Source organism: Tenrec ecaudatus, chromosome 5, assembly GCF_050624435.1.
Source record: "Tenrec ecaudatus isolate mTenEca1 chromosome 5, mTenEca1.hap1, whole genome shotgun sequence".
NCBI classification, from domain to species: Eukaryota; Metazoa; Chordata; class Mammalia; order Afrosoricida; family Tenrecidae; genus Tenrec; species Tenrec ecaudatus.
In genome coordinates this window covers 125,180,144-125,324,322 of record NC_134534.1, presented here as the reverse complement: position 1 = coordinate 125,324,322, position 144,179 = coordinate 125,180,144, and the positions used below count along the sequence as shown (strand labels likewise).

The 144,179-nt window shown below is 39.3% G+C and overlaps 1 non-coding gene across 1 annotated transcript; it reads left to right on the top strand.

Moving 5' to 3' along the window:
- Nucleotides 1-111,978: 111,978 nt before the first annotated feature.
- LOC142449398 (U2 spliceosomal RNA) lies at nucleotides 111,979-112,169 on the top strand. The gene has a single exon (XR_012784588.1). It is a non-coding gene; the product is annotated as a U2 spliceosomal RNA (small nuclear RNA).
- Nucleotides 112,170-144,179: the final 32,010 nt, after the last annotated feature.

Sequence of the window (144,179 nt, the reverse complement as noted above, 5' to 3'; positions counted from 1 at the left end):
GCTGTCAATGCCCAGATGAAGTAGTTTCCCCCTCCCTTGCCTCTTCTTGAGTCACTCTCCTCCTTGCACATTCCACTACTATGTTCCCTCTTTGCTTTCTCAAATTTTCAGCTGTGAAACTTTCAAAGCAAGACTCACTGCCATTGAGAACCATACCAGACAGAGTAGGAATGTCCCTGTGAGTTTCGGGGGCTATCACTGTCACCGGAGCAGAAAGCCTCACCTTTCAGCTGAGCAGCAGTCAGTGGGCTCACATTGTGTGCATATGTGTATGTGTATTACATTCTTACTGAGAATAGAATAAGTAGGCACATAACTCAAATTTGGATCTCTATAATTTTGTTACTATTAAGAATTGGGTAGCCCCTGTGAAAGGGTCGTTGGACACCCAAAGGGGTCGTGACCCACAGGTTGAGAATCGCTGCTGTGTATATACATGATATATAGATATAGATATATTCCATGATTTATTATATATTATAAAAATGAAAACGATTCCTTGATCCTGAGCATAGCAAACAAACTTCCAATGTTCTCATCAATAAAGCAACAGAAACTGAATAGCTAAACTCCATAGAATATTTATTTTATATTCATAAAGAAAGTATATTTATTGCCATATATATCTAGTTAAAAGAAAGAAACAAAAATGCATTCTCTAAATCATGGCAGAGTAAAAATATATATATTCTTGAGTAGAGAAAAAAATAATTCTTTTAGCCATAAACAAGGAGAAAACAATGTCATAAATTGATAAGTGAAATTACATTAATCATTCATATATAAGCCAGAAGAAAAGTTCTTTTTTTATATTGCTGAGATAAAAATCACAATTACTGTACATTATTCAACTAAAAATGTCATTAAATTACATATGTTCTCTGGAAATATTTGTTTCTCCAATTATAATTTTAAGTGTATAACAAAGTAAAATAAAAGAAAAAGCCCATATCCTCTCATGCTTAATGTTTCCCCCAATTCCAGATAAAAAATAATTCTACATATTTATTCTATTTATAAGTACATATATTTTAATAATAGCTTTAAATAACTATTTTTTAAAAGTCGTAAATCCAACTGCCCTATTAGAAATACAAGGTGCTATTCACTAAGATAAAACTCTCACTTGACCTCTCTCAGTTGACTACCAAATCCTACAGCAGCTTAGAGACCAGCCTGAGCCATCAAGAGAGGCAACAACGAATTGGTGAAAAGAACCCTCTTACTAGATCCCTGGTAGCGAGAGAAATGAATGCCTCTCCTCAGATTTCTGTGGCCCTGCCAGCCCTGCTGGAGAAGAACCCCGTGACTCCGCACAGTCTCCCCAACCTGAACTTAGGACAAAGGCCATTCTAAGCACCATGCCAAAGATGTTTTAGATGAATGGATATAAACTAATACCAAATGAATATTCAACGCTTCCTCACTCTCTCAAAGGAAGAAAGACGTCACTAAAACAGATCGTTAATGCGAGTGGCGTCAGCAGTCCCTTTCTTGGAAGGTATGATTTCTAACTGTCCGAACTTCCCAGGTGGCTGCGTTAAGATGTGCCTGGTGGCCTTCTTCAATTGCCTTCACAGCATCCCTTATTCTATTATACATTTCCAAGAGTGAATCATAAAAAATATAAAAGTAATTATAGTCCCAGGTATGTTACCAAAATGACCTCAAATCCAAATAGCATCGTTCCCTCTCATTTACCCAATGCATATTTCATTTTTACTACCATACAAGAGCTCATGTTATCCTAAATTATTCATGATCACTCCTTTCCAGTAGCATCCATATGTTCTCACTCATCCAAAAGAGAAAATCCATTTCCATTCTTTATGAGTAGCGTTTGTAAGCTATCACCTTTCAGAAAATGAAAAAAGGCTGAAGAGTGGGGGTGGGGCCATAAATATTATAGGCAAAAGCTAAAGACTCAGATCACATACTAGCATAAATTGTAGCAAAAAGTCTTATCCTGAACTAATGATGGATGTTACTGAGAGAAGCCCAGGATGAGATCTTTTCATATTAATTATGGCACTGAGAGAGGTGTTATTTGCAAAACAGTGAGAAGGGCCTGGCTCAAGGCCAGCAACGTATACGTGTATTTGTTGAATGAATTCATGAGTGAATGAATGTAAGGGACAGAGGTTGAGGTTGCAATTTAAAAATCTGTATTCATTTCCATGTACCATGTTTTATTTTTTTAAAAGATGTTTTCATTTAAAAAGTCGCCAAAGTCAACAGAGCCATTTACGGTGGACTTGCTTCTAACTCTGCTGATTCTTGCCTTAGAGTAGACCTGCATTCCATAAGGATGCCAGGCCAGAGTGAGTCACCCAGGCTTCCACCCAAGGTACCCCTGACTGTATTTGAACAGATAACCTTTTGTTTAGCAGTTGACCAAGTCACCATGAACACATTCCAGAAATTCAATTTTTGAATGGAATTTTGTATTATGTGTTAAACCACCAATTAAAGAAAGCCTACACAACTATTCTCTAAAAGAAGACATTTAAAATTCCCATTTCTGCTTAGCAAATTATTAGTAGAGATGGAATATTTATAACAACATTGAATCAGACTCTGATAATAAATAATAAAACTTTTATAGGAAAGCAAATACTATTTTAAAAACCAGCAAGTTGCCATTGGTCAGGCTTTCTTTTGTTGTAATGTGAATATAAAAAATTGCATTTTAAGAGTGTGCGCACATACACACAGCCCACTCGCAATCTGAAGAGACTCTCCTATAACACAGACACTGCCTCACTTGCGCCAGGGAGAAAAGGCAAAGTCCACTTCTGGTAAAGAGCGACAGGTTGCTTGGAGCCAAGTGAGTGCATCTCCTTCCCCACAGTGAGATGAGGGGATCTGCTTGAAGGAGCCCATTCCCCAATTTCTTTTACAAGACCATTCATAAACCCTCCAGAGCATTCCATCACAAGGGGAGCAGCCATGAACAGTGTACTGCTTGTTGACATAGCATGTGCCAGCAGGGACACACACCTTAGAAACCGGATTTCAGGGGCTAAATCTTCTTCTTGAGGGAGGAGCTAATGAGTGTGATATAGCACTGATGCAGCATAGGATATCCCCTGGTCCGTTAATATTTCTTCCCCTTACTATTACGGGTTTATTTGTTTACCGCATTAATCGTATTAGACGTGTGTGCTAATTTGTAAAATTAAGATCATTCCAATACATTAAAGTTCAAAGAGATAACCCCTTTAGGAACAGTACCTGGACTAATGGTTCCCCGGGGGACGCAAAGAGAGAGAGCAAGAAAGGAGGGAAGGAGGAGCAGCTGATCCCACTGACGACTGTGTTCCCCACTCGAGAAGAATGAACAACAGCATGATTTGTAAGTGGCTATTTTGGATGGTGTAAGAGATGGCAAACAACAAAAATGAAAATAAGAGTTCCTGGGAGAAGGGGGGAGGGGGGAGGGAGGGGGTAAAAAGCTGCTATCAAGGAGCTCAATGAGAAAGAAAATGTTTTGAAACTGATTTTGGAAGTAATTGTACAATATTGCTTGGTGTGATTGAACTGTGGAATGTTATGATATTTGTAAGTGATCCCAATAAAATGATTTTAAATATGCAAAGAGCTGTAATTAATATTTATTTTAGAACCCAGTGAAGTCATACGTTTCTTCAACAGGGGTCTAGCGTGAATGAATGTACAAGAGTAAACAACAACCCCACGGCAGACTTCCCTCAGTCACTTCGTAGCATCATCAGGGGTTGGAGATGACCCATAGGCCTCCAGCCAAAATTTACCACCAGGAGAGCAAGCCCATTATCCTGTCCTTCCAGCTCCATGACAAGTCCTACACTCCAAGGCTGTCCCTTCTCTGGAACACTGCAATTCTTAAAGAATATTTACATTACCTACCCTTCCTTTCTTTTCCGGCATTTCTCCCCAATTCCTAGCATCTTTCCACTCATACTCTGGAATTCACCCCCTTCACCAGCAAACCCCACTAGATCCTCAATCTGTTCTCCTAATCTTCCCTGAAACCTCTGGCTCAGCAGAATTTTGACTCTTTTCTGAGAATTTTGGCAGCCCTTTTCAGCATTGGCTAAATAGTTTCTCCTGTCGCTATGGCAGCATGGGGCCTGAAGGAGAAGATAATGTCCCTCCTGAAACCCTAGTGCCACACTCAGACCATTCTCCTTGCCTCCTCCATGAAAGGCCCACATGTATGCCACATGCCATCTGATCACTTAATCACTTAACCAGGACCAGCTTTGTGAGGATGGCACAGCATCAAACAAAATTTCCTTTCTATACACACAGCTGGGGTGGGCTGCAGTCTATTCAGGAGCAAGTAACAGAACTCAAGACCACCACCACCACCCCTTCCATTACCAGGGCTATCAGGGTCTGGCTCACAGGCACACTACCCAATATACTTTATTTTATAATTCTTGATAATCTTATCCACAGCCTGCTCACCAAAGATGATCCTGGCTTCGATCACATCACATTTGCCCATTCCTAGAGACATAACCCTGAGCAGCAGCAGTAGTGAGAACACTATTTTCATGCCATGGGACACACTGCCTTCCTGGTAAAGCCTACACTTCCTTTCCAAGAATAATTTTCTTTTAGGAATAAAGTGAAGCGCATATGACTTCAAATTAAATAATTGCATTGCTAAGCAATTGTCAAAATATAGTTTTGAATACATGCTACAGTAATATGTTTGCTACTGTAGTAAAACATTTACTATCAGGGTTTAGTGGTGGGTTTCAAAACTGTCACAATATTGAAATGATGATCTACCTATGATATAGGATGAATCCAAAAAGAGATGTATGCAGGATTTCTCTTAGTGAAAAGGCCACATATAATACTAGTGCCAAGTTGACATGTTATTTATATTTATTACTGAATATATTCACAGCTTTCAGTTAGAGTAAGTGAAAATGGAAACACAAATTATTTTTCCCATCCAAATTCACGGAGGCCTCAAGTGATCTCACTGGAACCCAGATTCCAACACTGTGCCTCAGACCTTGCTGTAACCAAGAAGAGCAAGCCTACATTATTTCTATGTTCACCAAGCTGAGAAAACAAGAACATACAGTCTCCAACATTGGACTTTTCATCCCCATAACTAAGCGTCTGTGTACCCTAAAGACTTTTTGGTTCTTTAGTGTTAGAATAGTTATTTTAATAACTTTTAAAAGAATGGCTGGTGTTCTCTTCCAACTCTCGCCTCTGTGGGCCTGGTGGTGAAACAGGTGATATCCTGGGCTGTTGGCTGCAAGGTCCACAGTTTGAACCCAGCAAGCACCCAACAGGAGAAAGATGAGGTTTTCTGTTCCTGTAAAAATGTACACCCCAGGAAACCCAGAGAGGCAGTTCAAATCTGTCCCCGAGGGTTCATCCCCTAGGACTGATATGCATCAGAATCAACTCAATGGCCGTGAATTTGAGTTTGGGGTCCCTAATGTGAGGATCAGGAGTCCTGGTGGTACAATGCTTAAGCGCCCAGCTGCTAACAGAAGGCTGAAGGTGTAGCTCACCAGCCTTATAATGATTACTGCTATAGGTGCTACTGAGTCAATTAGGAGATTAGGACTCACAGTGACCTTATATACGACAGAAAGAAATAAAGCCTGATCCTGCACCATCCTCACAATCATTAAGCTTGTGCCCATTGTGGCAGCCACGATGTCAATGTGCGCACCCTTGGAAACCCTACGTAGCGGACGGCCCTGCTCTGTCCTGTAAGGTGCGATGCGTTGGAATTAAAGTAATGGCAATCGTTTAATTTTGGTTTTAATGTGAGAATGGACGTTCCTTTACAGATTAACCTATGTACCTGAAGTCTCTGCTACAAATAAAGGAAAAGCTACACTCCCTATCTGCAGGAGGAATCAATATGAGGAATTACTTTAATGATTAATTTTAATTAGTCATACATTTCAATGCCTTATTCATTTAAAATACACTGTAAGCCTGCACCTCTTCATGTCCTATCAAACCTACATTTTCAATATTTTAAATCTTCCATCTAATATGAAAAGATGACAATGAAGAAAATAAAGCTTTTTAGTATCTAGGCTTGTTGTTTGGTTTGGTTTGTTTTTTACGTATTCAAGTTTATTTACTTTTACAGATCCTAATGAATACCTAGGAATCTGCTAGTTTTCTCATAAAATAATGGTAGCATTTGAAAACGATGTCTCAAAAAGTGATCCTCCACTGGCATGACATTAAGAGAGTTATGAGTTTTACCGGCAAATGGACCTGAGTTTGAATATTTGTTCTGCATGTTATTATCTATGAGAAATTATTGAACTCTGCTAAATTCTAAATTCTACACCTGAAGTTTAGGAGGCAGATTCAGTACATTGTTCAAGGTAATAACACGGGTGCTTGAACCAATGTCTAAGTTGTGGTTTTTCTAATGTATAAAACAGGATGATAAGACTAATTAACAGTCATTAATGATGAAATAAAAAATAGACACACACTTTGCAAACCTCAAATATTCAGAATATGCTGCCAACAGACGCTATATCTTTTGATAGCTGGGCACCATCAGCTTTCTGCACCACATTTGCTTATGCACCTATTTGTCTTCATTGCTCCTGTCAGGGAGGTGGGCACCCATTGATATGATTTTTATTTCTTTGATGTCTGATAGCTGGTCCCTTCTGCACCTGTGGTCAGACAGGCTGGTGTGCTTCTTCCATGTGGGCTTTGATGCTTCTCAGCTAGATGGCCGCTTGTTTATCTTCAAGCCTTAAAGACCCCAGATGCTATATCTTTTGATAGCTGGGCACCATTAGCTTTCTTCACCACGGTTGATTATGCACACGTTTGTCTTCAGTGGCTGTGTCAGGAAGGTAGGCACCCAGTGATATGGTTTTTAGCTTTTTGATGTCTGATAACTGATCCCTCTACACCTTGTGGTCAGCCAAGCCGGAGTGCTTCTTCCATGTGGGCTTTGATGCTTCTCAGCTAGATGGCCTCTTGTTTACTTTCAAGCCTATAAGACCTCAGACGCTATATCTTTTGATAGCCGGGTACTGTCAGCTTTCTTCACCACATTTGCTTATGCACACATTTTTCTTTAGCAATCGTGTCGGGAAGGTGTGCATCCTGGAATGCCAATTTAATAGAACAAAGTGTTCTTGCATTGAGTAAGTGCTTGAGTGGAGGGCCAATGTCCGTCTGCTGCCTTAGTACTAAACCTATAAGTATATGCACATAGATCTGTTTCCCCACACTCATATAAATATATTTACATATATACATTCCAGTCTTTGGACCTCTATGAATAATACCTTTTAGACCTTTTTATTAGCTATCTGTAGCCCTGATGATGTCGTGGTGTGTTAGTGTGTTAGAGAAACAAAGTCATGGAGATTCACGTGTGTATAAGAAAGAGCTTTATATAGAGTAATTGTACATTAAGAGAACATCCCAGTCAAGCCCAGATCAAGTCCATAAATCCAATATTAGCCTATATGTCTGATACCAATCTATAAAGTCCTTTCAGACTCAGGAAACACATGCAATGATGCCGAATGCAGGAAGATCACAGGCCAGTGGGTGGGAAGTCTTGTGGATGCAGTGGCGTTGTAAGCATCTCAGCGCTGGCAGGGGTCTCCACGTGGCTCTTCCAGCTCAGGGCACTAGCATAGTTCCATGTGTTTTATCAGCTGCAATGTCTCTCAGGGAGTGAGCCTGCATCCTGCCCACAGACAGCTCTTTATGTCCTTAGAGCTTCCGAATTAGGTCATCAAGTTACAACCTGATTGACAGGCTAAACCCCACCCCTTCACTCTTAATCCTCTCAAATTGTTAACAGATTATATAACTACCACAAGTGGGTTAGGAAAAATAGAGGATTCTCCAACTATCCTTTCTTCCTGTGATCTTCACCAAATGCTCTGAGGTAATGCACCACAGATTAGGCAGAGAAGGAGAACCAAGTGAGACTCTGAAGGCCCCAGGTCTCCAAAAGCAGATAGAGAAGGGGCAGCAGTAACAAGGTCTTGCCTTCTGCAGCATTCTAGACTTCAAGGTGAAGGGCTGGGAGCAGAACTCATAGAACATGCCTCAAATACTCTTGACACCCACCTGAGAAAGACCAGGATTAGGACACAAGAATTGAAAGAAACAACGAAGGCACTTAAGATTCCCAGCAGTCAAAGACTGAAGAAAGTCTACTCGGGGTATTCTGTGTATCAGAGGGCTCTCAGGAGTGAAAAAAATCTACAGAGGGTGGGAACAGGAGGGTGAGTACTTCGAAATAGAAGGAATTCACAAGCGCTCAGACTGTGTTAGGCCAGGTTGAAGAGAGAAACAAATCCAGAGACATTCTTATATGTGTAAAGGAGAGATTTATATCACAAAGTAGTTATAGATCAAGAAAACATCTCAGCACTGGCCATATCAAGTCCATAATTCTGACACTATAAATCCCTCCTCAGACTCACAAAGCCACATGCCCTGATGCAAAATGCACGGACATCACAGGCCAGTGGTGAAAACTCGTGTGGATCAAATGGGAGTGGAAGCATCACAGGGCTGCCACAGGGTTGCCCATGGCCCACCACAGGATGAGGAAGGCAGAGAGAAAGGGGGTGGGGAAGGTTCCCAGGACATAACTTAGGAGTTCATGCCCACAAGGTGGCAGCATCAGGCTGTGACCTGATTGACAGGCTAAACTCCACCCCTGCACATCAAGTTGACATGAAAATACGGAATTGCCAATCCAGGCCCTAGACTCCAAGAAGAAAAAGCATGAATACCAGCTTCAAAAATCTAAAATGCTACTGGTCACCTCACTCCTTTTCATAAAATGAAAACTGCATGAATCTACAGCCAGCTGAACCACAGATAAGGTTGACTCATTCCACACTTACATATTATAAGATTAAGAATTCCCCAGTTCTTGATATATATATAAACTGCATCACTTCCTTCTCTTCTATTATTTAACTCCCAAAGTCTGTTTATAATTTAAATTTCTAAACGCAAAAGAGAATATATGCCTAAGGATCAAGAGATAAAGTAAAATCAGGCAGAGAGACAGCTCAAATGTTGACAATTTGTATAGTTAATTTGAAAAAGCTATGATAAAAGCTAAAGATTCTAGTGGAAAAGGTCATCAAATAGTCAAGTACATTAAGCATATAAGGATTTACTACAGAATTATGAAAAAAAACATTTTACAAAAAAGAAAAGAAGAAACACAAAGCAAAGCTGGACAGAAACTATATGGTATCATTTAAGTCCAATAGTAGAATGGACCCTACGATCCACTGCCCTCAAGTCCATTATGATTCATAGTGGCCCTAACATAATATTTCATGGTTGTCAATCTTTAGAGCAACATATACCCTCCTCCTTTGGACTGACTGGTGGTTTAGACTTGCTGATAGGTGATTTGCATCCCTGTGCTTACCTGGCAGCTCCACCACGGCTCTTTTCATGGCACCAGCAAGGAAAAAAATACAAGCCTAAAAGCATTGCTTATGAACGCAGATCAATAAAGCGTATATCAAGTGAAGCACACACATACGCATATACATAATGGAATATCAGAGAAACAAAAATCATCAAGAAGGTTGTCAGACATTGGCAGGCTTAAATCATAGCTGTGAACTTTCTAGAACTGATGAAAAATATAAACTCACAGATTTAAACTAAACCTGCAGTCATTGAGTTCATTGTGATTCACAGTAGCCTTATAGGGAGATATTGAAGCAGGGAAGAATCTTTAGGGAGGCAGCGTGCTATGCTGCTAGTAGGTCCAAATCATACACTCTTTTTATGTTTTCAATTAGCAGCCCCGCCCTTTATGCCCGGCACCAACAAGGCTCCTGGAAAGCTTTTGGACGCTGGTAACATTTCTCAATAGGATTAATACAAAGAACACCCACCAAAACATAAGCATCCTCAAATCAAAGATATTGAGAAGAAATAAAAGCCACAAAAAGAAAAAAAAACAAACCATGAAGTGAAAAGTAGTTATACAAGTTGTTCAGTGAAATCAGAAGACATGGAAAATCATTTTCACAATAACATGGGAAATTTTTTAAAATTATGACCTTTTCTATATATAGAAAAATAATTCAAATGTAAAGCAAATGAAAGCATTTGCTGTGAAGAGGGATGCGGGTGTCTAAATGTCTAGAGATCCCTGGAAAAGCTCAGCTACCTGAAACATTGTTTTCCCAGGTTGCTGTGTCCCAGCTACCATCTTCACTCACGAGTAGTCCCCAGATTGGAATGGCTAGAATTGCTAGTGCAGAGTGAGGCCTTACTGTCTCTGTAGATGGTTTATTGGGCTTTCTCATAGTAAAATGGTCCCACACTGCTGGCATACATGGGCTTGTTTCCAATAGTCAGAGAATGATAGTTTCCACATAATAACAATGCTCATGAGTAGTTCTGAAGTAGTTCACTCTGACTATTTTAATTGGCCACAGTAGTCACAGGATCTGCCCAGAGCTAGCTATATAGACTCCAACTCTTAAAAAGGTAGTTTCAAGGTCAGAATGCAAAATAACATAGATAACTATTTATATATTCTTTTCTTTAATCTTTGGAAATTTAATGTAGCAATGATATTAATGTGTTATGCAATATAAAATATATGTGGAATTCAACAGAAGATAGGGACATTACAAAAAGAAAGAATGAGAAAAGAGAATTATGCACTGTTTCCACATTCCTTTATTCTTAGTGATCTAAGGTACTACAATGAGAAGCTAATTCAAGGATGCATGAGTAAAGCTAAATATAATAGCTAAAACGGAAGTAAACGCTACAATGGAGCATCTATTACTCACATACAACTACCCAAATGAAATAATAAATAGAAACAGGGAAATAAAGCACTGTGGGATAAATGTAATATAAATATCAGTGTGTGATGCTTACACCCAAACAATAACACATGTAAATAAGATCTATATACTGCCATTAGAAGACAGAGAACCAACTATTTGCCCTTTACAAGCAATGCACTTTACATATTAGATTACAACCAGTTCAAAATAAATGGGTTGAGAGAGAGAACTTGCAAATTCTAAGGATGAGAAAATTAATGTTTTATCCAAGTGTTAGACACAGTACACATCAAGACAAATACTAGTATTAGTAGTAAAACAGGAATTTCAAAGATGATATATAAAATAACATTACAACACAAGTAAATTGGGTTCATAGAAGGAACAAAATGCTAGTTTAACATTGAGAAAAACTAATCACCTACTATCTGTTGTGGCTAGGTGCGGTCCAGTAAATTCCAACTCAGGGTAACAATATCCCAATACATCTCATAATGTTTCCTACAGCAGAACTAAAGGGTTTTGTGATATTCTCACAAACGTAGCTGTGGCTGTACCCATTATTGTAGTCACTGTGTCAATCCATCCCCTTGAGAGTGCTCCTCTGTAGTGATAATTCACTACTTTACCAAGCATGATGTCATTCCCCTTGGAATGGTCCCTTTTATCGCTTGTTCAAAAAAGATACAATGAAGTCTTGCCATTCTTCTTTCTAAGCTGCACTCTGGCTAAACGTCTTACAAGTTAAGTTTGTTCTTTCACTGGGTAGTACATGGTATATTTAATATTATTCACCAACACCACATATCAAAGACATTGATCCTACAATTTTCCATATGCATTGTCCATCCCTCAAATGAATTTGTGGAGACGGAAATACCAAAACTTTGGTTGGGTTCACCTTAAACTCCAAGTGATATCTTTTCTTTTTTAACTACTTAAACAAATATTTTGTGGCAAATCTTTCGCAATACAATATTTCTTTTGATTTCTTGACTATTGCTACCTCACTGACATCAAGTCAGTTCCTACTCATAGTAACTCTAATGCATAACCGCATGGGTCCATATTGCACAACACAATACAATTAACTATGCACATTTTTGTCATTACCTGAGTTTAATCTGATGACTTGCACTGAATGGAATGAACCGGGGATGCGCAGTCCGGACAGTAGCTGCTGACAGGCAGCCTCAAGCACACTTCCAAATGATCATCAGTCATGGTGGAATGGTACTTGGACTTAATCATCTTGATGTGGGAAAAGGCTGACTCCCATAAATAAGTAGAGGAAATAATTCAGTCAAGGAGGTAGCACATTTTCTCATGTTTGGGTACTTTCCCTCTGGGAGTAAATTCCAGAACTGTTCATGCTCTCTGGACTTCAGCTGAATGTCATCTTGGAGTGTCAAAATCTCCAATTCCATTCTGTATGAAAGTGATACGTTTTTGTCTTCTTACTCGGCCCCCTGCCCCCTCATTAAAATACCCTTTTTTACATTTAAGAGAAAAAATTCCAAGGTCTAAACATTGGCAATAACTTAGCTTGTTAGTTTTGCTGCACTTAGCAGCAGCTGTTTGCACAGGTGTTTGACACCTAAGATTGCATCTGATTGGCTGTGCTGTATATCCATTAAATGACGGGATTGATGATGGGCTTACGCCCATTTTTTTAATGCCATGCGATCTACCCACAGTACATGTGAGATCGACTAGTAGCAAACGTATTGAGCACCCCTGCTGTAACTCCTTATAGGAGTAGAAAGTCTCATCTTCTCTCAAGAAGCAGCTAGTACTTTCAAAGTACTGAACGTGGGGTTAGCAGCCCAACTTGAAATCATTTTACCACCAGGATTCCTTCAAGAAAAATTTAAGTCCTTGGGAATTTCATTATTTTCTCATTTACCATGATGTTGATTATTGGTAGAGTTGTGAAGATATTTTATTGATGTTGAGGAATAACCCATGAGCAGTAAGTTCTGCACGTTTTCTTGTTCTCACTAAACAAGGTCATGTCATGTACAGCCTGCTCATGAACCTTCCTCTGGCCTTGTTGTTGCAATCTCTTCTACATAGTACAGCTGCTGGGGTCACACAGACTGAGTAATATGGTGCAAGGCTACAACCTTGCTATATAACTTTACTGATTTTAAACCATGCCACATCCACTTTTTCTGAATGCATGACTGGTTGGTGCTGGTTCCAATTAAGCACAATTAATGCTGAAGAATTCCTTCTTCAAAGCGCTATCTAAATTTGTTATGATGCACACAATCTAGTATCTTTATACTGTCAATAGAATACAGGTAACATATTTTTTTATATTCTCTACATTCAGTCAAGATTCATCTAAAATCTTCATGGTACCTTTCTGTGATAATCAGAATGTGTATCAACTTGGCTGGTCCAGGATTTTCAGTGGTTTGGAAATTCATGGCTAGTATGAATATTTGTCTTCAGTGCTGTGCTCTCTTGAAGATTTCAGATACTTTCAGGAAATAGATTCAGACGATCAGACTGCCAGCTATGTTTTAGAGTAAATCAATCATTGTTTTAATTGCTCCTCAAGACACTACCTTATAATCCTTCCTGACTGCAAATTAGTTATCAGTTATCTTCTGCCCATTGCCCAGGATAATTCCAATAATTGGGTATAAATGTCTTTAGAGATTCTCTAATATTTGCAACAATTTTTATTCTCTAGTCAAAATGATGCCTTTATTGGCAAATGGCACATCAAATCGTTAAATCAACTTTAGTCAATTTATATTATTGGCTTATATAGTTTTGTTTTAATACCCCTTATACTTACACTTATTTGACATAGATCACAGATCTAGAAGTAAAACCCCAAGGCCTAACACTGTCGGAAGAATACATGAGAGATCATTTCTGTTGCCATGCATAGGATATACACACACCATTAGTAATTAAAAATAACAATAAACTGACTTTGGGGGAGGGTAAGATTATATACAACAAGAGTGAGATGGGGGAAAATGACAGTAATAGATAAAACCACCGAGTTTCTTAAAATACAAAAATGAGTATACCCTCACCTAATTTTCAGCAAAAGATTTACTTTGTTTAATTACATTTTTAAGTTTTTAAAAATTAAAAAAATGCCCTGCATCAAAAAAACATGATTAAGCAAAGCAATAAACAAAACACAGCCAAAAAATCAACATATTATATACCAAAAGAGGTTTATGTTAAATATATGAAAAAAATGATGAGAAGATAAAAAGTCATTAAAAAATGGGCAATAGACCTAAACAAAGAAGCTAGGCAACAGAACACCTAGCATGTAAAAAGATGGCTAAGATCATTAGTCATGCATATTAAAACCACATTCAAGTAACCTTTCACATTTCCTAGAATGGCAATTTTAAAGTTCAAGACTGACAAATGTTGGCAAAGAGGAAATAACTGGAATCCCTATAGATTCCTGGTGGGTCTATGAAAGGTTTTCATCGGTTTTGGAGAAAGACAGATTGTGTGTGTGCCCTTATGATGCATTCTCTTTTTAAGCCATTACACCAGAGAATCAAAAGCCTATCCATAAACTGACCTGGTACAGAATAATGGGGAAACTATGAATCACCTAATTACAAGGATGGATTTGGAGGACATTATATTGAGTCTATTAATAAAATGACATATATGCTCAGTACTGTGGTGAGAACTAATGCCTGGCTGCTGGTGTGATCGTGCCTTGAGAGTAATCACACCCGGCATCTGTGGAACACTACAACAAGCAGGCACACCACCCTGCTACCGTGAGGAAGAGTTGGCACTCCTCCAACCCCACGGACAGGTGATCAAGTCTCAGCTATCTCCTTACGCCCCCACTCTATTTCTTCTTCTTCACTTACTCGCCCTTCTATATTTCCCACCACAGTCGGTCTCAATGAGCTCACGTTTGTGTTGGTTTTCTCTCTCTCTCTTTCTTTCTTCTTTTTCCCCTCTTTTTCCCCCTTTTTTCCCTCTTTGTGCTTCGGTGCTTCTCTCTCTCTCTCTCTCTCTCTCTCTCTCTCTCTCTCTCTCTCTCTCTCTCTCTCTGCTAGCATATGCCTCATATGCCACTACTGGCTTCCAGGTCACTACCTTCCGCCTATGGCAAAAACGCAAACAGCAGGGAAAGCTCCAGCCTGCCCTCTGTGGGTGTGCTGTACACCACACGAGGCAGCTGTGACAGACATCTACAGCACACTGCGTTGCTGAGGAAACCTCCATCAGACTTCTAAGATGATCTCGCCAACTATGGCAATTCTGCCCAGCACCACAGGGTCCGTGCACTAAAAGGGCACACCAACCTGCCATTGTAGGGCAGGGTCTAAACCCCTCCAGCCCCACATTCAGGCAATCAGGGATCTGCTATCTCTTTATTCTTTATTCCCTCCTTCTCTCTCTCTTCCCTCTTTCCTATCACGGCCAATCTTAGTGAGCACACTTGTGTTTTTCCCTTGCTCTTCTCTATTTCTTTCTTCTCTCTCTGCTTTTATGATTCTCTCCTCTCCCTCTCTTCCCACATGCAACTTCTAGTCTCCAGACCCCTACCCTCTGCCTAGGGCAACTCTGGCCACTCAGTAGGGAGAGCAATAGCCTGCGCCCTAAGACAGTGCTGCACACAGCATGGCATGGCGTTCAGCTCTTTATCTACTTTGAAAATTTTCTCTCCTTTGCTTTTATTCTTTTTTTCTTTCTTTCTGTTGGTTCTGCTTTCACTTTTTCTTCCTTTCTCCTCTTCTTCTTATCTCTCTTTCCTACCACAGTCTCAGCAGATTCAGTTCTCCTTCTATGTTTTATTTGTTGCGTGTGTATAGTGGCTGTTAGTTTGCTTGGCATTGTTGCGCCAGTCTTTGGTTTCCTTTCTCTCTTTTCTACTCCTTTCACGCTCTTCCCTTTCGCAAGCCAACAGTGGCCTACAGGCCACACCCATCCAATTAGGGAAACTCTGAAGGCCCAACTGGGGGAGCCCCCGCCCGCATATGTTGGCATTACATGCAGCTGGGGAAATCACACTGGTCCTCTTCCATACATCAAGCAGCAGAAGGTTCTCCCCTTCAAAGAGTGGGGGGAATCCCAGCCTAAACCCCGAGGCTCTACAAGTGCCTGGGTGAAATTCTTGCTCATCACTGGTGGGGCTCCACGTTACTGCGGGAACATCTGCCCAACTTCCAATGTGCTCTCTTTGTTTATGATAATTCCCCATGCCAGCTACAAAGCTCTACACCAAGGAGGATATACCCACACGCCCTCCTCAGCACTCCAGTTGCAGAGGGAAACATCGTAGGCCAATCGAGGTGCTCCAAGCACAGTGAGGCTAACAGAGATCAGCTTGTTAAGCGACACCTTCGTGGGTCAACAACAACCTGACCAGCATGCCATGAGAGGACTATCCAAATCACATTCAAAATAACAGAATACTGGATGGCTAGAGTAAGAGTAAACCACAGGAAGATATAGCAATAGCCAGACCCATCAGTACAACTTACAGCAGGTAGCTTGTAGAATCACTCATATGAGTCCCCCAAGAGAGATCCAGTGCTCTTTGATTCTTGAAGATGACACCAGGCTTCTCTAAAACAACAGTCCTAACAGTCTGAATGAAAAAGCAGGAGAAACAGAAAACAATGCTGGAAAAAGTCATGAACCTAATGATGTGCACAGAAGAAGCAGGTATTGACCTTCCATATAAAGAAATTTAAGAATGCTGCTTTGTGTTATACAGAATATGAGGGAAGCAATGCAGAAAAAGGAATAAATGATCGAGAAGTTAAAGGCAACACACCAAAGGGAAAAACAAGACCCAAGGGATGAAATACAAAGTCAAGTAGCAAATTGACAGACTTTGCAAACAGACTAGAGGAAGGAGAGAATTGCACCAGTGACCTAGGGGATAACCAAGAAGACCTCAGCAAACAAGAAAATCAGTCAAATAAGACAATCAGAGAAACTAAAGAAAACTTGAGAAAAAAAAAAAGAAAACTTGAGAGCCATGTCTAATGTTATGAATAGAAACAATATTAGAATAATTGAACTACCAGAACAAGACATAACAAAGAAGTCAGCAGGGAAAATAGTGAGGGAATTCTTAGAGGAAAACTTCCCCAGGTTAATAAATGAAAAATCAGTCAATCATTCTGGAAGCTGAAAGAACACCAGCTAGACTGATTTCCCAAAAAGAAGTCACAAAAACACATAATTGGCAAATTATTCAACTATGAGGAAAAGGAATTCATAAAAGCAGCTAGCAAGGGAAAAACCAAATGGTCACATATCAAGGTATCCCCAATAAGTGTATGTTCAGACCTATCAGTGGAAACAATGAAGAATAGGAGGAATTGGAGAAACATATTCCATAAATTGAAGGAAAACAACACAAACCCAGGAATACTTTACCCGGCCAAAATATCTATTATGATAGATGGAGAAGTATGAGTTTTCCTAGACAAGCACAACCCAAAAGAATACATCTAAAGAAACCCAGCACTACAAAAGATCCTTTCTAATCCAGTATAGGCAGAAGATCAACACTCACCGAGGGAAAATAATAAATCATCACATAGAACAACTCCACGCATAGGGTGACAAAGTCAAAATAGCCCCCAGGATAGCACTGGCTAACGAGTGGAAAGAAAGCAAACACAAGCCACACACACAACATAAGCAGATAAGATAGATAGGTAGGAAAATATCCAACACAAAAGGTACAAGATGACATCAGAGAGTCCACAGATGGATGTAATAACATTAAGTACCAATGGCCTGAACTCAGGAATTAAAAGGTAGAGGATAACAGACTAGCTCAGAAAACATAAGCCATCAATCTGCTGCCTACAGGAGACACATCTAGAGCTTGCAGCCAAAAAAAAAAGTTGAGCATTAAAGGTTGGAGAAAAATATAGCGAGCAAATGGCAATGCAAAAGAAGCACAGGTAGTCATCTTAATATCTGACAAAACAGACCTCAAGATACAGGCCATAGCAAGAGACAAGAAGGGGCACTATATATTGCTCAAGGAAACCGTGGACCAAGAACCAGTGAACATAATAAATATATATGAGCCCAACGAGAGACCTGAGAAATGTGTAAATCTAACACTCCATTAGATGAAAAATGAAATCAAAGGCTCAACCATTATAGTTGGTGACTTTAATATACCACTCTGAAAAAGACAGATCATTGGGAAAGAAACTCAACAAGGAGTCTACAGATCTAAACAGCACAATTGGAAGACTTGACTTGATAGATATTTTCAGAGCTCTCCACCCACATTTAAAAAATTCACATTCTTTTCAAGTACACATGGCATATATTCAAAATAGACCACATGCTAGGACACAAGTCAAATGAGTAAATTCAAGAACATAGAGATTATACAGATAGCTCTCTCCGATCACTGTGCCATAAGACTGGAAATTAACAGAAGGACCGTGTGCAGAAAACAAGGGCAAACAATTGGAGGCTGAACAATTCTCTATTGCAAAAGGAGTGGGTACTGACCCAGATCAGAGATGAAATCAGGAAGTTTCTAGAAACCATTGAGAACGAAAAGACGACATACCAAAACCTGTGGGATACAGCAAACGCATTTATTAGAAGGAGGCTGATATCAATAGATGCACACATGAAAAAATAAGAGACTGGTAGATGATATGCTAGCACAAAACTTACACCAATTAGAGCAGAGTCAACAGAACAACCCAACTAATAGCAAGAAGACGGATACAATAAAAATCAGAGCTGAGATACAGGAGAGAGAAAAGAAGAAAACTTTGGAAAAAATTAATGCAGCTAAAAGATGGTTCTTTGAAAGAATTAACAGAATTGATAGATCAATGGCAAACCAAATCAAAGAAAGGAAGGAACAAACGACAATTGCAAGGATGAGGGATCAAACGGGACATTACAACGGACCCAAATGAAAGCAAAAGGATCATTACACAGTACCATGAAGGCCAATACAGTAACAAATTCAACAATTTGGAAGACATGGACAAATATTTGGAAGCACAGTCTCTCCCTAGAATATCCCAGATGGATGTCAAGAATCTCAACAAACCCATATCAAGGAATAAGTAGACAAGGTTATTATGGTATTACCAACAAAAAAATCCCCTGGGACAGATGGCTTCACAGGAGAATTCTACCAGGCATTCAGGGAAGAACTGACACAAAATCTTCAAGAACATAGAAAACACAGAAAACTCCTAAATTCTTTCTATGATGCTAATATAACTCTGATACATAAAGCAGGTAAAGATCCCACAAGAATTGAAAATTACAGACCAATATCCCTAATGAACACTGATGCAAAAATCCTTAACAAAATACTGGCCAATAGAATACAAAAGCATATTTTAAAAAATTATACACTGTAACCAAGTGGGATTCATACCAGGGATGTAGGGATGTTTCAACGTATGAAAGACCACCACTATTATTCGCCACATTAGCAGGAAAAATCATAAGGACCCCAGGATAATATCGATAGATGTGAAAAAGCATTTGACAACATCCAACATGCATTCCTGTTTAAGACACTCAAGAAGATAGGAAAAGAAGGAAAATTCCTCAATATCATAGAAGCTATATATGAAAAAAAACAATAGCCAATGTGGTAGTTAACAGAGAAAAGACTAAAACAATTCCATTGCAAAAGAGGACCAGACAAGGATTCCCCTTGTGCCCACTCCTATTTAACATCGTACTGGAGGTCCTAGCTAACAACATAAGACAAAGAAAAGATATCAAGGGTATTTATCTGGGGAAGGCAGAGGCAAAATTATCATTATTCCCAGACGATATGATTCTCTATATCGAAGATCCCCTAAAATCCACAAGTGGAGTGATGGAAGCAATAGAGGAATATGGCAGAATGGCAGAATATAAGTTCAATACATAGAAGTCTATCGGACTGCTCTACACATCAGACAAGATCACAGAAGAGACGATTAAAAGGGTAGTACCCTTACAATAGCCATGCACCAAATTGAAATATCTAGGGATATACCTGACTAAAAAAAATGAAAGATATGTATGAGGAAAATTATAAAACACTACTGTAAGAAACCAAAAGTGACCTCAACAAATGGTAGAAGAGCCCATGCTCATGGATTGGCAGACAATATAGTAAAGATGTTAGTTCTACCCAGGGCACTATATAAGTTCAATGCTACCGATATGAATACCACCATCCTTCTTCAAAGAATTGGAAAAACTGATTACCAACTTCATATGTAGGGGGAAGAAACCCAGAATTAGCAGAGAACTCCTCAAGAAGGACAAAGTGGGAGGGCTTGCTCTGCCTGACTAGCACATACCATATGGCCACAGTGGTCAAAACAGTGTGGTAATGGTATAACATCAGATATTCAAACCAATTGAAAAAAGCTGAAGACCCAGAAATAAAACATCAGCATGCAGGGAACTGATCTTTGATAAGGTCCCAAAAATATTAAATGGGAAGCACATGCCCTCTTCGATAAATATATTAAATGGGAAGCACATGCCCTCTTTGATAAATGGTGCTTGAAAAAATGGATATCTACCTGAAGGAAAATTAAGCAAGACCCTTACCTTACTCCATGCACAAGAATAAACTCAAGGTGGATCACAGACCTTGAAAACCACAAACAATTAGGGCCATTAATGAGGGACTTTGGACAAACCTGAGAACATTAACACAGGGAATGCATAGGCTTTCAGAAATAGGGAAAGATACAAATAGACAAGTGGGATATACTGAAGCTAAGTCACCTGTGTACATCAAAAGATTTCACCGAGAGTAACAAGAGGGCCCATGGACTGGGAAAACATCTTTAGCAATGACACATCAGACAAAGGACTTATTACTAAAATCTACAATACTTTGAAAGCTTACAATAAGTGAAAAACTAACTGCCCCGCTGAGGAGGTGGGCAAAGGACCTGACAGAAGTTTCACAGAGTCTGAAATCCGAATGGCCAATAAACCTATCATAAAATGGTCCTGGTCATTAGTCATAAGAGAAATGAAAACTAAAACAAATATGACATACCATCTAACACCCTCAAAGATAGTCCAATTCAAAAAATCAGAAAGCAACAAGTGTTGGAGGGGTTGCGGTGAGATGGAACTCTCATCCACTGCTCACAATCGCAAGGAGTGGGAAACAGCCCAAATTTCCATCAACAGAGGAATAGATGAAAAAAATGGTAGTACATACATACATACTATGGGGTACTATTCATTGCTAAAAAAGCAGTGATGAACGCATGAAGCATATCGCTGGATGGGAAGAACTGGAGGAATTTATGCTAAGTGAAGTAAGCCAAGCACAGAAGGACAAGTAAAGTATGAGTCCACTGAGGTAAGTTTATTTAAAGAAAAGAAAAGAAAAATGCAAAAGGGGCACAGGGAAAAATCTACTGTATACAAACACTCCACAGGTGAGGTTCAGGTAGTATGGCATGTGCCAGACCAAATCCAGGGGTAGCCAACTAAAAAGGAAGGGAAAAAAAATAAAAAGAGATGTGTTGCAGGGGAATAGGGCACTGACCCACCCAAGGAGGGGGCATTTTTTGTGTCTCCACACGGAAAGAGGGACCAAACTTAAATCCAGCCTTCCGGGATATAAACGCAGCATGCTAGCATGGAGAGGGGAGCCAGTGGAGGGGCCTAAGGGCTCGACCCCATACCAGCTATGTGGACAACTGCCCCTCACCCCAGACGAATTTACTATAGAGGACGGCACTGAAGCAGCAGCTAGGGGAGAGGGGCATGTCTGATCAGAGCACACGGAAGCAAATGAATGTGGAGGAAGAGAGAGTGGAGCACATCCTGGCCCACCGGACCATATCCCTGCTCTGACAGCCAATACAGAGTGGACCATATGGCTGATCCTACTATGAGACATGATATCCCTCACTGGCCCATGGCCCTACTGGGGACAGCTCTGTAAACAGTGTTGGGATTGGCCCGGACTGACCCCACAACAAGGAGGCAAAACACTAAAGGCATGCAGCAACGGGGGGTGGGGTGGGGGGATGGGGGGGAGCAAAGCAGAGAGCTCCTGAGGGAGTGCAAAGGACAGACTCAGAACAGAGCATGGCACCCCATCGGATTTGACTGGAGCACATGCCTAGAGGTCAAAAATCAGACCTTGACCTATTTACAGGTTTTTCTTTCTCCTTTAAATTTTTTCTTTTATTTTTTAATTCATTTATTCTTTTCATTATTCATTGGTTTTCCTTTTTGTTGCCATCGTTGTGTTCACATTTCTTGCATTGTCTTGCTATGCCTTGTTTGTTGGTGTATATTATTATCTCTGCAGATCTATCTAGAAAAGATAGGCTGGATGAACAGTCTGGAGGAGAAGACAATGGGAGAGATGGTTCCAGGGGGAAATGGGAGAGGGGGAGGTGGAGTTAAGGAGATGGTGTTGACCAACCTAGGGACAAGGGAGCAACAAGTGATCCAAAATTAGTGGTAAGGAGGATGCGAGAGGCATGGTAGGGATTCAGCAAGGAAAATGTAACCGAGAGAAATTACTGAAATCCAAATGAAGGCTGAGCATTATAGTGGGACAAGGGGAAAGTTAAAGGAAATAGAGGAAAGAAGTAGGAGACAAAGGGTATTTATAGAGGTCTAAATACAGGCATGTACATATGTAAAATATTAATATATGATGGTGGGGAAATAGATCTATGTGCATATATGTATAGGTTTAGTATTGAGGCAGCAGATTGACATTGGACCTCCACTCATGTACTTACTCAATGCAAGAACACTTTGTTCTATTAAATTGGCATTCTATGATGCACACCTTCCCGACACTACCGCTGAACACAAATGTGTGCATAAGCAAATGTGGTGAAGAAAGCTGATGGTGCCCGGCTATCAAAAGATATATCATCTGGGACCTTAAAGGCTTGAAGATAAACAAGCAGCCATCTAACTTGGAAGCAACAAAGCCCACATGGAAGAAGCACACTAGCCTGTGTGAAAACGGGGTGTTGAAAGAATCAGGTATCAGCTATGAAACAATAAAAAAATCATATCATTGTATATGAGGGTGAATGCAGAGTGGAGACCCAAAGCCCATCTGTAAGCAACTGGACACCACCTTACTGAAAGGTCATGGGGAGGAAAGGAGCCAGTCAGGATGCAGGGTAGCAACGTTGAGACATACAACTTTCCTCTAGTTCTTAAATGCGTCCTCACCCCACTCTTATGATCTCAATTCTACTTTACAAATCTGGCTGGACCAGAGGACATAAACTGGTAAAGATAGGAACAGGAAACACAGGACAGATGACCCCTTCAGGACCAGTGTTGAGAGTGACGATACCTGGAGGGTGGAGGGAAAGTGAGGTAGAAAGGGGAAATCAATTACAAGAATCTACATATAACCTCCTCCATGGGGGATGGACAACAGAAAAGTGGGTGAAGGGAGATGTTGCAGAGTGTGTGACAATAATAATAATTTATAAATTATCAAGGGTTGGGGAAGGAGAGGGAGTGGGGAGGGAGAGGGGAAAATGAGGATCTGATATTAAGGGCTCAAGTTGAAAGCAAATGTTTTGAGAATGATGATGGCAACAAATGTACAAATGTGCTTGACACAATGAATGTATAGATTTTGATAAGAACTGTATGAGCCCCTAATAAAACGATAGAAAAAACACATCTAAATTCAGATGAATGTGGTTACACAAGCATAATTTTTATCTCAAAAATAAATATTCTAAAAAATAAATAAAATTACATATCTTATATGAGTTCATTGTTATAAAGCAAAAATATTAAGGTAAGGGTTTTCATGCAAAAAGAAACAGACTTTGGTGGCTATGAGGGTGGGAAGAAGAGAAGGACAGCAGCGGGCTAGAGGCACTACCTTGGGTGAACGGGACGATAATATTCTTTCTACAAGGGGGAGAAGAAAAAAGTGGGTAGCAAGCCATTGGGATATCTGATAAGTTGTTTACATTGCTGTATACAAAAGTGATCATTTGAAATGCAAGCTCCACATACTCCACAATTGATGAGCTATCCAAAAAATGTTCATATAACCTGTACTATACATGCAATATATATGATTTCGTTTACAGGAAGTCTGAAATAGGGAACATTTTGTTGCTGTGGAACAGAGAGTGACTGTCTTTGGAAGAAAGGTGGAGGGTGCCTAGAAAGGGCCATGAGGAAAAGTTCTTGGGAAGCGCAAGGATCCTACACCTTACTTGGTGGTGTAGTGGTGACGAGGTAGGCTGCATGCACAGTGGGCAGTTCCCAACCACCAGCAACTCCTCTGAAGAAAGCCTGTGCTTTCTACGCCCTGAACAGTTCATTCTCGGAAACCCACAGGTGGTTGCTATGGGCGAGCATTGTCTCAATGGCTGTGAATGTGGTTTGGTTTTATCTACTGTAAGCTTCGTTTTCCTTCTAAAAATTGGATCACAGTATCTTGTTCATACCCAAAGCGGAAGCACTATGCAACACTGTAGTACAGGCCCCCCTTAAATATTTCCTTAGAAAATGAAGAAATAGGGAGCAACATACCTAGCTTTATTAAAATAAAATACTGTAGCTTTATTCCCCCCTCCCCCCACCCATGCATGCAGAGTCATTAGATGGAAGGATTCTGGCAGGTCAGTATCCTTAAGACACAAGGGTGGACATGTGTAAATGAAGCCCAGCCAGAGCTGCTAGAAGAATCACAAATTAAGTTCTAAATCATGTACTGCTTTCGTATCTGACTGAAACAAAAGTTGGAAGTGTATAATTCACACTAAGTTCAATGTTAAAGAATAACTGTACATACACCCCAAACATGATAGACTTCCTATAAAAGAACAGTTAGAATCTAGTTCTTGCAAACAATCAATTAAACATTTATTGACATGTGTTGGCATAAATTGCTTTAGATTATTCATTTTTCACTCAGGTTCTGAACTAGCAAAACACTGAAAATGACAGATTATCTTGTTAAAAATGGAATAAAAATTACATTTGTATTTGTCTTAAAATCTGTTATGGAATAATGTTGGTTTTTTATAGGATACACAAAAAAATTGGATGCTAATTTGATCATGAAATATTTAGTATGAGTGTACTTTCAGGTGCATTTTCAATTGAAACTTTTATTTAACTTTGTAAAGCCTTTATCATTTTAAAATAACAAGGTTGTCTTCACGAAAAATCTAATTTTACTACTTCAGATAAACAGAGGCAACAATGCGTTTTAATGTCAAATAAATACCAATTTTAAATGATCTATTCATATCCATGTAAGGCTGCTTTCTTAGCTGTCAAAATGAGCTACGGAAGAACAAATGGGAAATGTATTCCATTTTATTTCACCTTTCTACAGAGACACAGTATGAAATTCTTTTCTTGTAACTTCCTTGTTAAAATTACAATGTATCAAATAGAATACCAGCCCACTGGGAAAATGGTAAAATTACTGTCTTGGCGTTCAGACTTCATTTCCTCAAAGATTTTGGAAGGTGTGACAAGCTGTTAGATGTCTTCAAACTACAAAGAGAAGCGAAATATCCTTATCTAGGCTGGCACAGGACAAGGCAGCAAACACAGTGAGGCATGCAGCCTCAGGCAATGATTTCTCTGTAAAGATACAGGATCTGAGAAAATCACTTATCAAAACATTTGTTCTTCTATAGAGATAAATGTTTCCAACCACATATGTAATGGTTGCTTAATAAGGAATGCACATTGAATCGTTAGTAAAATCAAAGAACCTATGGCTGTTGTCATATGCCCCCACCTCAACTATGACTCCTAGTGACTCTCTAAGACAGAGAAGAACTACCCCAGAGGATTTCCGTTTTTTTTTTAATAGTTAAATCATTTTATTGGGGGCTTGTACAACTCTTCACAATCCACACATACATCCATTGTGTCAAGCACTTTCGTACATTTGTTTCCCTCATCATTCTCAAAACATTTTCTTTCCACTTCAGCCCTTGATATCAGCTCATTTTCCCTTCCCTCCCCCCTCCCCCATGAACCCTTGATAATTTTAAAATTATTATTATTTTTTTTAATATCTTACACCATCTGACGTCTCCTTTCACTGTCCGTCCCTCAGGAAGAGGTTATATGTAGATCCTTGTAATCTGTTCCCCATTTTTCCCTCACCTTCCCTCCACCCTTCCCGTATGGCCACTCTCACAAGTGGCCATCTAGCTGAGAAACAACAAAACCCACATGGAAGAAGCACACCAGTCTGCCCCATGAGATTTCTAAGGCCATAATTTTCATGGGAGAAGACTGCCAGGTTTTCTCTCTCTCTAAGCAATTGTTGAATACCCTGTGGTTTTTTGTTTGAGTTTTTCTACATTACAGATAAGGGATATATTGCAAAACTGAGGCAAAATTCACACAGATACTTTGGACATGTAAACAGAGAGACAAGTCCTTGGAAAATAACATCATCCTTAGCAAGATGGATGGTAGGCAAACACAAGGAAGCTACTCAATGAGACGACTAACACAGTTGCTGCAACAAGCCCACACACAACAATTGTAAGGAAATGCACGGCCTGGCCAGCACTGTTTCCCTGTTGTACATGGGTCACTATGAATTGGACATGACTGAACAGCACCTAACGCCAACAAGGAATAGTATCATTATATTGTAAACAAATGAATTAATAAAGCAAAAAAAGATATTAAACAAAATAATGTGGAAACTAACCCAAATCTGTTGCCATCAGGTTGATTTCCACTCAGAACGACCCAATGGTACCAAGTAGAATTTGCTCAGGGATTTCTAGGACTTTAAAACTCTACGGAATTAGACTGCACAGCTTCTCTCAGGGTGTACCTTGTGAATTCAAATTGTTTGTGTTCTCTCTCTCTCTCACTCACACACACACACACACACACACACACACACACACAACACATTTTTATTAAAAACTCCAGGACATACATTATGAAATGTATTACTGTCTGTTTTCCAAATAATTTCTCATCTATGTAGGGATATGGGGATATCTGTGAAGTCTGCTTACTTAGCATCTATTCTGACTAGATTTTATTTTGATGAATCGTCTCTCTTAGCCACTCTCCATCCGTAAAATTCAAGCAAGGTATTTCTCATTTTTTTCTTGCTCCCTCGCATATCCAAGGAAAGTCGTACCACTGCCAGACCTGGCTAAAAAAAAAAAAAGAGGAATCCATTTCCGAACTTGACATCTATTAGTTAGAAACTGATCTTTCTTCCTACAGGGAAGAGGAGAGCAAGAGCATGAAAGATACAGGATTTATGAGCGTGTAAAGGTACCGATCACACCTCTCAGTTTGCCAAACTGTGGGCGGGGCTGGCATGTTTCTGTGTTGCTACAAGCTATGGCGGCAGTATTGTAAACACCAGCAGGGTCACTTCTGGTGGGCATAGTTCAAAAGAGTTCCAAGACTAAGACTAAACAAAACAAAACAAAAAATAAGCTCAGTGCTATCAAGTCAATGCTGGTGCACAGTAACCCCCAATGGGTTTCCAAGACTGTAACTGTTTATAGGAGTAGAAAGCCTAGTCCTTTTCCTGAGGAGCTGCTGGTGGTTTTGAACTGCCAGCCATGAGGATTACAGCCCAACACGTAACCTCTACAACAGCACAGCTCCTAGACTAAGACCAAGAAGGAAGAAAAACCTGATGATCTTCTTTGGCAAATTAGCCGATGAAAATTCTATAACTCAAAAGAGGATTTTGTGCAACAACGTGCTGTAACGTGAGTCCTGTAGGTGCGAAAGCATTCAAAATATGACCCCACAGTGGCTTCAAGAATGGGTTGAAGCGCAGCCATGATCAGGAAGTCATGGGTAACACTGCATTCAGTTGCACATACTGTTTGTCATGAGTCTCTTTGGCAACTGGTAATAACAGCTTAGACATAAAGCTGGACAGGCAGACAAGAGTGGGAATGCAGATAACCACGATGCAAAGGAAACCGAATTGAGTTCAACCTTCAGACACAGGCTGTTCATCATTAAGGCTTTCCTTTCCAGTTAAATGCAGACCAGGGACAGTACTGCTCCCTCTTTGGCATAACCAGTGCACTTTGTGTTGACTGAGATAGCAGCAGAAATGAAGTGCCTCACCTCTAGACAGATGTTCCAAGACCACCACACAATTTGTCATGACAGGAGTAGAAATACATGTCAAGGTTTTGCTTTCAACTCCTACAGGTATATTCCACTTTCCACTCAGATAGAATAGGCAACATGAGGAAGAAATAAAATGCCCTGGTACTAGGTCGTCAAGTATTTAATTTTGCTTGGATGCACAACCAGTGCTCATGGGAGCAGTCGTCAAGACATCAAACAACGGGTGGCATTAGGTAAATCTGTTGCACAAAACTTCTTTGAAGTGATAAAAAAACAAATATTTTACATTGAGATCTGAGGTGCACCCGACCCAAGTATTTTCAATCACCTCATATGCCATCAAATAAGTTAGACATAAAATAAGGAAAAATCAAGAAACATCTATGTATTTCAACTATGGATGGCCAGGAATATTGAAAATGCCATGAACTACCAAAAAAATAAACATGCCTGTCTTGGAAGACAGAATGGTCCTGAGAGGTAAGGAAGGAAATCTTCCTCTCACATACTTTGGACATGCTGTCAAGAGAGACCAGTGTCTGGAGAAAGACATCATGCTTGGTCCAGCACAGGGACAACAAGAATGAGGAAGACTCTTGATGAGATGAATCAACACTGTGGCTGCAACAATGGGATAAAACATAAACCAGGTGTGAGCAGTGGCGCAGGATCAGACAATGTTTCCTTGTGTTGTGCACAGAGACATTGAGAGTTAGAACGGACTCAACAGTACCTAACCACAGCCTAGGAGAGTGGGTTCAAAACGAGGGTCCAGGGCACTTCAACTGCCACCTTGCTGGGGCAGCATGAACAGCTATGACAGTGCAGTGGCCAGGGCTGCCAGATGTCCTGGAATGCAAGTCCCAGGTGCGTTTTTAATGAATTTTTACATTAAAAAGTGCATGTAAATTACGTGAATTAAAAAAAACATATTCATCATTGTTTGAAATTATAAGGAACTATTTGCAAAATGCTTACTATATAAAGACAATTTCCTATTCAAATTACAATAAGGCTGCAAGTGTAATAGAATGTTCCCAAATATTACCCAGCTTTTGAAAAACCACATCCCCGTTGGCAGTAGCCCTGGAGGAACTCCAGTCACCAGTGTGGCTCTGTGGAAACGGGCTGCATGTGAAGTTATCTCGGTCACAAAATAGTTCTACGATGATATACAAGTGAGGATATTTCATCATCATTTCAATATGCCAATCACACTGAAAAATGACTGTAAGACATATTGGTTCCTGTGCCTCTTCTTTGAATCGAAGTTTAATTAATTCATGTATTTGCCACCATTGACAACCTTATATTAGGCTGGGTTGTCTAGACAAACAAAACCAGGAACAGTCAGTATGTATAAAAAAAGAGCTTTATATCAGGAAGTAATCTAATATCAAGAAGGCATCCCATCCCCAGTCCAACTCAAGCCAAGGATAAGATGCTAGCCAGAGCCCTCTTCAGACGTCCCTAACTGCAAGCGAAGGATGAAAAAAGGTGAAGCCAGAGGATGGAAGACCACAGGCTGGTAGTGCAAAGTCCCATGGGACCAAGGTCAGTGTAAACATTGCAGGCACTGATAGCTCTCAGGTTCTGGTGGGCCACGTGGATCCTGAAAAGAAGGAGCGCGTCCTAGCAAGCAGGGAGGTGACAGGGCGGAGAGAGAGTGGAGATGTTCCCGTTTCTCTCTTATAAAAAGGCCATCCCCTCAAGGACACATTACCAGTCTACCACTTGGTGGTAGACTGATGGATGGATGTGTATAGGGGCAGGTTGAACTCCACCCTCACCTCCACACACACACAGGTACCATCGAGTGCACATAAATTCTAACTACCACAAATCACATCTTATCTTCCATCTAGTCATGGACAAGCATTGATAGACTGAAGCAACACATTTCCATAGTGCTATCTAAAACGTGCCACAGAAATAATATGCATGCACATATAATGCACGCAGGAAACTAATGCAGGAGAGCTTACAGTTTGTAGAAAACCAGGTAAGGTATACATTATTTGTTTAGAAATATGATAGATCATAAATTAAGTTTCTTTAGTGGTAGATTTAGGGCCTTTTTTGAAAGCACAAGAGTGTATACTACATTGCATAAGAATTTCACTTCCGTAGAAAACCATATGAAGTTCTACTCTGTTAATTGGGACCCCTACGAGTGTACAGTGACTAGGTGGTACCTAATATAAAGGGTGTAAAAATTGTATGCTATTTGGGAATTACTGACTCCAAGTAGAGAGATTGGCAGGATCATACCAGTAGACATGAGAAAAGCATGGAATACCAGGTTGACTGCTTTTGTGGGAAGGTGCCGCTCCCTGTAAGCTGCTGGAAGCCATTATTGCTTTAGAATCATAGTTATGAAGACAATGGTAAGTTCTAAGACCATTTATATCATGCCATGCAAGGCTATCCAGGGAGAGGAGAAAGCAATAATGTGGTGTCTGTCGTCCCCGTAATGTGATCATTGAGGCCTGTACTTGGGAAATGGTCGGAGCTAGATCGAATAGCAAAGATGCCTCTAGGGTGATGACTGGCTGGCTTTGGAAAGCGAGGGAAGAATCAATGGAACTCCACTGTGTCTGGTTTCCCAGATAGGAAAGCCCAATCATGCTGAGGAATAAGGAATAAGGAAGTGTGAGAAGCCACACCTGAAGAGAAAGATGAATAAAGGCTCAGATTCACTTGAATTTAAATCTATAGTGACTGTTGGAAACTGTGAACACTAATCAGTTGGGACTCAAGAGAAAGAATCTGAGGCTGCAGAGACACATTAAGGACAAGGAGTGGTGGCACTATGGAAAGGATTGACTCCCTAATGGGGAACGGAGCGAGGACAGAAAAGGCAGCCTCAGGCCGTGAGGCTCAGGAAACATCTAGGAAAACACAAGGGAGGAAGCCAGCAAGAGCAGTCATTGGAGACACAGAAGAAGCCCTAAATGTGCAGTGGTGTGGAAGTCAAAGGAAGAGAAATGTTGGTGGAGGATAATGTCAACTACCACGGAGAGCTTCCACCGATGCGGAATTAGGTGTGATGCTGAGACTGGCATCTCCAGGACATGTCATCTCCAGGACTGGCGCTTATGATGTGGGGAGTTCAGAACAGTGAAGGACTACCCAAACCAGGCCCTGACAAGGAATCAGGGGAGAAGGTAACAACTACCTGTTCTAGCTGCACAGGGATGTTAGAGAGGGTTAGCAGGAAGAAACTCAAGGTCGCAGGAAGAAACTCAAGGTCACAGATTACCCATTTCAATGAAGAGCTCAGCAGGAAATGCTGGCTCACGTAGTCAAAGATTGATGTTAGGCTTGCTAGCAGGAAAAACTAGACCTACTCCAAATATCATTTGGCAAAGAAACAAAATCATTTTATTTAAGTAGTTCACAATTCTTACATTAAGGAATAAAAGAAAGAAACATGCGCATTTTCTGTAAGCCTCGGGCTTCAGACTGGAGTAGTCCCTCATGGGTTGGCTTTGAAGCTCACATTCCGGGTCACAGATTCACTGAACGAATATTGGGGTAAAATGCAGACTCTTAATTGGAATTTCTTTACATGTTTGTGGGATACATCTGACTAAAGATTAACTCCATTATTCTTAATAAAATTAATTTTAAAGCCATACACAATACTGGAACCCTGGTGGCACAGTGAGTTCAGTGTTGGACAAGTTAATGAGAGGTCCGCAGTTCAAATCCACCATCAACTTAATGGAAGAAAAGATGAGACAGTCTCCTTCCATCAAGGCTCGCCCTGGAAGCCCTCTGGCACATTCTACACTGTCCCACAGGGTAGCCAGGAGTCAGGATCAACTTAAAAGGAGTGTTTTAGTTGCTGTTGTTTTTCACAGAAGTCTGGATTTTATATGTCTCATTGATCATAATTCTTTCTAGGAAATCTCGTTTGCCAAATTTATAGTATAACAATATGCCCCACTTACTAAGCCAACAGTTGTTGCCTTTAATTATTTCCGTAAACAAGCAGTTATTGAGATCCTAATATATTCCAGGCATGAATATAACTTAAACACTTAGTTTCCTAAAATGGATATAGATATGTAAATTAATGTTTTACTTTAGGTAGTACTGGATGGTGATTTTTTCTTCTTTTTTATAACATGTGACAAATTTTGACTAGTGAATTAACTGAGTTTTATAGCTTAGCAAATGTGTTTTCTCTTCAGAACAATTTATGACAAGGATTCAATAAAGCATTGTGGTTAATTAATAACGTTTTGTGGTTTGACATACATAATGCATTAGCTCTGTGTGCGTTTCACCGCAGATCCTCCTGAATCATCTCTCTCTAAACTTTCAAGGCAGGTAAGTGGTTGAAATAACATAAACTCCATTTTCTCTTGTTTCTTAACAACTGTGGTGCACGAGTGATTTGCTATTATACATCAAAGAACAATGGGCAGATATGGGGAGCTAAAAGAGGATTATTACATGTGACTCAAAATTTCCAAGAATACAGCACACCAGTCACAGGGTTCCTGGCAGTGCTAGTAAGTGCTCGCAGGAAGTAAAAATATTTTTACACACTATTTCTGCTTAAATAGATTAATTACAACTGCCATTGATTGAGTGCCTCTGTACCACAATTTGTTATACTGCATAATTTTCAATTCACAAAGGCCATGAAATGTTGATTTTAAGATGAGAAAACTGAAACACAATATTTGGCATTTCAGGACTACACAGTATGTGTGAAAATGTGTAAAACCCACAGACTGAGACTGATCTAAGAATGGAATCGAGTTGGGCTGTGATCCACATAGTCAGCAGTTCAGAACCACCAGCTGCTCCTTAGGAGAAAGACTAGGCTTTCTACTCCTATTAAGTTAGTATCGGAAGCCCACAGGGGGTCCTGATGAGTCAGCATGGACTCAATTGCAGTGAGCTTGGTTTTGGTTTGGTCTATAATTTTACAACCTGCTAAGGGAGGTCCCTCTGAACAGTAAGAGTGACTCAACTACCATGTAAATGATTAGAAAAAGACCCAAGGGACTGTCTCTCCTGCCAACCCCTTCCCGTCTCCACATGGCAGCAGAACAATTGGAACAAAATGACTGAGAAGTCACTCGAAAAGGGGACAAGAGATAGGATCTTCTTTTTTCAAAGCAGGACTATTAGAATATAATTCACATTTCATACAATGCAATAGCTTGATCATACTAAGAATTGTACAACCATCACCACCATCAGTTTCAAAACTCTCCCCCCCCCCCCGTACTCCGTATTATTAGTTCCTTAGTTCCTCACTGCTCCCGCTTCCCCTGGCACCCCTGCCAAGAAACCAGTCACCCAGTACTGTCTCTATAGATTTTTCTAGCCTGGGTTTCATATACAGAAAAATATACAAAAGAACGAAGGAAAGAAATTTACAAAAATAAAAATAGTAAAACAAAAACCTCGAGTGAAAAGAAAAGAAAAATCTTAACACTGAACATATTTAAATGAGTCAAAAGGGAAGTCAAATGATAAGGATTGAATTTCAACCTAATACACCTGAAATCATCACTTTTCTAGACAGAAATGATGGAAGGAGAGGAAGGCTGTTCACTTCCCTGGTCTGAATCAGAGGTGATCACTAAAGGCTTAATCCCTGTGTATCTCCTTCACTTTTCTTTTCAACTGAAACAACTTCAAAGTGGGTCAAAGGGGAGATTAAATGATAAGATATTACATTTTAACCTAACTCATCAGCCACAATTAGCGTTACAATGCTCCCTGTAAGAAAACAAGGCTCCTCACATCCTGGTCTATGAATAGAGAGGATTCTTGGGAAGCTTAATCCACTTGGCGCCCCATCCATAGACTTATTCAAACCAGTTTTTAAGATCTGATATCATTCCCTCCTTTGGATTTTATTATTTACAATCCTTGGATCACAAAGGCTAGTGTGCTTTTTCCATGTGTACTTATTGATGCCTCACTTAAGATGACTGCTTGCTTAATGATAAGCCTTTAAGATCCCGGAAGCTATTCTTTCTGATAGACAGGACCATCTTGTCTTCACTACACTTTGCTACAGCACCCGTATCATCAATGATCTCTTCAAGAGAGCAAGCCTTAAAAGGACATGTCATCAGAACTAATGGTTTATAGATTGGAGTTAAAATCATGTATAAGCCCCAAATTCATTCACATATAATTTATTATTTACATGTGTCTCTAGTTCACATTAGAAATGTCATATACTTTTATGTTAGAGAACATTATCAATCATCTCCCTGGGACAGAAGGTAATTCTATTGATATTGTTCTAATTTAGCCAATGGCATAGATTTGTAAATCCTGTTGAGAAAAGGAAATTATACTAGTATAGACCAGCGACATGAATTATTGATTAAACTTGTACAGATTAAACTCTTAAGTGACTGGAAACTATTTATACAACCAAGGGAGTTGGTGATAAAGCAAAACTTGCAATAATAGTCATTCAAAAAGCGGAACTTTACCTACCAGTTTAATACATGTTATAGTAACTCAAGGAGGGTATTAAATTTGTAAGTATATAGTAATCTTGGCCCGCCATTCACTGGGTATCCTCAAGGCAAGGGATCAGAACCAAAGTCCAAAGGCTGTCAGTCTAGACTCTTAAGGTAGCAGCCATCTGCAGCTTCTCACATTAAAGCACTTCAGCCTGAAGTCCAAAGGCTACAGATGAGTTTGAAGTAAAGCCCAGTTCACTCAGGTTTCCCTGTTGAGTCCTTCTAGTGAGTCCTAGGAAGAATATTGTGCACCTTGGAAGAACATACTCAGGTCAAGTGCTTAAACACTACTGGACCTTAGAATGTGTTCAAGATGAGACTTCAAATGGATGAACCAGAGGAGAACGAACTGGGGATCCTGGGTGAAGAAAGATGGAATTCCAAAGGGAACATTTTGGCTCCCATTCAGATGATGAAGATGCCTATGCACTCAATGAGAACACAGAGTGCTTTGGAAAACAGTGGTGTGCTCTGAATAGGTTACTTCTTGCTAACCTGCAATACTACCTAAAAGCTTCCTTTTTTAAGTATTTGTACTTCACATGTGTACATTTTAAACCAATCAAACATCATGTCTGAAACAATTTACTGAGTGAAAAGCCATCTTTGCCAGTGATACGTTTCCTCCTAATTCATTCAAGATTAATTTCTGTCTATTGTTTTTAATCATAAAACTTAAATAACTCCAGCAAAACAAAAAATAAATATGATAATGATGAAAAACAGGAATGGATGCACGATTTAGAAGTTCTAAAAATTATTTCAAGTTTTACAACTCATCCTGCCAACAGCACTGGCAGGAAGTCAGAACACGGAGCACGGGATCCATTCTATTTCCATAAAATTCTAAGGCAACAACTTAGTTGGAGGAGGGAGGGTTCCCTTCAGGAGCCCATCCGGTCTGCGGTCTGACACGAGAATCTATCATTGCACATTGCTCGTCCACAATCTACTGTACAGCAAGCATTGTAGCAGGCTTGCTCTTGAACCAGAGATCCATCCTTCACATTCATTTCAAGAGAGCTCATCAATATCATTAGACTAACGAACGTAGCTCTTCTCATGACGTAATACGAGACGTGACATATTTTTACACTCGAAGCAAAAGTCTTTCTGAAATTAAACTCTTTTCTAGAGCTACATTTTATCAAGCACATTGTTTTTAATGAATAAAGATTAGCCCAGACTTTGTTCCTCCAGCTACTGAGCTGTGGCTCTGTGAAATGGAATTTACAATTACTAAAAAGAATACAGCCCCTTTCATTTAATTATTCATGATATTGATCGCATATTTATTTTAAAAAACAGATGAATCTAGAGCAGCATTCATGGAGAAATAAAGCATCTTGCTAACTTGCATTACTACCTAAAAGTTTCCATTTGGGGGTATTTGTACTTTACACATGTAAATTTTAGACAATCAAACGTCATGTTTGAAACAAGTTTACAATGTTAAAAATCACCTTTGCAAGAGCCACTTTTCCTCCTAATTTACTCATCAAGATTAATTTCTGTTTATTGTTCTTAATTGTAAAATTAGATAACTCCAGAAATATTAAAAATAAATACGATAATGATGAAAAATGGAGATGGGTGAGTGATTTAAGAGTTCTAAAAACTACTTCAGGTTTTACAACTCATCCTGTCAATAAACCAAAAAGACAGCTGATATAACAGAATAAGCTTTGGACTGGTGTGGTTGCTAGGTGCTGTCAAGTTATGTGAGTCCTAGTGACCTCATATGACTGAGTAGAACTGCCCTGCAGGGGTTTACTGGCTAGAGCCTTCTTGAAAGCAGATCCTCTGGTGAAGTTGCTGGTGGGTTTCAAATCGACAACTGTTCAGTTAGCAGTGGAACTTAAATGTTGGTGTTGTTGCTGCTGTTGTTATTAAGTGGCTTCCTTCCCCCACTATCATGACCTCAATTCTACCTTACAAATCGGATTAGACCAGAGCATGCACACTGCCACAGATAAGAGCCCCCAACACAGGGAATCCAGGATAGATAAACCCCTAGAGCCAACAATGAGTAGAGATACCAGGAGAATTAGGGGAGGCGGGGGAGTTAGGGGGAATATATCACAAGGATCAACCTATAAGCCCCTCTCAGGGGAAAGAACAAAGAAAGGTGGGTGAGGGCCGATGAAGTATGATGTAAGATAGGAAAATAGTAATCTATAACTTATCATGGGTTCATGAGGGAGGGCAGGCAGGGAGAAGAAATGGGGAGCTGATATCAGGGGATCAAGTGGGAAGAGAATGCTTTGAAAATAATGATGGCAACATATGTGCAAACGTGCTTGACACTCTGGACGGATGTATAGATTGTGATAAGAGGTGTAAGAGCTTCCAATAAAAGTGTTTAATAATAATAGCAAATAGACTACCAAACTCAGCAAAGAAGTGCCATGGGAGGACAATTGGTGTCAGGATAGGATAAGAAGGGATGAAAGGTGACCTCAATTTGACCTCTGCCTGGTAGACAACATCCTTGAAAGTAAACAACTTTTTAAAAAGTTCGTTGTCACATTAATCGAACATCATACAACTAAATAGTTCAATCATATCAAGAAGAGCTATATAATCATTACCACATCAATTTTAGAACATTTTCCATTTTCTTTCTTGTATTCATTGTTATTAGCTCCCCATTTCCCTTCAATGTACCCTGCCACACACCCCAAATCTAGTTATTATCACTATAGAGTCACCCATCCTGGAATTCTAAGCATACCATAAAAATCAAGAACCCAAGAAGCTAACAACAATTACAAGATAAAAGAGAGAAAAACTTCAATAAAAAAGAAAGCACAAAATATTAAAAACCAGAACAACTTTAAAATGGGTCAACAGGGAGATCAAATGATAAGGTACTAAATTTTACTCTAACTGCATCTTCCGTGATCAACTTTCCAAAGCACTCAGGGTGATAGTAATACTGTTCACATGCCTGATCTATGGCCAGAGGCAATTCACCAAAGACTTAATGTCCACAGCCTTCTGCAATCCAAGCTCTGATACAATTCCCTCCTTCAGATTTAGATTATATGTTTTTAAAATCCTAGGATCACACAGGCTGGTGTGCTTCTTCCATGTAGACCTAGTCGATGTCTCACTTAGATGGTTCCTTATTTAAAGAAGACGAGTCTTTAAGATTCTACATGCTATTTTTCCTGATAAACAGGCACCATCTAGTTTCTTCATCACACTTTGCTATAGCCCCTATCTCTTCAATGATCTCTGCATGAGGGTGAGCATCAAGTCCAAGTCATAAGAATTAGTGGTTTTTAGACTGGGGCTAGAATTAAGTGCAAGCCCAAGATTCATTAATATATTTATGGTTTGAATACGTCACTGGTTCACTTCAGAGACATCATTGTCTTTTCATGTTAGAGAACATTATCAATAATCTCTTTGAGGCATGAGACAATTTTATTGATAGTGTCACTGGTTTATGCAATGATGGCACTGTGGTTACATGTTGAGTTGCCGACTGAAAAGTCAGCAGTTCGAAACCACCAGCAGCTCTGTATTCCATTCTCGTAAAGAGTCAGTCTCAGAAACCCACAGGTCACTTCTACTCTGCAGGCTCGCTATGAGTTGGCACTGACTCCGTGGCAGTGAGTTTGCTTTTCTTTTATTAATAGAATTTAAAACAAAGTTGATAACAAGAGATTATAAAATAGGCTGGCTATGAACTGCACTACATGAAGTCTTGTCTTATACTAATTGAACTCTGAAACCTCACTAAGTGAACTTAGCTCTTCCCCAAACTCACCTGTAAACCTTAGACTTACAGCTGAAACCTCATGGTGTGAAAAGAAGCAGATGACCTTGGCTCAGATCTCTTGCCTTGAGGATGCCCAATGAATGGTGGCCTAAGACTACCATATACTTACTCTCTTAATGCCCTCTTTGCTTTATTCAAACATGTGTTAATCTGCCATGGTCAGTGATTGCTATTGAAAATGTTGCCTTATACTCAACCCACACTGTTTGTGAACCCTAACTATTTTGGTCAGGCCTTCCTTGACTTTCTAATATCCATACCGATTGAAGGAATCTTGGAATTCTCTAAATATAAATGTATAAGATGTGTAGGTTTAAATAGTCTTGTCAGAGTGAAAAATTGTATAAACACCAAACAAAACCGACCAAAGCCAACAATTACTCTCTGCCTTGCCCATCTCTCCCTTTAGCATCAACAAGTGGTGTGCTTTTGTACTCTAGAATCTGGGATGGCCACGTGGTGTGCTTTGACCAGCAGAATGTCATAGAGCTGAGGATTTCAGCCCCAGGCTTAGTTTTTTTAAAGTCCTTACAACTTGCACGTTCATTCTGTTGAAACGTCCTCACTGTTATCCCTGGATGGTCAACCTAGATTACTGAGTGAAGGCCAGTGCGAGACAGCAGCCGATTGACCCCAGGCATTGCGGCTACCCTGGCTGCGGTCCACACTCCAGACGCCTGAGGCAAGGTATCTTAGATCCTCTCTCCCCAGTCAAGATCCCTCCACCAATGCCATGAAGATCTAAACCGACCTTTCCAACTTACCAATCAAAATAACGGTGCTAGAGAAGAATATTGAGAGTGCCCTGGATTTCAACAAACAAACAAATCTGTCTTGAAAGAAGTAAAGCCAGAATGCCCCTTAGAGAAAAAGGATGCCAAGACTTCAAGACTCCGTCTCGAGTGATTTGGATATTTTATCAGGAAAGACCAGTTCCCGGAAAGAGAAAACATCCTTGGTAAAGTAGAAAGTAGTTAAAAAGAGGAGGAACCTTGATGAGATGGACTGACATAGTGGGTACAGCTATAGGCTGAAACATAAAATTTGTGAGGATGGGGCAGCACCTGAGGGTGCTACTTTCTGTGTGCAAAGAATCACTATGAGCGGGAACAGACTTGACATCTAACACAACAGCAACACATTTTAGGAAGGTACATTACATGGAAATAGTGAGCTGACAGTCTTTTATTTGATCCTTATAGAAGTACAGAAATATCCATAGTTATATAAGTTATTGGTATGTGCCCCAGCATCACCCCCATCATCCCTGCCCTGGCTCAGAGTGACCCATGTGTAAATATTGAAAACACTTTTGCACTACCTGCCCTATACTCACTTGTGAATTCATCCATTGAAATCCATAAGGCTGATTTTCAAAGTAAATTCCCCGGCCTCTCTCCTTGGGCCCTCAGTCTGGTGAAACTCGGTCACCATCACAGTAACACAAACGTCTCCACTAAGAGCACAGGCGGTGACTGTGCACAGGCTTCTCGTTATTGGTTCTGTAGTCTCATATCCCTTGCAGTTAGCAGACCGTTGTGCAACCACTGTGCTACCACGACTCCTATCCCATTGGTGTTGGTGCTATGATTAATTTTCTCCCATTGCCTTCAACAGAGTAAGCATCTCTAGAGATGTCTAGAAATGGTTTGTTTACGGAATTGAGATGAGTTGTTTATTGTATTAAGGAATATAATGTTTGTTTAAGCATGTGTATTTATTCATCAAATAAGATCCAGGCACATTGGCAGACACAGGAGAATGACATTCAGAGAAATGTGATAGTTCACAGGAGCACATGGCAAAGTAAGGAGCCTGGTAAACTATGAAAACTATGAGTTAGGCCCGGGCTGCTACCTGCAAGGTTGGTAATCCAACCCCACCACCTGCTCCAAGAAAGATGAGGCCACACCCTTAATGATTTACAATCTCAGAACCCTACATAGAATTTCTATCAGTCACAATTGACTCCATGGCAATGGGGGACTTAGTTTGGCTTGTATGGGATAGGGGCAATTATGATGGAGTCTAATATTGCTACCATAATGAGTTAATATCTAGAAGTGAAATTTTCTTAAGAATCGAGAATTGAAGTAATATGATAAACATTGTTAAGAGGTAGTATATTGCTCACGTGTTGTGAAGATTAAATGAAATACTTAAAAAAAATTTTAATTAAAATAAAATAAAAATAAATGAAGTAGTTAACAGCCCTCAGTACATAGTTAAACCACATTAAATGGTGCTGAAAAATCTAAGCTACACAAAGGTTTGAAAGAATTCAAACAAGTAAAGATCATGAGTGGTGTGGATGTATCTCTGGATTTTATCTAATTGTTTCAACTTTTTAAGAGATTTTTTTCCTGTTAATTAGGTGGGGGGAGCGCTTTACATTTCAGGCCATCACTTCTTTATTCAACAGTTCAAAGTTCTCAGGCACCAGGACACAGGGGTAACCAAGGAAGACAAGTCTCCTGTCCTTACACAATTGAATCTGGAAAACAGTCAGCAAGGTCATGCAAGGTTGAGCCGCGCAGGTGGTTGAATTCTCACCTCCTATCCAGGACAGTCAGTTAACATCAATGCGCCTCCTGGGTACCTGCCTGTCAGCGGAAGCTTTAGCCTTACTACGTTGAGAAACAGGTTTCAGTGGAATTAGCAGACAAAGAAGGACTTGGAAGACAAGCAGATGATCCACTTCCAGAAATAAGCCAATGAAAACTCTGACTCACTATTCTCCAGTCTGAAGCCCATCCTGGGTAAGGAGCAAGATTAGACAGTATTGTCTTCCCTTGGGCATAGGGCCTTCATGAATCTGGAACTGGTTTGACTACAGTTAATAAAAACAGCATTTTGTTAAAAACGTATAAAATTATGTAATCAGTTTCAAGATATGCTATTTAATTTAAAACTTGCAAAATAAGTAGAAGTTTAGCAAATAATAGCTAACAGGTAGCATGCCAGTATATATGCACTATGTATGTGTGAAGGGGAACTCATAGGACATCTGAAGGCATTTTGACAGAACCAAAAGATGTCCATCATTACTAAGGATCAGAGAATATGGTACATCAGAGAATCTGGTACAAAAGATAGCATGTTAAAGCCAGAACGGGTGGCAGAGGTAAGGTTCGGGAGGTTTTCAGGGCCATGTAAAGTAATTTGAACTTTAACCTAAATGTATGTGAAATTCACTTAAGTTATTCATGATTTCAGCCGTGTTTCATATTTAAAAGAAAACACTGGCTGCAGTATGGAAAACAGAGGCATAATAGAGTCCAGCAAGATGACGAGACACAGGAGAAATAAGACAGAGCTTTTCAAATGGTAACTGGTTTGGATTAAGCATTTGGAACTGAACATGGAAGGCCTAGACAGTATTAAGAGCTAATTCAGATAAAGGAAAGGCAGGTGTTATTTAGAAGCTTCAAACTGCAGACGTTAAAAAGAAATCACAGATTTCTTGTTCCATTGATTCACTGATTCTGATTCTTGTTTAGATGAGGGACAGGGGGCGAAACACTGGGAGAGACTCAACTCTGGCAAGGACACTGATAAAATCAGTCTTATACACATAAAAACGGACGGGCTGGGAATCGCCCGTGTACATGTGGCATATTGATCAGCAAAACTCAAGCTGTACTGTGGTAATCACCCGGCTGGTGACAAACAGGAGACAAAACACCTAGGTCTCATGTCTATTAGACCCCAGCCAGAAGGCTCTGCTCCTGGAAATCACTGGGAACCCAGGCTCAGGGAAACTACCTCCATCATGGCATGGACTTCCAAAGCCACAGAAGTAGATAAGGACCAAAGATAAAACATTTAACGTGAAATGTTCACATTTCATTGACCAATGACTTAGCCTTCCAACACTCATGGGGCAGAGAAGCATCCTCTTCCAGAGAGCAATAGTGATTCTTAACAGTCTGAAAAGTAGCTGTTACGACCTATTCTAAAAATAGGTCTAGATCTCGGCATAAAGGTGGATGAAATCTAAAGGGATATGGAAAAGAGAACATTAAGTTAAAGCTTAAAAAGGATGGGCATGATTACAAGCAAAGCATGAAAATCCATTAGGAGAATCTCAAGTGTCATTGTCTAGGAGCACTGATAGCATAGTAGTTAGGCACTGGGCTGCAGTCAACAAGGAGAGCAGTTCAAAGCCAAGAGCTGCTCCATGAGAGAAGGACAGTGTTTTCTACTTCTGTAAAGAGTTCCACTCCTGGGAACCCACAAGAGCAGTTCTGCCTTGTCTTATAAGGTCACTAATGAGTTGGCATCAACTTGATGGCAGTAGGTTGAGTTTATGTTTCATTGTAGGGAAAGGGAAATAATAATACCTCTGGGCTCTTTTTATTTATTTCCTTTGTGGCAGGTGGGAAAAATCATATCATTGTGAATAAGGGAAGCACGTGATGGGGACCCAATGCCCATTTACAGACAACTGGACATCCCTTGCAGAGAGCTAGTGGGGAGGAGATGAGTCACTCAGGGTTCAGTGTAGCCACAGTGAAACTCACAACCTTCCTCTAATTCTTAAATGCTTCCTCCTCCAACTATCATGATCCCAATTCTACCTTGCAAACCTGGTTAGACCAGAGGATGCACAGCCATACAGATGGGAACTGGAAACACAGGGAACCCAGGACAGATGAATCCCTCAGGACCAGCAGTGAGAGTGGCGATACTAGGAAGAAGGGTAGGGTACAAAAGGGGAACCGATCACAAGGATCGATCTATAACCTCTTCTCTGGGGAATGGGCAACAGAAAAGTAGGTGAAGGGAGATGCCAGGCAGTATAAGATAAGATAAAATAATAATTTATACATTATTAAGAGTCCATGAGTCCTTGGGGTTGCAGGGAGGAAGGGGAAAAAGGAAAATGAGGAGATGATTCCAGGAACCCAAGTAGAAAGCGAATTTTGAGAATGATGAGGACAACAAATGTATAAGTGTGCTTTACACAATCGATGTGTGTATGGCTTGTGATAAGAGTTGTAAGAGCCCCAATAAAATGATTTTTAAAGAGAAAAATGAAAATCCATATATAGAGAAGAAAAATTTAAATTGAGCAGGAACCATGAGCCAACCAAAGCCACTATGACCAAAACAACAAAAAAAAAAAAAAAAAAAACAGAGAAAGAGGAGAATCCTTGGAAACAAGGAAAGAGGAATAATTAGCAGGGTGCACAGGAAACTGGAGACGCTCTTGAAAAGCTGTCTCAATGTCAGTGGTGTAGTTGAACTCCTTAAAAGTAAATGGTATGGGCAATACCTTCTCAGGCTTCCCTGGTGCCACTAGGCGGAGGTCACACTTGCTTCCACCTCCCATCTTTCACCACTATTTTGACGCACACTGCTCCTCCACAGCCATCCAGTTCCATGCTAGGGCCAATATTCTGCTGCAATGGCCACACAGCACTCACAGATAATACTATGGCTAAAGAGTGTTTGGAATAATGGGTTAAGCGTTACGTGCTGACCACAAGGTCAGTGGTTCAAACCCACCAGCTGCTCCTAGGGGGAAAGATCAGGCTGTCTACTCCTGTAAAGATTTAACGTCTCAAAACCCAAAGGTTGTTCTCGTCAGTCCTACGTGGTCACCATCCGTCAGAATCAACTCGATGGCAGCGAGTTTGGTTTTTTGTACTAGGGAAGTTAACAGGTTATACCACACGGCAGGAATAGAAAACATTACGGATACAGTCACTCCACAGCAACACCTCTGCTCAGCCAGTGGCCAAGTCCTCTCTCTAGTGCTCAGCATGTAGTAAGTTCCTTCGCCTCTGTCTTCATGGGTCAGGAAGTCAGCCCACAGCTCTGCCTCACAGTTTCATGGTCTCAGTGTTGCTCCTCTGGTTTAGATCGTGGCTTCCTGGGATTGTTTGGTGTCAGTTTGGTCCCTTTGCTCTGCTGCATGGTTCCTGTGCTGTATCTTCTGTCGGTTCTAGTCTCCACTGGTACTACTTTGGGCAGAGATCTCAAACCTGGTATTCCCCAATGGCTCTTCTTCTGATGTTACTCAGATTTTCTCTCTTCTTGCTGCTGAACATTAATTAAGAATGGCTTTGATGGGGCTGTTTTTTGTCTTTTAGCAAATTATGTCTTCAAGGAAACAAAAAATGGTGACTTGGCCCCCATCTCTAATAAAGAGGAAACTAAGAATACACCCCGTCTTAATCCTGTCCATTAGCAAGCAGAGAACTCTCTCCAAAATGGGTTGAAAGCAAGAATTTATAATATGCCACATAAATGACTGGAAGGGCTATAAGATGTAATTGCCTGCATCTCACCTTACATAGAGAAAAGTGAATACACTTGAAAGAGAGAGCAGAAAACTCGTTCACCCCTGTTCACTAAAGAGGAGATGCCAATAGTTCAGATTTCGTTATATAAATTTTTTCATAAGTGGAAGTTGTTCCAGAGTGAAAAGTGCACCACTTCTGGACATGGGAAATATGGATTCCCCTCCTGCTTAGGTACTGACCTAAGGCATTCTATAAATCTTTTTGTTCTCACTGGTAAATTGCATTCTAAGATGCTATGCTTTTTGAACAAAATATAAACGTTATTTAGACAAAGATTTTACCATGTTCCCATAGATTTTGTTCTCCCCAGTCATATATTACAGGCAGTCTCTGAATTACAAAAGAGCTGTTTTTACGTCACATTTATAACTAAGTCAAAGAAATAAGGTAAGGCTAAAAACATCAGCGAGTCAAATATTTATCTTAGTATAAAGTGTAACCTTTCTATGCATGAAAAAAACATTTAAAAACACATCCAGAAGCATTAAAACAGTTCAACATAAAAATAAAATAGCAGTAATATGTTTTCACATGTGAAATACGTTTCCGTTGTTTTACAAAGACCAGTATATTTCTCAAAAATTTCACATCAAATAGACTTTACGGGGGTGGGTTGGAACTAAACATCAGATATTTGTAACCTAGAGGCTTCCTGTATTTGACTTTCTCAACCAATCATGGTGTCCAATTAACCCCCACGCTTTAATAATAGCTGACAAGTCAACATTATGCCCCAAAGTTATTCTCCATTGCAATTGACAACTCAAAGAGCATACCATTAAGACTTTTGCAAAGGGCTTGCTGGTCTATGAATACGCCCAGTCGTCTTGTTTGGCTCAGATAAGCAATTCTTTGACTGCCAGTCTCCTACATCTCAAGGGTTCAACTCAAGTTTGAGATTGACATGAACTCTTCCCGAATGATGTAGGAATGGTCATCTCGATCCCTCTAATTCTTCCCAACACTCTTCATTAACATGAAAATCTCTACATCTGCCTAAATATGTATTAAATGAATAAAGTAAATAATTAAGACCTTAACACACAACCACAACCATCAACAGTTTTGATAAGTGTCAGGCACCCACCCCACACCCAATACATTTCTTACAACATACCTACAAAACAGGAACCAAAATGCCAACTTTACAGATGAAGAAATTAGGGCTTAAAGAAGTCAGTTAATTCATCCAAGGTCACAAAGCAATTGTCAAGCAGGGTTTGTCTGGATTAAGAAGGTCACATTACTACAAGTACAAACTTTCTGATATTATTCACCAGATTTCCTAATTCGTTACTCAAGGTACATATCAGTTCTTCTACCTCTACCAATGGTTAGGCCTCTCTGGGACTTCTTTAGTTAAGCATTGATTCAAAAGACCCCAAACTATTGTCATTGGGTCAATTTGGACTCATAGACACTGCGATGACATCGAAGCCCTATCCCCCAGTTTCCAAGGCTGCAAACCTTGACAGAGCAGACTGCCAGATCTGCATCCAGAAGTGTGGCTGGTGGGTTTGAATAACAAACTTCTGGGACACAGGCCCTCCTGGGCATCCATTAGAGTGTTATTCACCGACAAAGGGCAGTCAAGTGGCATTTTCATTCCTACTTCTAATTAGAATGCCAACTGAAGACTAGAATGCATCGACCCTGCTTAACATTGATGTGAGAGCCGGAGATGCCAAAGGTTAAGCATTCAGCTGCTAACTGAAAGGATGGTTGCTCACCAGCTTAAACTCAGCCTGGAAAACCTGATGGGGTAATTCTTCCTTTCTTGTTGTTGTTGTTGTTGTTGCTGTTGTTGTTGTGCTTTACTGTGGAAAGGGCAGTCAACTTTATTACAAATCAAAAGCTTTGTTGGGATGCATCAAATGCAGGAGAAAGGAGTATGTATTTAGGGCATGGCTAAATTACCAGTGCACATAATAGTGCATCCAATATGCCTTTAAGACATGAAAAACTGAGTTGCGACATACCCATGCAGAAAAATATTATTAATTAAAAAATTATAAAGCCTGAACTAGAAATTTACAATATGGAAAATTTTTGGTTGTCCTACTCTTTGATCCTAGTGTGCATGTTAATGTACACATTTTATGACAAGGGTTTGTGTTAAACATTTAAACACTTCACAAGATTTTAAACATCACTGGGAAAATTTGAATTTAGAGGAAATAAAAATCAGATAAAAATACAATGCCCTCAAAGAACAAAAAATCATATCATTGACTGCACACCTCCATGATAGGATCGCTGAAGACAAATGGGTGCATAAGCAAATGTGGTGAAGAAAGCTGATGGTGCCCGACTATCAAAAGAGATAGTGTCTGGGGTCTTAAAGGCTTGAAGGTGAACAAGCAGCCATCTAGCTCAGAAGCAAAAAAGCCCACATGGAAGAAGCACAGCGGCCAGTGCGATCACGAGGTGCCAAGGGACCAGGTATGTGTATATGTATATATATACATATACCATATTAAATGAAGGGGGAAGTGCAGAGTGGAGACCCAAGGCCCAAGTGTCGGCCAATGGAGATCCCCTCACAGAGGGGTTTAGGAGAGGAGATGGGTTAATTAGGGTGCGAGGTAGTACCGATGAAGAACACAGCTTTCCCCCAGATCCTGGATGCTTCCTCCCCCCAACTACCATGATCCGAATTCTACCTTGCAGGGCTGGATAGGGCAGAGGCTGTACACTGGTACATATGAGGGCTGGAGGTACAGGGAATCCAGGGTGGATGATACCTTCAGGACTAAGGGTGTGAGGGGCGATGCTGGGAGAGTGGAGGGTGAGTGGGTTAGAAAGGGGGAACTGATTACAAGGATCCACATGTGACCTCTTCCCTGGGAGAGGGACAGCAGAGAAAGGGGGGAGGGGAGACTCTGGATAGGGCAAGATATGACAAAATAACGATGTATAAATTACCAAGGGGAAAAAAAAAAAAAGAAAAAAACCCAAACAAACCCCCAAAATAAATAAATAAAAAATAAATTACCAAGGGCACATGAGGGAGGGGGGAGAGGAGAGGGAGGGGAAAAAAAAAGAGGACCTGATGCAAAGGGCTTAAGTGGAGAGCAAATGCTTTGAGAATGATTGGGGCAGGGAATGTATGGATGTGCTTTATACAATTGATGTATGTATATGTATGGATTGTGATAAGAGTTGTATGAGTCACTAATAAAATGTAAGAAAAGAAAAGAGGAGAAAAAAATGATTAGGGCAAAGAATGTGCAGATGTGCTTTATACAATTGATATATGTATATGTATGGACTGTGATAAGAGTTGTATGAGCCCCTAATAAATAGTTAAAAAAAAAAACCCTCAGGGCCAACAATGAGAGTAGAGATACCAGGAGGGAAAGAGGAAGGTGGGGGGAGAAAGGGGAACCAATCACAGTGATCTACATATAACTCCCTCCCTGGAGGACGGACTACAGAAAAGTGGGTGGAGACATTAGACAGTGTAAGACATGAAGAAATAATAATTTATAAATTATCAAAGGTTCATGAAGGAGGGAGCGTGGGGGAGGGTAAAAATGAGGAGCTGATACCAAGGCTTCAAGTACAAAGCAAATGTTTTGAGAATGATTGTGGCAACAAATGTACAGATGTGCTTGACACAATGGAATTATGTTTGGATGTGATGAGTTGTCCAAGCTCCCAATAAAATTATTTAAAAATTTTTAAAAAGACCTCTTTAGAAGGTGAAAAAGCAAAGATGTCACTCTGAGGATTTTGGTGTGTTTGACTCAAGCCATGGTAGTTTCAATCATCTCATGCCCATTTGAAAGCTGGACAATGAGGAGAGAAGGCTGATGAACTGTAAATTTACAGGCTGATGCCTGTAAATTCTGTGGGCAAAGAATATGGACTAAACCATGGACTGTCAGAACAAACTAAACTGTTTGGGAATAGAGTATTATAATCGAGGATGGCAAGAAGTCTCACACATTTTGGACATGTTATCAGGTGGGACTGATCCCTGAAAAAGGACTTCATACTTCAAGTCAGTGACAAAGAGGAAGAACCCTCCATGAGATGGAGAGGGCAGATGGTCTTTGTACACAGGGTCACTGAGGAGGGGCCACTCAACTGTATTAATAAGCTAAAACTCAATAGTTCTACTTACCTATTTAGATGTGAAGTGAAAAGCTCATGGAAAAATTCCATTATCTCTTAATTTCATTTTTTTAAAAACTTTTGAACACCTTTCGTGTATATGCTTTATATTTTTATCTATATATAACATTCATTTTAATTGGGTCTCCATCTCTAATTAACATTTCTACTTAAGAAATGGGCATCATGATACTGCACTAGTTAGAATTCCATGTTAGACATAGAAATGTTAGAATCGTTACTTTCAAGTAATAAACATACTGTAAAATGGGGGAAAAAAATACAATGCCCATGACAGCCAACATCATATAACTGAGCAATATGAGATTGCTTACAGGCAAGGGTTAAAAATGATAGAGAAAATTATTTTTTAAATTTACCCACAAAAGTTATGAATCACTGTGACCTAACAACAATGATGGAAGCAGATTCCATTGCTGACTCAAATTCGTCATCCCTTCTTGTACCTCTGCCCTTTTCCCAGGACTGCGCAGTTCCAACCCCAATAACGGGGCAGAGGAGACTGGCCCACCCTGGATCCCTGGGCTTGGTAGTACTATTCATTATGGCCAATAGAATAAGGCAGAAGTGATAATATTCCAGCTGCAAGCCAAGATCTTAACGGATTGTCTGGGTTTCTACTTGCCCTCTGCACTCCTGCAAATATCACGAGAAGAATTTCAACCAGGGTACTCCTCCTTCGGTCTGAATCCCAGAAAGAGATGAATGGACCACCCGAGCAAGCCAGACCCTCAGCTTGAGCCAGACAACTAATCCAAGTCCAGTGTAGTCGCCATACTAAAATAAGTAATCCAAGGTCAACTGCTTGGTAGGTATAAGAGCTAAATAAATTCCTCTTATTTTGAGCTATTGAAATATTATAGTTGTTTTCTATGTTGGACTATGGTGGCAATAAGTAATTCATATAAGTAAATTATGTTCTTACCTCAAAATATACCCTAACCCCAAATATGAAATATACTTCACTATCCTGTAGTTTGTGACCAAAATATCAACATATGAACTCCATGTCACCAGCAAGCAGAGATTTAAGGATGTACGGTTTGGCTCAGCTTCTGGTACATCTGTCATAAGATGCGAAGACTACATAATGAATTTAGACTCATGTAGCCTGATGACCAACCAACCACCTGGATGAGCCTTTGAGGTATAGTTTTTGTAGATGAGCTGAGTGTATTTTGAGTACATTTGAGTAAGACTGTATGTAGTATGTAAGAGACGATGAGAGATCGACGACAATGAAAAATAACCAACTGTCATCGGTCCAATCCAATTCATGTGACCTTAAGTGTGTCCAGGTCGTACACTGGGCTGCGATCTTCAAGGCTGGCAGTTGGAAACCACTAGCCTGCCTGTTGGAGAAAGACAGGGCTTTCTACTCCCATAAAGAGTTACTGCCATGGAATCTCACAGGGGAAGTCCTATCCTATCCTATAGGGTCGCTATGAGTCAGCATCAATTCGAAGGCAGTGGTCTTGTGTGTCACAGGGGAACCATGCGTTTTCGAGGGCTAAGTTTTCAGAAGTACATCACCAGGCCTTTCTGCAGAGTTATTTCTGAATGTACTCAAAACTGAAAAGCGATGGATTTTTTCCATGAATTTTTTGAAGACCCCTCCATACTATAATCTGGAAGATGTCGTTGCAGCAATCTTTTCAGTTCATCCACCTGATTTGTAATATTGTTGGTGGCTGTTCTTTGCTTCCGTAACTGGTTTATTTTCAAGTTCAAACAATAAAGTTTAGGATCTACCTTCTCCACCCTCACCCCTCAAAGGAAAATATATATATATTTCTATTAGAAACAACTGAAAAATAATTTACCCACTAGGGATCAGTACAGCAGAGTCAAATATAAAATATGGCTCCAGGACAAACAAGAAAAGAAAGGAAGAGGAAGATGAAAAGGAGAAGAAAGAGAAATCAGGGAATAATCCGCACTGATGAGCTTTAAAGACCGTAGCTAAATCAACCCTAGATAAAATCCAAATGGGTCCCTATCATTCGATGTCCAAATCTCCCTCCCCACCCCCACTCCCACCCCTCACTCGTGTGTGTGTGTGTGTGTGTGTGTGCGTGTGTGTGTTTGAGAGGGGGGTTTGGGGAGAGAGTAGGGGCAGGTGGTTACAAGTGTTAGGTGCAATGGTAAGAAGGATGACAGAGAAATAATCACATTATAAAAATAGAAGAACAAAAAAAATAATTCAAGAGAAAAAGTACATATGGCATTCGCCATGCAAGTCACAATACAAAACAGTTACAGCAACATACAATGATGGTACAATTAGATTAAAGTGGAATAATTCCTTTGGCCTATAATCACCATTAAAGGGAAATACACTTTCCATATCTGTTCCTTCACATCAATATGGTTTGTTTCGCGGTATGACAAAATTCACAAATGAAGACTTTCTGTTCCTTATAAAATTAATAATTGCCCTAAATTCTAGAACATTGACTTCCTAGTGCCAATAATGATTTTCTACTAGCCAAACAGGAGACCCCAGGGGCACAAAGAATTAGGCAAGAGTCAACTACAAAGTCAAATGACTGGTGATTGAAGCCCCCGTTCACGCCTCAGAAGAGGCATGGTGAGGTGCTTTCCAGAAGGTCACCACCTTGAAAACCCAGAGCTCCTGCACTGCACACATGGGCCGCCCGGAGTCAGGAGTGACTCGGCTGCAAATGGAATGAACGACAATCTGGACAAGATATCAGTGTGATGGAGTATAACCGAATGTCAACAGGTAAACACAGTCTCTATGAGAAACAAAAAAGCCAAGTTAATGGAACAAGAGAGGAAAACTTCTTACTTAGAAGGTTTTAATTTCCGAAGCTAGCAATCTCTGCATACCACTTTGGGTTGATTTTTGTGAAGAAAATGAAATGAAATCATAGCAAAGTTTCATTTAGCGTAGCTGAAAATTTGACATAAGAAGTTTAATATATACGATGCAAAAGCGTTTGATGGCAAAGGGAATGAGTAGGGATGAGGACTGTCTTGTCGCATGCACCGGGCTCCTGCACAATGGTGCCTTATCTGTATTCCAGAGCCTCTGGAAAACTCCCTGGCATGAGTAACAACCACTGGTAATCAGCAACTTTCTTCTGCTTTACATTCACAGGGGTGGCCTGCTCGACACTGTAGCAGGCATCCGATTAGAACACTAGCTCAATTGTTCGGGTTGATTTTAATTGTCTGGAAAGTGTCGTTGCCATCTTCTGAAATGTATTGTTATTTTAAAGCATGACTATCCCTATGAGAGAAATAAAAATGGCTTGTGACTCTTTTACATTGTACATGTATGTACGCAGTGGGGCCTGTATCCAAGTGCCATAAACATCCTGTCCATGACATAATAAACACACACTTAGTTATCTCACTTCTTACACGTGAGATAAACCTCAGAGACACATTCCCAAACAGATGACCACAGAGAACCACCAAATGTCGCATCCTCTTATAAAATGTCAATGCCTTCATTTCCACAGCAACTTTTACTTTTAGATACAGGCATTGCCAAGGTGACGGATTTCATGATATGTATAAATAACAAGACAAATATTTGCACGGAATAGGGTCTATGGAGATAGCATTTCTGAAACCTCAAAGGCCTTTGCAGATATGGGCATTCTAACACGCGAACTGCAGATTTCATGAGATTTATTCTTTAAATTCCCGTACACATGAATCTATACAGATGCTAAAACAGTACAGAGCTCTATGCACATATAAATGAATGGAAGTTCAATAAAGAATAAGGTGAGGATGACATAAAGTCTGTGGTCTAGCTAACGGTTTCCCACTTCTGATATTAAACTACAGCTATAGAAACGGTTACCAATGGGGAAGCTCGGTGATGGGTACCTAGAACTCTATTATTTTTGCAACTTCCTATCAGTCAATAATTGTCTTAAAATAAAAGGGGTTTACAAATAGATGACCAAGCCACTCCCACAAGAGGACGTAGACAGTTCTATCAGGGACAGGGAATTTCCATTTCCCCACAACAAAACCCACTTAAAGATTCTAGACGAAGGTCACGTGGGAAACCATGGAATGGAGAGGGAGTATTTCCAGGAGTCTAAGTGTGGATTTCAAGGAGAACTGTTGACAATGTTAGTGTCTGCAAGGTCTTCTTCCAGTTTCAGTAATTGCTTTGATTCTTTTGATTTGTTGGGTTATCGTCATTCAGTTACCCCTTTCACATATCAGTGTCTCACTCTGGTAAAGCCATGAATTCCAAGGGCCCCAGAGCACCGCTTTACTGCTATTGTTGCCATTGAGTTGACTCTGGTTGGTGGTGATGCCACCTATGCTGGGGAGAACTGCTCCACGGGGTGCTCTTGGCTAGGGGCCTTCAGAAGCAGATCATCAGGCCTGGCTTCCGAGAGGTCAATGTGCGAATTTGAACTGCCAGTCTTGTACCACCCAGGGACTAACTAATTAAATGACCAGCCAGAGATAACGATGTCCATTAGTCAACTTTCGGGTAAGTGGTTTTCACAGAATGTTCCAAATTCAGACTGGAGACACTGCCATATCAAGAACAATAGCTGCGTGGTATGCTGCCCGTGAATAGCTGATCTGCACCCGGAACTGTGCAACATAAAGGACGCATGTGAGATATAAGAAAACCTCTAAGCTATGCACTAAAAGTATTCTGTCCAGAAAATTGAGCCCTGATATGCAGAATTTCAACAGATGAAAGGGATTAAATAAGGAGAGATGGGACAGTCTGACTCTTGTTCTATCATTCGACAAATATTTACTAAAGACCTAATGTGTTTGTGCCCTCCCAAAACAGACTACAAAAAAAAGACATTTTAAAACATTTGTGTAACATTAAATGACTCCTGATCCAGCCCCATCTCATCCACCCGCACATCAAAAGATGAGAGAAAAAAACAAAAGATGATTGTGAAACTTAGTCCCAGAGGAAAAGCAAAGGATCCCCTGGGAGATCCATGGATGGTGTCACCTGGACAAAGGGTGGGGCCGGTGCCGGAGACCACTCGTGGCATAAGCACTCGAGACTGCACTAAGAGTGAAAGAAAGAAGTTACCTAACCCGGAAATCCGGTAATGGGCTTGCAAAGGCAGATAAAGGAGCGATCCTAAGCAAGGTGACTGAAAGCATTCTGCGAATGTTAGCAGCAAGGTCCTGCTTACCGTAAACATTCCTGACAAGCTTCCAGATCTTGGCCACACGGGTGCTGTGGTCACGTTTTACAAATTCTGCACCCCTTGCAGCTTAGTTCTCATGAGTTATCACGCTCTACTGCGAAGCATGGACGTTGTCAGTAGCTCCTTTGTGATCATGGGTAAAAGACTTGTAAGTACTTAGAGAATAGTAAACAGGTAATCGCACAAAGGGATGTACAATTCTCAATTGTGATGCAAGGGATGAGAGAACTGAACAGAAAGAGCCTGACAGAGGTGCCCTAACTCAGAAGAAGAAGGTTATCTGTGGTACAGCTATTGACTGAACGGTTTAGTCCAGCTGATCCACTTCTGAAAAATCAGCCATTGAAAATCCTAAGGAACAACTGTTGTCTGATAAATGTAGGGACACCCTAATTCAGAATAAAATCAATGGCAACGGATTTCTTTTTAAGTAAGTGATATTTAAGTTGCTGCCCAAAGAATGAATTAGGGTCAAAAATGTAAAAGCCGTTCTTGGGAATGCAGGCTGGCAGAGACAGCGTGAGTCCTGAAATAGGAAAGCGCAAGACAAATCACAGACTTGAAGGAAAATCTATGATCCCAAAGCATGGGATGGAGTGATGGTGGAGGGCAAGGTAGAGATTAAATGCTTCGCAGCTTTGTAGATAATAAGAGTCTAGATTTTATTCCAAGTGCAATTGAAAGCCATTTAAAGGTTCTGAATCGATGTTCAGTGTTTCAGTGTATATATTCTTTGAACTATACATCCTCTGATTGTTGTGTAGAGCAATATTGGGGGAAGGCGCCAAGAAGAAGGTTAGGGTGGCCCTTGGTGAGGCTAACGTAGCTGTCCTTGGAAAGACGATGGGAATTTAAGGGAAGATGATGTGATTGGAGTGGGAAAAGGTAAGGGAATTTGAAAGACTTTTCCGAATTAAAGTCAAAAGGTCGTATGACTTCTGGAAAAAATAAGATTATCTGAGTTACTGTGACAGTGCTGAGAATTACTGAGCATAGCACTCCTGGGTAACTTTATCAGGAATATAATAAAAGTCATTTTAAAATTATGGGTCATTTTTCTTTTTAATAGTTGAAAGGTAATCAAAGTCAAGTCACTTTGAAAAGGATGAAAAATCTTCTTTTAGATTATGGAGAATGTTCTATCTGAGTTTTAAAGTCACTAAGAAAAAGCTATGGAATTGTCCTGGCATTTGTAATCTACTCCTTAAAACGTCAATGCGTCTGCCGCAAGGAATATGCACGCTTGGTGAGTTATTTTATCCTACATACTAGATTAGTCATTTGTTTCTCATTTTTGCAAGGCAACTTCTTACCCTGTAAAGATTCTACAAATATTTATATTCCAAGTAGCAAAGCAGTTTGAAATGCTATAAAACTCTGCCAGCACTTCTATTACAAAGCTTTATTTCTTGTTTATAACAGGTACATAAAAGAGAGAAAATAAAATGTAGCATGGATTGAAACTTGGCATACAAAGTTTCAACCAGGGAGTGCATTCCTCCAGCAACTCATTTTCCAAAGAAATGTTCCACTGTGTGGGAGACAGAGGAGCAGAAAGAAGAGACAGAGGGAAGGGGAGAGAGATCCAAATAAAAAACCATTCCACGTACTTGAACCTTTTTTCTGAGATTCTTTTTACAAATGAGATCTGAGACTGTGAATTATCATCCCTCAATTTCATAGAAATGTTCACTTTTGAACTATTTTGTGGCTCAACACTCGAATTATTGCCAAACATTCTTCCAAAAGCATGTTATCCAATGCACTATTATCAAGCACAACAAAGGAAAACAGTCCAGCAGCACTGAGTGACCAATAAATGCATATTAAACCATGGGAGCATCTCTGAGGCATTCACGTTCAAAGAGAGAGTAATTCGCAAAGATCAGAAGGCTTAAAGGTGATGATAGCTATATCATAGATGGCAAGTGAACGCGCACAGCATCAGTAAGTCCCTCCTGCTGCCTGACTCTCCCCAGATATCTCCGACTACATGAAATTAATCTTATTTTACTGCTAACAAAATACCAAGTGGTGATTGGAAAGCACAGAGCATTAAGACAGCCCTCTGCCTCTTGGATTTGTGGTATTGCAGCAAGACGATGACATGCAGATCAGGCAATTTGAAAGGCGCAATTATGTCTGTGTACTATTTCAGAATGAAACATAGTAAGAGTTAATGAGAACTTCAAGTTGGACACTTAAATTATTCCGTAAAAACAAAGCTTGACGATGATTACTGGATCCGGGAGACCGAGTAAGGAAGGTATAAAAGAGAAAGATGCACATGTTGGGAGAAGAGCAGAGAGGCTATTTAGTTTGTAATAACTAGGCAAGTATGAAATGGGACTGTGATAAAAGTGGACATGAATCAGCAGCTGAGGTTACTGCTTGTTGTCCTCAGCTCATCTTTGCTCCACTTGAAACTGCTCAGCACTTTCGTACTCTTGATGTGCTGTTGCCATTTTAAGGACTGCTAGGGCAGTCTGGTTGTGTTGAAGGGTATTTACAAGTTACGGTTCTCCTGGAGAAATGAATTCAATGCTCTCATGTCTGGAGGCTGTCATTAATGACATCCAGACAGCGAATGTTATTGTCGGAGGCAGCCACTGCCTGATCGATTACCCTGGAAATCAATTAGCCACTCAGTGTCTCAGCTGTCCCATCTTCAGACAGGAGGGCCACACGTCTCCTTCACCATACCCATCCATCTGGCAACTGTGAGCCAGTTTGTTGCTTCCTTGGGGTATAGTAATCCTTATTGGGGCAGGGAGGGTGGTCCTTAAACCACATGTTGACTCAATCTTAGCTGGCTTTAAGCACACATTCAAGGACTAGTACTGTGTGTTACTTGCAAACAAACCTCTTTCCAGTAGCAAAGCTCAACTTTATCAGTTGTACTTTATGATCAGTATTTATCAAAACCTGCCCCACTGCACTGGAGACCTGGCAGTGTTAGGTTTCCCACAAATATCTCTCCAATATGAATCTGCAGGGCACTTCCTCCCTGGTGCCACGATTCAGAAAGGGTTAAAGCCACCGACAAAAAACGACAGATCATTACAACCAAAGTCATGCTATGCTACTGTTCGTAAACACAGCCGGCAAAGCAAAGGTAAAAATTTGACTCTGCTACTGAGACATGATAGCACTTTCAAAGTCAATTAGGACTTCAATCTTACAAGGGCTGTGATTCATTGTTCTGATTAATTCATTTGTTAAATCTATTTACAGATCAGGATTTTTTCTTAAGCACATGTGATATTCATCTCTGTGGGGGTAGGCAGAAACCACAGCACTAGAGTCTTCCTGCTTAAGAAATGTGTATCTTGCTTAATGATTTAAAAATTATTTCTGAATTTACCTACTCACCTTATGAGCTGGGCTTTCTGACTTGCCTTTTGCAAGCGCACATCTCCCCTCTGCTGCTGCCTCTAGCTGTTTCCCCACATCCTGGGTTGAGGTTAACAGCCTGGCTCCCCCTTCCTCAGAGCCCCTGTCGGCGCCCTTCCCTTTGGCTCAGCACCAAGTCTGTTGTCCGCACGGTAGCGGACACTGTTCGTTATTAAATCATTCCTCTGGGTGCATCTTCTCGTAAATCAATAAGCAAATACAATACGCGGAAGGGGGGCACCAATTGGGCCAGCTGCGTGAAGCTCTGCAGGAGCAAAAGCCTAGAAGCTGTTCGCTCATCACAGGCAAACCCCCAAATTCTGGATGGTGCTGGGACTGAGGTGCCCAACTGGGACGTCGTGATTTTCTCTTCCTAGCTTCCCGTTATCTGCCTGGTCGGCTGTGCTGACCATTCTGCTTAGTGAATGGAGGAGCAGCCAAGCCCACCGGCTGACTTCAAGAATCTTGGATAACAGCCTCTTGAAGAAAGCCTGGCAACTCAAAGCGACAGGGGATTTTGTCCGCGGCTGCAGATTTTGAGTGGAAGGGAAATGCAGCTCCTGGGAAAACTTGATCCCTGCACTGAAAACCTTCCACCCTACCTCCCCCAGCCCTCCAGAGCAGGACGCGGGTGTGTGGGGAAGGATCCCACATCCCCATCCCCGCGCCTCGGACAAGGCAATCTTCTCCAGCATCCCCAAGGTCCACAACTTTTATATTCAACTTTCACTGACCAAATCCGCTCCGCTGGGGCCCGCCCAAGGGAGTCGCCTCGCTCTCCCTGAGCGCCCGCGGGTGCGAGGAGTGAGCCTGCCCAAAGCACTCCGTGCCTCCGGGAGAGCATCCTCCGGGCGCGGTAGAAGCAGCTTCTGTTAAATGTCTGTTGGGTGCATTTCCCCGCCTACAAACTTTGTGGCCGCGGCGCCTCAAGGCCGAGGCGCAAAGTTTGCCGGGCAGATGGCTCAGCCCTACCTCCCAGGTCAGCTCCAGGAGCCCGGTGCGCGCGACCTACCTGCTCCGGGAGCTAGGAAGACGCCGGTGCCGTCGGCCCGCCCGCCCGCCGTCCGTCCGACGCGCCCCGGGGGCCGCCGTGCGCGCCCGCGCCGATCGCGGCTGCCGCGCCCCCGTCCGCGCCGCGCCCGCCGCCGCCGCCGCCGCCGCTCCGACTCCCGCTCGGGCGGCGCAGCGAGGGAAGGGCGCCGGGGAGGGCGGGGCGGAGCGCGCCGGCGGCGGCCAACGGGGTCCAGCGCCTGGCGCCCAGCGGCGCCCCCCGCGCCCCGCGGCCCGCTGGCCTCGCCCCGCCCTGCGCGCCGCGGCCCGCGCCCACGCGCGCCCTGCCTCCTCGGGGCCCTGCGTGGTGGCGGGAAGGTGGCGATGGTCAGCGTGTCGCCGCTGGGTGGCCCAGTGCGCACACGGTTGTGGCCCGGGGTGCAAGGGTTAAAAGTCAGGCATTGCGCTGCCTGGAAAGCCTCCTCCAGCTGCAGGGCCAGGAGTGCACAGAGATTGCCAGTTTTAATATTAACGCGAATCATTGTGGAGAGCTTGCTGTGCACCAGGTACTGGACAGCAATTTTAGTATGTGAGCTCATGCGAAACCAGAACAAGGCTAAATCTGTTGATATTCCGGATTCAGAGAGGAGGAAATTAATTTGCCTAAATGAGAATGGTTCCTGATATCCTAAAGACCCATCTTCACAAGGACTCTATAAAGTAGGTCTCACTGCCTTTATTTGCCCTGCGACGTACAGATAGTGCTTGATTGGGCTTAAGCCTAAGCCTGTTAAAAGTCCTACACACTTGCTTCGAACTGCTAGGCTTTATTTGTAATCGAAAAACAATTAAGAACCACCTACCTATCCATCAATCGGGCGTGGTTAATTAAAATGCATCGGAGAGGTGAAATGGAATATAAGGCAACAGCTACAGAGAACTAGGCACATGACCTTCAAGAGTTATTGTGGAAGAAACAGGTTCAGCACAGGTGTATGCAGTGCTTGCGATTGCATGCACATCCTTGTGTTCAAGGCTTGCCGAAACCTGTCATAGGAGATTAGTTAATCCCTGTGAGTGAAACTAAAATTGAGACTGAGGAAACGTTATATGTTTCATTTTATGATTATTTGACTTTTTAAAATGTGGATTATATGTTTACTTTTCTTTTATATTAAAACAAAATCCCCCCCTCTTTTTTCTTTCAAATTAGTGATGTCCTCTCCCGCCATTTTCTCCCCTCCTCCTTCACTCCATCGCATAGAAGAACATAACCCAGACAAGCCTACAGGCTGGGCCCTCCGGATCACAGTGTTTACAAGCAAGGGCTCCTCTGAGTGGTCTTGCTTATTTTTGCTCATCTCCCTAAAATAGTTAAAATTATAATAAAAAGTATTCCAGATGGTTTCCATGCAGTTGATGATGGAATATAAATCTGTGGAAAGATTCCAAAAAAATATATAAATTTCTAAGGTAGAACTCAGGTCAGAAGGATGTTGGTTACTGTTCCCTACATTGAACTTGCCTGTAGATCCCAGCCCTTGCTACCGGCAGAAACAATGTCAGAAACCGGTAAGGCTGGGTTTCCCTAGCTGTGGCTTCAGCGGTAGTGTTCTCTTCCCATCAGAGCCTGCAAGCGACTCGGGAATACACTGGGGGAACTTCTGCTCATGTCAGGGACTTACCTCGCATGTTGGCCGAAAGTGGCTCTCTCTATAAGAGCAATGGCTATGTTAAAAAAAGAAAGAAGAGGCTAGAGTTATTTATGTCTTAAAAAGGAGCAAGGGGTAGATAGAGCACGGTGCTATAAATAAAAGTAACATGCCTTTTCCCATCAGAATTAAATTGCAGTAAATCTGGACGCCTTACGGTCTCTACTTAGCAAACAGAAAAAACGAATAAGAACTGGTAGAGAAAGCTTGTTTATGGCCATTTCAGTTGTTATTGGTTACTGTAAATAATCTGTTTTTTTGCTTGCAACCTGGGAACATGTTAGCAACCCCCCTGCCGACTCCCCCCTGCCCCTCACCCCCCTGGGTGTGACAAAGTGTTTTATTGGTTAGAATTGGTGTGTCTTGAAAGGAGCTCAAAGAACTTTACATGCAAATTATGTTCATGCTTTGCACCTAGCAGGTGCAATTACTGCCTTGCCCACATCCATCACCGCTGCGTCCTTGCTTAATATTTTCAAGTTGATGTCTCATAATGCATTTTCCATCTAATACATACATATATATTCTGTCTAATGGGAAGGGAAAGAGCATTTTCATCAGGAGGGGGGCTGGCCCCAAGAAGCAATGTGGCAAGGGGAACACAGAGAAATACCTTGAAATCAGACAGAGAGAAATTTAAACCCCTCACCTCCCCCACCACCCTTTCCAAGTAATTAGTAATTTTCAAACTCAGATTACATTGCCAGTTCTGGAGAAAGCTGATTAAAGCTGGAAAGATTTAATGGAATGTTTAAACCCCTGGCTGCAGCAGAAGGGGTAGCATCTTAAAATTTGTAGGAACAGTGAAGAAGATCTAGCGTGAACTTCAGCTTCATAATCATACCAGGTAAGAGGTGTATAAATATAGGTATATGGAGGGATATGCATCTTTTTATTTACCTTTCTTTGCCCAAAATGTAAAGCATAATTTGAGTCAACTGAAAACCTGATATTTACCAAAAGTTGATACACAAGAGCAGGTTTAAATAAAATTCCCATCCAATTTCTTGGCTGGAAGCCCAGGAAATTAAAAAAAAAATTAAAGGCAAATGTGGGTCTTCTCAGTGTGAATGCCGGATGGAGTTTTTATTGAATTTGGCCTCAACTGATTGTAGCATTATAAGCAATTCTGCAGTTAAGTTTCAGCAGCCATTTAGATGCCAGATCCTTTTTTAGGGTATTATAACTAAGAATAATAACTTCCTTTTTTATGGCACCTTTTATATCAGAGCACTTTAAAGTGTGAGATCATCTGCCTATTATTAAGATCCCCGTCTGTGATAGAATATAGAAGCTGTTTCATACCACTGATGCCACATCACACTCAATTGTTTGTTTGCTTATTGTGCAGCAAAGGGAAATAAGGAAGGATGTTTGCTAAGCTTCCTATTTCTGATGGAAAGTTTTCGGTAAAAGTATTAATTGGACTATAGCCCAATCACTACATTAAACGCATGTATTTCTGTACAATGGGTGTGGCGTCTCTTCATCTCCAGTGGACTGGCAAGTCCCATGACCATCCCTTTGCTCCTGTACCAAAGTGCGGTTTCATGTCCACCGCCAGAGATGATGACCTTGTTAGGCACATGAATTCTCACAGTATCTCCAGTGTTGGGGTGGGTACTTAGGAGACGTTGTTTAAGTTGGACTAGACAGCTTCCAAATCAGGCTAAGGAAAGAGATTGTGAAAAGAACTGGGAAATGGGGCATGAAACCTGCTATGAGGCTTCTGATATAATTGTGAATTGGCCATCGATTCTCCTTATTCAAGCAAGTTTGACCCTTTTCTGGTAAGACTGAGACCCCTGGAGAATTCTGAACATATTAATGCATGCAGAAATGTTGTTCATGTTACCTGCTATTTAACTCTGGGTTTTAATCAAATACTAGTGACAAATGCAGGGGTCTACCCATGTGTTTTCTCCTCAGAACAAGATTACTGAACTGCCCCTCTGTAACAGCACTGCTGTCGTTCTCTTAACTTAATAGAGTGGATCCCTATGCGACATTTATTTTACATGATGACTGGCTAATCACCAATTTCCTTTTCTCGTTCCCAATGGCATCAGGGCAGGGACTCTGTTTCCTCACGGCTGCGTTCATAGCTGCCAGCAGGTGTGGGCGCATGCGTGATTGGTGTGCACTCCATGTTTGACAATGGAGAACTTCCCACTGCGGCAGACATGGAATGTTTCTCACAAGAAGGATTCCCATTCCTTACAGTAGTCGAGAGCAGTAAGTTTGCTTTGAATTTACATCAACCTCATGGGATAACTGCTTCTTGACCACTTTTTTTTTCTCACCAAAGAGAGAACAAAGACACAGAGAAGTGGGCTCACACATTTGGACACTCTCTACCAAGGTGACAGGAACTGGAAGTAGAGGGGCTGAAGCTTCAGTCTAGGCAGCTACAGCCGAAGTCTCCTCTGCCGAGCACATCCCTTGAAGTTACAGTAGAGCGCACTGACCGTGGAGTGCAGCACATTCTTAACCTTTCATGGGCACATGAGTCAGCTGAGAATACAATGCACATTCTGACTGAGCGGGTCGGGCCTGCGACCGTGCTTGTCTAGTAATCTCCCAGATCATGTAGATTTAAGTTGTATTTCAAACCTTTCGTGTTAACATACAAGCCAGTTTGTACATCTTTAATGTTAGGAATGTGAATTCTTGAAAGTTAGGCATGATTTTGGGTGGTACAACACAGTTTCTGACATCAACTGCTAACTAACTGCAAGTTGGAGGTTTGAATCCACTCAGAGGTGCCTCAAAGGAAAGACCTGACTTCTGAAAAAGAACACAAACAGCCATTGAAAACTGAAAAGGGCAGGCTCATACTTTGACACACAGGATTGTCATGTGTCATCAACAACTGCTGGGTTCCCCCTGCCCCCGCCAATTTCTGTTTGGTTTTAATTGTGCAACATGAGACTGAAAATACTATAATAGGGAATCGTAGAATTCCAATAAAAATTATTTCTTTCGTAGTGACTAGTCTGAAATGAATTCTCCATTCAACAAAATTAGCTTTACAGAAAAAGCAGCTAAGTCACCTAAGAGTAAGATTTCTCTTTCATTGGTAATAGAGTTTGAATATGAAACTCCACCTCCTGATAAGCTGTTATCTTATTTTGAATACACTGGGTCCTCCCAGTCAACTTTTGTCAAATATAGATTTTGTGGAGATTTGAAGTGGCAACAGTCTGACAAGGTTAAGAGAGTTGTTAAAGAAGGTATATATGTATATCAAGTGTTCTTTGGTAGGGTGAAGTTGTTGAATCTAAGAGAGAACTGAAGCCATTAGACGTTCACAGCTCTTGAATGGAAAATGTGTTACCTAGCATATCAAAGAGTACTGCATTCACGGAGCCTTGTCCGTGACTGTAAGGTGCCCTGGAGGAATACACAGGTTATGTGTTGTGCTGCTCACAACAAGGTCAGTGATTCAAACCCAACAGCCGCTCCAAGGAAAAAGAGGAGGCTTTCTGCTCCTTAGAGATTTTCAGCTCAGCAAACTCAAAGGATCAATTCTACTCGGCGGGATAGAATTGTTCTGAGTCAGAACTGACTGGAGAGCGGTGAGTTTTTGCTTTGGTCTGTGACTGTATCTGAGAAACATGGATTTCTGGCTTAGTAACTATTTTCTTTCCTTAAATATGGACAGGACTAATGCTATCTTTTCCATTTAATGTGACCTTATTGTCAAGAGGACCTGTCATCACAGTAGGAAAAAATGTGTTGGGTTCAAAGTGACATATATTTCATCAATTCACTTCATCATTTTTTTAATGTGGATTACAATGAGTATTTATTGTATTACTTTACTTGAAATGTTTTCCCAGACTGTCAGCCTCTTTTGGAATAAAGATAAAGACTTTTCATACATAAAAATCTAGAAAACATGCTTTACATATTTATATTTTAATTCTGTTATCATGATGATGCTAATTATTCTTAATGATAGTAAACTATGGATGGGTTTCTGCCTTATGTTGAATTTTGCAATGTTTTATATATCTAAAATCTTAGTTGCTATAATGGTATTTTCTAAGTAAAAGGTTACAAAGATCTTGTTCACAGAGTTAGAGAATGAAACGCAAAATTTACTTCATGATGTTTGGAGAATGGTTTAAGAGTTTTTCCCATTGATGTATAAATAATAAAAATTTTAAAAATACATTGAGATAAAATACGGTGGTAATAGAAACTATTGTACAAAAGGAGAAGGAAAAAATCCAGGAGAATAAGTTTATGTGAATTAAGGTTGCTATCTTTGGGTCCTCAAAAGTACTTACATTAGTGTACAGATACTATTTTCACAACATTTATATTGTTGTCATTAAGTTCTGTAGAGTCACTTCCAACTCATAGGGACCCAATGTTCAACAGAAGAAAACACTGCCTGGTCCTGCACCACCCTCATAATTCGGGGGGAGGGGGTGTTGAGTCCACCGTTGTAGCCCCTTTGTCAATGCATCTTATGTAGGCTGAACTCGACCCTTTACTTCCCAAGAATGATGCCCTTGTCCAGGACTGGTCTCTCTCAGAACAGGTCCAAAGTGTGTGTGGCAACTATAGAGCTGCTGGCTTCAAAGGAACATTCTTGGTATACTTCTTACAAGACAGATTTTGGGTGGTTGTTTTTTTTATTTTTCGTAGTTGAAGATCCTTTCAATATTCACTGCCAGTATCATACTTCTCATTCCCCCTTATTCACTGTCTAACTTTTGCATACATATGAGGCAATTGCCAATAACATGGCTTGGGTCAGGCACATCTTAGCCTTCCAATTAGTATATGACTTCTAATATTATATTTGTTCTCAAACATTGTAAAGGACTCTTGTGCAGCAGATTTGGTCAATACAATATACATCATTTGGTTTTGATTGCTGCTTCCATGAGAGCCAGTTATTGAATCAAGTTACATGAAATCCTCGACAATTTCAAGATTTGATCCATTTCTCATCATTGATTTTGGTTCTAATTAATTTGGGGTGTTGTTGTTGTTTAAGTTGGGCTCCACATTGAAAACAATCTTTTATGCTAATCTGTGAGTGATTCATGCCCCGATGGCTTTCAGAAAGCAAGGTGTGTCATCTTCATGGAGCACATTGTTAATGGGACTTTCTCCAAAGCTGACGCCACATCATATAGACCAGGTTCTCTGACATTTGCTCATATTTAAATAAGTATGGTAAAAGGGCAGAGTGTTGATACACATCTTTCCTGACTTTGAGCTACTTGTTAGTTTTCTTTGAACGACTGCCTCTCAGCCTATGCTTGTGAGGCGGTTCCAGGTTTGGCATTGGTTGATTGTGTTGTCGCTGGAACTGACTGGATGGCACCGAGTAACAACAATAACAACTTGGAATTCCAAGATCTATCCACTAAGTTTGAAAAGGGCCTCTTTACCAACTTTAGGATGAAGATGACTTACTTACTGAGGTTGTTATTCCTCTTCCCCATAACTTAGTTATATAGTTGAGTCGGGAGAGGAGATGGTTCTAAATTAATAGCTATTTTCACTGTCCGTGCCATCATGTAACTATTTTGTTTCCTTCCCTTATACTTTCTTTTCCTGCTGTGGCCTTTAATCAAGGCACAAAGATAATGCGCTTTCTATCATGATTCACATAATACTGCATGAGTCATATGACTGCGCTATTTTCATTTTCAGTAGGATCAATTGCTTCAGAAAATAATCTGTATAATCAAAACATTTTTTAAAATTGAAAACAATGAAAAATGGATACTCTTCTTTCGCTCAAATATTTTGTTCCAAACGATATATTCTTGGATTTATTTTCCCATAAAATATGGCTTCCATTTGTTTTCAGTGAGTGTGAAATGCTCCTCAATTACAATTTTAAAGATGAAATTAACAGAGATTTAGGTGACTCTTAATCATCTTGAAATTATTGTAGTGATTATTGCACTAACTGGGCACCTACGTATAGGCATGATTTGGTCATGTCTAAAAATAACCAAGTAACAAAAGGCTGAAACAGTAACGCTGAGCTCAAGCAACCTTATTAGGTGAGTTCAAAATAGGGGCCCTTGTGGGGCTGTGGGTTAGGCATTGGGCAACTAACCACAAGGTTGGAAGTTCAAGTCTATGAGATGCTTCTTGGTAGAAAAATGAGGCTGTCTGCTCCCATACAGATTTTCATTCTCAGCACTCATACAGAAGACATGATGAGTTGGAATGACTTGATGCTGCTGGATTTTTACTTAGATAAGTAAGTGTAGTTGCAATTTGTTAGGTCGCATCCCAGTTCTTGGGTGTCACAAACAGTGTGTGCTGAGCTACCCGTTGAAATGTTGATCATTCAAACTTACTCAGCATTGCAACAAAAGAATGACTTGGTGTCCTAGTTCGGTACCGATGACAACCAAGGGAATCCTATGCAGTTCAGTTTTACTGTGGGGCCACCACGAGTAACCTGGTGGTGACATGCAGGTTGTATCATGAAGTGTGCAAAATTCCACAAACAAGTTTAGAAGCGTGTAAACTACAACCTCTGCAAAATGAAGGCCACAGAGCCAGTATCCACCCAAACAGAAAGCAACTCGCACCAGCAACTCTAAAATACACCAGGAGAGGGGTCGAGTGACATATTCCTTGCCAGCTTAGAACATGGCAAACAGCAACTTAAATTTAAAGGTAAGTTATTCACATGAATAGAAAGACCACTGATGGAAAAAGAGCTTTAATTCCTCCTATCAAAGATTGCTAGATCCTTGAAGAAAGCGTGACTCTTGTTTTGGCTAATCCTATCATGACTGATAGACAAATTTCTGTGGAGCTATTTCTGGCTCTAAATGCCTCAGGGATCCTCAAGGAGTGGGAAACACACACTGAAATGAAGGCGAAAGATCAGGATAATTACTCAGATGATTGGAGAGAAAAGACCTCTTCCCCTGTGAGAGGCAGTCATGTATTTTATATCGAACTAATGGAAAAGTCAAGACCTGCGACATAATTTGTGGCACCCAGTGTAAGAGGAAAATGTGGAAACTCATGCTCAAAAGCACGGGGGGAAAGTGCTGCATATCATTTTTTTCTCTTTTCTCCCTCATGGTCTCTCAACTTCTCAGAGGATCTTTGATTTTCTAGTTGAAGTCATTCTAAGTGAGGAAAATGTTAAATTATTAGCTTTCATTCTTCTTCATTCATCTTTCTGTTGCACAGGTAGTCTAAATACAAATGTAATTCATCTTCAGAATCACCAACATTGCACAGTGTGTATTTTGTACATGCCCTGCATGCGTTTTCTAACCAGAATAATAGGACCGTGGCACACAATCAGCTCAGCCGTTGTTCTTGCGCTGCTTGATGTGTGTACATTGTTCAGAAGCTCACTGCCTTGGCTTCCTGGAAAGTCAGTGAGGATTGAAAGGAAAATGACAGCTTGTCCTATCTTTCACTCTCCTCTTAAAATTTTCACATCAGCGGTCATCCAATACAGATAAGTTAATAAGAATGAGAAAGTATATCTTAGGGTTCCTTGGAGTTTAGAAATCCCAACTACGCTCAGGGTCATTGGACAGCCCAGCTTCTCAGAGTTGTGGCACTTTCGCTTACATGGTGTACTAGTCTGGGTATTTCAGAGAAACAAATCTACAGAAATCCATAAGTATAAGAGAGAGTTTTAAATAAAGGGTAAGTGCACATCAAGAAGACATCCCAACACTGTGCTGTCCAAGCCCACAAGTTCAACATTAACCCATATGTCCAACACCAATCCACAAAGTCCTCCTGCATCTCACAAAACACACACAATGATGCTGACTGCAGGAAGAAAACTGAGTCATTGAGCATCTCAGTGCTGGTAGGGGTCTCCACATGGCTGCTCCAGCACCCAGGACTGTATCAGGGTAGGTCCATGTGACTTCTCCTCAGGGATGTCTTTCAGGAAGTGAACTTTTCAAGCTGAAGCAGGGAACAGGCTAAGACAGCTGCACCCTAGTCCGACCATCAGAAAACAAGAGATCTGAGAACTAGAAAGGCGAGGCTCACAGAGCCATTTATCTCTCGGCCCTTCCATTAACCCCACATGTGTGTATCAGCCAGGTTGGTACAATAAACTAACTACCTCACATGGTTGGTTGTATACTTAAAATCCTTTGTCTCAAAATGAGTTTCACAGAGTGGGTTCTCCATAATGTTATTATTGTGAATTTCCCGAACACTTTGATAATGGAATGGTCAAGAATGACAGACACAGATGCTGACCATATAAATTCTGCTCAAGTGCGTGCTCTATTGCCCAGTTAAATTACAAAACACAAGTCCATATGTCTCTAACAAAACACTGATTCAAAGATAAAATTATCCTGAATTTAGAGACAGCAATAGCTCTGAATTAAGGAAACTATAGCGCTCATTTGAGCTTTGGGTCTTGCGTAACCAAATACATGAATTGATGGCTTATACAGATTAAATCCTTAGGTGATTGGACACTATTTACAAGAATAATGCAGGTTGGTGATAGGGCAAAACTTCCAATAATATGCATTCACAGAAGCAGAACCATACCTACCAGACTAATACATGTCGTAAGAAAGTAAGCAGAGTGTTAAAATAGAAAATACAGGGTAGTCACAAGCTATCATTCATTATAGAGAACTGAACCAAAGTTCAACAACCACCAATCCCATAACCTTGGGAAAGCAGTCATCTGCTTCGTTTTGCACTAGGCTGGTTCAGACTTAAGTCCCAGGCAATATGTCCGTTCCTTAAATCTGCTGCAGGCAAGTTTGTGGTAAAGCCAAGTTCTCTTAGTAGGGTTCCCACATCAAATCCTTCTAGTGTGGCCGAATGAAGGACGGTGTGCACTTTGAAAGGACAGTGTGTAAAGTTCCAGTAGTCTACGGCACACAGTCTGACTCTCCAAGGGCTGGAGAGAAACTATGTCAAAATCTCCAATTAGGAACATAACACTGGGCATATTCTCCCCTGAGTTTCTATGCAAGTAGTGCTAAGAGATGTTTGTGTTTGTTTGTTTGTTCTCAGTGAGGGGTTGTTGCACTCAGTTTACTCAAGGACAGAGTGCCATTGCTTTCTTGGAGACACACATTTCCCCTGTCTGTCTTGACCTTAGTTTCCAGGAAGTTTCACTTATCACTCTTACAGGATGTCTGTTAATTGGAATTTAGCACAATGTCTCCCAATTGGTCTCATATTTGAGCACATTGTTTAAACGCTGTCACTTCTCAAGCTCCTTCCTCACTTGCTGTCCCTCTACTTTACCAAGCATGATCCTTTGCTCCAGGCAGTGGTCTCTCCTGGAAACATGCACAAAGTATTTGAGACAAAGTTTCAACATCCTTGGTTCCGGCTTTACTTCTTCCAAGACCTATCTGTTAGTTCTTCTGACAGTGCATGGTACTTTCAATTCTTCACCAACTCTACAATTCAACTATATTGATTATTCTTCCGTCTTTCTGATTTAATGTTCAATATGTATACCAGGTGGTTGAAAACTACCATGGCTTGTGTCAGACATACCTTGATCCTCAAAGTAACGCCCTGTTTTTCATCACTAAAGAAGTCTTGTGCAACAGATTGACACAATGCGATCTGACATCTATTAGAATGCCTTTATTGTATTTTAAAACTTTACTCTCACTTTTTTAGCTGTAAGGATATATATTTTTCTTATGTGAAAAACTGAAGCAAGCTACTTCATAGTTTATTTTTCTTTTGCCAGTACCTCTTTTGAAATCTGTGTTGAACTTTGCTATTGGGAACTACGTCTGGTCTACATTTTTGCTTGACAAAGTCTATTTAATAAGCTGTGGGTAATTACTATTTGTTAGGTGGTATGAACAGGTTGTGTTCTTCTATTAAGAAACCTAAAGTGGGAAATAGATCTATGTGTCTATATTTATAGGTTTAGTATTAAGGTGGCGGAAGGACCTTGGGCCTCTACTCAAGCACTCCCTCAATGCATGAATACTTTCTTCTATTAAATTGGCACTCTATGATGCTCACCCTCCCGACACAACTGCTGAAGCCAAAGTGAGTGAACAAGGCATCAAAGAACAAAAAATCATGTCATTGGCTGCACACCTCCATGATACGATCGCCGAGGTCAAATGGTTGCATAAGCAAATGTGGCAAAGAAAGCTGATGGTGCCCGGCTATCAAAAGAGATAGTGTCTGGGGTCTTAAAGGCTTGAAGGTGAACAAGCGGCCATCTAGCTCAAGAGCAACAAAGCTCACATGGAAGAAGCACACCAGCCAGTGTGATCATGAGGGGTCAATGGGATCAGATATAAGGCATCACCACCCCCACCCCCAAAATACCTTAGTGAATGAAGGGGAAAGTGCAGAGTGGAGACCCAAAGCCCATTTGTCGGCCACTGGAGATCCCCTCACAGAGGGGCCTAGGGGAGGAGATGAGTCAGTCAGGGTACGATGTAGCACCAATGAAGAATACAACTTTCCCCCAGATCCTGGATGCTTCCTCCCCCCCAACTACCATGATCCGAATTCCAACTTGCAAGACTGGATAGAGCAGAGGTTGTACACTGGTGCATATAGGAGCTGGAGGCACAGGGAATCCAGGGTGGATGATACCTTCAGGACCAGGAGTGTGAGGGGCAATACTGGGAGAGTAGAGGGTGAGTGGGTTGGAAAGGGGGAACCTATTACAAGGATCTGCATGTGACCTCCTCCCTGGGGGACGGACAACAGAGAAGGGGGTGAAGGGAGACCCCAGATAGGGCAAGATATGACAAAATAATAATCTATAAATTATCAAGGGCTCATGAGGGGGGGGTAGCAGGGAAGGAGGGGGAAAAAGAGGACTTGATGCAAAGGGCTTAAGTGGAGAACAAATGCTTTGAAAATGATGAGGGCAAAGCATGTACAGATGTGCTTTATACAATTGATGTATGTATATGTATGGAATGTGATAACATTGTATGAGCCCCTAATAAAATGTTTAAAAAAAATTTACTTGGATCACAAAAAAAAAAAAGGAAACCTAAAGTTTGGCAAGGCAAATCCATCTAGTCTGGTGATCTGCTTTGGGAAAGATTACAACCAAAAAGACACTATGAAGCAGTTCTAATGTGCGACTCCACGAGTTCAAATCAACTCGAGGACAAAGGCTTGGATTTTAGACCATGAAATAGCCTTATGGTCACACAGTCCCTCTTCACATATTTAGGGACATTTAATTTTTTTCAAATGACTGCAATCATTTCTCAGTGTAGTTTTCATAAGGAACAACTTTTATGCCACATTCTTTAAAAAGCAGTGATGGCATTCTTGAGCATATGGCTCAGTTATGCAGTGATAGATTCTTAGAGGTTAAAGCTGCTGCTTTTCCATTGTTGATCTACTCTATCCACCACTCCTTCTTAAAGGGTTCTCCCATGTAGGTAATTAACATTGAGCAAGATGGATTTTCAAAACTGGCATACTTTACAAGAAAGCAGCCTGGGGGCTAAAAGGCCTTCCAAAATTCACTCCTCCCTGGGGCTGCTGCATTTGTGAACACATTTCAGCAAACCCCTATTTAGTATGCTTCCCTGCTTGCCATGAGTGCAAATCTGGTGTAAACCTATTCTTAATAAGGCAATCAGGATCAGGGCCAATCAAAAAGGGACAACCTTCATAAATATCCACCCTCACCTGAGAGTTAGCTGTAGCAAATAATGAAATAGGTACTCTCATCATTGACTGAGACCGATCAGTGCAAAAACAAAACCCCCAATCCTAAAGCATAATAACAGAAGTGCGTGGGTAAAATACAGGCTAAGAGGCATTTTCTGAGCAGATTATTTCAATTTAGAGATTTTCCTATTATACCGCAAACATCACTTATCTTTTTCTCCCTCAGATTAGGTGCAGATTTTTAAATATACATATATGTGCTGTAAAAATCCATTTTGCCCAACAGCCCGTGATTCCCCGCTTCGACAGGGCTAGCAGGTAGTGGTGTGTTCATGCGGTGGTGACGGTAGAGAGAGAAATGGAGTTTTCTCTGTGTAGCACATCTGGTCGCTTACGGGGCTCTTGGGAAGCTGGTAGGCGATTTTAAAAAATGGTTTCTGGCTTGTGGCAATTTCATTCTGGAATCTGGAAAACCACTTGTTTTGACTGTCCTCAATTTGAGAATAAAAAATTGGGGGCTTAAAACAAAGTGGGTGGAGGCATATGGGCTATTGTGAATCAGGAACTACCCTGGACATTAAATCTCAGAGAGCTAGAGGAAATGTCCCCCTCCTTCCTTATTTCTCTCTTTATTGCTACTAAATAGAATTGTCAAAGCCTCCACCCCGTAACCCCCACCACCCCCGCATCTGTTCCACTGTTTTGCAGATTCGGTATTTGGAAAGCACTGGTGTCTTTATGAATTTGTCCTCAATGTGATCTTTCCTCTATTCTGAAACCTATTCAATTAAAAACAAATATTCAGGAATGTACTACAAACAGGGCAGGGTGCCTCAAGTCATGTGATGTACGTCTTTACACACCTTCTCCATGGCCGGTCTATAAAAAGAGTCAGAGAACCTCTAGGTAATTTTAATAGATGCCTAAAGTAGGTCCAAAGATAATTTCTTCATTTATCCATGTAACCCTCTTATTATCTATCCATCTCTCTCTGCCTTTCTCTCCTTTGAAGTAAATTGTAGTTGACTTAGAGCAAATTCATTTCACAGTCTGTCTCCCTCTTTCCCACCACACTCTACCTTGAATACAAGCAGCATGTAACAGCTTAGTAAATTAAATACAAGTTTTTCAACTTTACTTTCTGGTTCTCCGCAGCAGGACTTTGCCTGAATAGGGAAACTTCGGCTATCTAGCAAAGGAACTCAAAATGAAGAGGGAAATTAGTTTGTTCTGGAAATTGAAAACTTCAGAGCTAGCATTGGCGTCCGACCCAGCTGAGCCAGAAATTCAAATAAGCTCACACAATCCAATCTATCTATTCTCCTGCCTCCACTGTCCTTACACTTTGTGTTTTGCATATCCTCACCATTTGGTGGCCACTGGAAGTTCCAGGCTGTAGTCTTCCTCTGTTCAGTTTAGCAGAAAGAGAGACATTCTACAAAGATTACAGAAAGATGTCTCCTTGTAATCATTGGCCATTCTTGGATAATTTGCTTATCCTGGGCCAATCTCTGGAACCAGTGGGAAATGACCCTCTGATGGGTAAGTATGAGTCAATGCTCTGCCCTTGGAGCAAGGCGTGGACTCGTCCCATGTACACCACATGGACCTTGATAGTAGTAGGTAAAATAGGGATTAAAGTCAGAATAACTTGAGATGTGGCAGGAAAATACAAGATATTCATTAGAAGTCACAGTGTACCTTTATTATCTTGGCTTTTACTTTTCCCCTAAATCAACCTGCTGTTTAGTCGTCACTGGTTAAATTAACTAATGCTTCCTGGAGGGTGACAGTGGGTACATCCTACCTGGTATAAATTAAAGAGTGCAGGCATTCTTCAGATGGGGGTTAAAAACCAATTTTGACTCCTGGCAAAGCCCGAGGGCAAAGGAGAACTGCCTCCTGCGACTTCTCAAGACTGACTCCATGAAAATGACAGCCCGGCCAATGTCCTGAGGAGCAGCTGGAAACTGTGAACTGCTCACAGCCCAGCGCAAAACCACTAGGCCACCGGGGCTCCTGGAGTTCACAGGTTTCAGTCATGCTTCTGGGAGGCTTGGCCTTCTTCTTAAGGAACACCGGTGGTCATCGCAGGTAATGAGTATGGCTGCTAACCACAAGATAAGCAGATAGGCACCATTAACCGCTCTTAGGAAACCTGGTCGTGAACTCAAGTCTCATTAGCAAAGACAGCTGTCCATGAGGCAACTAGGCCTCTCTTGGTATCAAGGCTTGAACTTGGTCCCAGAGATTCAGTGGCTATAATGTCCCTGAGGTGTTTACTCATATATTCAGCATAGGTTAATCATTATCTCGAACATCATCAAGTGCAATGGTAAGTTTTCATTATTCTGGCCCTTCCAATTGAATTACGTAACCTAGAATGCACTGGTCAAATGGAATTCCTTATAAAACATTGTGTTTGCCTACATAATACGTCTCTAAAGGCTATTTTTCAAGTGTGTAATTCTTCTATGCAGTGAATCTCTCAGCAGAAAGTAAGATGTAAAGATAAGTTCTTAACATAGAAGGGTCCTTAAGTCCCAGCCTATGTCAGTGTCACACAAAGTATGAACTTCGGGAAGACTTGAACAAACAAGTTAGGTATTATCAGCTCTGTTCCAAAACCTTGCTCCTCTAACTCTGGTTAGAAGCGTTAGCATCACCTGGGAGCATATTTGACTGAATCAGTACTTGAATTTTAACAATCCTCCAAGTTGTTACTGTGTATATGAAAGTTTGGGAGATGCTGTCCTAGAAACTAGAATTTTGACCATCACAATACACATGTGACTTTATTTCAGCCTTTCCAGCATCTGATATTGTTAGTTTGGGGTCAATAGAACTTAGTGGTCAGGAGACATGTTTAAAGTTAAAGCACAAATACCAGCTCTGTTGCTCATTTGCTGGGTGAATCTGGCTAAGGTACTCATTGCTTTATGCCTCAGTATCTTAACTGTATAAAGGGCTATGGAATACTGAGATATTTAAGGTTTATTGTGCCAACCTGGCCGATAAACATATGTGGGATTAATTCAAGGGCGGAGCAATAAATGGTGCTGTCAGCCTCAGCTTTCTAGTTTCATGTCTCTTGCTTTCTGATGGTCAGACCAGGATGCAGCTGCCTTAGCCAGTTCCCTGCTTCAGCTGGCAAGGCTTATTGCCTGCAAGACATCCCTGAGGAGAAGTCACATGGACCTACCCTGATGCAGCCCTGGGTGCTGGAGCACCCGTGTGGAGACACCTGCCAGTGCTGAGATGCTTAGGCGCTCACTGATTCGGCTTTCCTCCTGCAGTCAGTATCATTGCGTGTGATTTGTCAGATTGAGGATGACTTCATAGATTGCTGTCAGACATATGGGCTAATGTAGGATTTACAGGCTTGGATGGCACTGAGTCGGGATGCTTTCTTAATGTATACTTGGTCTTTATAGAAAACTCTCTTATACACATGAATTTCCGTGGATTTGTTTCTCTAAAGTACCCAGACTAACTCATTATGGTTACTTGGGAGTGGGGTACTGGAGAAAAAAATCATAAGATGGAGAGTAGATGTGTGTTTGTGACCTCTCCCTCGTGGTAGTTTTTCTTCTTTGTCTAGCCAGAGGTCAGATAACGGCACACTGTTTATTCGGTTGTTTTTTGGAAAGAATATGGGAAGTATGAAAACAGAAAGCTTGTAAGCCCACTTGCTTTCGGCCATTAAAATTTGATCTTTTATTGGGTTTAGGCCACGCCTGCAAAGAAAGCTTTGAAAAGATATGCTCAGAGCTTTGGAGGACTCAGGAACCAGTGGTCTTTGTCAGAAAAAAAGCTGGAACCATGAAGAAGACTCCTTTCTAGGACTGAACGTTAAAGGAAGCCTGTGGGCAGGCTGAAATGCTTGCTAGGTGACCACCTGGATCCACTTGTTGAGTGGAAGTGGGAGAAATGCAGCAATAAAGAGACAAGTTGAGTTTGGACACTGACACCTGTGAACTTGGTTTATAAGTAAAAGAGGAGAAGATGCGAGCTGGTTGGCTGGTCTAAAGTTCATGACCTAGCACGAGGGGGCTAGGCTTGTTGAGTATTGGTGCAAGCCCATGGTCTAAAGGCAAGGTGACCAATGGGCACACTGTGGAGGCTGAGTGAGGCAGCCCACTTTGAGTTGACCAGAACCTGACCAGATGGAGAATTTTGAGCCTGTGAACTGGTGCATATTGTTTCAGACTTTATGGATGGCCTGTCTGGATTTGACTTTGCTCGTGGATGCAGACTTCACAAGGTCCCAACTTGAATGAAGATTCTTCATGTCAAAAAATATGATTCTCTCCCCAGAGTACTAGGTTGATGTAAGTGGGCAGAATAGAAATTGGATACCCAAAATTGGGGAGATAAAGGCGTGAATTGGTTGGCTTACAAACTTTCATAGTTGGAGGAATATATTCATACAGGATTAAGGTGTAAGGATTACTTAACTGCAATTGTTAGGCTAAAGAATTGTGTACAGGTGCAAATTGTCAAGGGCGGGGGAGTTGAGATAGTTAAGGTTATTGTGAGATCTGGCCGATGATATAAACACATGTGGGATTAATTGAAGGGTGGAGAAATAAATAGCTCCATGAACCTTACCTTTCTTGTTCTCGGGTCTCTTGCTTTCTGATGGTCCAACCAGGGTGCAGCTGCCTTGGCCACTTCCCTGCTTCAGCATGCAAGGTTCACTTTCTGCAAGACATCCCTGAGGAGAAGCCTCATGGAACTAACCTGATGCAGCCCTGGGTGCTGGCTGGATCAGCCTTGTGGAGACCCCTGCCATGGCTGAGATGCTTACATGCTCACTAATTCGGCTTTCCTCCTGCAGGTGGCATCATTGCGTGTGTGTTTGTGAGATGGAGGAGGACTTTATAGATTGGTGTTGGACATATGGGCTAATGTTGGACTTATGGGCTTGGACAGTACTGGATTGGGATGCTTTCTTAATATACACTTAGCCTTTATAGAAAACTCTTTTATACATGAGTTTCTGTGGATTTTCCCCTAGTTTACCCAGACTAACACAGATACTAATTTCTATTACTACTGTAAGAAGTGCATGAATGAAAGCAGATACATACTTTGCACAGTGTCTGGCATATAGCAATCTCTCAATCAATATGTTTTTCTAATCGCATACTGCTTATCACTGCTATCATCTCAGTCTTGAAACATCAGAGGTGAAAACCAACCTGCAGGCACCTCTTCCCCTAAGGCAAGTGGAAAGAGGAAGAAAGCCCCGCTGGCCAGTGCCCACATTCACGTCTTTGCCCTGGAGCTTTTGTGTCTGTGTGTGTGAGTTATTTCCGTCTGTTTGTTCACCCAGCAGGGGTCATTGTGTGCACTCAGGAAAGGGCTGGTGTCTGTTCACCTTCCATGCAATTTACCTGACAGAAGTCCCTATATTGCTCTCCTCTTTATTCAGCTTGTGGCTTTGGATGTCTTTTGTTGCCTGTCCTATGCACCTCCCCAGGCACTCAGCAATCTAATCCCTACCTAATAAATGGTTGCTTTCAAAACGGTGTACTTATTATTTTTAGACTTATTATTCCAATTAATAACTCTCATCAGCCCTGTAGGCAGTGGTGTAAACCCTGAGTCAGACCTTAGTGTGAAGCTTGCGGAAATCATTTTATATAGTTTCACAATCCGAATCCTGGCCCAAATGCAGAATTTTCCTGCATGCACCTCCTTTTTTTGGCTATTATACGCGAGGTGTCTTCCAGAGCCGAGCCCCAGCCGGGAAGGATTCGCTGAGCTTTCAGTTCTTGTCTTTCACTCATGGAATGCCTTATCTTAATATTCTAATAGGGTTTCCAAGTGAATTTATTCAGCCATTGCTATTGTGAGTTTATGTAATTGGCCTAATTTTATTTAAAATAAAAAGTTAAAAATAGACCTCAACATTTATAATTCACTTTTGGCAATTAACTATATTTTTAAAATCCTGGACGCCTCTAAAAAATGGAAATGCCCTCTGGCCCTCTGTTCTAAATACCTTTAAATTTATACCTCTTGATACTGAACTTTCCCAGGTACCTCCTTCCAAACTTTCCTAGCAAGTTCAGAGATTCTTACCACAGATCCAGTATGCTCTGCCTTGATTTAGAGTTGTTGTGCACTAACCTTTTGAGTTCTTTATTAACAAAAATCCATCATTTGCCTGTGAGATTGCTTATGTGTCTTACAGTATTTGTGTTTTTATGGTAGACCTATGAAGGACCACTGGGGATGCTGTGGTCTAAGTATCAGCCTGTTACTCATTCTGTCACTATATCATTATCATCAAAGACCAGGGATATTTTTTCTCATTTTTATATCCCAATGCCCTAGACCATAAATTTAGGCCATACTTATATTGCTTATCAAGTTAATGGAAGGAGTGAGTGAGGAATTAAATGTATCTCTCACCAGCATGGTAGGCAGTGGTGCAAACACTGAGTCAGGCCTTAGTGTGAGGCTTCTGGAAATCATGACATCATATAAGACACTGTAGAGGGAGGATGGATTCTGTTCATATTGGTTAACCATCGTAGAAAACAACCACCACACTCAGAGGCTTAGCGGGATATTTATTCTTTATCAGGTGTCTGTAGTTCGATAATCTGAGCTGTGCCTGAGTGGACCTCTCTGCTTCAATATCTGTGTCTGGAGCAGCATTGCTCCTTACCCCAGACTGAGGTTGTCTGTAATGCTTATGTCGATTCTGCCCACACCACTCCCCATCCTCCAGCAGACAGAAGTTCCAGAAGCCAAAGGGTTCAACTATAGCCATATAAATATATGTCCACCCTTTGCTCACCTCATGGCCAAGTTACTCAACCAAAACCCTCCTTGTTAAGCCTGAAGCTCATAGGTAAGTAGGCACCCTTTAAATCCATGAGGAAATTTGTAAACTCTAAGCCCTAAGGTATAGCTTCCAGGAGGAGTCACTGATTCAGTCTGCCAAATTAGGTCAAAACAAAGCTGTATGATGGAAAGGGCACTCTGAGAGGATAAGCATTTGATTAAGCCATTAATATTCTAGGATTTATTTATGGTCTGCATCTAAGCCACCTAAGGATGGCTCTAGTTTAAGTCTTATTTGATTACCAAATTAATGGCTACATGTTTCTTTAGAGTTACTGTATTTAAAGTATTTGTGTGCTCAAGAAGGAACCCCCAAACCCCGCTGCTGCAGCGTTTGTTCCAACTCCAGGCCAGCCTAGCCATCTACAGGGTTCCTCAGAGGGCGACTCGTTACAGAAGCAGATGGTCTCGCTTTCCTCCCTTGAAAGAGCAGGCAGATTCGAACCGCACACTCTACGGCTAGCAGTCCAACACTTACCTACAGCCTCACCAAGGCTGTCCTCATTTAGATCTCAGTTTTGCAAATCCCCCAAATAAGGTTGTAGTCTCCTTAAGTTAAACTTCTCTCCAGAGGGGCGGGTGTGTGTGTGGGTTAGTTACTTAATGGGTCTTTCTTAAAATCTAGTCAGACACCATGAACAATTAAATATATTTTTAAATTTATAAATTACCATAGTTTTAATACAGGTTTATGCAGTAATTCCACGGTTTACTGTTTTGCTCCCTCTGCTGGGGGAAAAAAACAACAAAGAGAATTAAAACAGATGTGGAGAAGTAAGTGATCTGAGACATGAAATAATAGCTTGTTTAGAAGAACAATTGGCTAATAAAATTCAATGTTTTTGCAATTATTTTGAGTATATGCTTCTGTAACTCTTCTTGCATAAATAATATTTTCTGAAAATGTAAATTCAGGTGCATTAACCTAAAATATAAAATCTTATAAGTTATAGAATGAATTTACCTAAGAAATACCCTTTAAGCCTCCCTTATGGGTAGATTTTGGAATATACTTAGAACCAATCCACTAATAAGAACCCAAAATAGGAAGAAAAGGATATATTAAATATCTGAAGAACTGAAAGTTAAATGGTACTTTCCATTAAGAAAGCCATAAACTAGTAATTTTCCATCCTGCTATCCACAAAAGGTGTTGTCAGTTTATGCAGCTATTGAATTATAGGGAAACAAGTATCTTTTTGTTAAAAGGTAAATTTAAATGCTGTAACCCCTTACAGTAAATTACTAAAATATGCTAATAGGAATATCCATTGTGATACACTTTCACTTAAAGGTCTCCACATAATGGCAATGACAGCCTAAAATTATTTCCGAGTCAGTACAAAACATAAGTCTGAATTCTAGAATGCTTTTCAAAAGAAAGAAGAAAGTAGCTATCTCTAAAATATTCTCCACTTTTTATTCATAACAGAGCAGTTTCTTCAGTGACATAATCATTTAGAATCACAAGTGTTCGAAATGGAAGAATATTACTTTTAACAAGACTACTTTTTATTTATAAATTTACAACATATCTATGTGACTGTCCTAGTTTGTGTCAAATGCCACATTACACAGGTCAAAGTGGCTTGGTCGTTGTACTGACTTAGCCGTTCCCAATTCCTTTGTACTCTGCTATTGAAAGGATATTTCAGCCCCCACTGCTGCCTCTATAGCCTCTGGACCAACACAAACAGGATACTTTCTAATCTGAGGTTATTTTTCAGGTCATCAATTCTATTTCCAAACACCTGAAGCCTCCAGGGTTCTTAATTACAATGGTGGCACATCTATCGATCATTGTCTTTATGACTTCACTTTCGCTTCAATGTGTAACAAGTTCAGAACCGGGATTTCACAGACCTTGTCTGTTGCTCTCTGAATCACATCTGCTGGCACTTACTAAGACAGTCTGACAACATTTGATAAAGAAAACATGCATCCTGAGATGTTCAATCAAAAATAGAATGGTTTACCACTAAGGAAGAAACCTTCGGGCAAAGGTGAATTCTGATTCACATTGTCCTTCTCCCTCATGTCTCCTGCCTACATAAGAGTTTTCTCTCTCTCTCCCTCTCTCTCAAGCCACATACTTTTAACTCTTAGTTAGAGAAATCAAACTCCAATTTTATAAAATATGAATAAAATCTCATCTCAATATTCTTATTTCTATCTTTAGTGAATTAGAAAACACAAAAATGCAAACTCTTTCAATACATCCCTTTTGAATGGTTTCCTTGATTCAAGCCTGCATGCTGTTTGGTGAGAGAAAAATGAGGCCGCCTGCTTCTGTAACGATTTACAACTTGAAATTTTAATCAGAGTCCCTGTGCTAATGTTGTGCCAGCTTGGTGGGTCAGGACTCTCGGTGGTTTGGTAGTTAACACCTATGATATTCATGGTGTTATGTAACCGCATTTCTTCTGTGAGGTTAAAGTGGAGAGCAACCCCCTTGTCCAGGTCACAGCTCCGATGCAATTGAAAGGCATTTCTTCCAGGGGTGTGGCTTATTTCCTATATAAGTGGAGCAGAAGGGGAAGCTTGCTTATTTTTTGCTGGCACTATATCTGCACCTCCAGTTCTTTGGAGTTGAGCCAATGGCCCACCATATTGCCGCAAACCCTGGTAGCAATCAGCTCCCTACCCTCTGAGCTGCTGAACATGGATTCAATGGACTCAGCCGCTTGACCTGCTGGCCTTATATCCATCTGCCCCTGTATGCACCAGCTGGTGGTTCTCCTGGTCCATCTCCCTGATTCCTCTTCCTGCTCCCTGGTTGGTCTGCCCCTGCAGCTCTGTTAATCAGGAGAAGCCTCTAGTTTAACATCTGACCCACGTATTTGAACTAGACTGAACTTACCTGCTCTTCCAATTGTGTGAGCCATTCCCTGGATATAAATTTATCTCTTAATATCTGGGTTTGCTTATCTAGATCACCTAGCTGAACACAGCTGCTATGAGTAATAATCAACTCACAGTGGATTTGGTTCTGACACAGCTTTGAAAAACCAAGTAAAGACCAATGGCCTTTGAGTCAGTTCTTATTCATACAAACCCAACAGCACTGAGTAGAATTTCCCCATGGAGTTTCTGGGACTGACTCTTTGAACCTGGTAAAGAATTACAGCCCTTGAAACAGTAAGGCCCAGGTCTTCTTCATCCTTTAGGATTGCTGTCAGGCCTCAGGTAGATGGCAGAGGGTGGTAGTGGTAACCTGTGCAGTTTCTTCAAAATGCCATGCTATTCTTGTGTTATAACTTCTCTAGAAGATTTCCTTTCTCATAGTTAACTTATAGCATCATATAAACCATGAAACTTATTTTTGTAAATGTCAATATTAAGTGATCTATTTTCCTAAGAGTAGTACAAAATCTAATCTTATAGTTAATTAATTAATTTTGTCGTGTGTTTATTCTTTCAAGGAGTGCTGGCGGAGCAGCGGTTTGGCTGCTAGCCCCAAAGTCAGCCATTCAAACCTTTCAGCTTCTCCTTGGGAAAAAGCTGTGGAGACCTGCTTCAATTAAGAGGTACAACCTTAGGAACCCTATGAGGCAGTTCAACCTTCATAGTCCCGTAGGGTTGCTCTGATGTGACTTGATGGCGATGGGTTGGGTGTGTCCTTTCAGCACACATTTGAGCAGAATTACATAATAGTATCTTCCCAGATCTAGCTTACCATTTCAACTCTCTACCTGGAAAATCTGTCCCGTCCATCTGTACTCACCGTGTTGTATGTCCTAACCTATTGTATTCCACAAAGTGGAAAATCTTACTAGAGTCCGTCAGCATCCTCATTCTTGTCTTCTCCTCATCATTCCTATTCATGATGTTTCCAACCTGTGCATGAGTGAGAAATGAAAGAAACCAGACTTATATTGGAGGAAGGTAAAAAGGAATTGATTTATTGGTGAAACTACAGGGAGTGATTTTCAGAATGAAAGCATGAGATCTAAAATGTGAGGTACTAAAAGTAAAGACTTAGTGTTTCCTCCATTCAGTCTGTATGTATCTGATTCCAGTTTCTGTATCTCTTTATAAATAGCAATTCTCATTTCTCACAAGACAGAATATAACTGCCAATCACCCAATGGAGCAACTTTAGCAAAGCCTTCCTATCATTGTTTAATTATCCAGGGAGAGCATCTGTGGATTGGCTCTGCTTTGATCCACATATCCACCTTTTGGACCAATCTAAGCTTTGGGGGACTGAATAACTGTTCATTTGAACCATACGCATTGGCTGTTTCTCCAGCTTAAAAAAGTCAAATATTTTTAGTTTTAATGATTCACCCAATTTAAGGGCCAGGCCTTTGTCACATTACTCTTCGGAGCAGGTTTTTGTTTGTTTGTGTTTTATTATATCTGTGTCCTGAAAAGGGGGTGATAAAATTGCCATATAGATGAAAAATAGCTATTATAGTTCCAATTAAAGCATTTTACAGACTTCAGTAACTTAAGAACAAATCTTATGAGAATACAAGCCCTCAGCCTATGCCTGAAACAGCACAAAGCTGCTCTTCTCTAGCTGAGGTTTTTTGTCAGGTCATCAATTTCATTTCCAAGAGTCTGGTATTCTTAATTATGAAAAGCAATTTTATTTCTTTTTCTTAAGTGGATTTTATTCTTAATTATTATGTTTCATATGCTAAATTCTATGGACTATATAGAATTTTCATTTCCAATTCTCAAAATTATCACAACCATATTCTGAAATGTTTCTGATCTTGTACAAAGCCATTATCCCTTCTTAGAAGATGTATGCTAATTATGATCCATATGGAAGATATTTCTAAAACCATTCAACACTATATATATGTAGTTGAAGCTGCTATCCTATCTCTGGACATTGCAAGTTCAAAGAAGTGTATGGGTCAATAATAACTTAATTCCAGTTTAAAAATTTTTTTCTTATGATTGAGCCATGTTTTTGTATGGCTCTCCCTCTTAATCAATGAGTGAAATTAATATCAAACCCTATACTTTATTTCACAGTGTGAAATTCAATGTTATTATATTATGTCTAAATTGCTATATTAGAATCCCTTCATATGTAGATTAATTCCTTTATTTTCTCAGCTACTAGAAAGATTTTTTGGTGGGGGGTGGTAATGGTATTTTGTGCTCAAGTAGTAAGCAAATGAAAATTTTTCTATGTGGCCTTGGTGTAAGCATGGGATAATACAATGAGTTCCAGGTCTTCCTGAGAGAGCAGGGTCAGGTCAATTTTGTTCATTGTTGTGTCCATAAGAATCTAAAAGAAATCCTTAGACATAATTAATATTATTTGATTGTATAATTGGAAAAAATGTATTAACTGTTTCTATATAATTTAAGCATATTCTCCTGGGGAAAAAACAAACTTAAATTTGGAGAATTAAATGAATTAGGTAGCTGCCATTTCACTTATGTCTCTGGTGAACAAATTGTGAGCTAACACCCCAGAAATTAGTTATGGTGGGTGGGGAATTTTTTTTAATTTTATGTTTAAGTTAATGAAAGACCCAGTAATGTGTAATTTTTCATGTTACAGATGGATGAACTGAGAACCCAAGGGGTTACAGACCATGCTAACAATCACACAGCTAGTTAACAAATGAGAGAAGATAAAATTTCAAGGCTCCAGAATCCCGCCCTAATAATTTTTCCATACTTAATGAAAAGAAAACAATTGGATCTCTTTGTGGTTCTCCATGTTAAAGCCAGTAATCTTTTAAGTGGATTGTATGGAATTGAACACAACAGAACTGAATGTACCCAGGCCAATATTTTCCATTGAAAAGGCTGAATAATGTCTCCCATAAAATCCCCTAAGCTTAGCATTTTCAGCAGCAATACAAACCCATATGTGTGTGGTGTTCAACACATTGGCCTTGTGGGACTTGGGCCACGAGTAACTGACAGAAATATGCTGTTGCTCATGTTACTTTCCATGCTAAAATACAATCCTTTTCTCTGACCTACAAGTCATGTATTTTGCCAGCATTCATGAGCAACTTATTAGCTTGTAAGTAGGGTAAAAGTGAAATCCCAGATCTGAAACATGTTTGTTAACTACTGAAAACTTTAGGGACAATCATACAAAATATGTAATATTGTGCTTTCTACAGACTTTAAGGTAGAGATTTAGCTGTCTGTGGTCAAAATCCATTTTAGTGTGATTTTTAACAAAGAAAAATATTTGAGAATATTACTCCAGTTTGGTTACCATCTGTGAATAGATACAAGAATATCATTTGAATACTTCCGCAGGGAAAAATAATTGATTATTTTTAGAAGAAAGAACTTCTGTTCTACACAAATAAATTTGGATGTCACAGTTATAATATCAAAATAAATTTAGATATATAGGGCTGGGAACTCTCTGTTTTCCCTATCAACACCATAAATACATTTTCCCTAAAATTTAGTTTCTATAGTTTTCATAATAATATATTTAAAAAGGATTGCATTCTAATAATGTGAAGTACTGAAATTTATGCTATTATATTTTCCCCTAAATTTTGTTGTTGAAAATATTTACACATCAAAACAGAGAATACTTCAACAGTTTCTCTATGTGTTTCATTGACATTAAATACAATTCTTTATGTTGCATTGTAATTCTCTTCCTGTTTTTCTGAATTATTTCTCCCCAGTTAATATAAACTATAGGGTCGAGAATAGTCAGAATCAACTCAATCGCAGTGAGTTTGGGTTGAGCTTTTTGACCTCTCAGATAAATGTTGTATTTCTTTTAAAAGTTGTCTTTTTAATAACTTCTGATGAACTCTCAGAAGTTATCAGAGACTTAAACTACAAACGAGTGAGCACTTTATCCAGGCAGTAGCTAGAAAAAAAACTCTTTTAGAAAGTTCCCATGAACCTTTGATAAGAGAAATTTTATAGGAGAAGGAAACAGGAAAACCAGATAGCCCTACATGTATTTTGTGGTCTTTGGTCAGGCCGTTGCTGAAACCAGAATTTTTCTTTTTCTTGAAAGATGGTCCACACTAGTTCAATGCTGAGCTTAAAGTAAGAATTTAGACCATGTCTTTTTGTTCGATTTTATGTATACCCAAACCATGATAATTTACTGAAATAAATAAATATTCACTGTTATTTAAAATTCTTTTGAATTTGAACAAAGGACAAATATTTCCTAATGTATTACTTAATATTACAGAAGTTGAAGCCAGATTGTCAAATAAGCTTATTTTAAATGCAAACTAATTTCTAGATAAATGTCATTGTTGAATATGCTATGTGATACCTTTTGAACCTCCACTGTGAAATCTTAGGATGAATGAACATTCCGCTGATTAACCGTGGGAGAGTGATTCATTCTACCTCACACTTACAGTCTAAATATAATCATTTAGTTACTGGTAACAAGTCACCTTAAGAGTATTTAAAGCCAGACTACCGCCTCTCAATCTGGAAGGAAGTGTTGAATACTTCTCTTAGATCTATCTCCCTTTATCATGCCGCAGTGAACCAGAAGGGAAATTTACTTCCCATCTGCCTTTATTTCTCATCCTGTGGATTTCATACTTTTCCTCTTTATTTTCATCCTTCAATATATTCCCCAGTCATTTATTTCTTACCACTTTCAAAATCGGGCAGCTGATTTTCAGTAACACAGCACACTAAAAATTCATGCATTGTTAACATCATGTTCTACCTTTCCTCTCTCTGTGTGTCTCTTTCCCTTTCCCTCCTTCCCACCTTCTTCTTCTCTCTCTCTCTCTCTCTCTCTCTCCCCCCTTTCCCTTTCCCTCCCTCCCTCTCTCTCCTGAATTACTCAGGTATTTTGAGTTTTGCTGTTAAGTTACTTTTTTTCCTATGGCATGTTTATAACTTGTTTTTCCTATGGCTGAGCACTATAGGTAGCCCTCTGAATGCTGATATAGAGAAACAAACAATGGAGGTCTCTTTAAATGCATGATATTTACATATCTCTGCACATTTGGTTTTCTTATAATGGAGCTAGTATCACATTTTTCTCCCTGTTAACATTGTCAATACTAACTAGCAAATGAAATAACAATACCTGCATCTAAATCTATTCAAGGAGACAAGCAATTTAAAACAGAATTTTTAATTTTACTTAGAGGTATGATCAATTTGACAGAAATCATTGACAGTGTGACAGACTACGGAGGACTGAGATCAAAGTCCAGTCATGTTCCATCAAATTGCCGATGCCATGTCATAATGGCTCTGGTTTGAAATCAGTCTCACCCATTAATTCTAATCTTCACTCTTTAATTCACTCATGCATAAGCTTGGGCATATATATGTAGAATGTGCCTGGAATATAAATGCACAGAGAATATAAATATGAAATTTACATGAGGGTGTGTATGGAGCTATGAACTTAGGTTATAGTTCATACTTGCATGACTTCACTCCAAACAAAATGTGTTTACATGCGGCTCTGCTATGAGTGTTATTGGCTAAAGACAAGTTCTTTCAGTATTCCATTTGCCTTAGTCTCATTAGAGTTTCTTCCAAAGAGATCCATTCAAAACTGTAGCTTTCCATTGAATATTCGTAGTCAGTTCAATTCAAGTCAGCAAGGTACAGCCAGAACATTATGATGACTGTTCTTTGGGAGAAAATCAAAAGACTTGATAGAATTTTTTAAAGGAAACCGTTCAGAAGAGGTATTGCTGAAAGCCAGATGGGGATGGAGCATGATAGTGGGACAGGAGGAAAGTCAAGGGAAATAGAGGAAAGAGCTGGAAGGCAAAGGGCATTTATAGAGATCTAGACAAAGACATGTACATATGCAAATATATATATGAGGATGGGGAAATAGATCTATGTGTCTATATTTATAGGTTTAGTATTAAGGTGGTGGAAGGACATTGGGCCTCTACTCAAGTACTCCCTCAATGCAAGAATATTTTCTTCTATTAAATTGGCATTCTATGATACTCACCCTCCTGACACAACCGCTGAAGACAAAGCGGATAAATAAGCAAATGTGGTGAAGAAAGCTGATGGTGCCCAGCTATCAAAAGAGATAGTGTCTGGGGTCTTAAAGGCTTGAAGGTATAAAAGAAGCCATCTAGCTCAGAAGCAACAAAGCCCACATGGAAGAACACCAGCCTGTGTGATCACGAGGTTCTGAAGGGATCAGTTATCAGGCATCAAAGAACGATAAACCATAACATTGGGTGCATACCTCCATGATATGATTGCTGAGGACAAACGGGTGCATAAGCATATGTGGTGAAGGAAGCCGATGGTGCCCGGCTATCAAAAGAGATAGTGTCTGGGTCTTAAAAGCTTGAAGGTAAACAAGCGGCCATCTAGCTCAGAAGCAACAAAGCCCACATGGAAGAAGTATATCAGGCTGTGTTATCACGAGGTTTCAAAGAGATCAGGTATAAGGTATCAACAGAACAAAAAAATCTTACCATAGTGAATGAAGGGGGAAGTGCAGAGTGGAGACCAAAGCCCATTTTGTCGGCCACTGGAGATCCCCTCACAGAAGGGTCTAGGGGAGGAGATGAATCAGTCAGGGTGCGATGTAGCACCGACGAAGAATACAGCTTTCCTGTAGTTCCTAAATGCTTCCTCTCCCTCTCCCCCTCCCCCACCCCCAATATCATGATCCAAATTCCCCCTTGCAAGTCTGGCTAGACCAGAGGAAGTACACTGGTGCAGCTAGGAGCTGGAGGCACAGGGAATCCAGGGTGGATGATACCTTCAGGACCAGGGATGTGAGTGGTGATCCTGGAAGGGTAGAGGGAGAGTGGGTTGGAAAGAGGGAACCGATTACAAGGATCTACATGTGACCTCCTCCCTAGGGGACAAACAATAGGAAAGTGGGTGAAGGGAGACTTTGGACAGGGCAAGATATGACAAAATAATTTATAAATTATCAAGGACTCATGAGGGAGGGGAATAGGGAGTGAGGGGAAAAAAAGAGAACCTGATGCAAAGGGCTAAAGTGGAGAGCGAATGCTTTGAAAACGATGAAGGCAGTGAATGTCCAGATGTGTTTTACACATTTGAAGTATGTATGGATTGTGATAAGAGTTGTAGGAGCCCCTAATAAAACGTTAAAAAAGGGAACCGTTCAGATTGCTGCCTTGAACATCTGAAATATTAATTTATACATTTAATAAAAACAATATGCATCCTTCACATCACCTTCAAAAGAATCTTAAACAGCAGTGAGCATTTTTAAAAATTAAGCGTAAAGATGGTTTTTGTCTACGAACAAATCTTCCCTTTCTAAAATGTCCTTTCATTTCTACCACAGCACAGAATATGTTGAACTAGTAGAGACCGATGTTTTGGGTTTTTCTGGCAAGACTTAGCAACTTCAGGCCATCGAATCCTCTGATTTTCTTCACCTAAAAAGTACCCCACGTATCAAAGACCAAGGCTTATCATCTTTGCTTCTAAGAAGAATTCATGCTGTGTTTCTTGTAAGGCAATTATCCTGGTAGTCCATGGTATATTCAATATTTCCTCCAACACCACAATTCAAATGTGTCTGTTCTTCTGTCTTTCTCATTCATTGTCCAGCTTCCATGAATGATTAAAAATAGCATGTCTTGGATCATGCACACCTTAGAATTGTTTCATATTTGCTTTTTAACACTTCAAGGGGGTCTTATGGCAACAAATCTGCCCAATGCAATATGTTGTCTGCTTTCTTAGATATTGTTCCCATGGGTATTAATTTTGGACCCGTCCATTTTTAACAGTGCCATTTAAGCCATGCAACATTCCCTTGTTCTGTTCCAAATACTTCTTCAATAAGATCTATGAATAGGTTCCACCTGAGTACAACGAAGTGTTCTCAAATTCCATTTCATTGTAATGTTACACCTAATATATATGTGTGTGTATATTACCCATAATATTGCACATCAATTATTGTAATCCATACAATCTAGTACCTTTGCGTCATCATTAAACACAAGTAAACATCTTCCAGGTTTTCTCCACTTTCAGCCAAGATCTATCTGATACCAACCTTGATATCTCCTGTTCCATAACCTCTTCTGTATTGAGCTTGAATTTCTGGTAGTTTTCTTTGTGAAGACTTCTATCTTTAGCACCACTGGGTCTTGATCGCATACTGCTTGCTGAAATGTTTGGATGTCAATAAACAGCGGCTCTGTTTAGTGCTTTCTTCTTTTGATACTTTCTGCCTGTTGAATATTGTATCAATAGAATACTAATAGTTTGGATTTAGGCTGTATTTTCTATTTGTCCAGCAGGAGAAATCCTGACTGTGATCTTCTCTTATGGTTTTCTGACTCCAGTTTTTGAGCACTTCCTATTTCCTTTTCCTTTTCAAATTTCCTTTGGAAATATTATTTTAAGATATTTTACTTCATCATTTCTTCAATTTATTATTTATTCTACATTCAAGTGCAAGTTTCAAAATTTCTTCTGACACCCGTTTTGTCTGTTTCCAGTTGTTTTATGTGTCTATTTATTTATCCTGTCTTCTTAATCACATACGATGTGCTCCAGTCCATCCCACACTTTGCGTGGTCTCCAATCTTCTGGGTTTCGTGCATGGAATTGATTCTTCAGATGGTCTCTAAATTCAGGGGGTTGTACTCAAGATCATATTTTGGTTCTAATGGACATGTTTTAGTTTCCTTCATCTTCACCCTGAACTTGCATATGGGTAATTGGCGGTCAGTTTTGCAGTTAATCACTACCTTGTTCTCACCAGTGTTATTGCGCTCCTCCATATTTGCAGTTGATGTGATTCATGTGTGTTCCTTCAGGAGGTCTACACTCTTTTATGTTGTCCAAAACAGATATTTGCATTGAAAAAGTCATTTGCAAAATTCTATCCATCAATTTGCTGCATCCTGTCTATCAAGGCCATATTGTCCACTGAGTGACCCTTCTTCTTCCCCCCCAGTTTTTGCTCTGTCATCATGAGTGACTACCCATGCTCTCATATTTCATATTTGATCAATTTCAGGCTGTAAAAGTTGGTAAAAATCTTCAATTACTTCATCTTTGTTCTTAGTGCTTGGTGCAGAAAATTTAGAACACTCAAATTAGCTGCTTTTTATAGGTCTATTGTTATCACTGATAGGATAAAATCACTATTTCAGGATAGATTTTTGAAATGTTCTTTTTTTGATAACGAATATGGCACCATTCCTCTTCAATTGGCCCTTCCCAGCATTTTAGACCATCCTATTGTCTGCTTCTAGATGGTGACTATCCCCCTGTTCACTTAAGCCTAAATAAGTGATAGATATTCATTCAATTTCCTTTTTGATGACTTCAAATTTATTAGATTCATGCTTCATATATTCCACACTCTGATTATTAATGGATATTTGTAGCTACTCCTTCTTCTCTGGAGTCATGCCTTATCAGCCCACGAAGGTCCTGGAAGCTTTGCCAAACCAATGGCTTTAAGTTCAACTCAAATTCAAAGAATCTGCTCTTCCTCATTCTTAGTTTGAGTGCTTCCAACCGGAGGGTCTCCTCTTCAGTCACTGTGTCTGACAGTGTTCCACTGCTGTCCTTAAGGATTTTGTTGACCACTTCTTTCAGAAGTAGGGCACCAAGTAGGTGCTTCTTAGTCTGCTTTCGGAAGTAAACTCCACTGAAAATGGTGTCCCCGGGAGAACCTTCTGCTGATATTGACAACACTGGTATCATCCCTGCAACATGCAAGCTACCACAGGTGACAAATGACAGATGCTGTTGTCTGTGCTATGGAGTCAGTTTCAACTGACAGTGCCTCCACGTACCACAGAAGAAGCTCGTCACGGTCCTGGGACACCCCCTCAATTGCTCTTGTGGTGAAGCCATGATTGCAGCCACAGCGCCAGTCTATCTGGTCCAGGGCCTTACTCGTTTGGGGCTGCCCTCAGTTTTACTAAGCACAATGGCCTGCTCCAGGCACTCGTCTTTCCTCATACCATGTCTGCACGATGCGAGACAAAGTCCCACCAGCCTGGCCTCTAAGGGGCATGCTGGTTGTGTTTCTTCCAAAATACATTTGTTTGTCCTGTTGGCAGTCTGTGACACTTGCCATTGTGTTTGCTGGCACCGTAATTCAAATGGATCAGTTTTTCTTCAGTCTTTCTTATTCAATGTCCAACATTCATACATACATATAAAATGATTGAAAGTTCCATGGCTCAAGGCTGGGCACTTTTAGAAATCAAAGTAACTTGTTTGATCTTCAACACTGTGAAGAGATGATCTTGTGCAGTAAAGTTACTGAATGCAACATATCTTTTGATCTCTTGATGGCTGCTCACTTCTAAGCAAGACAAAAACCCGGACTGCCATCTTTTCTTTGTTTAACTGACAGGTCAGTACCCTGATAATAGTATCCAACAATAATTTTAATTGATTGGCCCTATTGATATCACACATATGACAGGAAGAGCTCACATACTCATGGTTTTTACCATGTGTTTTTTTCTGTGTGCTTTGTTATAAAACGCCTTATTCAAACTTTAAAGCTAAATCACACTGAGGTGGTAGCTTGGTGTCATGGCAGGAGGATGTACCTTGCAGCTGAAATGTTGAATTCACACTTTGGTTTTACAATTCACTCCTGGATAACAGGAATGGTGCAACTAAAGAGAACTGATTATAAGCATCTGAAAAGAGGTCAAATGCATTTGAGGACTTGAGGTATCACAGAATTTATTCCAAAGGTCAAAGGAGATGTTTTATTGAAAATCTTCAAAGCGGTTCTGAGGTTTTTCAAGTGAGCAAATTGTTCAAGTCTCATTCTGTTCCTGGTGGTTTTGTTTCATAGAATATGAAATTCTTTTAATTATTTTGAGCAAAGGTCATATCAGTATAAATGTTCATAGTTGATTCAAGAAGTAGCAACTCATGCAAATGAGTAAATGGAAAAGTCATTCAGAATTTTATCTTAAGCCATGCATGCGCTCAGGTGTGTTAAATACAGTAAAAGTTGAAAACAACAACAGACACTTATTAGATTTTATGTACTACTACAAAATATAGAGACAATAGATGGATATGTTTTTATAGACCCATCCCATGCTTTAAAGGCTATTTACACAAATCTAAATTTGTACTTGTTAATAGTAATTACCTTAAGAGAAGAAGGAAAGGGTGTGTGTTAAAAACATGGACTAGGATACTGGGGGAAATCAAGGTATTCACAATGAATATGAGATTTTTTTTGTTTTGTTAAATATTTTATAATCAGTATATTTTTATATTTTGTAAAGCAAATACATTTAAATTAATAGGAAAATGGAAATCATGCCAAAGTTTAATTCTAACTTTTATATATTTAAAATATACTACTATATTTTTAGTGAAAAATTATCCTGGAGGATTCTGATTACAAGGCTACCATTCATATATTTCATGTGTAAATTTAAAACAACACAGAAATAGCACAAAAATCACTTTCTACTGAATGTTTCATTACTTAAAGATGACAAATATTAAACTCATTATTTAAATACTGTAGCTTTAAAAAATCATTTTACTGAGGGCTTATAGCTTTTTATTTGTGCTCATACACATACAAAATGATTATTTAAAAATACCCTATATTTATTACATGTGTTCTATATTTTCTAGTTTTACATGTACACATAAATATATATAAACATATATTATGTTTGCAAAATGATATTTGAAATAGACAGATTTTATTACATTTAAACATAATAAATACAAAGATTTACCAGGTGAGGAGAATACTTTTTTATAAGTGTTCTTCTAAAAGATGCCTACCTACATCTGCATTACTTTATAGTTTATGTGGCTGTGACAGTACTTAGTTAACAAATTCATTATTACAAACATTGTCACACAATTTGTCTCTGAGCATTTCCTTAGGGAAATACCCTCGATGTGAAATTTTTTGATCAGAACCCATGTTTTTAAGGGTTTTAAATACATCTTACTGCTCTGTTTTCCAGAAAATGTTTATCATGACCAGTTTACAACCAGGCCATTTTCTCTAACTCTGGACAATGCTGGGTCTTTAAAATAAGTGTTATTCACATTAGACATTGCCAATATGATATGTGCAAATGATGCCTTGTTACTTTTCAGGCTATACGAGTCAGTGACTGCTGGAATATCTGGCAGGCTTCACAATACTCAGGGAAAATCTTTACAAAGTAAATAAGTTTTCAATCTTTCACAGTATTCACTTGGAAGTAGGTCATTCAGGGAGAGCAACTGAGTATGTGTTATGTTCTAGGTGTAACCCAGATAACTACTGAAGTCACTCTGTCCCCAGAGATTCAAATACAATTAGTTCAAACCAAGTTCACTTTCTGTCAGAAATATAATATTATAGCACAGCTATCTGGATCCTAAGGAAGATGTGCATTCAGAGTAACCACGCATACTTATTCTCTGCTCCTCTGAACTTTGCACCCATTTACATCACGTCTTCAGACTTACCCTCTGCTCTCCGCACTTCAATGCTCCTGTCTTCTGTTGCAAATCTCCAGACACCACTCATGCAATATTTTGATGTGCCCAGAGAGCCCGTTGTGGGGTGGAAATTGGAGAGTGTACACCCCAATTCTCAGTAGTAAATGACATTTATAAATTATGAAGTTGTGAAATGAATAGAAATTAAACATTAGCCATCTCCGTTATTAAATGTCATGCAGCTAGAACACCTGGACTTTCTCACGGACCTAATCTGTCAGTCCCACTGTCCTTCTCGTACCCTGACTTATCATGTCCTCCTTGTATCTTCTCACTCAACTCCCTCTTACACTTGGTTAACTTCTTATAAGAACAGTTTAAAGATTGCTTCTTTTTCCTTTCAATCTCAAAGTCATCCAGCCAGAACCCAGGAGACTTCACCTTGATAAGCTTCTGCACAAAGACAATTTTCTCTCAGACAAGAATTATATGAATAGCTTTTAAGATAACGGCCCTCTTTCTTGGTTTCAAAGACTGCTTGGCTATACCAAATGGAACAAAATCCACTCCCCGCACTCCCGGCACTGCAAATGTAGCATCTTTTTCCATCCTTATTTAGGATTCAAGTTTTCTTAATGGCCTCTGACCACCTGCTGACTTCTATCTCCATCTGTGCTCCTGGGGTTTTCATCCTAAGGAAAGATTGTAAAAGTTGGACACAATGAATATATACTTTACCCAGAAGCCCTGGTTCAATCTGGGGTACCAGTGTCATTTTGACTGGCTCTGTGACTCCTGCATTGATTCCCTGGTGTACGTTACTGCCTCGCCTTCGATCTAAGGTCAGAGCTGCCTATCCCATACTTTAGTCTCCACTGTGTATGATACAAGCCAAGATCAATTGCATTCATTCAATTTGATCCTTGCCTTTATCTCATTTATCATTTAGGAAAAAGCTCACAAACCCATTTCCATTCTTACTCAGCATATTCAGAAAGAGTATGTATTATTTAGAAAACATTTTTTGGTCTCAGATACTGACCAATATTATCTTAATGAAAAAGTAAGGGAGGGAGAGATTGCTCACAAGGCTGCACTGGGAAGCTCAGTAGTAGTAGTAAGTACAGTGGGGGAAATCAGTTTAACACGGTTCTCTCGCTCTGTTCGTTTGCTTTCTCTATTTTTTGTTACTTTAATTCTAGTTCTCTAAAGGAGCAAAATCAGTAAATCATATAAATGTATAGAACTTAAGTTTATTTCTAGGAAATGGCTTACCCCATTGCCGGGGCTGTGAAAGCCCACACCTGTGGGTCAGGCAATATGATGAAGTCCCCTGCTGGCTCATGTGACTGCAGGGCTGACAAGCCTATAAACCTGCAGGTCCAACAGTGGGCTGGAGGCTTCAGATGGTTCAATAGGGAACCACTGTGGAGGTTGACTTTGAAAATATGAAGCTCACGTGACTGGGAAGAAACTGCTTCAGACTTGCATCCCAAGAAATGGAGATCAGGTGAAAAGTATGCTGTTAGGAAAAAAACAATATTTAAAAGAATTATAAATGAGATGGGCCATAATACTAATGAAACTCTCTTTTAACTCATTGGTGGCTCACATTAGATCACCAGACGGATAGCCATTTTTTGTGTTGCCTGAGAATCAAAGGCTCTAGTTGGCACTTAGCATTAACTCTCAAACTTTGGAGGTGGAGGTAATGTGGGGTTCCCAAAGGTATTGGCAACTTCATGCTTACATTATTTCTAACTTAATCACCAAATGGAAAGGATAACTTTCTCTCATGATCCATAAAACAATTTTTCAAGGAGAGTAGTTGACTCAAATTGGGACTCTGATTGGACACTTTATCTGAACCACAAGTAGGCAGCCACTTTCCATCCAAAAAGAAGAGTGTAGTACAAGGGGTGGCAGGTGCTGAGTAGGCAGCTGTAACTGACGCAAAGAAAGGATTGTGACAGTATTTAAAATACTGAATGCAAAATTCAAGTTCCTCATAACTGTAGTTCCTTAAAAATCTGTTTAATTTTTTTTAAAGTTATAAAACTCAGAAAATACAGTTTATTTGTACTACCTGATTTTTATTTTCATACAAGCTTGAGCTGTGTAGCAAACACCAAGTCAGATCTGTGAGCACTGTGGAATGCTGCTCTGTTAACAGATTTAGGAAATCAGCAACAATCCACAATTTTGGATGTTTTCTCCTAGATATAACATTCCTGAGACTACAAGGTAGTAAGAATAGTAGACCCAGTTATATAATACTATCTAAATTCTTCATAAAAATAATGACTGTCACTATTAATGGTTACACAAATAATGGAAACTTCTTAAAGAGATCATTTCAAACACACAGGGAACATAGCCTGAATGTTGCCTTCAGATATATCCAACATATAGATGAACAAGAACTTATGAGAAAGGAATAAGCAGAGATGAATTAATTAATAGAAGAAATCATAGTAAACAACTTTGGGAGTTTTGTGACAGATGGATGCAGAAATAATTCTGTAACGCACCAAGTGAAAAGAGAGGAGATGGGCCTCAGTATTCCGAACAGAAATTATGAGACATCTCACTGCAGTGAGATTCTTGCTATCTTTTATGCACAACAGACTATTCACAATTTAAATATAACTGTGTATATTATTTATTGGTTTTTAAGGACTCCATTAGTGAAAATGCCTCTTCCTAGATTATTTTAAAAGAAAGTTTCTAATATTTTTTTAAATAGATTTTCTCTATGTCAGAGAATTCTAATGATATTCTTGTTCCTTAACACCTTAAAGCAGTGGTTCTCAGCCTTGCTAATGCTCTGACCCTTTAATTCACTTCCTCATGTTGTGATGACCACCCAACCATAAAATTATTTTCGTTGCTACTTCACAACTATAATATTGTTACTGTTATGAATTTCAATGTAAATATCTGATATGCAGGATGTATTTTCATTGTTATAAATCGAACTTAATGAAAGCATAGTGATTAATCAGAAAACAACATGTAATTATATATTGCAAAATATTTATTTCTAATTACAAATAAATGACATTTTGTCTTGAAGTATGGGGTAGCATGGTGACAGTCTTAATATAGCAACAGTAAACTACATTGCTACATTTTGTATGTGTACAAATCCAATGTCAGTGTGAAGGTTGAGATAGCTTCTTTCTCATCAGATCAGAAATTCTCGGGGCAGTCTTTGCAAGTGTACATCGAAGATTATCTTCCACAACACGTCTACTTCTGTATCAGGCTTGATAACCAACACTCTGGAAAACCCTGTTTCACAAAGATATGTGGTCGGAAATGGAAGAAGGTGCAACACAGTCTCAGACAGAACAGGATATGACCGCAAACACCTGATCCAGAATTTTGTAACTGGCATTTTAGAGATATCAGTTCTCGCTGCATCGCTGTTAGTAATCTCAATGAACTCCTCTTGTGCTGTCTCAGGATGATCTTCAACTTTGACTGTGAATGGGGTCTCTGGTAGATTTAGAAAGTAAGATGAAATTTCATCTGCAAGCACGTGCAAGTGTTCTTTCATAGAAATTCTCATCATAATCCTTTTGGCTTATTCAATGCCATTTTCCTCAAAGAAAGCAGATAAGGTAGGCAACATGTAAATTCTATTTTCATCCAATTTTTTTTTTTGCCAAAGGTGAAGTTTCATTTGGAATGATTTGATATTTTCAGACAAATCAAGGCATGTTGCATTTGTTCCTAGCATTGATAAATTTAACTCATTCAAGATGGCAAAGATGTCAACCAAGTAAGCTATTTTCTGCAGTTCACTTTTATTGCTGAAGAATGCTTTGAAATGCGGTTTTGCTTTCTGATTTAAAAAACATTTTGAGTTAATCATGAAGCTCAAAAACACAATTTAAAACTTTTCCTCTCAACAACCATGTCACTTCAGTATGAAATAGCAGAGCATTATTCAGCAAATCCAATTCATTACACAGTTGCTAAGCAGTCGACTGCCTAAAGTGCTCACCTTTACAAAATTCACTGAACTTATGACACTTTTCATTATTCTTATATCTTTTGTGGCAGCATCTCCATACAGTGACTTCCAATGACTTTTGGTGACTCATTCAGTTCCAAACTTGAAATCCAGATCAACATCCAAGCATAGCTGGAGCACCATCTGTGCAAATACCACAAACCTTTTCCCAAGAGATCTCATGGTCTTCAGAAATGAACCAACTGCATCAAATACATCACGTGCAGTAGTTGTCGTTTCAAGAGGGTTGCAAAAGGGAAATACAAAAGATGATGCATGGCATAGTTCAGTCAATACAGTTCATTAAAGTTTCCGATGATTTACCATTCTGCTTTTTTTTTAAAAAACATACCTGTTACTATAATGGGGCAGTATACACCTCAACCACAGCTGAATATAAAAAGACCCATCAGCATCCAGATTAGTTCCCATGATACAGATTTTTTTTGAAGTAGTTGGTGATTTTACCGTACATGGTTTTACATTTACAGTAATTATAATTCATGAAGCGCTGTTTTACCTCCAATACTGCTGCTTTCAACACAGCAGCTGCTTTCCGCACAGTAGCTGCCCTCTACACATGTGTTAGTGGTCCACACAAGTACATTATGGCGCCAACCCCATCACATACACCCTGTATTTGTACAGGGTGTATGTGATGGGGTTGGCACGATGATGTCATCACGCTGCATGGTCATGTGGGCGTATCGGCATGTGGGCGGACGTGCCTGGTGACAGATGGAAGAGCTGTGTCTCAGTTCCTAAGACCATTGGAAATATGTGTTTTATGATGGTCTTAGGTGACCGCTGTGTAAGGGTCACGCAATCCCCAAAGGGGTCGCGACCCGCTGGTTGAGAACCACTGCCTTAAGATCTTGTGCATCAGATTTTCTAGATGTCATAGTTAATTTAATTTCTTAACTGCAGCTTCCATGATGGCCCATTGAAATCCTTGACAATTTCAATTTTCTCCATTTATTATGATGTCTATCCATCCAGTTATTAGGCTTTTTATTTTCTTCACAAAAAGTCATACTGAAGGCTTTTGATTTTCATCACTAAGTGCTTCAAATCTTCCTTAATTTCAACAAGCTAGGCTATGTCATCTTCCTATAGCAAGTTGTTAACAGACACCCTCCAATTCTGATTCCATGTTCTTCTATATTATATCTACCTTCTCAGATTCTTCACTCAGCATACTGAATAAATAACTTTAGTAAAAGGATACAACTCTGGTACACATCTTTCCTGATTGTAATAAACTCTAGGTTTATTTTAATACCCTTATTTAAATAAACTATTTTATTAAATTTAATTTAATAAACTGTTACAGTGACTGCTTCTTGATATATGTACAGGTTGCACATGAACACAATGAAGTGTTCTTGAATTCCCATTCTTCAAAATATTGTCCATAGTTTGTTAGGATCTAGATGGCTGAATGTCTGCATAGTCAGTAAAACACAAGTAAACATCTTTCTGGTAGTCTCTACTTGCAGTCAAGCATCCATTTGATGTCAGCAAGGATAATTCTCCTTCCATTTCTTCTGAATCTACCTTGAAATTCTGAAAGTTCTCTGTTGATATAATACAATTATTTAAAATTTTCTTTAGTAAATTTGACTTGCCTATTATGTTAATAGTACTGTTATATGACTTCTACATTCTATGTGGTCCTTATTCTTTGGAATGGGTATGAAGATGTATCTCTTCCAATCAGCTAGCCTGGTAGCTTTATTGAAATTTTCATGGCAAATAAAAGGGAGAGCTTCCAACACTGCATTGGCTTGTTTAAACACATCTATTGTTATACCATCACTTGTTGGAAACTTAAAAAAAAAATTAAAGCCTTCAGTGTAGCTTGCACATCTTCACTGCCATTGATTTTTATCATGTGCTATCTCTCAGAATGGTTGAATGCTGATTCCTTCTTTTTCATAATTGGACTGTTACTTCCTTCCATCTCTTTCTTTTTCTTTTGCCCGTCGATTCCTTCAGTAGCACAACTTGAAGCTTGAATTTTTCTTCACTTCTTTCAACTTGAATTATGCCAATTATATGTTTACCTTCGGGCATTCAAACTCCAGGCTTTTGCACATTTCATTCTAATGCTGTGCTTTGATTTTTTTCAAGCTATCTCTGTGCTTTGTCTTTTCAAGCAGTCTTAAGCTCTTTCTTTACTTTGTCATTTCTTTAATTAACTTTAGCTTTAGCTACTTCCATTTTCAAAAGCAAGTTTCAGAGTCTTCTTATATTTACATTGGCCTTTGCATTCTTTCTTTCCTTTTTATTTTTAAATTAACCTTTGCATTCTTTGTTCATTATGTTCTTGAAGTTATTCCATATCTTGATACATCTTCTGTCATTAGAATTCAGTTCATAAATTCTGTTCTTGAAATGTTCTGTAAATTCAGCAGGATATACTCAGTCACTCTCCTGAGATGGTTTGAATTTTCCTCATCTTCAAACTGAACTAGCATATGAGCAATTAGTAGTTTTCCCAAAGTCAACCCTGGCTGTGTGTTGGTTGCTGGGATCGATCATTTCCCACAGATGTACTAAACTTGATTTCTTTGTTTTCCACGTGATGTGGAGCAGATTTATATTCATTTTATGTTGTGGAAAAAAAGTTATTTGCCAGGAAGAAGACATTGGTCTTTCAGTATTCTACCAGGCAATCTAGCTTTATTTGTGTCACCAAGACCATATTTTCCAATTGCTGATCCATCCTTTTTGTTTCAGACTGAAAAATAGTGACGAGTCCTTCAGTTACTTGCTGGTCAGTTAAATTTGTCTAGTAGTTTTATTAACTGGTCTTCCTTGCAGACACATAGATATTATCCTAATACTGACAGCATTGCATTTCAAGTTAAATATTGAAATGTTTCCTTTTTGATTGTTGTTGTTGTTGACTCTGACACTTGAATTTCTCCTGAATATTTGTTTCCAAGCCAAATAATTAGATCCTGTCTATATAGTTTGATGTTAGTAATGGTTTGATTGAAATTCCAACCTATTCCCATTTGTAAATACATATGATATCAAACTTCCTGTCTCTTGTTTCACTTTGATGACTTCCAATTTTTCTAAATGTATTTTTATATATTCTACTACATACCTTCATTTTTATAATTCCAATTTTGAGTCATGCCCAGCGCTTGACGTTCTCCAAAGCTCTGCTCCAACAATGATTTTAAGGTTAAATGTACTTTGATGAGGTAGCCCTTCCCAGTCATATTCTGATTGCCTTCTAACTTGAGAAGCTTGTCTCCTGGCACTACAGTAGGCTGTGTTCTGCTAGTATACACAGATTCTTTCAGGGACTAAGTTTTCATAAGGAGACTTCTTCCTCTTCCCCAGACTGTTCTTAGTATGCAAGTTCCACTTTGTTTTATTTTTAAAAAAATAGTAGTACTGAGAATACCTTATTAAGCATATCTAAGGTATATAATCTATATCTTCAAAAGGGGGTACCCCCCAAATAATAATGGGAAAAAAACTTTGCTGGGTGGAAGCTTTCATAGTACACATTTTTCCTGCTAGGCAAAAATCTAGCAACTCACTCTGAATTAGTTTACCCAGTGATTTTGTCTGGGAAGTTTCTCTCGGGTCACAGCGAATATTTTTGTAAAAGCAGTTCTGCTCAAAAATCATTTTTTTTTGTAATGGCCAATTTAAGAGAACAGGATGTGGCTTTGAAATTTTGTTTCATGCTCAGAAAAAGTGTCACAGAAACTGTTGTGGTTTTCAACACAGCTTAGAAGGACAGTGCTGTAGGAAAACTCAAGTATATGAGCGGTTTTCTCATTTCACAAAAGGTGAAATGTTGATTGTTGACAAAACCCATCTGTCAACTTCCCAAATGGATGAAATATCAATAAAATTCATGTACTTGTGCTCAAAAACCAGTCACAGTCCATTGAAGAGATCAGGAAGTAATCTAGACTATTTTGGAGCTCCATTCAGTGAATTTTAATAGACTATTTGGAAATGAGAATGGTCACTGAGAAATTTGTACCTTGGGTTTTAACAGACCAGGAAAATAACCATTGAATGGAAATGGGCTGTACTTTGAAAGAGCAGCCCCAAATGGATCCAGACTTTTTTTCCAAAGTCATTACTGGTGATGAGACATGGTGTTATTCTTATGATCCTGAAACCAAACATCAATCAAGCCAGTGGAAGACACAATTGTTATTTTGCCCCGCCCCCCAAAAGCTCATCAAGTGAAATCACAGATCAAGATAATGCTCATTTGTTTTTTTATGTGGGGGGTATAGTGTATTTGGTATTCATTCCAGCAGGTCACACTTTTAAACTTTCTATTTAGAGGTTCTGAAAAGATTGCGTAACAGTGTGAGACAAAAAGGCCTGACATGTGGCAGGTGGGGAGTTGTTTTTGCCATCATGACAATGCACCTACTCACACAGTCATTCCAGTGCACGTTTTTGGCAAAAACAGCATGCCTTTCTTTGCCCCACCCACCTGACTCACCTGACCTTGCTCTTTGTAACTTCTTTTTTTTAAATCATTTTATTGGGGGCTCATACAACTCTTATTATAATGCATACATACATTCATTGTATGTCAAGCATATTTGTACATTTGTTACCCTCATCATTCTCAAAATATTTGCTTTCTACTTGAGCCTTTGATATCAACTCCTCATTTCCCCCCTCCTTCCCTTCTCCCACCTCTGTCATGAACCCTTGGTAATTTATAAATTATTATTATTTTGTCATGTCTTATACTGTCTGATGTCTCCCTTCACCCACTTTTCTGTTGTCCATCCCCCAGGGAGGAGGTTATAGGTAGATCCTTATAATCGGTCCCATCTTTCTACCCCACCTTCCCTGTATCCTTTGGTATCGCCACTCTCACCACTGTTCCTAAGGGGTTAATCTGTCCTGGATTCCCTGTGTTTCCATTTGCTATCTGTACCAATGTATATCTTCTGGTCTAGCCAGATTTGTAAGGTATAATTGGGATCATGTTAGTCAGACGGGGGGAGAAAGCATTTAAGAACTAGAGAAAAGTCATATGTTTTATCATTACTACACTGCACCCTGACTGGCTCGTCCCCTACCTATGACTCATCTGTAAGACAATGTCCAGTTGCCTGCACCTGGGCTTTGGGTCCCCAATCTGCACTACCCCTTTCACAATGATAATATTTTTTGTTCTTTGATGGCTGATACCTGAGCCCTTTGACACTTCATGGTCACACAGGCTGATGTGCTTCTTCCACGTGGGCTTTGTTGCTTCTGAGTTGAGGTAATAGAGATATATGCATATATTTATAGGTTTAGTATTAGGGTAGCAGAAGGACATTGGGCTTTCATTCTAGTACTTCCTCATTGCAAGAAAATTTGTTCTATTAAATCGGCATTCCATGATGTTCACCTTTCCAACAGGATCGCTGAAGACAAAGCGGGTGCATAAGCTAATGTAGTGAAGAAAGCTGATGGTGGCCACCTATCAAAAGATATAGCATCTGGGGTCTTAAAGGTTTGAAGGTAAACAAGCAGCCATCTAGCTCAGAAGCAACAAAGCCCACATGAAAAAAAAGCACACCAGCCTGTGTAGTCACAAGGTTTTGAAGAGATCAGGTATCAGGCATCAAAGAACAAAAAATCATATCGTGGGTCCACCTTCCCTATACAATTACTGAAGATAAATATGTGCATAAGCTAATGTAGTGAAGAAAGCTGATGGTGGGCAGCTATAAAAAATATATAGCATATTTGAAGGTCATTTTTTAAAACATTTTATTAGGGGCTCATACAACTATTATCACAATCCATACATATACATACATCAATTGTATAAAGCACATCTGTACATTCTTTGCCCTAATCATTTTCAAAGCATTTGCTCTCCACTTTAGGCCTTTGCATCAGGTCCTCTTTTTTCCCCTCCCTCCCCACTCCCCCCTCCCTCATGAGGCCTTGATAATTTATAGAGTATTATTTTGCCATATCTTGCCCTATGCGGCGCATCTCCCTTCACCCCCTTTTCTGTTGTCCGTCCCCCCAGAGAGGAGGTCACATGTAGATCCTTGTAATAGGTTCCCCTTTTCCAACCCACTCACCCTCTACTCTCCCGGTATCGCCCCTCATACCCCTTGTCCTGAAGGTATCATCCACCCTGGATTCCCTGTGCCTTCACCTCCTATATGCACCAGTGTACAACCTCTGCTCTATCCAGATTTGCAAGTTAGAATTCGGATCATGATAGTTGGGGGGGGGGGGGGAGGAAGCATCCAGTGCTATAAAGTTGTGTCACGGTTGTAACTTTCATAAGAACTACTCAGTCTTTATGCCGAGAAAATAATGTGAGAAGCTGTAATGGAGGAAGAATGCACATCAGAATCAACAAAAAGCTTATTAACATCCTGCAATATGTAGATGGGACAACCCAGCTTGCATAAAGCAAGGAGGAATTGAAGCACTTGTGGATGAAGGACAAGGATTGCAGCCTTCAGAATGGATTGCAATTCAATTTAAAGAAGACAAAGTCCTCACAATGGGATCAAGAGAAATGGAGAAATGTCAAAGTTGTTAAGGGCTTCATCTCACTTGGATCCACAATCATTGCTCATGGATGTAGCAATCATGAAATCAAAGAACTCAAATGACCGCATTAGGCAAATCTGCTTCATAAGACATTTGTACTGTGTTGACGATCAAGAGGGTTACTTTGAGGGCTAAGGTGCTCCCGACCTAAGGATGGGTATTTTCAGTCACCTCATGCTGTGTGGCAGTTGCACATTGAACAAAGAAGATGAATAAAAATGGATGCGTGTGAATTATGGTGCTGGAGAAGACTATCCAAATATCCGATTCTGTCTTGAAAGAGGTCCAGCCGGAACGCTTCTTGGAACTGCGGGAAATGAGACTTTGAAAATGTAATCAGGAAAAACTAGTTTCTGAAAAAAGAAATCATGCTTGGTGTTTTAGTCCGAGCATACTACAAAAACAAATCTGAGACACTCATGTGTGTAACAGAGAACTTTAAAGAGCAATTGTACATTAAGGAAACATCCTAGCCCAGTCCAGATCAAATCCATAAGTCTGATATTACTCATATGTCAATACTGGTCCATAAATTCCTCTTTGGACTCAAGCAGCATATGCAATGATGCCGAATGCAGGAAGATCACAGGCAAATCTTGTGGATCCAGTGACAGTGGAAACATCCCAGCGCTGGCATGCATCTCCATGAGGCTCCTCCAGCGCCAGGCTCTGGCTGCATCCGTGTAGCTCCATGTGGTTTGTCAGCAGGAAGATGAAGCAGAGTGTGTCTCCCGCCTCCGGGGAGGAATACAGGAGTTCACAGCTTTCTCAGCGGCGGCCTCACTGGTAATGGCTTGATTTGCAGGCTAGTCTCTACCCTTTCACAAGTTAACAGGATACTATGTAAGTGCCTCACTTGGTAAGATGGAATGACAGCAAAAAAGCAGAACACTCTTGGCGTGATAGATTAATACAGTGTCTGTAACAATGAACTCAAACATAACCACAATTGTGAGGATGGCTTCTGGCATGACAGTATTTCACTTTGTTGTGCACGGTGTTGCTTTGATTAAAAACTGACTGCAGGGGTGCCTAACAACAAGAACCCCTCGTTATGGAAACTGGCTGCGACATCCTCCTCGCATGTAGCTGTTGGTGGGTTTGAACCACTGGCCTTTAAGGTGACAGCTGAACACTTTAACTACATTACCCCCAGGTTTCTTGATCTCTGAGACAGGTTCTAATACCTCTTCGTTTCAGAATTGAGGAACCAAAATCATAGAGAATGTAGTAATTTATCCAAGGTCATACACCAAGAAGGTGTGGAACCATGATTCTCATTTTTACTTTTTGACCCCAAGTCTGAGTCATACCTGGACCATTTATCCTTGGTTTCAGGAAGAGAATGGGTTCCAACTATGTGATGATTGAGTTTGATTTCTATAAAATAGGGAAGGAAAATTTGGTTTCTAAAGACAGGGATGATGTATAGGTAAATTCAAAAGACACCGTTTTTCTTCCCCTAGTGGAATCATTTGTCTAATAGAAAAAGACCTGCAAATGTTCAAAAGTTCAATGTAAGACTTGATTTAAATTCATCTAAAATTTGAAATGCAAGAGTCTGTGAGGCAAAGTAATTTTGGTGGAAGGAAATGTATAGTCTCTGAGACTCTTATAATAAAGGAAGCTGCGAAAATGGGAAACTAAAGGAACCCACTTAGGACTATTATTGGTTTTTTTCAACCTTTGCCAATTATGATACATTTGAGACATTTTGATTTAAAAATATATATAGCAAATGCATTGCTGTTTAGAACTTAAGAAAGATGGGTTAGGGCTATATGATAATGGAAAATTATAAGTAATTTAAATGTGTTAGATGTTTGGGTTATCTTCAAGTTACTTTGTATTTAACCACCTAAACAAAAAATTCACATATATGCACTTGAGTGCTACATATTCTTATGCATACCACAAAGTCACACCACACCAACACACACAGACTCATATAGTTCATGCATATTTACAAACACACATGTTTTTTGCTGAAAGCATCAAAAGTTGACATTTCTTTCCATCAGAATCAAGAGTATGATGCTTTCCAGATGATGAATTCCCTTTTCTTTCAGAAAAGCCAATCTTTCTTTATTCTTTGTGCTCAGACTGTTTTATAAAGTAGATTTTAAATCACAGAAACCTCACCTGAAAGCAACGAGAGGATAAAAAGCAAAAAGAATAAGAAAGAAATATAAAAGCACGAAGTCAAGCCATACAATCCAGTCTCGTATAAAGGGTAAGAATGGGCACCTTCTCCAAACCTATGTTTCACCCCCTTAGCGGCTTCCATAACAAAGCCATTGTTATGATAGTCAACTTTTTAAGTGGCACATATATGACAAGAGCAATCGCTTTTACTTTCACTGCTCGGTTATATTTTGGAATAATATTTAAATAATGGCCATAAATGTAAACCTGTCTCTTTCCAACAACATATTGAACTTATTGGTACAATATACTAGATTGAAGATTTTTATATTCTGGAAATATTTTCATGTTTTTCCATTACTTGACAAAATGGCACCCTTCTGAATATTTTGAATGGAGTTTAGTGGGAAAGCACATGAGCAAAAAAAAAGCAGAGTTTTCACTAGTATGTTTTGGGGAAGTATTTTATTTCTCAAAATTATGTCATCTTGTGGACTATGATAGGTATAGTAGATATGTTTTAAAGGCAAACTGTGTTCACATGATAATGAATGATTTGTTTGAAACGTTCTATGGGAAGACATCAATGTGGTTAATCCAAATATAGCTGATGTTTTTCCAGAATGTTACCTAAATTTTATGTGCCACGTTTCAACAAGATTCTACTCCATTCAGCAACTTTTACTGTCTCTATATGCATATTTCCCATTAAGCCCTGCTGACACAGTGGTTGTAGCACTGAGCTGCGAACTGAAAGGTCAGTGGTTCAAGCACACCAACTACTCGGCAGAAGAAAGTCATCTTTTTCCATTAAGATTTTCGTTTTGCAAACTCCATAGAGCAGTTCGAGTCTGTCAGTCACTGTAAGGGTGAATCAATTTGGCATGGTTTAGGAATACTTCCTCACCATTTCAATGAAATTGACTTGATCAAAGACAGTTACACTCACCACCTTAAACACAGTGCTGACAAATAGGCTTATAGTAAAGTAAAATCTATTAAACATGTAAGCAGTAGGTGGAAGTGTGTGTTTTTAAACTAAAATACAGATATGTTTATTTTTATTTAAAGATAATTTTGGGGGGCTCTCACAGCTCTTATACCAGTCTACACATCAATTGTTTCAAGCATATTTGTACATATGTTGCCATTATTATTTTCTAGACATTTATTTTCTACTGAGCCCTTTGTATCAGCTCTTGCTCCTCCTTTACCCTCCCCCAACCACCACCACTGTGACCCCTTGGTAAATTGTAACTTTTTATTATTTTCATCTTACACCAATTTCTGTGTCACTTGCACTGCAATTTCTGGTGTTTGTCCCCCTGGAAGGGGGTGTGGGTATGGTTATGTGTCAATCATCGTGATCGGTTTCCTCTTCCTCCACTCCTCTCCCACCTTCCCCATACTCTTCTGGCATTGATACTCCTATTCCTGTTCCTGGATTTTGTGTTTCTTGGGCTCTTATCTCTTAGCTATACCTATGACTATGCTTCACTCTAGCCCTCAGTGAAAGGCAGTACCAGGGTAATGACAGTGGGGGAGTGTAGACGCCTCAAGGAACCAAATGAATGTTGTGTGTTTCATCAGTGCTTTACTGCACCCTGAATGACTCACCCTTTCCCTGTGATCCCTCTGTGAGGGGATGTCCCATTGTCAACAGATAGACTTTGGGTCTCTGTCTTGACCCCCCTCTTTCTCAAAAATATAGTTTTGTTTGTTGTCTTCTGATACCTATTTCCAGGTTCCAGCGACACCTCATGACCATACAGGCTGGTGTGCTTCTTCCATGTGGGCTTGTTACTTCTCTGCTAGATGGCCGCTTGTTTAAATTCAAGCCTTTACGACCCCAGACACTTTATCTTTTGATAGCCAAGCACCATCTGCTTTCTTCACCACATTTGCTGTGCACCCACTTTGCCTTCAGCGATTGTGCCAGGAGGCACAAATTCACAGAATCCTAGGTTCTTAGAAAAAAGTGTTTTTGCATTGAGGGAAGGCAGGAGCAGAGCCCCAGTCCATCAACTACCTCAGTGTATTGCCATATAAATATATGTACATAGACCAGTACCTCTATTTTTATGACTAATGACCCAGCTATGTTTATACCATTGATTTGCTTCCTAGGTCCTTCCTCTGTTTCCTTTTACCTTCCTCCTGCCCCACCATCATGTTCACCTTTCTTCCACTTCTTAGTAATCCCTCAAATATAGTTATATTTTTAACTAATGGCATTTTTATGCAATAGAAGTATATTGAATTAACTATATATTTTTAGGTAGAGATTTTTGGCAATGAAATTATAGTAAGGTTTCTCTTCTGGTTTGAACAAAACAAAACAAAACCCCTTTTGTTTATTATTTTTTTCTGTTAAATGCAAGGTCAACAGTTCAAGTGTATCCTTTATAAGAGAAAAATGATACACTGCTTCTATAACGATCTGCATTCTCAAAAACTCAATGGAGAAGTTCTACTCCATTCTACAGTGTTACTAAGAATTGTAAATGACTTGATGGTAATGGGTTATAGTGCTTTCTGAAAAAAATTCAAATTAAAACATTTCTCCACATATAAATACAAATGGGTACTCATCAAATCACCATAAAATTAATTTCATTCATTTATTAAAGTGTTACTTTCTTCAAATCAATTTTATGTATGAACTATAAGCTCATCTGAGAAAGTAGCACAAGGCTATTAGTGGCCCTATACTTAATTTTCAAAACATAAGCTTTGACATTTTTCAAGTGTCACATCTCTCTATATATTTTTTGACATAAAATGGATAGTTCATAATAAATAAGAGTATTTAAGTTTGATTAATTATCAGTTATTGAGGGTAAATTAATTTCCTCCATGTTATAATTTTCCACATGTAATGTTTTAAATTGAGTTCTCCAGAGAAGCAAAACCAGAGAGAGAGAGAGAGAGAGAGAGAGAGAGAGAGAGAGAGAGAGAGGAAACAGAGAGTCAGAGGGAGAAGAGAGAGACAGAGAGTGAGAGAGAGACAGAGAAGAGAAATTTAGTTCAAGGAAATGGCTCACCTAATTGTAGAGATTGGCAATTTCCACGGGTCAGGTGTCAGGAAGGAGGCTTTTCCTGATTCATTTAGCTTCTTCAGAGACTGAGAAATATAAGGCAGGTAAGACTACAGACTTTGGGTTACAAGATTTGGAATTTAATGTATCTTTCCCAAGATTGGCAACAATAAGAAAAGTCACTGACATACAGAATTCAATTAATCTTGAGATTGGCAAGCAATATGGCATACCACTGTCTCGAACGTGAACGCAGAACTCCGATGAACAAAAGGCCAGAACATTTTGTCAGAATATCCCTGTATCTTGGATGCAGACTACACTCCTACAGAAACTCTGTTTCATTTGATTTTCTAGCAGATCTCAGCATGGAAGTAATTACATTATGTAAGATCTCATCATGTAAGTCGTTAGATTCTATCACAAAATAATGTGGATTATTACATAACCATCAACCCGATTCATAACTGCCAACCCACAGAGAATCACTGGTCAGCTACCTTAACACACAGCTTTATCCATCATATCACCTTTACGATTAATTACGTATATACTATTTTATAAAGAATAGTTTTTAAAGGTATTTTTGAAATATTTGCTCTTAACTATTTTAATAATGTTATATAACACTGTGCTGACCATGTGTAAAGAAGATTGATGCCATTTACTGTCAGGAGATGAAGGTTATAGCATTCTAAAATATTTACACCTTGTAGTTGTAATATTAACTATTTCTAGTTGAGGTTGCTAAACTAGAATTGGTAGTATGTACAAGACTGAATGACACATTTTCTAAACTATGATTGTTATTTTCTATCCTGCAAAGTAAATTTGAAGCAAAACTTTTCACTGTGTGGATAGTCAGTAAAGTAACTTGGTTTTCAAATATTGATTCCAGATCAATATCATGTTCCAGTGCAAATACCAAGAAAGAGGACTGATTATAGTAAAACCTTTGTTTATCAACCTTGATAGCAACATCAATATGTTGAAGTACATCAACTACAGAAACAGCATGGAAAAGTGGAAAAATTTTATTTCAAAAAGTTTTAGAGATCCCACATACTGTAAGTGGGAAATCTGATTATTGAACTATTTTTCTTTAGTGATTAGATGCAGAAGTTTGGATGTAGAAATTAATTAAATGTGGGTTTTCATTGCCCTGTTTACACTGTCTAGCTCTGTCTAGCCTGTGTCAATTTCCTGATGTATAAAATTGAGACAATATTACCTATATCCTATTTTTGTAAGAATTATTGGGCAAAGATATACAAGCATATACTGCTCAAGCTAAAATCAAGGGATAATTAATTGTAATTCTGGTATTGTTATTATTATTATTCAAAATGTGTTATACTGCTTGGTGACTTGTTAATCAGAGAATTCTTCCTCTTAGATATAATATTAATTACCAACTATCTATGAATGCTTGGTAAAGACTTGTAAGAATAAAGTCTAATAAAGAGAATATGACAATATGTTTTGTGGTATGTATATGTAACCAAATCATATGCCATCTCAACAAGCTTTGCAGGTATGATTCTGTAATATAAATTATGTTCATCTTATACATCATACAAATTTCCAATTTCCCCCCATCACTCCTACCTAAAGCTCCTTACCCCGTCCACTCACTCCTAATAACCACTGATGAACTTCAGTCTCTCTATATGTGTACTTTAGGTATTTAATGTAGTGGGGCCACACAATACTTTTCCTTTTTGTGGCTGACTGATTTCACTCAGATAAAGTTTTCAAGGTATAGGTAAATTATTAATGCCAACTGTTAGCTGTAATTGCTAGGGTTTCCTTAGGCACAGAAAGTAGGGGACATGGGTATCTGCCTGGAGTGGTTTCCAAGCCAGCATGGAAACTTTCCTTTCAGCTTTCTGAAAAATGCTAGGAAACTCATTTCCTTATCAAGTATTCAGCTGAACGTTTTTTTCTCATTGTAGGCATATACATTTGTGCACCTTCATATTAATTATTATTCTGTTGTACCAAACAGAGAATCTATCAGGAAGATATTGGGTGACCTCATTGAATTCCAAGGAGCTTGAAAATGTAGGGTAAGAATAAGAGCACATTCAACAACTTTTGCATAATGGTTTAGTTGCCAATGTAATCTAGTCTCTGTCTTTTGAGTTTTAATAGAGGGAATATAATTAGCTACTCTTAAGTAAGTTGTCTGTCTTTGGACCAATGAGGTATAGCCATGAATAATGTCTCCTATCAGTGAGTAGGGTAGCAAATTTTCAGCAATGAAAACAGCTGGACCTCTTAGAAGTACTAACTACCATATTGTATAATGTGGAGCACATTTCCATATTTATAGAAAATCTGTAGGGTTAAAAAGAGTACTATCGCTTCTCAGACTTTTGGCTAAGATCAAGTGTAGCATCTGTTCTTATCAGTTTAATATCTGATATGTCCTCTATCCGAGGACAATATATTAAATGGATTTTTGGAGCAGGGAGTTGGAATAGGAGCTTGCTCCGTCCACTCCACGCATCGACCTGGGACTTCAGTACTTCCAGGAATGGTGCACCCCCTCAGGAGATTAAAAAAAAAAGAGTACTGGTAGTCACAATGGCAGAGGAAAAAGAAGTTTTGGTAGTGTTTCAGATTAGCAAACCAATGCTTTATCTCAGAAGCATTACTTATTGTTGCTCACAATAAATAATGACTCCCACAATTTTCATGACCCCCACCTGATATCAGTTCTACTATGGAATGAGAAACATAAATGAAAGAATATTTGTTGAATTAGCACTCATAACCTCAACATAAGCTAATGAGCATTTGCTATAATAGAACAGTTAGGGATCATGCAAAATTTTTAGTTTATTTAATTGGTAAAATGTTCACAACTTATACTTTACATAAGAGAACAATGTGTCATTATTATTCAGAATAATTACATCATCCAAGATGTACAACAAACATTGTGCGTGTGTGTGTGTGTGTGTGTGTGTGTGTGTGAGAGAGAGAGAGAGAGAGAGAGACTCTAGTGGCATTTTTTTACTCTTATATAATAGTACTTGGGAAGAGTATACTAAATATTTTTTCTGCTCTCACAATACTGATTTAGCATGCCAATATTATTTTCATAAACTAGAAGAAAATGTATCTAGTTTTCGGTACAAGAAATACAATTATGCTGTTGACATACCTGTTTTACTTGCTAACTCTCTGACAACAGCCATAGTAGTAATATTTGCAAACAATAAATGCCAAGTAGTCTGCTAGATGTGTTATATAATCATTTATTTAATTTTCATCACATTGGAAATTTAGAGATAATTCATTATTTGATAGATGGCTGACGCTTGTAAGGCTATAATAAGGTAGATATAGACTCAACTTATGCATTTCTGGCCAACTCACATTACAAATCTCTGTACTGGGGGAAAAGATAATTCATCTTTAATGCATCTTATGCTTCCCCTTATCACCACTGTACTGATAGCTATAATTAATGAACACATTTTAGAAATTCAGATTTTCCTGAGACCTTTAATCTCTTCATGAATAAGTCATCGTACGGAGGAATCAAGAAAAGTACATGTGGCTAATGCTGTTGATTAAGGTCACAGATGTAGCTATTAGCAGGGGTAGAGCAGGGGCTTAGCTTTCCTGATCACTATAGCTATTTACATTTACATCCACAGAGGTAAGGATGGTGATTCGATAACTACCTGAATAAGTGAATGAATATATAGTTCTATTAATTCATTTGTGCATTCACACATTAATTTATTCATAGATATTAGAGAATGTTCATCATTTTAAGCCTGTGATAAATCATTCTAGATTAAGTATCATCTCTATATTTACAGATTATGGTATTACTCTTGACATTAACTTTTTTTGTAAAGCTTTGACTTTGTTTTTCATCTTTCAAGCTTTGAGAGTTCAAACAAATATTATACTCTAAATTTAATAGTATTTTTCACGCACAAAAGAACACAAGTGTTTTTTTAGAATGGGCAATGTCATTCCAATTTTGTAGATTGCTTAACATTTTACTCTCATGAACTAAACTGATGGTCTAGATTTTTTTATAAGAAAACTTAGTGGTGCTTATGGGCAAGTGCTAGACTACTAACTGCATAGTGGAAAGTTCAAAGCCACCAGATTCTCAGAGGGAAAAAGACAAAGCTCTTTGCTTCCATAAAGACTTAAGGCCCAGAAACCCCACATAGGGCTCCCATGACTCAGAATCAACTCAGTGGCGGTGGGTTTTACCCATCATCGTGTTTCAGAGTTTTCTAGATTTAAACTGGTAACAAAGTGATTTTAAACTGGTAGAAGTGATTTTCTAGACTTCAACTGGTAACCCAGAAGTGATTTACCTGACTAGTTACAATCCAGGTACTTCTTGTATTTTTAAAGGGGTTGATTTATTGCTGACAACATATTGTTATACATTTCTTCCGTCACGATATAGGCATTGTTGGCTGCTCAAACACTTATTGTTCACAGATCTTGATTCTAAATTCTCCCAGTGCTGAGCCATCTGCTTGAATGCTCAGTTACAAAAAAAAGACTTCCTTTTCTGTCATATGCCCTACACATAAGCGCAATTTCATGTCATATGCACTGGAAAGTCATGGCCTTTGCTTTTTCACGTAAAGCACGACATGTTTCCTTGTTCTCGAGAGATTATTAGAATGCTCCAATATTTTTGAAGGATTTTCCATGGAAATCATTAAATCTTAATCAACTTTCTAAAATTTCATCTTATTATCATCAAATCCATTCAAGATAGATTTCTATCTGTTTTCTGTAGAAGAAAAAGCAACCTATCCTCTAAACTGACTGGACATTTCACAGAAAATCAGACAAGAAAGGAGGTTGTGATGCGTATGTGGCATTTCATTCATATCTCCTCCAGAGCTTTGTAACTAAGTGTCAATAACATAAAGGAATGTGTATGTTACCTATAATAATACATTCCACACAGGCCATACTTTGTGTTTCACAAGTATGTAAACACTGAGGTTGAGAGGTAATGCACACTATGTAATGGCCACTGGATCAGTCCAAGGCACAACATGTGTGAAATGTCATCCGTGCTTACCTAACGCTCATGCTGCCTTCTGTTTCCTCTGCTCTTTCCGACACTTACCTATATCAAGAATACAAGGGGGTTAAAAAGACAGTCCTGAAGCTGCATCTTAGATGAAAGCAATAAGCTATGACCATGTATGAAATAATAGGAGCCTTGGTGGCAGAAAGCTAAATGGAAAATTTGCCCAAGGACTGAATACTCTAAATGGTCATCATTTTACCAACGTCATATTTTCAAATTGGCCATAGCAATTGATCATATTTATGTACATGTTTACTCCATGTCCATTCTTGTTTACACCATTGTCTTGTTGTTGTTGTTTTTGTCATTATCCTTTTGCAAATGACAATGAGACTGTTTTTTATCAGGACAACTTTTCCGTTCAAATTTCCAAACAATTTCCAAATTTATCAAGACTTCTTTCCCTGGATTGTGCTCTAGACTTGATGGTCTTAATTGCAAAGATTAACGTATAGAAAGAAGTAAATACTTTTACAGGAGCGAAAGCTATAAACATTCCTACACAGCAGATGGCCAAGATCAGCATCACTAATGATAACTCATGCTGATATTTCCTACTCCTCGACAGGCTGTGATGAGTAGATCACATCACATGTCTGGTAATCTGATTAGATAAACAAAATCCAATCAGGAAGGAAATGTCAGACAACTAAATTGAGATACATTCTGTAAAATACATGATCAGCACTCTTGAAAACTGTTAAGGTCATGAGAAATGAGAAAATATTAAGAAAGAGCCACAGATCAAACCAAAATAAAACTACTAAACAATAGTAATGAAAAATCTCCATAGTAATTGTATCAATTCTAACGTACAGATATCCCATGAGGCAGAGAAGAACTGTTTGACAGAACTCCTTAGCATATATGTGTATATATATATATATATATATTTTTTTTTTTCTCCCACAAAGTGGCTGGTGGGCTTTAACCACTAACCTTGCCTTCGGGAGCTGCATTCTTAACCCCCAGCTCCAATAGTCACCCTTGGCCTATATCAAAAAAGATAAATATAGTGGCATATCCAGGATTTGATTCTAACGTGCAATGAGGATATTCTTGGAGAAACTTGTGAAATCCAAATAAAAATACAATGTAATTAATAGTGCTGAAAGCCAAGCTTAAATTCTTACTATTGAGACAGGTACCATAGTTGTGACATTAAGGCAAGAGAAATGAAGAGTATATTAGAACTTTCTGCATTATCTTCATAACTTTCTGCAAACCTAAAATTATCCTCAAGTTAAAAAAAAGATTTTGTTTTTTCCACAATAAGAGAATCAAATCAACTGCCATTGATTGATTCCAACTCAAGAATATTCAGAATAGACTAGAATGGCCCATTAGCGGAAGCAGATAGTTTCAGCTTTCTCACATGGACTGGTTATTGGGTTTAATCACTGACCTTGTGGTTAGCAGTCCAGTGCTGAGGGGCTCCTTCAACCACTTGCTCTCCTTATCAGAGCCCTGAGTACTTTTTATACCAAACCACTCCCAGAGCAGCCATGGTCGGGAGTGACTCTTTCCCCTACTGGAGCTACCAGTCATGTTTGGCCAGATGAGTTAATATCAATTAGAAAAGTCATGCCCTTTGTTGTACTTGTAGAATTTGACATTCTCCTGGAGGGCACAGGGTTTGTGGCTCCTGAGTTGGAAAGTGTCAAATATGTTTCAAAAATTGTCCACAGCTCTTTAGGACAATAGTGCGAAGTTAGAGACTAGGGAGTATCAAAGATAGTGTGTCCCTCTGCTCTAGCTGAGCCTTACTGGTTGTGAATAAAAAATGGCTACTTCAAACAAACAAATCTCAACCCATAATTTTGGTAAATTCATAATTTCTCTCTCTCAATTACACTTGCAATGATTTTTATTAATTATACATTTTACCATACCTGTGTAGAATTAACTTTTTATGTTCAAAGTGAAATATTTCAATTTCACTTTCTGCAGAGGTGATTATTAGGGGGCATTTGACAGGGAAATATTGCATATTTCTGCCAATATACAAATCACCTAATAGTATGAACATCATTCAGTAGAATTTAAATAATTAAACAGAGTAATCCATTTTGGATCTTAACGTAGACCTCTATGATACTTTTGGGGGAGGTTATTATAAGTATTTAAAGATGAAGGGACAAGACTTCAACCCAGTGCTCCAAGATGTGAATGGAACATACCAGCATGAAGCAGGGAACCAGTAAAGAGATCTGAGGGGCCAACCCCAATTCCAACTATGTGGAGAGACACCCCTTCCCCCAAAAGAATTTACTTCAGAGGACATCACTGAAACTACAGTTTAGGGAGAGGGACAGGTCTGAACAAAGCACATGAAGGGGGAGGAAGAGAGAGTGGAACACATCCTGGTCCACCAAACCTTGAGGATAATATCCATGCTCACAGCAGCGAATGCAGAGAGCGCCATATGGCCAGTACCACTAAGAGACATCCTTACTGATCCATGGCCCTTCGGGGACAACACTGGAGACTCAGTGTGGGAATGGCACCTGATATGGCCCCAGTACACCTAAGGGTGTGCAACAGAATAGCAAGGGGAATAGAGCAAGGAAGTCCCATGGGAATACCGAAAATAGAATTTGGGGTAGGGCATGGCACCCCATTAGACTCCACCAGAAAACGCTCATAAATGTCAACAGATAGACCTTGAACTATTTGCAGACTTTTATTTTTTGTCATTGGTTTTGTTGTTGTTTTGTTGCTTTGTTTTGTTTTTGTGCATATTATTATCTCTGCAGGTCTATCTAATTAAGATAGGCAGGATAAACTATCTGGAGGAGAAAACAACAGGATTGATGGTTCCTGGGGGAACATAGGGGAGGGGGAAGGGGGGAAAGGAAGTGGGTATTAACAAACCCAGGGACAAGGGAACAACAAGTGATTCAAATTCGGTGGCGAGGAAGGTGTAGGAGGCCTGGTAGGGCTTAATCAAGGGCAGTGTAACCAAAAGGAATTACGGAAACCCAAATGAAGGCTGAACATGATAGAGGGACAAGAGGAAAGTAAAAGGAAATAGAGGAAAGAACTAGGAGGCAAAGGACATTTATAGATGTCTTAATACAGGCAGGTACATATGTAAATAAATATATATATATGATGGGACAATAGATCTATTTGCATATACTTACAGGTTTAGTAATAAGGTAGCAGATGGACATTGGGCCTCCACTCAAGTACTCCCTCAATGCAAGAACACTTTGTTCTATTAACCTGGTATTCCATGATGCTCACCTTCCCGACACGATTGCTGAAAATAAAATGGGTGCATAAGCAAATGTGGAAAAGAAAGCTGATGGTGCTCTGCTATCAGAAGATATAGCATCTGGGGTCTTAAAAGCTTGAAGATAAACAAGCAACCATCTAGCTGAGAAGCAACAAAGCCCACATGGAAGAAGCACACCAGCCTGTGTGATTATGAGATGTCAATGGTATCAGGTTATCAGGCATCAAAGAACAAAAAATCATACCATTGTGAATGAGGGGAGTACAGAACACTCCCTCCCCCCCTGCCACTATCATGATCCCAATTCTACCTAAAAAATCTGGCTAGACCAGAGGATGTACACTGGTACAGATAAGAGCTGGAAACAGGGAATCCAGGACAGATGAACCCCTCGGTTCAGTGGGGAGAGTGGTGATATCCGGAGGGTGGAGGGAACATGGGGTAGAAAAGAGGAACGAATCACAAGGATCTCCATATAACCTCCTCTTTGAGGGATGGACAAGAGAAAAGGGGGTAAAAGGAGACATCGGCTAGTGTAAGATATGACAGAATAATAATAAATTATCAAGGGTTCATGAGGGAAGGGAACAGGGAGGAAAGGGGTAAAATGAAGACTAATACAAAAGGCTCAAGTAGAAGGCAAATGTTTTGAGAATGATGATGGCAACAAATGTACAAATGTGCTTAACACAATGGATGGATATATGGAGTGTGATAAGAGTTGTATGAGCCCCCAATAAAATGAATTTTAAAAAATGAAATAGCCCATGTAAAAGCGCCAATTAACTATGTTTAAGCAGATAAATGGAGTTATGAGATTGTGCAAACAGATAACATATAAGGTAAGAAACTGAGACCATGACCACACTCAGATTAGTTCCGTTTTGGCTGCAATACAAAAAGGACTGTTTTTTTCTGTTGTTTTCTCTTGAATTTCACCCTTTACAGCCAGAGAGAGATAAAACTACTTTGGGCCATTTGTTTACTGACATTAAAGTGGATTTGCTGAGACTGAAAGCCTTTCTATTGTCCCTTCTGGGCTGAATCAACTTTATTTAAATGGTAATTCACTCACATAGTTCTAATCCTTTTCAAATGCTTTCTTTGTTTATAACTGCCAAAGATATTGAGGATTTAGACAAAAGGTTTGCAAATATTATTGAACATATTGGATAATAAAAGCCTCAGTCTGATACTTAATAAATTAAGCATTCATGAGGAAAATCGAATATTTCTATTTTGAAGCTAAAGATTTACTATAGTAGACAAAGGGTTTAAACATAATCCTATATGTATAATTAATGAAAAATTCTGGTAGACAGTTAATAACTACTCCAAGAAAATAGAGTCTATTTTCAGTAACTTCCAAATTCATTTCTATTTTGTTACCCCAATCATTACCTTTTGGTCTTAAAATTTTCCACTGGCAAAAACACATTTTTCTTTCTGTGGTTATTTTTCAATTTTTCATTTGCTCATTAACTTAATTCTCCCTCTCTTTCTTTAACTAATATCTTGAAACTAATTTTTTTGACAAGTATATCTGTTCATTTGGCTTATAAATGTTGCAGACTCCTAACTGATTTCTATTCTTCTGTTTTGAAAACTAACAAAATATGTTTTTAAAAGGTATTAAATCCCCATACTTCATTGTTCTTTGTATTAAAGCCAAAAACCAGAACCTAAAATTTAGAGATTTGATTGATTTCATTTGTAAGAAGAAACCAAGGGCAGGTGGTTATAATTTATAAATATTTTTTTTAAAAAGCAAAAAGTCTGAATCTACCTGCTACATCAGAATCCCAGGTGTTATAAATTAGTATTTATTAGGAGTAGGGTCCAAAAAATCTGTATTTTTAATCACCTTCCATGAATATTCTTCAGTAATCTCATTTTTTCAAATTTCTGATTTGTAAGATACTAAAAAAGAAAGAATGACAAGTAGTAGAAAGGCAAATGTAAACACAGAGTGGTTAAGGTGAGTTATCCAAAGTTACACGTGAGATGTGCTATGATGACATGTCCCCTAATATCCAATCTTTCATCATTCTCATTTTATTACACAAGTCTTAGTTTATATGTGAGTTCTAGTAAGTGGATTTATGGACTGCTTTGTGAGGTTTGTATTCTGAATGACCTTAAATATCTACTTGCACTCAGAATCCTTTCTTGTTTTTAGGTGTGGGCAGTAGTAATAAGACTATGGACTTGTGGGATAATAATAAAACGTTGATCTTTGATTCACTCAGAGAAAAAATATTGACAATCAGACATTTCTTTCTGTGAACATTATTATTTAACATTAAACAATCTACATTTTTAATCACCTTTGTCTTTGGGGGGCTTTGGAAGCTAGTTGCCTTAGGGGGGTGTATTGCAGTGAATTTCTAGGCATGATTCTTCTAAACATAGGTTTTGTAACTCCCACCGAGTGCTTTTTCCTGATGGGTCTCAGTAAGAGAAGGTGGGGGAAAGATGCTGATAAAATATATGATTTGGTTGTGAGCGATTGTGAGTGTAAAAATTTGGAACTCTAACATAGGGGCTGGTTAATTGTGCCATCGTGCCATCAAGACAGAAAAATCAGAAGGGGGGTGCATTCTTTGGGCCTCCAAGATTTCTGTATCTTGAGCCAACTCAACCCAGGGAGAGAAAATTGTGACCCCAGAGAAAAACAGCCCCTGAACCAAAAGCCAGAGCATGAGACAAACATATGAGTGTCTTCACACTGAAGGCCTGCTTGTGAAGTGAGATATTTCCAGGCATATGCTTTGGGATTTATGTTTCCTGACTCACAGAGTTAGAGCTAAGCATCTTGGAGCCGAGGTTTATCGGAAAATATCATGCCCTTTGGTCATTTATTGGCAGCACTAAAAGAGCTCTGTAACATTGCCCATTCAGAGTAGAGGTCAAGGAGCCATGCGACTGTGAGAGGGGCATGCCTGACGACAAGGAGAATAGCCTGCCCTGATTGGAAGAACTGTGATATATTTCTGATTCTGATTTTTAATTTTTTAACTTCCCTAATAAATCCCATAATCGTGAGTTTTGTCTGTGAGTTCTATATGGCCATTCCAATGAATTATTGAGCCCAGTAGAGATGTTGAGTGCTGTGGAAGGGGTGATGGACATAAGAACTGATAAGGAAAATTGTTGGGTGAAGGCATGTTTGATCCCTGCCTCATAGGCTAATTGTTGCCTTTGATGATTCTTGCTTCTTGTCAAGTCAGAGGAGGTTAGATATTCCCATCGTGTCACTTTTCACAGGAGCATTCATATATATATCATATATATATGTTAACACAATTTCAAAGTTTCTTTAATTATTAACAAGTGGATTTGTCACTTTGGAAATAATACTAAAAACAAGAGAGGTTATTTATAAAAAACATGCTGAAGCCTATGAAGAGGAATAAGGTTTAATCCATTGAATACAATCAATCGAATTCATTAAAAAGCAAGAACTAATTTCCATCCAAGCTTTTTAAGTCACCATTGTTAAAGTCCATAATTCAAATATAATCCTATCTAGTCCTTAATAGTTGAATTTTCTGAAATAAGTAACAAGAATAAACAGGCTTGGATTTGATTTTTTGGGGGTAAAGATGCGTAGTTTCTGTTTGAGTAAAAGTACAAATTTGAAGATTATTCAAATGTTAACATTTTTTGAGACCACTTAGGATGTCTGATGCTGCAGTGACTGAAGCACTTGTATGTTAATCAGGCCAGCCTCTCAAATCCACTAGTCACTCCATGGGAGAGAGCTGGAGATGATAATCTAGGAAATCCCACAGAACAATTCTGCTCTGCCCTATAGAGTCTATAGGAGTTTGAATTGAAGAATACAGTGGCTTTCTAGACAACTCACTAATCTTTGAAGTAGATGATTGAGCACTCAGTTACTTACAAAATGCTTCTAGGTATCTAGTGATGGTGAGTTACTGTTTGTCAGCTCCAACTCATGGCAAACCTATGCAAAACAATGGGCAGGAAACACTGCGTACCACCCCAACCCCCAGCACTGGCTGTCTATTGAACCCTTGTGATCCATAGCACACAAGCCTCCACTGACAGACTGGTCGTGGCTGCTCAGGTCAGGAATTGAATTTCCGTCTCTAGCCAAGGGTTAAACTACTTGTTCTTTTTGACACAGATTTTGCCTGTCTGCATGATTTCTTTATCTTTGATTCTTTTTTCATGGAGAACTGGTTGAGATTATAGACTAAAGTATCATAGCATATGTGAGGGGGCTTCAAAAGTTCATGGAAAAACTGGAAGAAAAGATCATGGATTTTCAAAAGGAACTTTCTGATGCTCCCTTGCATAAGAATGAAAGCATTTCGTTGATGAAGGATATTAGAATTGGAGTTAGGAAATGTGAGTTTTTCTCTATTGCCGGCATCAATCAGCTATAGGAACAGGGAAGACTTCATATATGCAGAGTAGTGACAGCTGCATGATTAGCATCGTAGGACACAAATAAAAAGAAGCCACATGTTAATAGCGTTTATACCAATAAACATGCCCTACACATGCAGTTTGTTTCTGTAAAACCCCATCTCTATTTGTTAGACAATCAATAACTCAATTGAAAGCCAAATAACCTATTTTAGGTACATGCTGGTGTATAAATACATCCCCCATTAGCATCACAGAAAGCCAGGTTTAGAAAGAGTCTTAAATTATTTTAGTCCAACCACCCCTCTGTTGCTTAGCTACATCCAGCAGAAGTGAAAGTTATATAACTAATGAAGTTATTTGACCTTACATCCAGACAAGGTGTTCTAAGGTGAGTCTTAAATAGTCTTACATTATTAAATGAGTGCTAAATTATAACATATGGTGGTGATGTATCAAGGTGAAAGTTTTGAAATCAGGAAAAATATGAAGAGATGCATGGTGGTTTAGAAGGCCAGCACTATATTGCTCATCATGGTGTGGACCAATGTTCTTGAAGCTTAAAAACCATCGATTAACTTGTCTTGTTTAACTAACTTTAGGTCATTTTTTATTGGAAGCTAAAGTTGCACATTGGGGATAAAGCTCAGGGTGGTGGGTTGCAGGGGGAAATAGAAAGGAATGCTTCCCTCATGTGTTGCCTTTCCTGGGATAATTTACTTCTGTGAAATGTGTGCATTCTGGGACTCAGTTGGACCTACATTTATTTCTAATGATCTTAAAAATGACTCCCCCAACACTACAATCGGTTGCTCCCAACCTATGTGAACACGTGCCCTCCATGTGCAAGCATCCTGTCTTCTCTGTATTTTATTTTATCTCCGTCCTGTTTTTCCAGATTCAGCAACCTTGCTTCAATATTGCATTGACTGAACATTTTAACCTACTAAACATGCTCTTGGCATCCTGCCAAATAAAAACTAACTAGCTCCTTTGCCTTCTTGTTAGTTGCTGTGCTAGCTGGAGAGACTATTAAGAGTGAAGTTATGGAGCTTAGCCTCTAAATCAGGTCGCAGCTTGATGACCTCATTTGGAGGCGCTAAGGAGATAAATAGCTCACTGAAGGCCAGATGCACACAGACTCTCTGTTTTGTCTTCCTGCTGACAAGCTGTATGGATGCAGCCAGAGGCCTGGCACTGGAGACGACACATGGAGACCCACAACAGTGCTGAGAGGCTTCCACCACCACTGGATCTACAAGACTTTCCACCCACTGGCCTGTGACCTTCTTGCACTCCCCATCATTGCATGTGTTGCATGAGTCTGAAGAGAAATTCATAGACTGGTATCAGACATATGGGTTGATATTGTACTTATGGACTTGGTCTGGACTAGGCTGAGATGTTTTCTTAATATACACTTACTCTTTGATATAAAGCTCTTATAGACATATGTCTCTGGATTTGTTTCTCTAGTCAACTCAAACTAACACAGTTGTAATTCACCTTTAACTCTCCAGACAGTGATAGGAAAATAAAAACAGAAAAAACCCATCCCTCTCCCTCCATAGTACTGCTGATGCCTGTATAAATCCAAACGGCAGCTTACACAGATGAAACGAGCACAGTACCTGGAAGTCTGGATAGCAATTTGATATTTGTATGAGGATCAAATACTCTGAGCAGAGTTCCATGCTTTCTACCACATTTCCGATCAGCCTACTATCCAATCATGCCAAACTTAGTATTTGGCAGGCAAATTTAATTTATTTATTGGACATCTGTTGAGAAGATTTTGGCAAATAATTTCCAAATAAGAAATCTGCATTGCAGATTTCTTAAACACATAGCTATTTGTTAAAATTTATTTTTGAAAGTTTTGCATGATGCTTTTCCTGTCTCTACCTCTCAAACTATACATGATCTGTTCAGAGGGCACACTCTCTGCCCTCCATTGACTTTTGTGCTTTTCAAAGAGAGATCATTCAGCTACCAATGGTTATCTGGACTCCTGACTTGATATCTGGTTCTAATGCCAGGCCATGTGACTTATGGATCACTACATTACATTCACATTACATTCTTTCCGAAACGGTCTTCTTGTCTGTAAAACGGGGTTGGCAATCATAAGTATCTCTGAATATTGTGGAGGAATATTGAGTGCTCAGGCAGAACAGGTATCACATAAATTATTATTAAACATTAGCTCTTATTGTCCTTTAAATCCTTTTTATTTGACCAAGTATATTTTTCTTCTGATACATAATTACTTTTTTATTATTTTATTGGGGACTCATACAGCTCTTACCACAATCCATACATCCATCCATTGTGTCGAGCAAATTTGTACATATGATCATTTGAAAAAATATTTTCTTTCTTCTTGAGCCCTTGGCATCAGCTCCTCATTTTTCCCTTCCCTCCCATGAACCCTTGATAATTTGTAAATTATTATTATTTTTCATGTCTTACACTGTCTGATGTCTCCCTTCACCCACTTTTCTGTTGTCCACTCTCCCTGGGAGGAGGTTATATGTAGATCATTGGGATCAGTTTCCCCTTTCTCCCTTACCCTCCTGTATTGCTATTCTCATTATTGGTCATGAAGAGCTCATCTGTTCTGCAATCCTTGTGTTTCCACCTCTTGTCTGTACACTGGTACATGTACACAGTGTACATGCTCTGGTTTAGCCGGAATTGTAAGGTAGAATTGGGGTCATGATAGTTGGGGGTGAGGGAGTGGGAGGAAGCATTAAAGAACTAGGGAAAGTAGCATGTTTAATTGGTGCTATACTGCACCCTGGAGGCTCTTCTCTTCCTTGTGACCCTTCTGTAAGGGGATGTCCAATTGTCTACAGATAGGCTTTGGGTCTCCATCTCTGTTCCCCCTCATTCAATTGATATATATTTTTGTTCTGGGTCTTTGAAGTCTGATACCCGATCCCATTGACACCTCATGGTCACCCAGGCTGGTGTGTTTCTTCCATGTGGGCTTTGTTGCTTCTCAGTTAGATGGCCACATGTTTATCTTCAAGCCTTTAAGACCCCAGATACTATATTTTTTGGTAGCTGGGCACCATCAGCTTTCTTCACCACATTTGCATATGCACCCATTTTGTGCTCAGAGGTCATGTTGGGAAGGTGAACATTGCTGAATGCCTGGTTACTAGAACAAAGTGTTCGTTTCCCCCCTATTATTATATATAAATATATTTACATATATAGATGCCTGTATTTAGAGCTATATAAATTACCTTTGCCTCTTAGTTCTTTCCTCTATTTCCTTTTTCTTTCCTCTTGTCCCACTATCATGTTTTGTCTTCATTCATGTGTCAGTAGTTCCTCTAGGATACATTGCCCTTAATCAAACCCCACCAGGCATCCTGTACCCTCTGTGTCATTGATTTTAGATCACTTGTTATTCCCTTGTCTCTGGGTTGGTTGCCAACTCCCTTCCTTTCCCCTGCTGCTCCCTCTCCCATGTAACCCTGGGAAATGTTAGGGAAATATCAGTGTCCTTGTTCTCTCATTTCATTGAACTTTGCTTTCAATGCCTATGACTTTAAAATGAGCTGCACTGAACACTGATAAATAGCCTGGTTGCTAACTGTGAGGTCGGTTGTTTGAACCCACCAGTCTCTACAAAAGAGAAAGATGCAAAAGGCTGTTTCTCTAAAGCTTCCAAAACTCATAGGGCAGTTCTTCTCCATCTGAAGCATGGTTGTGAGTCAGAATCAATTCCATAGCAGAGAGTTGGGTTTTTTTTTTCCCAATTGTCTAAAACAAAAGGAAACTATGAACTATTTCTGAAACCAACGTGGTCTTTGTGGCCATGAAGATCTGGTTCAAATACAAATTGAAATTTAGGGTTTGATGCATAACACAAGATTTTTCATATGTGAATTTTGAAGGACCAAATTAGTGAGATTATTAATTTATACAAATGAAAGTGTATGAAGAATTGCACTTAATGTCTGCCACATAGTTCTAATATACAACTACAACAGAAGAAAACATTGTCTAAATCTCCACCACTTTTCCAAGTCAGAGCCATGTTTGAGGCCACTATTTTGTGTTGATCCCCTTGTCATTGCGAGAGTTGCTCTTTGTAACTGACCCGCTTTACCAAGTACGATGTCCTTCTCCAGAGACTTGTCCTCCTAATTACAAGTCCAACGTGTATGAGGTGACATCTGACCATCTTTGATTTTAAGAGACATTCTTTTTATACCACTTCCAAGACAGGTTAGTTCATTCTCCTGGCAGTTCATGGTGCAGTCGTTAGTCTTCAACAATACCATACGTTAAATGCATTGATGCTTCAATGTTCAGTCTTTATTATCCAGATATTGTACAGCCAGGAGCTTACTGGAAATATTCTAGCTTTGATCAGGCACGAAATATTCTTCAAAGTAACACCCTTGTATTTTAGCATTTGAAGATATTCCTTACAAGATATATGCTCAATGCAGTAACCGTCTAGGTCTTGACTGCTGAGCAGCAGGTGTTAGGTGCTGGGCTGTTTGTCTCAGGGCCAGCAATCCAAACCCACCTGGTCAGCTTTGGGGAAAAGATGAGACTTTCTGCTCCAGTAAAATCTCACAGTCTTGGAGACGATATAAGGTGGGTATTCCATAGAATCAACTTGAAGAGCATGGGTTTGGTTTGGTTTCATTTGACTTGGTTGCTTCCAATGGCATTGCTTGTAAATCAAAGTAAAGGAAAATCCTTGAAAACTTTAATATTTTATTCATTTATCATGGGGTTGCTTATTGGTCCAAATATGAGGAATTGGGTTTTCTTTATTTAGAGATTTATTCTCTTCTGAAGGCGGTATCTTTTATTTTCATCTATAAGTGTTTCAAGTTCTCATCACTTTCAGCAAGCAGTTATGTCTTCTGTATATCTCAGGCTGTCAATGATTTGTCCTCCTGTCCCGATGCTGAATTCTTTTGCATATAATCTAGCTTCTTGGATTATGGAATCAGCTACAAATTGATTAAATATAGTGAAAGGATAAAACCTTGACTAACAGTTGGGTTTTTTTTTTTTCTGATTTGAAACCACACAGTATCCCCTTTCTCTTTTGTGAATGTCTGTGAGCAGTTTGCCTACAAACACAATGAAGTGTGGAATTCTTATGATTCACAATGTTCTCTACAATTTGTTATGATGCATAGAGTTGTATGCCTTCACACAGTCAGTAAAACATAAGTAAGCATGGTTATGGTTTCTTTATTTTCAGACAATATGAATCTGACTCCAGCAACGATGGTCCTTGTGCCATGTCCTCTTCTGAATCCAGCATGGATTTTTAGAAGCTGCCTGTTGATGTACTGCTGAAATCATTTTTGAATTATCATTAGCAAAGATTTACTGCATGTGATATTAATGATATTGTTCAATAAGTTCAGTGTTGTGCTAGAACGCTTTTCTTTGGAATGGGTTCAAATATGGGTCTTTTCCAGTTGGTTGGCCAGGTGCCTGTTTTCCAAATTTCCTGGTATGCACAAATCTGTATTTCCAGCTTTGCATCTATTTGTTAAAAAGTATTAATTTATATTCCATCAATATCTGGAGCCATGATTTTAGCTAATATCTTCGGTGCGGCTGAGATATCTTCCTTTACCATCATAGGTTCTTGATTATATACTACTTCCTACATGGTCCCTAAAAATTTAAGCTGTAAATAGGAGTCCTCGTGGCCTAGTGGGCTATACATTGAGCTGGTAACCACAAAGTCAGCCATTCAAATCTACAAGCTACCCTGTGAGATAAAGATGAGATTGTCTGCTCCTATAAAGATGTTTAAAGTCTCAGTGATGCAAAGGGGACACTTCTGCTCAAGTTAATAAGGTTGCTGTGAGTCAAAGTCAATTCTAAAGCAATGATTTGTTTTTATTGGAGTGTAAAATGGTTGAACATTAGCCCATTCTTTATGGTACAGTGACCATGTGCATTCTTTCTATCTTCCCTTGATGCTCCTACATCATTCAACATTTTATCTATAGATCCCTTCAAGGTTACAATACAAAGCTTTTCTTTTCCCTTCATTTTTTAAAGCTTGAGAAATACTGTGCATGCACTATCCTTTTGGTTTCTAACTCCAGGTCTCAGGAAATCTCACTTTAGTTTTATTACATTATCATTTCTTCTATTCTCCTTGGATCTTCTACATTCAAGAGCAAGTTTCAGTGTCTCTTCTAATATACATTTTGGTCTTTTCTTTCTTTCCTAATTTTTTCAATGACCGTTGCTTTCTTCACAGGTAATGTTCTTGATGTCATTTCTGTGCAAAGAGTCAAATACATTCTTGAAATGCATTCCTATTTTGGGTAGGAAAATTCATGGTCGTACCTTGGTCAGCATGGACATGTTTTAATTTTCTTCAGCTTCAACTTGAATTTGAACATGAACAATTGATTATCTGTTCCACAGTCAGCACTGGCCTTCTTCTGATTTATGATATTGAGCTTCTTCATCATCTTTTCCCACAAATGTAGTTGATTTGACATTACATTTTTCCCTTGACCAATCATCTCAGAAATTTGATACATAGGGAGGAGAATGAGTTCATAAAAGATAGCACAAATCTTTAAGTACGCTTCTTTGATGATCCCTTTTAGTATGGCTTGTCCTTCATTTTCTGTAAAGGTAAAATACAGCCAGGTTGAAAACTTTCATTTGAAAAGGAGTTCTTGCTTACCTTATCTGCACTCAGACGCTCATTCTCTCCTTCATTCTTTCCTTCATATCTGGGCCAAGCAATTTTGTCCTTCCTGGAATGTGAACTTCAAAATAGTCCTGTGTGTTATCCAGGGCAGTTCTGACTATAATTAATTATATAAAAATACACTCACTTTTAAAATGAGAACTAGCCCCAGATTGCTTATATTAATTATCAAAGGCTATTGGTAGCGGGGATATGAATCTAGGTCTTCAGACTTCAAATTCAGTACCCTCTCCTTTTTTTAATAACATCAACTTATTGTGATTTTAAAGGTCTCATGTTCAAGGTCATTGTGCAATGAATGGAGAGTTTTTACTTTTATACGAAAAATTTGTGTCCAAAAAAAAAAGAAAAAATTGTGTCTAGTCAAGTTAACTATTCTGTCAGAGTCCATAAATATCAACTTCCCTGAGCAAAGTAGTGCTTTATTACGTTGGGGATAGGGACAGTTCAACTTCAGACCAAATACTGCTACAGCAAGAGAGGGAAACAGCTCTTTTGTTGGACACACAGCAATTAAAATAAGCATCTCTACAGTAGGATTCATTTCAGTTTGATTTGCCCTTAGAATTGCTAGCACAGCATTCGCCCTTTGCTTAGAAAAATGCACGTTTTCAAAGATGAACCAATATTAAGAGTGCAAAGCTCCTTCTATAGTGAGTCTACAATGTCAGCATCAGCTTGTAAACTGTACATGTTTTAGAAACTCTCTAATTATAATTCTAGTTAGAACTCATTTCTGGAAGATAAACATATTGGATTATTTTTTGGTTGTTGTTGGTGGTACATTTTTATTTTTGGCCTTTCTCCAAAGTGCTAAATATAAGTTCTTATACATGACAAACACTGAAAAATTATTATTCACTGACTTACTGAACGTATGCTTTATTGAGCAAAAACACCTTCGCGTTTCTTGGAAGCACAGCACTCAGTAATTCTTCTCTTTGTAGACACACTCGAAATGCAGCTCTCAGTCTAGGGTAGGAGCTCACTCCTGCCTGCATGGTGCTGCAAGAAGTAGACAGCGAGTGCCGGAGAGGTTTTTGACCATGGGTTTCTTCCCGGATTCCTTAGGGGTCACGATACATTTCATAGGTTTAATACACTGTATTGGCTCTACAAGTAATCCCCTTCCAATATAAAAAAAAGAGCTTAATCTTATATGGTAATTCCTGGTGTGAAATAAGCAGCATTGCGGTTAACTCAATGAGTAGACCATCACAAATCACCAGAGAATTGTGTGCTCACTGCTTCTTTTGTCGAATCCGTGTGAGAAGCTGCCGTGTTGCAGCATTGCTGTGCAGACTCACTTCTCCGCTCCATGTGGCTCTGGGTGGGATGAAGTTTTGAAATAGCATGCGGCAACTGTAAATTTCAAGTAAAGGGTATGAAGAGTAAGAATGTTATATTGCCTACTCCTTTTAGGTATCTATAAATATCTCATGAGAGTCACTACAGGTAACACCCATGAAACATGTGGAATGAATGGCTATCAAATGAGAGGCAAACCCTGGGAGATGAAGATGATAGAGTGAAATAAACCAGATATGTGAGACGCACAAGACGTTTCCAGAGAAAAGAATAGGATGGATATTTGCATTACGGTCATTGGTGTGGTCATTTATTACATGGCAGACTTCTTCATGTCCCACTAGAGTTATCTTATTTGTCTTTCTGGAAGAGGCCAGGATACAAAACTGTCTCTACCACATTTCCTGTCCCTCTCCCTTTACTATTTGATTGACTTTTCATTTTCTTGAATTCTCTTATAGAATTTGCAAACACATTCATTTTGGCATCTCTCTGTGTGTGTGTGTGTGTGAATATGCTGTATGTGTGTGTGTGTAATTTCTCCCTGTACAAACATCAGGGCTGGAAAAGCGATGATAAGGGAAAGGATCTGCTTCTATGCTGAATAGCACACTGGATATCTCTTTTCTGCAGATATTTCAAGCCCAGAAATCACTTTTGTATTTGTTTGTTGTCTAATAAAGGCATGTGATTTATAGGGAAATTTATATAAGTAAATCAGTATCACAAGATAATGTGTACTGTTAATGGTATGTTTTTTTTAATAAACAAAAAGTGATGTATGCTGTTTTGGTAAAGCTTTTTATTTCTATTCTAGAAAGATAGTGGTTGTCAATTACTGACTACTTTTTTCCTTTTAGTGGATTTTATTTACAATTTCTATTGAATTTTCAGCAAGAGAATATGCAGGATTCACTTGATTTCCACGAAGAACAGGGGGACAAAGAGAAACACTGGCTAAGAACACAGGGGAATGAAGAAATACCAACTTTTGAAAATTGATGATTCTGGACGCCTTATTCTATGGACTGAGCTCTGTGTATGTTTGACATCATCTTCTTAAAGATGAAATTCCACAGAATTTAGTGTAGAACTGACCCACTGTTTAAATTATAGATGCAAACAAGAAAATAATTTCACAGATATGAAGCTGCTAAACCAGTATATTAATTATACATACACTTCCCATTGCTGTAATTAGAGGTGAGAATCATCTCCCTAGCAATGCTCCTGTACAAGCCTGTAATTACTGGGGCTCTTAAAGGGTAGTATGTATTGCAAGTAGAAAAAAGAAATCATGTGATCAGAGTTACAGTTTCTTTTGAATTTTCCATGGTTTAGAGTTCTGTATAAGAATTAAACTCCATGCAGGGGAATAAAACAAGCTTCAAGCTTAGTTTATATGTAACCATTTTTCTCTTTGACAGGTTTAAAAATTAGCAAGCACACTACACACATAAAATGAAAACACCTTGTTCAGATTGTCAAAAATCTGAGCTGTTATGGATAATCAGACAAATCTTGTAATTTCAATATACTTAACAAAATTTGCTTATTTTAATGTGATGAATGTCTCTAAATTAATAATGAAGCAATAAAATTAGTATAATGGTTATTATACCATCTGACTTCAAATTTCTGATTATGCAGAGTTTCAAGTACATTGGCACTGTTAAGTGATAAATCACTTAGTTCAGACCAGAAGGTTATAATAATTTATGCATGAAATGACTGGACTTTTTTCCAGGACTAATGAAAGAGAAATAACTATTATTAAACTCCCCATTGATATTAAACTGGGAAGCTTAGCTCTTTATAAAATATACTGCTGTTTACAATAGGAAATTAATAGCTTAAGGGGTCATTTTTTTTACTTTAAAGGAAAGGCTTTAGTTTGAATCATCTAGGTCCAATGCATTCTGCTTTTAAAATATATGCACCAATGAAAGTGCCCTTGACTGCTTCAAAATTGCTAGAAGCATTTCATGTGAATGTCCACATCGTCTCTAGGAAACGGTGACCCTTTCGTTAAACTGAGGAAACAGAAAATGTGTTCTGTCAATTGTTTCTTTCATATTATTTCCCCCAACAATCTAAATGCTAAATTGACATGGCGCACATGACTTGTCAGAACGGCAGGCCATATTGTGTCCCGTTTCTGCCTTGTTCGATCAATGCAGCCAGTGTCTCACCCTTCCTCCTTACACCCTCTTCTCCCCCGCCCCCCGCCCCTCATTTAAAACCGATGAAGACAACTAACCTGGCATTTGTTGCTATGACATTTATAGTGTTAAAACTGGAGATGTATTTTCTGATTCAATACGTTGAGTGACATCTGCCACAACTCTTATTATGAAACTCTTAAGACCCCGTCTTATCCTCAGAGCTCTCTTAGGCAGGGCAGCAGTCTATTGGTCTACCGCAGGTATGGGCAACATCCAGTTCTCGGTTCATGGAAAGTCCTAGAAATCATGACTACCAGCTAGCACTACACACCTCACCAACAAGAAGCGGTTCCAACCAGTGTATGAGGGCGAGTTCATTAAATACTTGACGAGTATGCTCTGTGAGCGATGGTATCAATGTCCAAATGGCAAGTGGCAGAAAAATGGTTCTCCTCCCATGAAACTGGAATAGGATGAGAAGATTGTGACAGGTTTCTTATTGTCTTCTTCTCCAAATGAGACTATTACCAAGTTCATGCATTAATTTTTAATGATGCAAGATGATGCCATTCTATTTTGTTAAACAAAAATTTTAAATTATGCATCATCTATATACTCTCTTGCTATATTTAGTTGCAAAAGATAAATGGAAAAGGAAATTTAAAGATGAGCTTTGGAATCAAGTCACATAGATCTAAGTCTAATGAAGCCAGAGCATTTTGTAGTTCAAGGACAGCCATATGGCCTCTCTCTCAAACCTGAACTTTCTCTAGGATCTATTAACGCCTCACCTTGCTTCCTTCTTTTCAGCCATATGACTGTTTTGCCCTTTCTCAACCATCCCTTAGCATCTTCAATTATGTCTTCTACTTCAAACACGAGAAGGCTTCAAAATATTCCTGAAAGATGTCTTTTTCCATGAGCATTTTGAAGGCCCCCTCGTATTCTTTCTTCGAATCTGCATCACTAACTTCATTCTAGCCTGTCCTCAAATTCCTATTCTGACCATCTATTTAAAATCAAAGCATGGACATGCACTCAAACTGGACCGTGTGGTTCCTCTCGTGCTGGTTTACATTTTCCTTTCTTTACAGCATTTCTCATCTTAAAAACCAACATCCACTGCCACCGAGTCCATTCTGATTCAGAGCAACCCGATATGTGCAAGATAAGTAACATTAAATTAATTAAATATTTGGGTATTTTCTCATGTAAAGTATAACCTCTTAAGGGTACTCATATTTTCTTTTTTGCTCACTGATATACACGGGGGCATTTCCAGAAGTACTGCTTTATCTACAAACAAGGCTCCAGGGATTTATGGAAAGGTTTCAACAATGATGAAGCACTGAAAGTACTTACCCACGTATGCCAGTATTTTTGGAAGACGTTGACTGGCCAATTGACTGGAAGAGATCTTCATTTATACCCAACAGAATGTTGAAATTTTCGAACAGTATAATTGATATCACATGCAAGTAAGTTTTTTTTCTGAAGTTCATCCAACAGCAATTGCAGGAGTTCGCTGACGGGGAGCTGCCAGAAATTCAGGAGAGGATGTGGAATGAGAGACGACACTGTTGGTATCAAATGGATCTTGGCTCATATCAGAAAGACGTTTCTTTATGTTATATCAACTATGCAAAGGTTTTTGATTGTGTGAACCATAATAAATGACGGTAACCTTCAGAAGACCAGGAAGCCCAGAGCACATGAACAGAACACGGCATACCACATGGTTTAAAATTAGGAAAAGTGTCGGTCAGGATGGAATCCTCTCACTGTCCCTATCAATCAACATGCTGGGGAAATCATCAGAGAAGCTGTATTATATAAAGAAAAAAATGTGGAATCGGGATCGAAGGAAGTCTTATTTAGAGCCTGTGATATGCAGGAAGTGAGGAGTACTTGAAGCACTTGCTGATGAAGATCAATGATTGTAGACTTCAATATGGATTATGACACAATATACAGAAAACCAAAATCTCCACAACTGGACCAGTAGGTGAAATGATACATGGAGAGAAAAGATTGAAGTTGTCAAGGATTTTCTATTGATTGGATCCACAATCAATGCTCATGCCAGCAGCACTCAAGAGATCAAAGGACACATTGTATTGGGTAAATCTGTCGTATATTTACCTTTCTAGGGTGTTCCTTTAAAGACGAAGGTGTGCCTAACTGAGGCCATGGCATTTTCAGTCATGTCATATGCATGTGAGAGTTGAAATACTCATTGAATATGGAAGATCGGAAAAGAATCAACACATTAGAATGGTGGTCCTGGTGAGGAATATTTGAAAGTGCTATGGACTGCCAACAGGACAAACACATCTGTCTTGAAAGAAGTACAGCTAGAATGCGCCTTAGAATTCAGGAGGGCGACTCTTGGTCCCATGTACTTAGTTGTCAGGAGCGACCAGTCCCTGGAGAAAGATACCTTACTTGAAACAGTTAAGGCCCATTGACAAGATAGATGGACTCCGTGACTGCAGCAATGTGCAACAATGTTTGAACATAGGACCAATTGGGAGGACCTGCAGAAGCGGAGGTGTTCTGTCCCGTTGCACATAGGATCCCTGTGAGTCAGAGCAGACTCAATGGCACCTAGCCACAGCATCTTTTGGTATCTGAAAAAGTGTAGGTTACCAAAACTTCTTTGAGGAAAAGCATGTATGTTTTGAAAGTTTTGTTATTTTAAGTAGCTAGAATATATGATATATTTTTATTCATTACCAGCTAGTGAGAGTATTTTAGCCAAAGTAGCAAATTGCTTTGGTTTTCTAAACTGAATATTTCTTCCAAATTTATGGATGATATTGAAGAATGATTTTAAGTAACCTGATATGTTAGAGATTATTTTTATGCCATTTATATCCCATTCTAATTTATGTTCGAATAAAACATAAATACTCCTTAAATTTCCAAATAACCCCCAAATATAACTTTCAGCAGGCACTCTATTTGCCAGTTAAAACAATGAATGCTGAATAGTACTGAGTCACAAGAAATGTTCAATCACACTCTCAAGTTTGCTGAAAAGAAACTAACATTTGTCTTTCTTTGAAGATTTGGTGATATTTAATTAAACTTAAGAGATGGAAAGGGCTACTTTCCATGGAAAATCAGCAGGTTAAGGGCATCCATGGCACTGTCCCCATCCCAAACCTGCACTGTCCTGGCCTCAGACAAGCCAGCACGCCATGCTTCCAGCCCAAAGCGGCGAACAGAGGTCGATGTAGAACATAAGAGAACATCTGTTAGTCGCTCTCCCCGACAAATGGGAAGGGCAAGTGCTTACGTCTTTCGGAATTAATTTGATCATGAGCCCTCCCCCTGAACCCTCAGATGGCTCGACATTGAATAGCACAGAAGAGCGAAGCAGAGTGGGAATTCTCAAGGTAAATTAATAGCGTGATGGTAATAAGATGCAATGCGAATGCCTCCTTGACTAATTGCTAATGTAATCATAACTCAGTACGAGTATGGGAACACATGAAAGTGCATAAGGAAAAATGGTAGACTTATTAATTATATCAATATGAGATACAGCACTATATTTGAGGATGAAGAAAAACTTAACTTTGTTGTTAGCAGGTTTTTTTGGTTTATTTGTTTGTTTTTCATTTCTACCCCTCCATCCTTCTCCCACTGAGAGAATTGCTCTATTTTCAAAAATGAGTTCTAAAAAAAAAAAAAAAAAACTACAGCCTGTACTTTGAAATCAGGTGCAATTATCCTATCAGCAATTGAAACCATTCCCAAATTAGAAGAAGCTTAATTTAAACTTCCAAGGTCTCGGTAATTGCGTTGACTATTTTCTAGTAAAGAGGCTGCGTTTACAGAGGTGGTCAATTTTCCAATCTTGTGAATGTAATCTTCAATACAGGGTCATTGGGGAGCAACTGTGGTAACATTTGGCTTGCAATGTGTGTGTTTGTGTGTGTGTGCGTGTTTGTGTGTGCACATATTTAAATTAATTACTAATGAGAAGGTCAGTTCTTCAGCTCCACTAAATGGATTTATGGGAAGAAGACCTGGCAATCTACTCCCATAAACATAAAAGCTAAAACTCTGTCACGTGGCATTTCTATGAGGATGAATCCACTCAACAGCATCCGATTAAAAAAAGCAGTGAGTTAAATCAGGCCTTAAGTGAGCCTAACATTAACTTGAGTTCCTTACTATAGTAATTGCGTTGAAGTTGGTTTCATCAGTTCATCCTTTTCACAAAGATTTTATTCTGGCATATGTTAGCTCAAATAAAACAAACAGTGTATGTTATGTGATGATAATGGCAAGTGGTGGCAAGGAAACATGATCATTGTTGTATATTGGTTGGTTATTTCTACGTTTTCCAATATCCTAATTTCAAGGATGGACAGTAGGCTTAGTAAGTGGAAAACAGTTTAAATCATTGAAGAATATGCATCATTGTTTGGTATCTCTATATTTAACTCAGACAATTTCAGGCATGAAATCCAATGTTGCAATTGTGTACGAGTGAAGGAATTATTTTCCAGCATGCCTCTTGTGAGAGGAATTTGTTTTGTCATGTTAGGGTAGTACAGGGTTTAGTGACACTGAGGAGAAATAAAGGCCCAAAAGAGATTTTTCTTATAAATCTTTGAATTTAGTCAGATAAAATTTGGCAGAAATAAACCAGTTTGGTAACTCATGAATATTTCCCTTAATATAAACATAGAGGTGGAGAAAGACTGTAAAGATATAATGAAGTTAAAAATATAAAATTTATTACAGATAAAACACTTGCTGAGCAAAATAAGGCAAAAATCTTACTATGTTGAGCAAAATGATCCATCTGTCTCTCACTTGAATTAAAAAAGGATATGTCTGAAGATTGTCGCAGGTTCTGATATAACAATTACCATGGAACACGGGAACAGAGCACATGTTGATTAACTAGAATGTCTGTCGGGTATCGAATTGAGGTTTGGTAACTCATTTGATATATGGCCACAATACATACATGTTCTTTACAGACAATGTTTTACATGATATTATTAGTAAAAATTCAGCACTTCTAGGATATTCTAGCTTTTTAATAATTCTGTTAGCAAAAGTTTACAATTATGGAAATAAGATATACTGCACAAATATGACTCTTGTTGCTCCTTCTCTCTCGAGTCATTCTTCTTGATTACCTTCTCATGATTAAGTTTCCATCTTTGTTGGTAGAGAAAATGTGGCTTCATCCCTCTCCAGTGAGCAAGATTGAATCAATGACAACATTGCATCGCTCTGGTCTCGGGAACGGTGAAGTGAGAGGCCTATCATTCTGAGCTCAGTCACTCAAAGTAGAATGTCCGGACCAGCGCCTCATTGTGGAGAGAAAATGCTTTGTGGTATGAAGAAGGAACTACACCTGTGAGACCTGTGGGGCCATCGTGGTGTCACCGGGCCTTCCTATTGGAGTGAAGTGGGTGCTGAAGAAGCAGAGCAGAGCTACTGGTGGGAATGATATTCCCAAGATATCATATCTGTCTTAGATTCAGCTCCTTTTATAAATTTAAGTTATATAAATCAACAAAAAATCCCTAACAAACCAATATGAATGTATTCACTGTAATAGTACCATAGCTGACATAGAGAAAGCTAAACCTTTTGTGATAGGTGAACGTCTTATTCCCAGAGTTTCCATGGTAAGTTATGTGAAAAAAAAAAGAGAATTAAAATTGAAGTTGCTACTCAGTTTTCCTTAAAATAGATTATTTTGGGTCAAGGTGTATCGAACGTAATCAGAAGGGATCTTCAATGTGAAAGTATACAGAAAAATCAGTGTTTGAGTAATACATCATGGAAAAGACTTAACAGGCCAGTCCTTACTGGCTCTGAACATGGAAGAGTTGAGATGAGAGGCTACTAAGACAGGCATCCTCTCCTTTAGAAACTTGAAAAGGAACGAAAGTGATTTCCCCTAGCATTTCCTGAAGGAATGTAGCACTGTCAACACTTGATGTTAGCCTAGTGAAACCCAGTTCAGATTTTGGCACTCTAAACTACAATGTATTAAATGTGTGATACCATTAGCCACAGTGTTTGTGGGAATTTTAAAAATCATTTTATTGGGGGCTCATACAATTCTTATCACTATCCATACATCCATGCATTGTGTCAAGTGCATAAGTACATTTGTTGCCATCATCATTCTCAAAACATTTGCCTTCCACTTGAGCCCTAAATATAAGCTGCTCATTTCCCCCTTTCTTTTCTACTTCCCCCTACCTCAAGAACCCTTCATAATTCATAAATTATTATTATTTTGTCATATGTTATACTGTCCAACCTCTCCCCATGCCCTCTTCTCTGATGTCCATCCCCCAGAGAGGACGCTATACATAGATTCCTGTAATCAGTTCCTGCTTTCTACCCCACATTCCCTCCACCCTTCAGGCATCGCCACTCGCAACCACTGGTCCTGGAGGAGTCATCTGCCCTGGATTCTCTGTGTTTCCAGTTGGTATCTGTACCAATGTACATCCTCTGGTCTAGCCAGATCTGTAAAGTAGAATTGGGATCATGATAGTCGGGGGTGGGGATGGGGGAGGAAGTATTTAAGAACTAGAGGAAAGTTGTATGTTTCATCATTGCTACCCTGCACCCTGACTGGCTCATCTCCTCCCTACAACCCTTCAGTAAGGGGGTGTCTGGTTGGCTGCCGATGGGCTTTGAGTGTCCACTCTGCACTCACCCATTACAAATGGGGTTTGAGTCTCTACTCTGCACTGACACATTTATAATGAGATGATATTTTTGTTCCTTGATGCTTGATACCTTGTCCCTTCAACAGCTCATGGTCACACAAGCTGGTGTGTTTCTTCCATGTGGGCTTTGTTGCTTCTGAACTAGATGGCCACTTGTTTATTTTCGAGACTCTAAGACCCAAGATGCTATATTTTTTTATAACCGGGAACCATCAGCTTTCTTCACCACATTTGCTTATGCACACGTTTGTCTTCACTGATCATATCAGGAAGGTGGGCATCTGCTGATATTATTTTTAGTTCTTTGATGTCTGATAACTGGTCCCTTAAATACCTCGTGGTCAGACAGGCTGGTGTGCTTCTTCCATGTGGGCTTTTATGCTTCTTAGCTAGATGGCTGCATGTTTATCTTCGAGGCTTTAAGACCCCAGATGCTATATATTTTGATAGCCAGGTACCATTAGCTTTCTTCACCACATTTGCTTATATATTTATATAAGAGTTTGGGGGATAAAGATCTATGTGCATATATTTATAGGTTTAGTATTAAGGCAGCAGATGGACATTGGCCCTCCACTCAAGCACTTACTCAATTCAAGGACACGTTGTTCTATTAAATTGACATTCCAGGATGCACACCTTCCGACACGATTGCTGAAGAAAAATGTATGCATAAGCAAATGTGGTGAAGAAAGCTGATGGTGGCCGGCTATCAAAAGATATAACATCTGGGGTCTTAAAAGCTTGAAGATAAACAAGCAGCCATCTAGCTAAGAATAAAAGCCCACATGGAGGAAGCACACCAGCCTGTCTGACCATGAGGTGTAGAAGGGACCATTTATCAGACATCAAAGAACTAAAAATCATATCAATGGGTGCCCACCTTCCTGATACGATCACTGAAGTTTGTGGTAATTTTTAACAGCAAGAATAATAAATTAGACTACGTTGGGCTATCAGTTCCCCTAGATAACTTCTCATATATGAACTTTGGTTAGATGCCCGTAAGCTACCCTCTCCCACAGCACCCTGTCCTTATCATTTTTAAAACACAGGCCCATCCAGGTCTTTGCATTCTCGGAGCATTGGCTGTTTCCGGTTCTCCAGAGTTTTCCCGAAGGCCTCTCTGCTCATCTCGCTATACTTGAAAACGAGTAGAATCTACATAGCATCCTTCCTGGCTTTTTAATCACTCATGAAGTTTTCTATTTTCTTTCAATAGCTCTCTAATAAGCCCATGTGTTTGCTTGTGTCCTTTGAGAAAAATATATTAGTATTATTCCTTTGGACTCGCAAAATACAGTCACCATAATTTTCTGAGTTGGTGTCTTTGCTCTGAATTTGATTGGCCCAATAAATCCCCAGAAGCAATTGTTTTGATTGGACCATTTTTTTAAGTAACCCTAATGAGACTAAGTCAAGTGTATGACTGAGAGAATTTGCCTATTATCATTAACTGATAACAAAGACATATTTAAACTTAAAAAACACTATGCATATACATATCCACACACATATATTCAAAGATCTGAGACTCCTGCACTGGATTGGTTTTGTCAGGTCCTTTTTGAATTCTCCATTTTTTGTTGTTGACATTTCCTCAGTCTTATGTTTTTGAAAACATTGCTATTTTGAATGATATAGATAAATTATTTATTTAACATTCCTTATTATATGTGCACCTGATAGTTCTTCAAGATTACATTGAGGACATACATTTTTCCAGGAATACCGCAAAGGGTACTTTTCAGTAGAGCAACCTATCAGGAGGCACATGATGAAGATTTATCCTATCATTGGTTTAATTAGCTTAAATCACTTGATTAAATGGATGTTATGGATTGAATTGAATCTCCCAAAAGATTTGCTCTGAATCCTAAACTCTATGCCTGCTGACCGTTGACTCAGAGGTCTCCACCGAGCTTGGCATCACTATTCCTCTGGGTCTCGGAGGCTCCTAGCACAGCAGCCTGTATCTGCAGGATGTGTACCGCTGCTGGTTCTTCTTATGGGATCTTAACTTACTGCCCTTGTCTATTTTTATCATGTAAGATCTAAGATGATGCAGGTTACATCCCAAGGAAATTCCACTTATAGCAGACTAGGGATAATCACATCATTGTGCAGAAGGAAAGCATTAAATAATTGTTACATTACTTAACTGTCAAACCACTGAGAGTGGTGGTCCAATCAAGTTGACACATCTTAAGGGAACACAGTTCAATCATTCCATCACACTCTTTCTCTTGGCTCCTTGCAACATGTAAAAACACATTTACACTATTGTATCACCCCACAAATCCTAAATTAATTCAAAGTTCAAATGTCATTTGTGGAACATTTCTCCTTAACTGTGGGCCTACATAACCTAGAGTAAAATTTCCCCGTTTCCAAAGCAATATTGAAAGAGACACAAAATACACTTTTCCATGACAAATGGGAATTATTGGAAGGGCAAAAAGAGCTAATGAGTATCCAGTCATTACACTTCTGTTGGACAAACCTACCACCGGGAAAAAACTAACACAAAACAAAACTCCTCAACAATATTTACATAGAACCCAAGGGGGTGATACATATAGCATGTTTCTTGTTGGACGTTTTTGACTAAGTTTCTATCCAGCACTCGCTGACACCGATCGTGTGCTATCGAAAACTGGGACTTTAGACTATGATTTTAGACTCTGTGATTAACATCTTCCTTTCATAGGCAAAATCAGAAGGATTCATTGGTTAAACTCCACTAAGTGAAATGTCTTTACCTTAAAATCACCTGTACCAAACTTAAGGAATCGATATACTTCTTTGGTCTAAAGGCTGAAATGCCCTAGGATGAGAAGAAGCAGATGACCACTATCCCAGTGATGGACTTGGTAGTCATGGGACTTTGGTTCAGATCTCTTGTTTTGAGAGTGCCCTAGAAGTCCTGGTTGTATAATGGTTACATAGTAGGCTGCGACCCAGAGTCAGCTGTTTGAAACCACCGGCTGTTCTCCAGGAGAGAGATGGACCTTTCTACTCCCACAAAGATGTGGTCTCAGAAACCCACAGGGGCCGTTCTAACCTGGTCTAGAGGGCAGCCATGAGTCGCTATCTACTTGAGGGTGGTGAGCTTGCTGTTTGGTTTGAATTAATGGTGATGTGGACCGAACAAATATTTGCTATTTGATTGTTCTTTAAAATTTTTATAACATGTATTACTCTGGCAGGCATAGTTCTGCCTTTGTAAATGAGCATTATTGAACGTTTTGCCCTATCACCAACCCTCATTCGTTTGTATAAATAGTATCCAGTTACTTCAGATTTGAAACTGTATAATTCAACAGTTCATGTATTTTGTTCTGAAAAGCTGAGTTATATTTATATAATTTTCTTTTCTCTGAAGTGTTTTAAATGCTGTCCTATTGGCTAAATTAATGATATTATCAATAGAATTTTCATATGTTTCAAGGATGATTTATAATGTTCTTTATCATCAAATGATAACGATGTCTCTAAACTGAACCAGAGGTAAATATAAATCAGATGAATGGATTTGGGACTTGCACTTAGCCCTTTTTGAGACTAATTCGGTCCTATGGCATGGCCGTACTTGATATGTGCCCTCCCGCAGCAGAGATCACTAAAGAGCTGAGGGCTACAGCGCAATGCGGTGAAGAAATCAGAGGTTCCAGCTGTCGGAAACCAGACTGCATTCTCAGAGTGCAGTCAGAGAATTTAGAGCTTAGGACATTAACATATTTGGAGACAATATTCTACTTCTCTGATACTCCAAATTTTATTTATTCATTAATCAGGTTAAAGGATGGCCATTTGGGCTGACTCTTGCTATTTTGGCTTTTAGGAATAATACTCCTATCGACATTTATTTCACATTGTTTGTGTGGACATTTTTCCATTTTACTTGGTAACTCTATATTTAGCATATTGAGAAGCTTAAAAAAATACTTTCCAGAATTCCTTCACTAGTTTATACATTTAACATTCTTACCATTACTATATGAGCATCCCTATGTGCATACATTATTATCAGCACCCATTTTGGTTTTTTTTCTATTAGAACTATCCTTTTCTTCTGTCTTTTGGAATAGTATTTGGTTGGTAAATCATTTTACATTTAGCCTAATTCATTAATCTATTTTATGTGGTTTTCTTGTGGGTAACAGAAAAGCACCTTGCATGATCTCTGTGTATCTAACTTTTTATTATCTATTGTATAGTTATGTTTTCATTTCTCTATGTCCCTACTAGATTATAACCTTCTTTAGGGCACGGGCAATGTCTAATAGTTTCCTTCTTAGACCCCCCCCGAAAACTAATTATTTGTTGAAGAAAGGGGTGAAGCTCTATAAAGTTTTACTGTATAATATTTATTTAGACCGCTTGACCCATAGACTTTTAATGGTGCTCAACTGTTTGGGGGCTAACATTCCCTGCAAATATTGGTGACATACTCAAAGGATGCGGAACTGAATTCATAGTTTACAGACAGCATAGGTTTGAGCCTTTTTACATTTGGTTTGCCTTCTATTCTTTATTCACATGACAATCAATGGCTTCTTTCTCCTGAGCCATAGCTCTTTTTGATCTAGTAATGATGTGATCTTTTTTGGACTGGGTTGAATTACGCCTCATTTGATATTATTGTATTCCACTCTACATGAGATCACAGATTTCAATCAACTAAAGACCCTATTTAACAAACGTAACAGGAGAGTTTCTCAGTTGTAGCAGAAATAATGTGGCACATTAATTGAAATACTTAATATACAAGCAAAGAGTTTACCAATAAACTGGTGTGCCATGGTGTTATAATGCAAAACATCAAAGTATTTATTGGAAAAAAATTTAGACATAAGAGTAACTGATCTAAACAACACCTTGCAAGCCTGAATCCC